At 44.9% G+C, this 144,179-nt stretch overlaps 1 protein-coding gene across 2 annotated transcripts; it reads right to left on the reverse strand.

Annotated features, from left to right (window-relative positions):
- Positions 1-6,400: 6,400 nt before the first annotated feature.
- NCALD (neurocalcin delta) lies at positions 6,401-68,775 on the reverse strand. Of its 2 annotated transcripts, none has more exons than XM_051609184.1 (4): positions 68,642-68,775; positions 23,308-23,704; positions 16,287-16,392; positions 6,401-16,005 (listed from the first exon to the last, which is right to left on the reverse strand). In XM_051609184.1, the coding sequence occupies exons 2-4, from the start codon at positions 23,683-23,685 to the stop codon at positions 15,908-15,910; spliced, it is 582 nt and encodes a 193-aa protein (XP_051465144.1). In that variant the 5' UTR covers positions 23,686-23,704; positions 68,642-68,775; the 3' UTR covers positions 6,401-15,907. The 2 variants fall into 2 exon arrangements, with proteins under 2 accessions (XP_051465144.1, XP_051465143.1); XM_051609183.1 differs by having other exon boundaries at positions 68,614-68,775.
- Between the last annotated feature and the right edge of the window lie 75,404 nt (positions 68,776-144,179).

Raw genomic sequence — 144,179 nt, forward strand, 5'->3', positions numbered from 1 at the left:
AGAAAGCTCCTCTCAGCATACAATCCTACAAGTTCCAGTGTTTCATTCTCCATGCACCGTGTGTGGATCCTGTGTGACAGACAGAAATGTGGGTCCTTTCCTTCATGAAGCCTTTAGAGTTTTTCTTTTTTTTTTTTTCTTCTGAAATATTTTTTCCATTTAGTCACAGAATCTTTTTTTCATTAGTTGGTTAATGGCATAAAGAAACACTGCCTGGTTTAACAGGGCTCATTCTCTAGTGCTTTGAGGTGTGTGGAACTATTTACATCCAAACAAAGTAGTTCGGATAGCTGAGCTGTCTAATTCATCCATGTTTATGCATCACTTGTCCTGCAAGCTCTTGCATACTTTCTTAACTTCATTATCAAGAGTATCCCATTAAACTCTGTATTTCAAATACAAATGTTAGGTGCGTGTTGAAGTTTCTCTGTGACTAGAACCTATGAAAGGTACAGATCATTAGCAACAGGGCTGACATATCCAGAATTCACAGACAACTGCAAAGTGTCTGTTCTTTCTCCCTTCCTCCCCTTTCTTTTTCTTTCGTCAAGTGTTTTTTTCTCCTTCTGATACAGAGCTATGTAACACTTCCATTGTCTTTTTATAAATACGTGCTCCAACAAAGATGCTCGTGCTACCCTGCTTAAAAGCAGACATCCTGGGAAGATAGGGGACTTAGAGTGGTTCAGCTTGTCTTCATTTGGCTCAGGCTCAGATAAAAAGTCTGTGCTGACTTAGCCTACGTACTTTTTTAAGGAAAAAGGACAGTTTTGGCAGGTGGCATTAGGAACTGGGACCAGCACACAGGACTGGTGAGCCATGGTGTTGGTTCTTGTATTTTCCTGTTGTTTGAAGGTGTGTGAGACCCTAAGGGATCTCTCGGTTGGTCGTAATTTCTGGGTAGAAGCTGCAGGTGAAGCATAGGAATAAATGTACACAGGAGTTGAGTTCTATTTCTGCCCCCAACAAACCTGCTGTCTAAGCTCTCTTACAGGGAATGCCTGTGGCTCCTGACACTGGCCTGGGTTGTGATGTGCTTCATTAAAAGAGGACAGTGAGAATTTGAGGTCCACAAAGAAGGACAGGGCTGTCCTGGCAGCACCAACACTCAGGTTAATATGACATTCTTGTCTTATATGGGTGGAGATGAGCTGGGATCTGTTGGATGCTGCAGCATCTGGTGCTGAGGAGCAGTGTAGGATCAGTGAGAAGTGCAATGCTCCAGAAAATATTGGGGCTTAAGGAGCTATCTTTCCATCCCTGTTTTAGGAACTTTCAGTTAGGCAAGCAAAGGGAAGGGAAGTCGCTTTCAAAATTAACTGAAAGCTTTTCTAAATACATCTTAAAGTGTGTAAATTAGTGTTACAAGAGAGCTGATACTCCTACCTTTAGTACCTTGTTACAGTCTCAGTGAAGGTAGCAGAGTTGAGGAAGACGAGTATGATTTACCCTGATAGTAGGAGTATCTTTAAAAAAGAACTAGAGCTTGTTAAAGATTAGCTCCCTTAACTTTATCTGCTCCAGATGCACTGCAAGCAACTAAGTCATTACAATTAAGCACATCACCCTGAACCCTTTTGATTGTAGTTAAATCATCAGCTGCTGGAGAACCACTGAAACTTGGATGCTGGTCGTGGCAAGCTGCAAGCTCCCAGGGTTCACCACTTAAAGGCTTGTTGGTCAAGAGCAGGCTACCAAAGTGATGGGGAAGGGCCAGTACAAATAATGCAAACTTCTGAAGCGCTGGCCTGCCTTGTTCCCTGCTTGATTCAAAGGTCTTGAGAAGTACAAAGTGCTTGCATGTATATTGTGTAGAATATACATGTTGCTTTTGTTTAATGCAAAGTATTAACACTGGATCTTCAAATGGGATAAAGATGTGGCTGTTGTTCAGCAGGGGACAGGAATATCTGCCTTCCCTCCTTTTGTCTCTTTGGCACTGCTGTGGTTGTTTATTTAAAGGAACAAAACTCTCATTTCTTTTCCTTCTTCAAGACAACAGTCTAGAATCTTAACTAGTGCAGCCAGAAGGGTGATGTGCTGCTCAGCTCCTTTTCCCTGTGAAGAACTGGAGCAGCACAGTGTCCGTAGGTGGTGTGTTGTGAAAGACTGGGAGAGAGACGAGCAAAAAGGAGAATAGAATTCTAAGCTGTAATTTTGGTTGCTGCTACAGCTTTGGCACTGTGTCCATCCATTTATTATGAAATAATTATGATGCTTTATTATGAAATCCCCAAATCTCAAATTTCAGTTTCTTTCTACACGGTCAGGTGCTGATATCCCTAAAACAAAGTGCAGCCTTGCACTTTTGAAGCTTGTTGAAGCTTTGTTGATGTATGGTGATATCTCCATCAAGGCATTTTGGGTTATTTTTATCACTGAATGTAAACTACAAAGAAAATAACTTTTTTTTTTTTCCTCCCCCCTCATGTGACCTTTCTCATGAAGCTTTTGGTCAGTGGAATTCAGAGATCAAGTGTCTTTCTTGTATATTCTCCTCTTTCAGTCTATGGATTGTTTAAATGCTGTAAATTAATTCAAACAATTAGTAAAAACTAAACTTTCCAGCTGTCACAGATACTGTATATTGATTGATATAGAACTGGAAAGGAATATCTTACGACTTTTAAAATGTAAAGCTTATGGAATGTTTTATATGCTCTTCCATTTCCTATGAATTGAGACAAGATACAAACAGGAATGTTTGTGCCAAAGTTTGTGACAAGCCGTCTTTCTGGCAAACAAGGAACCTTTATGTATAAATAGTGTGCTTTTATATTAAGGAAATAGCTTATGTAACTTAATAGTGTTGCAACTGGGAGAGGGGTTTGATAAACTGTAAATACAGTTATTTTATTTTTTGTACATTTTTAAGAAGGAAAAAAAAATAAATATTCCTATGTATGAGATAAGATTTCTGTTGCTGTGGGGTGTATCAGTGCATACTGGGGATTGAGTTCCTGTTTCTGGGCCCAGAAAACTTTCTGAAAATAAGAAAAGAGAAGTTCATGCTACCAAAAACCGAGAGACTGAGCAGAACCCCGAACCAAAACATGAGTTTGATGCCTGGCCTGGTAGGCAGTGGGGAGCTCAGTGGATGTTGTATACCTGGACTTCAGTGAGGCCTTTGACACAGTCTTCTTTAAGATGCTCACAGAGGAGCAGACAGTGAGGCAAACTGACAACTGTCTGGATGGCTGGGCCCAGAGGGTGGTGAGCACTGGCACAAAGTCTGATTGGAGGCCAGTGACCAGTGGTGTACCCCAGGGGTTAATACTGGGTCCAGTCCTGTTCAGTATCTTCATTAACAATCTTGGTCACATGCCAGAGTGTGTACCTTCAGCAAGTTTGCAGGTGACACTAAACTGGAAGGAGTGGCTGATAGACCAGAAGGTTGTGCTGCCATCCAGAGGAACCTCAACAGGCTGAAGAAATGGGCCAACAGGAACATCATGAAGTTCAACAAAGGGAAGTGCAAAGTTCTGCACTTGGGGAGGAACAATTCCATGCACCTGTACATGCTGGGAACTGCCCAGCTGGAAAGCAGCTCTGCAGAAAAGGACCTGGGAGTTTTCCTGGTGGAAAACAGGTTGCATATGAGGCACCAATGTGCTCCTGCTGAAAAGAAGGTGAGATGTCTGCTGGGCTGTGTGAGGCAAAGTATTGCCAGGAGACTGGTGGAGGGGATCCTTCCCTATTGAGGCCACACCTGGGAGTACTGCACTGAGTTCCGGGCTCCCCAGTACAAAAGTGACATAGAACTGCTGGACAGGGTCCAACAAAGGGCCAAAGGATGATTAAGGGACTGGACTCTCCTATGAGGAGAGGCTTGGAGAGTTGGGACCTGTTCAGCCTGGAGAAGGTTTCACAGATCTATCAGTGTATATAAATACCCAAAGGGAGGGTGCAAAAAGGATGGAGCTAGGCTCTAGAGTGGTGCCCAGTGCTAGAACCAGATGCAATGGGCACACACTGAAACACAGGAGGTTCTGTGTGAACATCAGGTAACATTGTATTGTGAGGGTAGCCAAGCACTGGCACAAGTTGGGAGGTTGTGGAGGTGCTGGGGGTTGGACCAGCTGACAGTCAGAGTTACCTTCCAACTTCAACCATCCTGTGATTCTGTTACATGATGGAGTGTCCTGGAAATCCAGCTGGAAGTGCTGGCACTAACAACCTCGTGAGCCCAGGACACCTGGGAAGAGATCTTCATGCACATCTGCTCCTGCTGCACCCTGTGCTGGCCATGTCTCTTGCAGTAAACCACTTTCATCAACCACTTTATTGTCTGCCAGATGACTTTTTAAACAAGAATCCAGGAGTTGAGAAAATCTAAGTAAGTAAGGAATTACTTGGGAATTAGAGCATTTAACTTGCCAAAGGAGGGCTGCCCAAGCAGTGATGGAGCAGTCCTGTCTTGCTGTGGGTTGGAGAAGTTCAGCACTGACACTTTCCTGCTGAGGACAAGTCCCAGGTGGGGCAAGCTGCCATGTGAGAGCCAGCCCCTGAGCCCTACTCCTTTGTGTCAGGCAGAAAACACCTGGGCAATCAGGAAGGAAGTCAATTCACCTGAATGTCTTGGTGGTGAAGAGCTGGCTGCAAGAGCCCAGCTTTCTCCAGCCCAACCCCATCAGAGCAAAATTCATCCACCTGTGTCCAGCTCTTTCACAGCCACTGGAGGTTTCAAGAAAATTACTTTCCCTGTGTACTTAGCATTTTCTAATCATTTTGAGAAGTATCTCTCAGCTGTTTGTCTGTGGCACAGCAGCTGGGCTAGACACTGCCTGCTGCATGGAGTGGTGAGTAAGACTGACTAACCAAGAGTGGGAGAGGTCTTCCCAGATGCACTGGAAACCAGAGACCACCATAAGCTCTTTGCCCTGGCGATGGTCTTCAGCACAGCCCATGTTCATGGAATCATGGAATTGTCAGAGCTGGAAGGGACCTCTAGAGATCATCTAGTCCAACTCCTCCACTAAAGCAGTATAGTCCAGAGCACATTACTCAGGACTGCATCCAGGTGGGTCTTGAGTATCTCCAGAGACGGGGACTCCACAACCAGGGAGGCAGTCTGTTCTAGTGCTCTGTCACCCTCACCATAAAGAAGTTTTTCCTCATATTTAAATGGAACTTCCTATGTTCCAGCTTGTGCCCATTGCCATTTCTCCCCCACCAGCCTGCCTGCAGTTGTCATCTGAGCTACAGCAGAAACCAAAAGCCATCTGTATATAGTGCTGTGTATAAATATATAAAATGGTGGCTGCGGGACAGGCTGCAGTTTGCTGGTGCTGGTAGCCCCCATGGACAAGCTCACAGCTCCAGGTACCATCCCCAGCACTGCAGCTCCTCTGTCCAGTGGGATTTGGGGAGTTTCGTGGGTGCTTTGCTTGGATGAGCATTGTGTGGTGTGGCTGGACCAGCTCCCACAGAGCTCTTGAATCACTTTTCCCAGGCACTGTCTGAAATAGGCATTTAATAGTGTTCTCTAGGAAGTAATTTCACTGAGTGGCTCTTAAAATGCATAGGGTTTAACAGCTGAGTGGTTGGAAGTGCTCTGTCTGCGAGGCAGTGGAAGAAGTGTGCCAGTTGATGGGGACTGCCCAAAGGCATTGATGTGCAGTTCCACCAACAGGCTGGGGGGTTTTAATCTCAAGAAGAAATAGGCAATTGTTTCAGTTACCTTCTAGTGGGATTTATACTACTTATAGTATCCCAGTACTAATCCCAACTCCAAATTTAACACAGGTGAAAGTGTGAGGAGCTTCAGGAGCCGAGGAGTGTGAGCCAGCCCCACCAGGGCCTGACTGGGGCTGGCAGGAGCCCCACTGCCAGGAGCCCCACTGCCCCACAGCAGGCTCTGCTGCTGCCCCACAAGCCCTGTCTGGGAGCAGCTGAATGCTGCTACCACCTGCCAACCCCTGCTCCCTGCACACACCCTGCCCCCTCAATGGTGTGCTCATCATTTGCAGATAAAAAAACACCCTAAACATAGAGAGGGATTTATCTATGGCAGGGAAAACTCCCATCAGCCAGCTGAGCTGGCCTCTCCAACCCCAGAGGACCAGGGCTCTCAGCCTTGTTGTGTCCTTACTTTGCTTTTATAAACCACTCTGCCCCGTGCCCGACTGCTGGCTTTAGCTGCTGGAGAAAAAACTATTAGCAGTGGAGAGCCCAGCTGTGCAACGTGGCAGCACAGCACCCTGCCGTGGCCTAAGCCCCTGCTAAACCCTCCAAATTAGCTTGCCTGGCTACTGCCCTTTTGCCCGTGGCAGGGAGCAGGCCAGGAGCTGTGAGGAGAGCAGGAAAAGGCTTCTCTGAAGTTTGCTCACCAGACCATGGGGCTACGCGTGGCTTTAAGGCTCTGGTGTGAAGGGAGTAAGAGTGCATGGCACATCATAGCTAGCTGCAGCAGAATATTTATTAGTAGGAAAGAACATTTAGGGGATTTCAGTAGGAGAATTTGTTTGAACCGTCAGTATCCACCTTACATTGGTTTTCATCAAGATTGTTACATATTTATGTAAGAAAACAAAATAATTCATATTTAGGTGCAATCAGGAATTCCAGTATGAAAAAGCACCATGTCACAAAACAGTTTACGATACAAAAGTCTTCAAAATCTAACATTTAAAAACAATATTTGTTCAACAGTAATAACAATACAGTAAAAAAATCCTTATTTCCCTTCAAACAATACTGCTTATATATTTTGGCACTGAAAAAGAAACTATCACAAATGCGCTTTTTTAACCACACAATGCTGTTTTGTGTCTAGATAACAAGGAAAAACATGCTTTTGAAGTCAGTCATTTTACCAGCTGCAGTTTGAACTGCTTTCTGTGTTAAAAAGAAAAGAAAACAAAACAGAAAGAAAGAAACACCTCCTAAGCTGCAGCATATCTTGTCTTTTGTCCCAGGATATGATCTGGAGAAGCATCTCCCTCAGACTCAATCTCTTGACCAAGTCAACCCTGCCTGAAAGGCTGGATCTGAGTCTTGCTTCCCTCTCCAAACCCAAAAAGAGATGTAGACCCCCTCCCAAGTGGTCCCATCTTTTAGGGATTGACCCCAAATTCTTGCTATATTGAGCACCCCAATAAGATTCTGATCCCAAAATGCTCTGCTTAGGCTTTTCCTTAATTGCTTAATTTGTCACAGTTTTAGTTAATTCATTTTAAACTCACTTCCACAAAAGCTCTTAAAACTTGAACCCATCATTTTTGTCCTGGTATAGCCAGCAGTCTCAATGAAAACAGAGTGTGCACATGGGTGAGCTGAGGGGTAAGGAAGCTTGACACTGGGGCCAGCAGGGTGCTGCAAGGGCACCCCTGGCTGGGTTTGCTCCTGGGGCCAGAACTGGCACCCAGCACCAGAGGGAGAAGCTTGAGTCAGAGAGGGAAATACAGACTACTAGACTTTTCAGGAAGAATTAGGTTGCCACTCAACACTGACACCTATTAAAATGACAATGCAGGTACTATGCTCTGGGTGAAACACTGGCACCTGTGTGCAGCTACCACAGCCCTTGAAAAAAGGCTGGTTCTAGTGAACATGCAGTCATTAGTGCTATCTCTAAAAGCTGAACAATAACAAAAAATAATAATTTTAAATCGTTTTTACACCTTACATCAAAGATGCCACTACAAGAACACAATAATATCACACCTTAATTAGTACAGTATTAAAAATGCAAACCAATGCTGGTAAGACTCCCATACATTCTGCATATCATATGTACAGAAGAGAACAGCTTCTTGAGAGGAGAGGATAGTCACAGAGAGACAATATTCTGTTTTGTTTTGTTATTTTTTTCTGAGCACATTGCGTAATACAAATACATTATCAGCATAAGAAAACTTTACTCTGACCAGTTCAAGAAAGGTCCAAACTGGAAGTTAATAGCAGGGGGAACAGTGCACGTGCTTGGAGTGCCACAAAACACACACAACCCTCCACCAAATTCTGTGTCTCCTCCAATGGCCTGATCATCTCTTTCCACTTTACCAGGTAGGTTTAACACACTGCACCGTGGGTAAATGCTCCCAAACATGCAACAGCACCGGGACAAATCCCCAGAGCTGCCTGTGGTCTCCCCGAGGCAGCTCACCTCTAGGTATCCTTTCCATGGGCTTTGCCTGGTTGACAACTGGCTGGAGACCCAGAGTATCTATCACCAGATGAGCTTACAACAAAACTGCGGGGAAAAATCAACACGTCACCATAGCTATAGTCAACTACACGCAGGACACTAGCAATTCTAGACAGCCGTAAGAAAAATATGCAAACTAAATTCATTGAATCCATAGTTGTCCCTCTTTTCTGAGTTGTAAAAATCTTCCTTAAGATATGTAGGTTTGCTTGCAAAGCGTTCATCTAGAGAGGTATCCGATTTTGCCAAGACACGGGGATGCTGAACTCTGTGCTGCTGCTGTTAGTCTGCCTGCAGCAGCTTATTTAAAGCTAGATTTAGTATCTCTAGTCTGTGCTGCAATGTGGAAACAGCCTAAGAGAACAGAGACAAGAAAGCTGTCCCTGTGGAATGGTTATGGACTTCATGGGAACTCGGATCCATTCAGCTTTTGGCCATGGTTTATCTCATTTTATTTGTCTCTACAGCATGAAAAGTATCTGCCCAAATGTACACAAATGTGTAGCTATTTACTTTTGCATCCACCATATAATTCACTCAGCAATAGTTAAAATTGAAAAGGTATCAAGTACTTCTATCAGAAGAGGAGAATATTGGTCTCCTCAGGATCAAGGGCAAAACAGAACAGAATGTAAAAATATAAAGTACAAGACTTCTCAGACAGAACTGAAGTGAGCAAGTGGAAGAGAGAAGCATATTGAAATGCATCTCAATCTGTCTCCTTGTAGCAAATGTGCAGACAAAAACCATCCCTAATGTAATTAAGCACTTCATTTTTACCAGGCACAGTGAGCCCACCTTGCTAGCAATTACTTGGGCAGCTCTTGGGATAACTGTGACTTTTGCTACCATGTGAGCTAAACAACTGGCAGGGCTGAATCTAAAAGGATCCAAAATGAATAAATAAATAATGAACACAAGTAAAACACAAATTAGGAAATCAAATCAAACAAAATAGCAAACAAACATGATCTTGTAGAGCATCACCTGATCCAGTGGAAGCCTTCCCTGCTCACTGCAGAGGGGTTAGACTAGGTGACCTTTAAAGGTCCCTTCCAACCTAGACTATTCTACAGTTCTATGATTCTATGATTCATATGACTAATATGGAGCACAATGTCTTCATCAAGCTTCCTTAGATCCTTATCAGATTGAAACTCTGGTGTGTTTTTTCTTTTTTCTTTTTCTCTCAGTTACTAATAAAAACTACTTGGTTGCCCTGGAAATGGGAATAAGCTAATGACAGGAAATAAAAAGGTGGTGGTGCAGGGAATTGCAAGTTCTCCCCCAAACAACCGCGTAGGACCCATTAATCTTCTCTCTGAGCACAGCCAATTAAAAACACAAACGAAGCTTAGAATTTAAGAGGATTTTCTCAGGTGGGTTTACTAATCACCATCATTCCGTTTGGTGGGGGAATGTGAGGCTAACCCTGATACTGCTGAAACCCTAGTCCCCAAGGAGGAGAGAACCAGAGGTCATCCCCTTGACACGTGTTTTTGACAGATGGCAGGAACAGTTTCTGCCTGACATTACTGTGCCAAAATTATCTCTTGGTCCACAGCATCTTGGTGCTCCAGGCAGCATCTGGGCACTGCACTCTGAGTAGTAGGAAGATACTGCTCCTGCCTGGAAGAAATCAGCTCGCCAAGGAGTAAACCATAGGAGCTGAGAGCAAGCAACAGTCAGGTTCAGTCTGCAGTGCATCAGCAAACATTGTTCCAGAGGTTCAGTGTGTTCTTGACATGTTTAATACTTCCACTACTTAATTAAAGGAAATAAATAGTGTGGTTGGCATGGTACACACATGAGGGCCAAAGGCTGGGAACTGAATCAGAAGCTGTTCCATTTAAGTGCATCAAGCCTGACTCCTCCAGATGTCAGGGGCTGGTGTTTGTTATTCCTTCACGGGGTGGGTAGGGATGGCAACCAGGAGGTGGGCACAAAGCCTTGGAGAGCTGGACACCCTGAATGCATGCCCTGGGAAGGTGGGAACATTTTTGGTATAAGGTCAGGGCAAGAGGGGAAGATGTAAAATGTGTCTCAGCTGCACAGTAAGGGAACACTAAGTGGCCATCACATTCTTTGGGATCTGGGAAGCACTCAACAGGCTGAAAAAGCTCAGATGACCACCTCTGTGCAGGACCCAGAGTCCCAAGCCTCAGCACAAGTGGGAATGAAGCAGCTCTTTTTTGCCTTGTTTATTGTGTATTAGTCAGCATCGTACATGTGATAGCTCAATCCCAGCTATACATATTAAAATAACACTTATGACCTGTGGGAGCAATGAGGAAATAAAATCTGGACATTGCAAGAATCCCCTCACATCTGGCCTTTCCAACTGTTACTTGTTAAGATATGGAGATATGGAGAGTATAGCTGAAAAGCTTTATGTCTTATCCTGTCAAAATACCCTCTCCTGAAACAGTTTCTGAGTATGGATGATTCGGAAGCAACAGCAGCAAAAGCCAGGCTGGAAGAAGTAGTTCTGCAAGATGAGACACATAATAGGGATGGTTTCTGCAAGGGATGAGGAAATAGGCTTTGCATCCAACTGATCATTCTACTGCTCTGAATGCCAGAGGCACCTAACAGCTTCTGCAGCCTTTCAGTGATGGTCCTGCTCTCTAGTGTCACTGTTTTCCATGCCAGTTTACAAACCTTGCTGCTTTTTACCTCCATGTGCTTAAGACATAGCTGTTCTCACCTTCCCCAGGCTGCAAAATGGCACCTAGGCTTTGAGAGTTGGATGGAGCTTTCCCTTCTTGTCTGCTGTGACCAGGAAGGAAGGTCCTGCAGACAATATTTTGTCATCAGTTACACTTAAGAAATGCCACATGCTTTTCCTGGGAGCTGCTTGTTCAGTTTCTAACCAGGGCATGCTGAGCAGCTCTGGTCCTTATATATAAGAAAGAGCAGAGTTATTCTACTTCTGCAGTGGCATGTTCATGCTAAAGGTATTTCAAAGTGTATTTTGTTGGTGCGTCAGGCTGAGTACACAGCAGGCAGAGCTGCTCAGCTAAAAGGTGCCATTTCTGGCCCGGTGCTATCTCAGAGCACATCACACCACGAGTCTGACATGTCACTGCTTTGTATCTTATCTGTCTACTGCACAGTCAATGGAAAACCCTGCACGCAGCTCCCAGTGTTGCTTGACTGCCTGAGCTTGCCAAGTTTCTCTGCCTTTCTAAGCACAAGTTCTGCCCGTGACACCAAGGAAACCGTCACCCCCAACTCTCAGATTCCTACATCAGATCCCACTCAGTCAGACCCAGAGCAAAGAGTGCATCTGAACGCTAGTGCAAAGGACAGGTAAAATGCTCATCTCCACTAGTCTTCCTCCAGTTACCTGATGCCTAATTCCTGTGCCCAAGAACCATCTCATCACAGGAAACCCAGGGAGCACCACAACAGAGAAAAAAAGGAGGTTCTGGAGAAGCAGGTGTTCAGGAGAGGTCTTGGCCAGCCCTCCCCTCTGCTTGTTTTGCTTGGTGCTCACACACTGGGTTTCAAAAGGAAACTCCTTTGTAGGATGCCTCTTTAATCCTGACCCTGCTATATTACTATGATGCTGCATCCTCACCAGTGTTGCTAAAAAAAAAAGGAAAACAAAAATAAGATAGTTTTAAAAGAAGGGAGACAGCTGAGCTTGGGGAATTCATTCCAAGGCAGGGGATTCCCTCCCCACCTCTGCGTGTCCCCAGGGACCTGCCAGTTGTCACCGTGTTCCCCAGTTCACATGTACTGGGAGACACAGGGACACAGCCTTGTTCTCACTCGGCTTAAGCTGGGGATTAGGGCTCAACATCAAGTTACCGCAGTTCAGCGAGTTCCCATGAGTCAGCTGAGCTGAGGTTTCAGCCCATGCGTGTGCTTCCAGCACACAGCAAACTTAACCTGGTCAGCAGTGAAAGAAAATTAAGCTAAGCTGCATTATTGCACATTTGCCACCAGTGAAGAGAGCACACGAGGAAAAGTCCAGGGAATCAGCACCCAGGGGCAGCTATTAAACTGCAGGGACTCGGTCCTGTGTGAACATTTCTTGTGCCAGTGTGCAATACTTCTGCACATAGACCTTGTCCTGCTACAGAAGCTGCACACTCCTGGCTTACTGTTTTCAGCAGCAGTGTCTAGAAGATGTGGAGGTCATGCTTTAAAACAGAGAACAACAAAGTACAAAATAGCCCAACAATAGGTAAAAATCCTACAAGCTCCTGAGCATAGCAAGAGGAACAGCACAGCCCCAAGTACATCAGAAATACCCACTGTTATGAGCTCACAGGACTTTCTTCAGCCCCTCTCAAACCATTAGTGCCCACAAAAACACATACTTGCTGGTTTTACAAGTGTTGTGTTCCTGTTTCCCTTCCCAAAGCACCCTAAACCAAAGATAGGCTGCTGCAGATCACACAAGCCATAGTCCTCACTTCTCATCTTCTGGCCCAGAGTTTGGCAAACTGACTGGGAATGCTGGAGAAATGGGGCTGGCATTTTCCATGGACTCAGTCTGCGAGTGGGATATATTCATTAATTCATTAGGAGAACATGTAAGTTAAGGTTACCTCTTTCACATCCAACTAATACTGGATAATGCTTCTACAAAATGAAGAGGTGATGTGAAATAGTATGTGCTGTCTGCCACCCTTCCTGTACAGGCACGTTGCTAATGGATCGCTTGGAAGTGTCTAACTTGCTGTGCTATTTTATACAGGATCAGTCATTTTGTCTTCAAATGGTTTACGAAGGCAGTTATGCTTGCAAATGCAAATGGAAGCAAAAGAGAAAATTCCAATTGGAGGGGCAGCGTGTCCCTGCTTTCCTGCTGATCCAAGGTCTGCAGATGCTCCTATCACCACTCCAGCTATGGATCACTTTTGAAGTACATGCAAAGGCAGAGAAGGAAAGGGGTGGTTAATAATTTAAAACTATACCAATCCACAGTGGCAGTCAGGTAAAAGAATAACCTTAATTCACTCTGTAAATGTTTGTACAACAGTCTTATCTCCAGCTATGTCCTCTGCAGCTGTAGGCTAGTTCTTATTCTTCCAGATTTTGTGAACTGTGGAAAGAATTACATCTCTGCTGGCCTGGGGTCATATCGCAGGTTGTGTTTTCAAACACGTGTTGTGCAGGATCGACACGTGAAGCAAGCCTGGCCCTAAAACTACTGAGCAAAAACAACTGGAAAGATTAGGTTCTGGGCCAGGAATCTCTTATAAAACTAAAAAGAGATGGAATGCAGTCATCTAAATAAAAGACAATGTTTTAAAAGTTTCAGTCACATGCAGCTGCTTTCACAACATGAAGATGGAGATGCGGAAGGTACCCAAGTTCATCTTCAGTAAATGCCAGCTTCTGCAGGTCTGTGCTGCTTTAGGTCTGGATGTCTGCATTAAACCCAGACATGAGAAGCTCAGAAGGGGTCCTCTAGTGTCACCCAGCCCTGCCTGTGCAGGTGATGGTGGTGATGGAGCATCCTGGGAGTGGCTGGGGCAGTGGGATAGGTTGTTCCTGCCTGACAGAGGGGGTGTTGGTCAGTGTGTGCCCACTGACCTTCCTGCAGCAATCCCCAGCAGGCTGGCCAGGCTTGTCCTGCTGATAAACAACCCTCAAAGTGCTTGAGAGGGAACGTGGCTTTGAATATATATGAGCTGATGGGTATGGGAGAGAGGGCCAGAACCTCTTGCAGAAAATTACCTTGAAGAAGGTAGACAGGAGCTCTCCTTTGAAGGGTTATATTTGTGCACAGTATGTCTAATTAAGATTAGGGAGAAATAGTTACAGAACTTTTCAGAATTGGCGCAAAATTTGCCAGTGATTCTTGTAACAGCTAAAACCAGTAGGTATTGACAACTCTTTGGGCCTGTGGTTGGGGCTCTTTTGCTTTCTCACTTCCTCTCGACACCCCTCTGATTAATATAATGGGAATATCTCATCAACTGAATTTCTGTGATCATTTGAGACAAAGGAGTGTGCCTGAAGGCATTTATTGAGTGTAATTAGCCACTGACAATAATTTTAGTACAACTGATTAGCAAAGTTTTTTTCAATTTATTTTTATTTTATTTTAATATGCTCTGCACTTCATACCTGGCAAAGCAAATGGTATGGAAAATTAAGTCTAGGATTTTTTTCTATCAGCTATTGTACATGCTAGCTCGTGTTCAACAAAAAATTATTCACACTCAGCTGCTTTTTCATCACTTCTAATTCGTACTTAGCTAATCATCATCTGCAAAGCAGACTTATTTTACTTAGTTTATTTTAAATTAAGGCTACTGGGGATTAGCATCTACAAGGTCACTTGACAAAACGCCAACCTTGCCTGTCAGACAAAGGTTACTCTAACAAGCTCACAAATTCCCAACGAGCACTGCCTACATGGGTACCTCTCCAACAGGATCACAGGGCAGACTTTAGTTAATGACAGATTAATGCCAATTTAGTCAGCATAATGCCTTCTGTTGCTAAAGCTTTTCTGTTGCAGCAGCACTTGTAAAGTCCCTAAGAAATCCCACAATGTGTACTAGCTTTGCATACAGTAACTTTGACCAAAGGATAAAGTTTTGCAGCAGCAAATTTCAGAACTCCTGCATCTAGGTGAAAAGATAAACATTCAACATTTCTCCCAGGAGCTGATTTTTTTTTGTTTGTTTTAATTTATATATATATATAAATATACCACAAAGCGTACCATTTCCTCATTTCAGTACACGTTTTTTAACTTTACTAAAATAAATGAAATATAAATGCTACAATTTTATGTTTAAAACGAGTTTTGATGACAGCCTTCCCCTAAGGGGCAGTCCCAGAAACTCCTTTAGCTACGTGGAGAGAGACAAGAACACCCCCAAAACTTCGTACTACGCAAGAGCATCCAGAGCAGCAGACGTGCCTCAGCTGGAGCTGCGTGTCCGTGAGTTCCTCATGTGAACGCCCACTCGCCTTAGTAGAAACTGCTTTATTACTAACCTGAAAATTTCACATTCAACATGCATCTCCCTTAAACTCAATGTCAAGACCCAGTTTTCCATATCTGTGTCTGCCTTTGCTGATCCCAAACGGAAAGAGGTATCGTCAGTTGTGGATCAGGACTGCAAATTGCTGAGTTTTCAGATAAAGCCATATGAATCAAACACTGTAAACCTAGGAAAACTGTCCATCTTTGCTTTTTCCCTACTCCTTCATGACCTGTAAAATGTTCACAGCATTGAAACAATGAGGTGTGGGAGCAGGGGTGCGGCCAATACACCTCACACCCATTTTGTACCTCATCCTGATCCTGTCTTTGACCTTAACTGGTGCCTCCTGGACAGGAGAGGAGGTTCCAGGTGAATCCTACCCGTCACAACCCCTTTGGTTCAACCTCTACTACACTTTCAGGTCCTGCGGGTGAATACTCAGCTACTAAAGCATCAATCTAAAAATCTGTGAGTGTGTCTTGCTGCCAAGGGTTTTGTTGTTGGTTTCCTCCTTCTCAATGCATGCTTTCCAAAACAGGTATGTTAAAACATAAAACAAAACAAAATCTTTAAAACAATTATAACACCACAATATCTGTTTAAAACAGTACTGCCCGTGCTCTGGACAAATTGTTAAGAGCAATTCAGCATTCTTACATTAATCCACAACAAAAGAAGCTATAAGATGCCACAAAAGAAGGCATAATTGGCCATACAGAGGCAACACTACCATGAATGTTGTTTGGCAAGGAAAAAAAAAAAAAAAGCAGATACATAATTCATCCAAAGGACAGGTTCAGAACTGCCCGGCGCTGCTGGGATCACACTGCAGGAGACGCACTATGGACGGGTCGCTCTTGGCGCCTCGGATGAACTCTTCCAGAGAGAGTTTTCCTAGAAAAGAAACGTTTGCTTAGCACACGTGGTGGGTTGCAGCATACTTGCCAAGCCTCTGGACAAGCACAGTGAAAGGAAGGAAGCCAGGGAAGCCCAAGGAAAACCCCTGGGAAAGCAACCCTGCAAGGCAAAGCCCTGCCTGCCTGCACCCCACTGTCTGTGGTGGCTAAATGAGGAGTGGTGGGTTTGCGGTGGCCTCCCCATGTGGGCAGGACACCCTAACTACCCAACACAAGGGGCAGATGTGGTGGCCCATCTGGTGCCTGGAGGGTGCCTACCATCACGGTTGGTGTCCATCTGACGGAAGATCTTCTCTGTCCTCTTCTCTGGTGTTGACTCATCTTCTGGCATCTTCATTACAGAAGAAACCATCTTATAGATTGCCTGTGAGATATGACAGGAGCAAAGAGCTGGTAAGAAACATGTTATCTTAATGCAGAGGTCTCATTATCTCGTGGTGACAGAAATAGCCAGAAAATATCCCAGGAACACTGGCTGGGACCTGCTGTCTGGATGCTGAAGGCAGTCGGGTGGCACCAGTGCACGCAGCTGCCCTCAGCAGGATGCTCATTTATGAAATGCTGTTTCCTTATTTAGTCACAGTCAAACACCATCTGGGTTTGGACCGAGGTTACATTTTTCCTTATGAAATCAGTCTTCAAGTGAATTTATCACTTGTACAGCACGCCAGGCACTCACAGCTCCCAGAGCCTGGAGGAATGGTAAGACCGCTGAGGTCTTGTCCTGCACTGTGGTGTGCCTCTGTGCCTCAGCCACCCAGGCTCCATCCTCCCTTCCCTCATCCCCTCACCCTGCCTTCTCTTCCCCCCCTCTTGTTTCTCTCCCTCCTTGGTCCCCATCCTGCTCACGGGGAGGGCAGCAACTCACTCCCTGAATTTGTTGTGTCTCACAGATAATGAAGACTTGGTCATCAACAAGGTGGCCTTTTCCTTGGGGATTGGTGTGTGCACACAGCTAAAAACTCCATTCACAATTTGTTCCACAGAGAGCAGAGGTTATGGTCCCACATGGCACTGGTGCCACCTGTAGCTGTTCTCTGCACAGATAAATCCATTGGTCATGTATGGTATTAGCCACCCCTCAAAGAGAGGTAATGCTGATACTTAAACAAGGATGAGTAGTCATCTCTGAACTGGTTATCCAAATGCTGCCTGTAAACATGATCATGCAGTTCCAGTACACAAGAATTCCTTGTGTCAGGTATCTCCACGGTGTGGCACAGCTGGAAGAGAGCAGCAGCCAGACAGCCACAAATGGTGGCCTTGGGGGAGCCTCTTGGCTGCATGGAGAGGCAGCACATCCCAATCCCAGCCCAAGGCAGCATGGCCCTGGTCTGACCAGCTCCTTCTGCTTCCCTTGCATCTTGTTGGCCTCTGGCTGATAGGCACTGCACGGGGCATTACTCTGCCCTCCAGACCTGGTCTGTAAATGTGCATTGATTTCTTCCACAGATTCAATTCTTGTTTCCCCCCCAACATAGCATCTGCAGCAGTCAGTTCACAACTTTGTGCAGACCTGATTGCTTTAGCTGTTTGTTCTCTGCTTCCTCCTGCTCTGGGAGGGGGTCCTTGGTGCAAGCCCAACGTCTCTCACTGGATCTCCCTTCTCCCCTTTTCCCACTCCTGAAGGCACCCTGCCTAGCATGCTCCCATCATCTGGCCCAGGGTCCCCAAGGGATGGCTCCACCAGAGCACAGACTGACCAGCTGGAGGATGCCACTGAGCGGCACAGATATTTGATACTCAGACTAGGGAGCACCCGCTTCCTCAGCCATCTTGATGGCTTGTCCTCTGCAGCAGCCCACCTTTTACATCTCCTGCACCTTAAATAACAAATAGTTACATCCTGAGAAAGGCATTTGTCTGTTTAATTAATTTTCCTTTCCTTATGCTCTGTGCAGGAAAACATCTACTCCCTCAGTTATATCACCAATGCTGTGGCTGCAGATTTCCTGGTCTGCCCTGGGATAAGTCTGTACCACTGGCTAAGGACTCAAGGAGGAGAACAGAGGAGAGTATGTCAGCACGAACACCTGCTGGCTGAATGGAAAAGGGGTGGGCACCCTTTTAATCATCATTGGTGTCCTCATGATTTCCACTGTAGGAATGCCCAGAGGCTTCCAAGAGAATTTGGAAGCCAGAGTATTGGTCAGAGCCTCAGTACAGGCAGGGATGCTGTCCACAACAACAGTGATGGTTTGGTAACCAGGAGAACAGAATAAAGGATGAACATGCAAGCATATGAACATAGGGATGAGAGAGTTGGGGGAAGAAGGGAATGGGGTAAGGAAAAAAAAAAAAAGGGAGAGGGTGGGCAGGAACAATTTACACCTTCCTCATCCTCATCAGCATGCAAGACTCATAGAGGTCAGAGCAGAGATGAGGCTTATAAATCTGCCAATGTTTAAGCATCTTAAACTGCCTGGCTTTTGTCTAGGGTAGGAAGAGAGGTGGAGGGGTTACTCCCTCACTCTGGGTGAGAGGATGGCAAAGCAGAGAATCTGTATTGAAAGTGTGGGAGGAATGCCCCGGGCTAGGAGCGCAGGCGTGTTTACTCTGATCACAATAACCATAGTAAGAACATGCAGATTTTTAGGACAAAAAAAAAAAAAAAAGCACTTCAAGATTACTTCATCCTACAGGGTCCTTTTCACAGAGGCATGTGAAGGGTATAACAGATGAGATATTCTAGGAAAGCCAGATGGGAATAACATAGTAAGCATTCCTTTCATGCTGAAAATGGTTACTCTGAGCAAATTCTTATGTCCTTACTCAGAAGTTCAGTGGGAAGTTTTCCCAAAGTATAAGCCAGCTAAAGCTGATTAAGAATCTTGAGACTTGCCCCATATTAATTCAGCACAGCTACACAAAGGTCTTTATTGCATGTTTGAAAGAGCAAGCTCTCAAAGGAAGCTGTTTTCATGCGATAATTACATGGAGCTGAGCTGTGTTAACCCTGGGCTGTAGCCTGGGACAGAAAGGCTGCAGGGCTTCACTCCACATGGAGTACAACTCCTTGGTCTCACAGCACTTGGGCTGAAAGCCATGGGTGGCAGTCAGAAGGAGAAGGCTTTGAGGTGGTTATCAGCAGCCACCTGAGTCAGGGCAGCCTTTGCAGGTGGACTTCCATGAGGAGTGCTCCTTACAGCTCCCCAGCATCCCTGAATGCCACCAAGGAACTGCCTCCAGAGCCCCGTGTGCATCACTGGAGTAAGCACAGGTTCTGGCTTCATCTGAACTGGCTGGTTCTCAGCAGAACTCTCCCCTGTGCTTTTCCAACTTCCTGTGGATAAGCAGTGATGGGTGATTTAGTGCACATCTCTCCCCTATACCCATTCGCACAGGTTTTGCTCCCAGCTGTTGGCTGCCACTGGTGCACTTGGGTCAGAAACACTGGTGGGGGGAGGGCTGCACTTCCCTGATATACTTGGTGAAGTGTCAAAGAGCTCCTCACGGTGATGGCAGCAATGACAGCACAAATTTTAAGATACTCTTTTTTATTCTCTTGAAATAAATGTTGACAGCTAAAAATCTCATTAAGTGAATAATCGGCCTCAAAAAAATTGCTTTCCTCTCAATCCCATGGGGATTTTTGACACTGTCTTTTCTGAGAGCTATATCAATTTCTGCTTCTTCCCATATCAGCTTCTGTTTCCTCCTGGCTCACAAATGAGCTAGCCCAGCAAATGAAACACAAGTGCTCTCTTTGTATTAAACTGGAGGTGCTATTCTCACCCCTCAGCTCAGTATTCTTAAGATTCCTTAGGACTATATTGTTAAAAAAATGTACTCTTAGAACAAGGTTTCCATCTCTTATTTGAACTCTTATTTTAAGAGACTCTTGCCAAATATGTCCCATTTAATCAAGGGGAACAAACAAATCTTCTCACTGGTTCTCAGCTATTTTTGAGTGGACTGGGCTATTTAGATTATATGTAAACATATGGGAAAAATGAAAAGCATTTCTAAGGCAGGACAACCTGAGAGGATCTGTGGCAAGGTTTGTCAAGAGGGCAGGCTATGAAGCATCTTCCCACAGTACTTTCCAGGTGTGCTGTGCCTGGTAGGTGTAGCAGTATCCTGTGGCTCTTCTTGCACTAGTCTCTGCAATTGTCTAGCCCACCACTGAAGTGAAGGTTATGGGATCCTCCAGACTGTGCAGCCAGCTCCACGTGGGTGGCTCGTGTGTCTCTAAGCAGTGCTTTTTGGAGACTAGGGTCATGGGCAGGTGTGGTGAGCACACGGTAGGCTGTGTGCACAGGGTTAACAGCCTTTGGTAAATGGAGCTTAAAGGAATGCAGGTGTTTTGCCCTCTAGCCCATCAGTTGCAGAGGAACAGGGATTAAAAAAGCTGTTGTGGCCCACTCATCAGCAGGACCAGGTAGGTGATCTTGCCCCTCTACTCAGCCTTGGTGAGGCCATACCTTGAGCACTGTGTGCAATTTTGGGCTCCACAGTATAGGAAGGACATTGAGGTGCTGGAGAGGATGCAGAGAAGGGCAACGAGGCTGGTTAGGGGTCTTGAGAACCAGCCCTATGAGGACAGGCTGGGGGAGCTGGGGCTGTTCAGCCTGGAGGAGAGGAGACTGAGGGGAGACCTCATTGCTCTCTACAACTACCTGAGAGGAGGCTGTGGTGAGGTGGGTGTTGGCCTCTTCTCCCTAGTGACTAGTGATAGGACAAGAGGAAATGGGGTCAAGTTGCATCCGGGGAGGTTCAGATTGGATATTAGGAAAAATTTCTTCACAGAAAGAGTGGTGAGGCATTGGGACAGGCTGCCCAGGGAGGCGGTACAGACACTGTCCCTGGAGGTGTTAAAAAAATGGGTAGACAAGATGTTTTGGGAGACAGTTTAGTGGTTAGGTGCTGTAGGGCGGACGGTTGGACTTGATGATCTTGAAGGTCTTTTCCAACCTTGATGATTCTGTGATCTCCTTGGCAGCTGGCCAGTCACTAGAGCTCCTATGGGACACAAGCCATCTTAACCAGTAGCTCTGCTGTTGCAATGCTGCTGCTGCACCTCTATTACCACAAACACCTTCTTGCAATGCTGAGCAAGAGTGCAATGCCTGCAGCAGGCTTAGATTAGGCCAGAGCATGAGAAAAGAAATGCAAGTAACCACCAACATAACAGCAAAATTCACTACAGAGATGGGACCTACCGAAAAAGAAGAAAAGTGTGCCTTGCCCCTACATTATTTAAAATACAGTAACCCCACATTAATAGGCACAGTATTTTTTTTGTGAAGCCAAGAGTTTTAGATCGATGGTGTTGCTTTTAGCATTCATTTTGATGTATTGTCTCATGCAATAATCCCCATGAAAACATAATAAATTCTGCTATATCGATATGCAAATATATGCTGGATAAGGGGCTTGTAATAGATTCCTTTGAGACATACATCAGAGATAAAATAGAGTTCTGTTTTTCACTATCAGAAAGATTGTGATGGCTGAGAGCCCCCAGGAAGACATGTGACATAGAATCCTGTCTTTCCATATTAAAACTTAATCATCTTTTGTAAATGAAAGTGATAGTTGTTAGCTGCTTTTTATAAGTCTAATCACTCTACATCAAAGGAACCTTTCAATAAAGGAAGAAAATGTGCTTATCTACTCCAGTTTCATGTACCAGCTGAACACTGTTCTAGAGACTATGCACTGGGAGGAGCTACAGGTGACCAGTGCAATACAGGGAGATCACTACCACAGGGTGAGAGCGACAAGCACATTGCCTCATAGGAACCTCCATCACAGGAAGGGGAGAAATGCTTTCATTTAATTTGACATAAACACCATTGTGGCATTGTTCCCCATGTTTGTAAATCTCCTAGTCTCAAGGATTTGTGTTGCCCTTTAGCATGGAGGCCTTCCTGAGCTACTCAAGAGTAGCAAAGGGCCCTGCAGTCCTTGGAACCTCTTCTCCTCCTGAGGAGCAGTTGCTTGCTCAGGTTTGGCTCCTCGTGTTTGCTTTGTACTTTGTTAGCTCTTTTAGGACTGTCTTTGTTTTCTCATAAGGAGAAATACAGCTAGGAAAACAATAATTGATAGCCTGTTTACCCTGCCCAGGGGAGAGGAAGATTTGCAAGGAGCAGAGTACCTTCTAATGCAAGTATTCCATGGGGTTTGTCATGGCATGGAGACAGGGTGGTCTCTGCATTCAAACACCATCCTGCTCTTTAACTCAGACACAGGAAAGCAAAACAGAATAGGTGAAAGACAACACAGCAACCCTACATTTGCAGCGGTGCTTTGTATCTGGTCTTGCTGAAGCAGTGCAAGTGCTGGTGTTACCTGCTGTTCAGATGACATGAGAAGAGCCCTAGTAGAAGGATAAGTGCACCACACATTAGCCTGATTACCTATACACGGTTTGTCATCACAGATTGTATTTTGTGTCCATTCCTTTCCCTTGACTTCCAGCACAAATATAAATCTGAATAATACAGTCAATAGTCAACATTACAAAATTTCCAGGGTAAGACAGGATCTTGATAACAAGCTTTTTTTTTTTTTGGCCTTTTTTTTTTTCTTTCCAAGAGTGTTGCATTATACAGACTCAAGCTGTGTAAATATAATGCCATACAAAAATGTTCTAAAGCCTTCAGTAGAGTGATGTGCCTCAAGAGTAAAAACACGTTAGAGAAAGCCCAAGTGAGGCGGCTGCACTGCAAGAAAATGCATCCAAAGAAGCTGTATATGGAATCATTGTCTACCCAGATAAGATTTATCTACACTGGCAACTTAATATGAAGACAGCTAGTACGATACAAAGTATGTAGACCTTGCTGGACTTAGGTACACAGACATATTTTTAAACATGCAGGCTGGTTCTCCATAACAACATGATTTTAAAGTAGATTTGTTTCTCATTACGGATGGAGCTCGCCTTCCTTAAAAGTTGATCTGAGCTGATCTAAGTTACCTACTTGGCCCAACGTAATTAATTGTAATTAATTGACGGTTATTTCCCAGAGGACAGAATCACATTTATCAGAAGGCCAGTGGCTGTGGTCCTGCCCAACAGAGCTCCCAAAGCAGAACTTCCCACGCACAGTGTTGCTCAGGAAAAACTTGCAATGGGTATCAAATGCTGTAGCTTGAATTGTGACACAATCTTTGCCAAATTAAATAACATCTTATATGCAGTTATACAGAGAACCAAGAACATAAACCCCCAAATGCTGCCAGAAATGTTAATTCATTGTCTCATTGCAACATTGCTTCATAATTTGCTTGGAAGGAGGGAGCCCAAGGGGTGCCTCGGAGCAGCACATACCTGCACAATTTCCAGCATCTCTGACTTACTGATGTAGCCATTCCCGTCGAGGTCATACATGCTGAATGCCCACTTCAGCTTTTGCTCCAGTTTACCTCTTGACGTTACACTCAAGGCTATGATGAATTCTCTGAAATCTATTGTTCCATCTCCGTTGGCGTCAAAAGTGCGGAAAACGTGTTCCGCAAACTTAGAAGCGTCCCCGTAAGGGAAAAAGTTCCCATATATTTTTTTAAACTCCTCCATAGATAAATGTCCACTTGGACAGTCTCTCAAGAAGCCCTTGTACCACTCCTGGATCTCATGTTCTGTAAAGTCTGTACTTTCTAGCAAATCTTGCATGACTTCAGGGCGTAGTTTGCTGTTTTGCTTTCCCATATTGGTTTCCAAATATTAACTGCAGAGGAAAATCAAACAAATAGTAATTATCATTATTATTGTTATTATTGATATCACTACTACCAAATAACTATTAGCTTGCAGGCTGTAGAAGAACAGTGTGCTATATCCTGCATTTTCCAATGATAGTTCACTCCTGGGAATCAATTGAAACTTTGGCCAGCATGCACTACTACAAGTATACTCTGAAAAAATTATCAAACCTAATCTACATGTTGGTTACATTGTCTTTTCACTGTCTCAGGAGCTATACTTACATTGAATTTATTGCTATCCTACTTTGCCTTTGAATCACAGAGTAGGCAGTGGATGTCACAAGGTGTAGCTGACCCACAGCTGTGTGTTCCAGTACACCCTCCATCCCAACTGACTCAAGGATCTGACTTGAATAAGATTTTTTTTTTTTTTTTTTGTACCTCTGGTGGAAACCAGGTTTCTACAAAGGGCTGTGTTTACTTGGTCTTGCTCCAAAATGGGATCCACAGCATACACTGAAACCAGGAGATCCAAAGCTATTCTAGATAGATCGTTATAGCGTGAATAAAGAGAGCAACCCAGAAGTTGTCTCTCTTGTTTGGCACGGACCAGTTCTCATTTTAGTTCAAAATTCAGATAAAATCTGAAAAGATTTTATCAATGGTGGATTCCCCCACCCCAAACTATTACTGTGTTCTTTAATTCTCCTTGTAGCCAGAAATTTGATCTATTACTAAGTAGTAGTAATCTGGGTGGTCACAGCTCTTTGGAAAAAAACTCTTTAAAAAAAAGGGAGGAGAAAAAAAGCGTACCCAGACAACAAAATTGGAAATTAATTCCCCTTAAATTAATCACTAAGAAATATTATTGGATACAGTTTCAGTTAAATCACCTTAATTATATTTTATTTAAGGCAAGTTGCTACCTATCACACTGTGCAGCAGATTTACTAATGACTGATGCCCTTTGGGTTTTAAGTTCTAGAACCTGAGTGTGTTGGCTCCAAAAGGCAACATCATCAGTTTTACTGGAAGCTTAGCAATTTACCTGAATTGTGGGAGGTATTCTCTATTGACAGAAACCTGCCTGAGAATTTGTCACTTGAATGACAGTCACAACTAAATCTGATGTATGGATAACTGAAGTAGAATTGCAAAGTAATTTATACAAGACTCCCACACTTGTCAGAATGGAGTCTCTGGGCCACAGAGACAGAATTCTGAGCAATGGATGTCTGGAGCAGCTAATCAGCATTCGATAAAATGTCCCTTCTAGACCAAAGCAATACTTTTAAAAAATGAAGAATAATACAGTATCATTACATGTCAGAAGCAGCTAGTGAGAAATGTATCACCATTTGAAGCTACTACTGGCTCTTCCATTTGGCACTGGGAAGAAGAAATTGAGGTTCCCTTGGGCTGGTGCTAATTGTTTCTTGTGGTTCCCCTTCTTCTCAAGGTGAATTTGAACTCCCAAGGCTGCTAGAGGACTGACCCCCTGAATATCCTGTGTTCTTGGACCAGAATAAACAAAAAGCTTTATTGTTCGAGGATAAAATGGTGGCACTCACCCTAGATCTATCTCCACAAAATGGCTGTCTGGTAACTACATGTCTGTTCTAAACTCTTTGCCTACACAGTTGATAGAGAATAGGCTCCCTTGTTCACAGACATGAAGCTGAAGGGGGTGAGGAGTCCTGTCTGATGGGAGCCTCTCCATCTCCTGACTACGTCAAGGGCCTGGACCCAAACAATGTCTTTTCCTCCAAAGTATCTCTGAAACACGTGGGAAACGGAAGATGATGCCTCAAAGGAATATTTTTTATTGCCTTTTCTTCTTAAATCCTGATCAAAACATACTGTACAATTTTTAAGTAATCCAAGTTTGTAATACTCTGAAATTAGCAAAAAAGTTCCTGGCCTATAGGCCCAGTCCAACAGCTGCCGTAGCAGCTGAAGGTTGTGTTGCCTTCAGTGGGTGTTGGATGGGGTCCACAATAAACAACCTGGGAATTAGCTGAGTGAACAGATTACATTAGGGCAGCCAGATGGGTTTATGTCAGGCAAAACAACACGAGCAGGATGGAAAAGCAACTGGACAAAGTGAAGTGGCCAGGCTTAGCTTAGGGCTGCACTGGTTTAATAAAAAACAAACTAGTAAAATCCCCAGAGTAGGTAGCAGCCACACACGCCCACAGTCAGCAGATATTCCACGGTTCCAGGGGCTGCACACTTTTCAGATCATTAGAGTGGAAAGGGAAAACCTCTGAGTAATGTGCAAGCTGGCTGTGGTAGGAGTGAGCTGGCCTTAGCGATGTAATCCCTTGCTGCTTTTTAACATCTCAAACACTTGGAAATGCAAAACTCAGCTTGCACACTGCCAGCCCAGAGTTTTTTGAAAAACAGAATAGTGAGGTAACCTGCAGGCAGTGACCTTCAAGAGGCAGACAATAAGAATGTGTTTCAGTTCAAAAAATGATGCCTTTATAGCTACACATAGCAGGTACAAGATATTTTTACCAAATAATAAAAAATACAGAGGAGCAGAACACGATGGGAAAATCCTGTGTTCTTCAGGCACAGAGGGAGAGCTAACCACATGGCACTTGCAGTAACTCACAGCCATTGTGACACCAGGCAACGCAGCAAATGGTGGTAGGATTGAGTCCACTTGTGATTAATTTATATCATGTTCTTGGCTCTCTAGATTTTTCCTTATTAATAAGTGGTATTCTAGGAACTGTAGCAATGAGATTTATTGTGCCTATTCCATCAACAACAGGTCAAAATGAAGACACATTAAGATCCTCATGATCACTTTATACACTGCTGCCTGCCTCTTGGAATAGATGAGATATGGGCAGACTACAGTGTGCTAAGACAATGTCAGCTAACAATGACAGCAATAAATGCACTGAGTGAAATCAAATTGGATCTGGGTTTTGGCATTTTTTCCCAGTTTATGACCTCTGTAGATCTTTCAAATTTCTAATAAGTTACTACATGTTAAAAATACAGCAAATAAAACAATCTCAGTCACAAAGTAAAATATTTACAACAATGACAAATGGGTGCTGTGCTGTAGGTATACAAAATAAAGACAAATTGTTTAATGATTATGTTTCATTACATTTCTACAATTTCTTCCTCTGATACAATGGTTAGACATGATATACATTAATGACTTTCTGTTTGGGACAACATGACATAGAAAAATATCAAGATCTTAATTCTGAAGGCAATACTGTTTGGTAAAAGAATGTGATGGATTTATGGCTGGAAGGGTTGATACCATTTCAGCCAACAACTACAGAAGACCAGAAAGGAAAGCATCACTGCTCTGTGGTTGCTATGGAAAGAATCTCTGTTCACTGGTTACTGTAGGAAATGCCATAGGTGCTGCTCTCTAAAGTAAATACTCAGAGCTTCCTCTAATCAGGTCCAGGTGTGGAGTTTTTAAGATGAGACTGAAGACAGAGCTTTTTGATGGACAACAAGCTGTGACAATTCAGCATCTAAGGGAATAAATAAGTGAAGCAGTGATGGACAACACATCAACAGACTTTCCCTGCACTGCAGTATAATGTGTGCAGACAGGACATCAATGCTGTTATAGCCTTCTCCTCAAACAGGGAGAACTGCCTGGACAGACAGGCAATGAACACTTACTCTATTACACGTCTCTTGTCAGAAGTTTACTGCTGCTCTCACACAGTTGTTTCCTCAATCTGAAACCTCAGGGTACAGCAAACATGCTGCCTGCTTAAGCAAAGCCTCTCAGGAGCGGGGGAGCTGCAGCAGCTGAGAGCACACAGCCATCCCATTGCTGCGTGAGGGCACGGCAAGAATCAAACACATTGCCTCAAAATAAATAAAATATATTCTGTTGGGGGCTTGGTATAATAAGCAAGCGCTAGCAACACATTTCAATTGCAGATAGGAAAGCAAAAGCTCAGCTTGAGCTGAAATTGGCCAGAGATGTCAAAAACTTCAAGGGTTCTTCAGATACATTAACAACAGGCAGAAAGAGAGGAGTAATATTGGCCCACTATTAAACAGGAGAGGTGAACTAGTCACCAACAACGCTGAAAGGGCAGAGGTCCTCAACACCTTCTTCACCTCTTTCTTTACCAGTGCTCTTGGGTCCCAGGCCAGAGGAACACAAGTCCTGGTTGATGCAGACACTGACCCCCTGTCAGTGCAGAAGAGTTGGTGTGTAAACTGTTACAGGAGCTTGACCTGTACAAATCAATGGGTCTGGATGCCATCCAGCCTGGGGTGCTGAGAGAGCTCCTGATGTCATTGCAAAGCTGCTCTCCATAATCTTGGAGAAGTCGTGGAGATAGGAAGATGTCCCTGAAGACTGGAGGAAGGCTGATGTCACTCCCATCTACAAGAAGGGTTCCAAGGAGAACGCAGGTAATTACAGACCCACTAGTCTCACTTCAGTCCCTGGAAAGCTTATGGAGCAAGTCCTCCTGGGGACAGTCACAAGTCAATTGAAGCACGTGATTGGGAAAAGCCAACATGGATTTACCAGGGGCAAATCGTGTCTGACAAATCATATCATCTCCTATGACAAAGTCACCTGCTCGGCTGATGCAGGGTGAATGGTGGACATTGTCTGCCTGGACTTCTCCAAGGCTTTTGACATGGTCCCCCACAGCCTCTTCCTGGAGAAACAGACTTGTTATGGCCTTGACAAGTGGTCTGTGCAGTGGGTGGGGAATTGGCTGACAGACCATACCCAGAGGGTGACAGTACATAGATCCTCCTCAATCATCATATAAGGACAACACTTCTTTTTGGGTTTTTTGTTGTTTTGTTTTGGTTTGGTTTATTTGGTTGAGCTCCGTCTGCCAAAGACAGCAAGACACCTGCGTTTTGATTTAGGTTTAAACCCAGAGGAAAGAAAAATCAAAATAAGAAAGAGCACTTGGCCAGGGAAGTGTTCTAAAAGTGAAGAATTTGTAATACTGGGTACTTCAGAGCTAACAGGGTACAAAGCACCTTAAAGGTGCAAAGAATCAATGTGAAGACAAGTCCTTCCTGGTACAGTTCCAGTGGGGACAGTAAGAAAAATCACACTATAAGCCTGGCTACAGAGAAAACTGTAAAACTGCAGAAAACTTTCAGAAAGAAGCCGTGAAAACTCCATTTTGTGATTTCAGTGCTATTACACCATTTAAAGTTAGAAAGCACTAGATAACAAAACATGAACTTCAGGGAACAATCTTTCAGTGGCAGATAGACAACACCAGACAATGCAGGAAGCCTTTTACACAGCTGGTTTATAGTGTCCTAAAGCCATAGGATGCACATGGAGGTAGTTTTGGGGGCTGGATGAAGAAAATCTCAGTAACACACCACTAAAGTGAGCAGGACACTTCTCCAGCATAGGTGAGAGACATCTGGATGATGGATATAGCAGTACCAGCTTACTTGGCTGGTAAGATGGCTCTGTAATATTAAAGAACACAAGGATGAACCACCTCGCTATAGTTTGTCTTCAGCCCAACAATTCCAAGAAATAATGCACTTCTGGGGGCAATGCTGTCTTTAATATTTCTAACACATGATTTGGGAATTTCCCTGAGAATAGCAATTGTGGGCTTTCTATCTCTGCAAAGCAGCTGAAGGAGTTCCTGATAACAAATGGAATGAGCCAAAGGCTGAGCAGGACAACAGCACCATTCTGAACCAGCACCACTACCTGACAGTGGTGAGAAAGCAGAGCTCCAGGATGAGTCAGTCCCCTGTGGCAATGCCTAGTGGCTTGTCTGCAGTACGAGTGTTTTCTGCAGCCTCTGTGGTTCTCCACTCACCGTCACCACTGTTTTTCCTCCAGACTAAGTGCTGATCATTAAAAAAACCTGGACATGTGGCAGGCGGACTCATATACACCGTTTATTTCTCAAGCTGTCTACACATCTGGGTGTGGCAGGGATCCCACCTTCTTTCGTGTCCTACCCACCAGCAGTCATCTCCTGTCACTGCATAACAGCCCCCCCAGTACAGCGTACAGGGCTCCCACAAGCTCAGTTCTCCTGTCATCACTTTCTGCCACTCCTTCCAGTCACATTTCTGCCTGTCACTGTGCAACCCGGTTCTCTCCCACTCTTCAAGAAGGGATGTTGCTGTGTTGTGGTTGACCAAACCTCTGGTTGACCCAACATTGCAGCATAGCACCCTCTTACACTGTGGTAAGGAGAGGCTGCTGTGCAACTCATACCAGGGGACTTGGTTGGGGCTGTGTCCTCAGGGTTTCCAGGCCAAAATTTTGTCGTGTTCTTGCCAAAATTTTGTCCTGTTCTCAACACTTTTCACAGTAAGAGCTACTCTTTTCCTTCTCTGCCATCTGCTATTGCTGCTTGGTAAAGCTTCAGGTGCCAAAAGCCAGTTCACCAATTACAGCACGGGGCAGTCTCTGCAAATTCTGCTGCAATTTGTGATCCAATGTACACACCAGGAACATCTCTACTTCCTCTTTGTTGGCACCCCTGCAGAAAGAGGGAAGTTACATGCACTCACAAAAGTTAAGGCCTTGGTGGACACTTTCTGGTGTAAAAGCCAGTTTTCCTTCATAGGGTCAGTTATTCCTTCAGACTGTATTGCTGCTACCTGCTGTACAAGCTATGTAATAAAACAGTTCAGAGCAGCATACATCTCAAATGACACATTTTCATCCTGTCTGTGTATACTCTTGTGGCTGGAACACCAACGTTGCCACAGCCTGATCATGAATGTAAACCCAACACTAAATGTGGGCAACACACTGTATGTCATCTTGTAGCTCTCCAGTGGGACTCAGCTGAGCAAGGCAAGAATGTGTGTTTGTGATCTCTGCCGTGCCCCTGCACAGGGAAACCCAGGAATCCTTCACTGAGCTCCCAAGGAGCAGGTCAGGCAGAGCGTTCTTCTTCACTGCTCTCATTCTGCCCTTCCGATATCCACAACCTCAAAGCCAACTTGAGCCCTGCTCTTCATCTTCCAGTTGGAAATTTCAGTGTCAGTGCAGGATCTCTCTCATGGGACATGGTGCTTTTTGTCAGAGCAGCATAAGTGATGGAAAGAATAACTTCTTGGGTTTTAGCCTCTCGCCATGAAGCACAAGTGCTACCTGGTCAGGAGATTTTCCTCCTTGGTTCTACCAAAAACTACTCTTGGGAGCAGCAACTTTGTTTCCTTCTGGCCACTTCTAGCTTGTTTTCACATGTTCATTTGAGTAACCAGTGTGGCAGTGATTGCCAAGAAAGGCTTTTTTTTAATTAAAAAAAAAAAACAACCCAGCATGTTTGACCATATTTTTGAAAGAAAACCAAACTTACTAAAAATCACAGAGGGACTTAGCAAAAAAAAAAATTAAATAGATGCAAGTAAAATTCAGAGACTTGTCATCCTCAGTTTATCTGCTTATACTGGAAAACAGAAAAAAAAAAAAAAGATAAAATTCATGAGCAAGATTCATTAAAAAAATCTGATGCTCTTTTATGAATATTCACAAGGAACAGCAGTAAACAGATCTGCAGATTTGCAGTGCAGTATAACAAGTACCCAAGGCCTGAAACATATACTAAAAAGCAAAAATTCAGGTTAAAATCATAGCAGACATTGAAGAACAGGAAAGAAGAATAATGCAGAAATGAACAGGAAAAAAAAACAGAGGAAAATGCGTAGATGGGATCATCATCCAGTATTTATGCTTTATTCATCAATTGGAGGAACAGGGGACACACGTGCCATCCAGTTACCCACTGGTACTTCACAGCAAGTTCGTCGGCAGAAATTTCACTCATTTTATATTAGGCTTTTAGTCCAATTCCAGGGTCCTGACATTTTCACTGCTGCAAATTACTCTTTTGTGTAACCTTCCTGCTTCTGTGTTCCCCTTACCAGGGAACTTTCCCATCCAAAAGGTGCCCCTAATTGCTCCTTTGACGCCTTCCTGCTGCAGCCCCCAGGAGAAATTCAAGAAACAAAATTAAGACCTTTCTAGCTCTGTGCTTTATTTGAGGTGGGCAGTCCAAGCAGGAGCAGCTGCACGGAGTTCATGTGTTTGAAACTTGGAGACACATGGATATCAAACATCAAAAGCCCAGACTCTTTTCCCTTCAGATTTACCCTGGCAGAGAAATGTTACAGCTGCTCCATCTTGTCTCCTGTTTCTCTTTATCATAATTCCTTTGTGCATTTTAGCAGTGAGGGCTGGCATGGGGGTGGACAAGTAAGAAGCAGGAGAAAGGCAGAGTTCCTGTCAATAAGTGCCAGTACATTACTGCCAGGGTCTTCAGCATTGCTGGGTTAATTAGACAAATCCCTAGGGCTTATCATGTTACTCTCAGCAATGCACACGGTCTTGGCTGGAATTATTTTGAGACCAGCAAGCGATATTCCAACCTTGAGCAGTGAAAGGGGTGATGCTCTCACACCCTCTCACCTCTGCACCGACTTCAGCATCACTGGGGCTTCCAGAGAAGACCTCTGTTGCCAAAGCATTTCCTGTAAGGCTGAAGCATGTAGTACAGAAAACATTACTACTGGGAGTAGTAATTTACACCTCCAAGGCATAAGCTGTGCTCCCCTGTGCACACAGAGGGGACTCTGAATCTCCAGCCTTGCTTGGTGCCCTGGGCTTTGCCCAGAGTGCTCTGGGAGGTGATGCGGAGGATCACCACCCTATAAGCAGTGTGAAAAATAGTGCTGTAAGTCATTCCCTAAGGCTGGCCAGCTTCACCCACCAAAAACAGCTTGAAAATAGCATTTTCCTTGCTTAGTAAGAAATAAGGAAATAAAAAAACAAAAACAAAAACCAGAAACCAGACAAGAAGGGGAAAACTCAAACAGGTTTGATTTAGTCCTCTTCCCAGACTCCCAAGGTCTCTCCCTATTTAACTGCATTTCTTCCTCATTCTTTAAGAGCTCACAACATTAAAATTCATGCCAAGATTCACATCCTTTTTTGGTTCACAATCATTTGTTTGTGAAGAGTTGAGGAACAACAATTTACCATAGACTTTGTTAGAAAAAACAACAACAGTGATTCGTCTATTAATTCTGGGTAGAATGATCTAAAGTCTTTAAAATAACTAACTCTTTGTCTTGGCTGACTTCAGACAACTCTTTTGGAAATTATATATATATTATTCTATTTCTTCAAACTCTATGGAAATAGTATTTTTGTAGAAGTATGTTTGCCTTTGCCTGATTTTGTGTAATAAAGGGCAACAGAGACTTTGCTGACACAGTGCATTAGGACATCGACCCTCAGGAGGCTGCTTTTCCAGATTTTTCTTCATTCAAGTGTTTCATTAAACACAGGACATTTTCAGTATTTAGAAGCATGAGTGTTAATCTAACAGCAGGGGAGCTCAAAAAATCTTCCACCTCTTTCCAGCCGGACATGACTTTATCTAGTAGAGCCCTTCCAAAAGGAGACCATCTATCAAGATAAAAGTGACAGATATTTTCTGCAGTTATTGTGCCTCTTATTACAAGAGCAGTTCAGGAGCTGAAGTTTCTTTGTTTAACAGTCCCTTTCTGGACCACATTTCCCAAATGCTTAAGTGCTCATTTTTCAAGTGCTCAACACCCACAAGGAAACTCGGGCTTCTCAAAAAAACTCATCTTCCATGTGGGCACTTGTGTAATAGGCCAGTAAACTGAGATCTCCCAGAAAACCATGCCACTTATTTTGGTACCTAATGAGGGCCTTCAGAAAAGCCAGCCTTTCTGCAGATCTGCATCACTGCAACTTGTCTTTATCCTGATACTCACAACTCCAGCTACATTAAAGGCGGTTCATTCTCCTCCCCTCTGAAGTGCCTCTCTCCTTTGTGTGAGGCACTCACCAGCAGTAACACAATCTTCCCCAATGCACCCGAGCACACCAGTCATCAGATTCATCTAGCAGCAACTTTATCGGGTTTCTAATCTGTCCTACATCTCGTTTGGTCCTTTTATGTAACCACGCATGCAAGACCTCAATGGAAGGTAGTGGAAACTGAAGCAGAAAGCTACTGTTGCACAAAGTAACAGGAGAAGAGTGGTGATCAGCAGCTCCATGCTCAGACGGAGACCTGTGACGAGTGGTGTTCTCCAAGGGTCGGTAGATGGGCTGGTGCTGTTTAACACCTTTGTCGGCAACGTGGACAGCGGCATTGAGTGCACCCTCAGCAAGTTTGCTGCTGAGACACCAAACTGTGCGGTGAGGTCAACATGCTGGAGGGAAGGGATGCCATCCAGAAGAACCTTGATGGGCTTGAGAAGTGGGCTCGTGCAAACTGCATGAAGTTTAACATGGCCCAAGAGCAAGGTCCTGCACCTGGGCTGGGGCAATCCCAAGCACAAACTCAGGCTGGGTTGAGAATGGACTGAAAACAGTCCAGAGGAGAAGGACTTCAGGCTGATGATGAACAAGAAGCTCAACAAGAGCCAGCAATGTGCACTTGCAGCCCAGAAAGCCAGCTGTGTCCTGGGCTGCATCAAAAGAAGCACGGCCAGCAGGTCAAAGGAGGTGATTCTCCCCCTTTAATCTGCTCTTGTGAGACCCCACCTGGAGTACTGTGTCCAATTCTGGGGCCCCCAACATGAACATGAAGCCCATGGAGAAAGTCCAGAGAAGGGCCATGAAGATGATTCGCGGGCTGGAGCACCTCTACTACAATTACAGGCTGAGAGAGTTGGGGCAGTTCAGCCTGGAGAAAAGAAGGCTTCAGGGGGACCTTATAGTGACCTTCCAGTATCTGCAGGGAGCCTACAGGAAAGCTGGGAGGGACTTTTTACAAGGGCTTGTAGTGAGAGGACAAGGGGTAATGGATCAAAACTGGAAGAGGGGAGATTTAGGTTAGACATTAGGAGGAAATTCTTTAGTGTGAGGGTGGTGAGACAATGGAACAGGTTGCCCAGGGAAGCTGTGGAAGCCCCATCCCTGGATATGTTCAAGGCCAGGTTGGATGGGGCCCTGAGCAACCTGGTCTAGTGGGACGTGTCCATGCTCATGCAGGGAGGTTGGAACTAGATGACCTTTAAGGTCTCTTCGAACTGAAACCATTCTATGATTCTATGATTTTTTTAATCTTTGTAAATAAATAGCATGTGACACCCAAAGAGTGACATTTGTCTTACTCTACACTTAAAAAAAATTGTTAACAGATGGTCTCCTATCCCACAGCAGTGACTTGGTGTTGACAGATAAAATGAAAGCACGATATTGGAAAAAACTGTGCCATTAACTGGCAAACTAGGTATTTTTAAAGATGTTCTTCTGATGGGGAAAGGAATGACGGTGGAGGTTCCTACCTGGAGAGCAGCTGTGAGTTTTTGTTCCATGTTGAAGAAATTTAGTGGAACTTTCTCCAGAAAAGTAGGCAACAAGGGAGTGGGAGGTTCTGGCAGCCAGGACCAGAATCTTGCTAAGGAGATGGAAACAAGATGCACTAGGAAAATGTCAGAGTTTACAAGTTCATAAATATGACAGCCCAAGATAGGGATGATTTCTTCACCACCAAACACTCTCCAGTGTGCTTGAACACAAAGGGACCTAATGTAAGAGGTGATAGGGGTTACTAAAAGAATTTTGTGGGAGTTGTAGGAATTTTTTTAAGCATTTTCCAAATAAGTTTCTAAACTGATATTGTGTTCATTTTCTCTTTGTGCATGTCTTATTTCTCAGAATTTTCACATCCATGAACTTGCAAGATGAGCCTGTGAATTACTGGCCCTAGAAGAACAGCACTGGGTGAACCTCTTTTCAGGAGAACCCATTTCCATTTGGTAATGCAGCTTAGCTGAAATCAAAATGTTTTGTGGAAATGTGTCACATTCAGGAAAACACATTCTGAGAAAATGTCAGAACTGATAATTTCAACTTTTTCTTTTCCTTTTAACAAAGCAAAAAATTTCAGTGTGACTTCAGATTTTTATTAGTTTTATTAGTTTTGTTTTGGTGTCTATATTAGATACTAATTTTAGCATTACAGTGGTTTTGACATTAACGAGAATACAATTAATTGCCAGTGAGGTGAAGTAAAAGAATCGGTTTCCAGATCATTTTAATTTCCATCCGACCAGGAAAGTTTGATGTTTTGTTCCAATTTTCAGTGCAAATAAATATAAATGTAAAAATTTCCTTTGGAATAGGAATTTCCGATTCTAACCAGCTCTAATCAACAACAAAGCCATCTGCTTTGTATTAATGACTTAGGGCAGTATGGAACAGGGTGATTTCTACTATTCAGCATTGCTCATGGAAGTCCGTGACATATGGCAAGTTCCTTGCTTCTAGTCATCTAGGGAAATTTGAGGCCAACCACTTTCATTTTATTCTTCTTGCTGTCTTGCCAAATTAATGAAATTCATTATTCAACCCAAGATTTTCCTGTGAATGTATGAGAAAACATCCTCTCAGTGACATATGGCAAAGCCAAAGCCCCTACATCTGAAGGGAAATCATGATTCCCAAATTGCAGTGCAGAAAGATACCTTCATTTTACAAAGGTTTTAAATGATAATTTAAATAAAATGGTTTTTTCCATGATAAATGCCTGGCTTTGAACATTAACAGGAAGATAAATATTCTTTTTCCGGAAGATACCTTCATCCAGATGAATCATAATTTGAATTCTACTTGAAGAGTCATATTGACATCAATGATTTTAGCACCAACAAAAAAAAATAACATTTTAATTCTGGTTTAATACAATGTTTTTGCTATTTTTCCTAAAAGCTCTTATCTGTCTTCACAAATACAGTCTTCATTCTGCAAATCAGGTACAGGAAAACCACATAATTGCCCCCAGGCTGGTCCGGCAACCCAGTCTGCTTGTTAAACTCAGCCCTGGACTCCAGTTCAGGCACTTGGCTGGGCCCCCTTGAATAGTTTCCTGTGGACAAGAATGCAGTTACCTTTGGTGACAATGGTATCTCCTCTTTTTCCTAACAATTTGATGATTGCTTAAGCCACCTCAAGGTACTTTCTCCTCACTCTGCATGGGCAGATGACCTGGGAGGGCTGGTTCTCGGGGTGTATGACAGGCATTTAAAGTGGAGATGCTGCTCTCTGTTCCCCTGGAGCACCATCTGTGTACTAACCTGATGGGAAAGTTTGCTTGGATGTGATCTTCTGGATTACTGGAAGAAGATTTTGATTTGCATTCAGTTTGAAAGTCAGAATGACATCCAGTCCTGACAGCCCGCCATGAAAAACACCAGCCCGTGTCTTACCCAACTGCCATTTCATGTGTAACACAGTGTGCTGCCTGGTTTCAGAAGTTACTCAACAGGAATGAATTTGGGAGTTTGAACAACATGGTAAAAGTTGGTAAGCAAACTCCCTTAAGAGGCATAGAAACATTTTACAAATTACAAATGCTTCTCTGTTAATCTCTCTCACACACATACAAACAAATACTTGTATAATCTTTATGTTCTTGCTATTAGTTATTATCAATAAGCAAAACCCTAAGAGCTGTCAATATTAAGTGTAGGTAGCAGCCACTCATATGAACAATACTGTTTTACAAAGGAAATTTTGTAATGGCATCTATCTGAACAGTCATAATACAGACTGTAGTAAAACCCCCCAAATTGTTTGCAACAAGTCAACAAAAAATTATTTACATGTTCATAACACTACACAAACTGCAGTGAGAAATACTGTGTAAAAACTAGGACTGAATCCAGAGTGAAAAATCTGAATTATCAGTTTGAAAAATTTTCTGTCATCATTGAAAATTTTATTTAAATTCAACTGAGATTAACTCCTTCACAAATTAATGAGTTAACAGCATTTCTGCCTCACTAGTAACATCCTCTGAGGAAGTAAACAAAGTACATCAGATAAATTTTCAGACAAATACAATTTTTTTTTCTTATGTGAACAACAAACAACTTGCATTATTGTTGCAGAAAAGCAGAAGTGGCAGAACCAGAAAACTCAGGGAAACTTTAGGAAAATCAGATTTTATCCACTATGGAATAAACCACCACTTTTCATAACTTGCTAGTGACTGTAAATAAATAGAAATGCTGATCCTATTATATTTTTGGCCAGTTTCCTTTTGCCTCTTTGCTGTTCTCAAGATGTCAGTTCTCTGAGATTTCTTTTATGTGACTTTTAGTGCCTCTCCCCATTTTTCACTTCCTAGGACTTTTATTTGTTGTGTTACTGTGCAATGTTTTGTTCTTTCTTTGATGTTTTATTTCTCTTTTCCCCTTATCTCTTACTTTTCACTACTATTTCTTAGCTCCCCAGGACAAGCACTATTCTACTTGCTTTTTCTATTATCTTTGAAGAAGTCCATGTCATATAATTAATCTTTTTTTTTTCTTCTTCTTCTTCTATTTCCTCTGTGTCAGTGTTTCCAAGTACCAGCATTTCCCACACCATACACTGTGTTGAAACAGTATCCTAACAATGAAATATATTATGACCCAAGCAGCAGGGTTTGGAAACCTTGGAAGGAGACCATCTATGGCTTAATCTCTGTGTCTCTTTCCTAAAATAAATCATACAAAATAAATAGTTAGAAAAGACTTACTCTTTATCTAATTCCTAGCAAGTTATTACCATTTCACCTACCATCCTTTTGCTTTACTGCTTTTGTTTTAATGGTAGAGATCTAGTGCTGCTGTTACTACGAGCAGTGAACTCTGAACAGCATCATGACCAATGCTTGATTAGAATTTCAGATTTTAACGATCTAACTCCTTTTCCTGGGAAACAATACTTCTCAGACATGGAAAGGACTGGAAATGTATGCAAGTGTGTGAGATGCTGACTCTAATCAGAATTTTTTGCCTGTGGCTAATAGAAGATTCACCAGATACATGATGGACCATATTTTGGATTCATTCAGCAACATATACTTTTGGATAATCATAATCTCATCGACAGAGATCTCTATCTCTGGCATTATTTGTTCCAGTATCTTTTCTTGCTCTGCATGCCCTGTACGCCCCCTTCTTTCTACAATAACCTTAACCTCTGGCATTCTCAGTATCATTCCTTGTAGAAACAAAGGCCTTGTACTTGAAATGTCTCACTCTCACTGCTTGCTACATATAGCTTGTAAGATGTCCTCAAAATACCTTCAGCTGTCAGTTCTCTCTTCTACATCATCGTCACTAATAAGTTCAGTCCAAACGCACTCCTTGGACACTCCAAGCTTCCTCTCACTTCATGCATCAAGTATTTCCTAATTCTTTCCTCTGCTACCAATGTTACAAAAACCAGTGAAGCTCCATGGCTTAGAAACAGGATAAACACTGAAGAATCAACCCACTGTTTGTAAAGTACCATATAAAATCACCATACAAATCACTTATTCAATAATAAAAGCACATCCAGTTCCATGAAACGTCTCATATCTTAATGTTCTAATGACTTCACTGGAAAGTCACTTAAATCAGTGAGCCACACAGAGATTCTCCTGTGAATTTCCAAAGGAATCCTCCAAGAAAGATTAAGAAATTGAGAGCTATGCATATAGATATAGATATAAACTATTTTTGTACTTGTTTTTTTCTTTATTAAAAGAAGGATGTTCCCCAGGAGATTTACTGCTTTTTAATGAATGTTCTAGGAAAGGGAGCCAGTAATGAAGAAACAGTATATATTTCATTCGAAGGAGCTTTAAAATCTATCACTCAGTTAAATTAAAATAAGGACGTTTCCACATAAGTCTCCACAGGATGATAGAAGAGTCACTTACCAAGAGTTTACCACCCAACACTTGGTAAGATTAATTTGATCTCAATCTAAATGAAAGATGTGGCTATCATCATATAACGAACACAGCTCAAACTCATACATTGTTCATTCATTTGTGATCAGATGGGAACCTGTTTCAGTGATCTCACACTGATTTGTGAAACCTCCCATCACCATATCTCATAATTCCTATGATTTTTAAAATGCTGGCAGTAGAGTTGGCTTTGGAGTTGGTTTTCAGGCACTCAAAAAAAAAAAAAATTAAAAAGAAAAACCCCACACAACAAGTTTGGGCAAAAGCCAGAATTTTCTTGGAAGTCTCCTTGATGAAGGAGTAGGAGTGGTATAGAGCAATATATTTGATTTTGGCAGCAAACCTTTCTTCTGGCAACTTCATTAAAAAGCCATTCAACTATATGAGTTATCAGCAAAGAGCTGGCATTTCTGAGAGTGACTGACGGTCCTCCCTGTGCTGACAAAATTAGAAACATCAATAATACTTAGATTAATTGCTTAGAAAATTTCCAAGAGGCAAACATTTCCTTATTTTTAGACCCTTGTTTTCTGCTGTAGTCAAAGCAGTAGAGGCCAAAGTTCAACTACGTGTACTTCACTTCAATGATGGGAGCCCAGTACTCAGAGTTTTACATGTGCACAGAAACAAGTAATTGTTAATGCACTAGAAACATGACGGAAAAGGGTAATTAGCAGGTCTGGAGCTGAGTGGAACAGGAGGTGGTCATTAACCTCTGTGGAGTAGGTGATAGGCAGTTAGCACCTGAGAAGCAGTGGATTAGAAGAAGTGTGGTGAGAAGTGTATTACAGCAGGCCACAAACTGCATCAAACCTGAGACCATGGTTTGTATTAGACACTTTGTGCCCCTATTAAAGATTGTTTATAGGCCTTCTCTTCAGGAACAGGACTGCAAGGCCAGTGTTGGAGTGGCTGTTTTGAAAACAAACATGTTCCTAATCGTGATTACCTGCCTCTGTACCTCTCAGTTATCTGTGTGAGCTCATTCTGACTTGCAGACCATATGTAGTTTGATCTTCATTTTAAAGGGGGCAAACGATGCATTAGAAGATCTGTATCATATCTGCTGATAGGCATGTCGGAAACCCACTGATTTTGAAGCTGCTTTGGCAAGGTCTGACTTCATCTGATGGTTCTTGGTTCTTAGGACAATTGACTTCTGCTGATGAACTGGGCAAAGTTGGAAGCTTCTTGAAACCAAGTGGGAACCTCAGGAAAAAAACTTATTTCCAGGTATGACCTCATTCCAGCCCAGGCTGTAATTCTTTAATGATATATCCATGTAGGTTCCAGCCTGTAACACTCACCAGTATATCTCAAAGGTGTGTGTTGCTTTTTTGCAGACTATAAGCTAATATAATAAAAATATTATGTCACTTACTACTCTTATAGTCTTAAGCCATCATGGTGACAACACCTGTTTCACACTATATGGACATGTATATCCATGCACACATGTATTCACTAGTCTAATTATTGATTGGGGACAATAAAGAATGAAGAAATGGAGAAGGAAACTCCTCGATGCCGTAACAGGTCTGAGAACAGACACCTCACACCCAAGCAGACACTGATTTTTGCCAGCATCTTGTCAGCTCAGAGGTTTGAGTTGTTCATCTGTGCATGCACACAGAAGATTTTTTTCCTTCTGCCCCAAGTTAGAAGGCAGAACTGGATTGCCTTGGATAAACACGTAGCAACAACCTGAGGACATACCTGCAAATGCTGTCTGCACCAGGCACCATGTGTGGCCTTACACTGAGCAAAGCATGGGCTGTCCAGCTCCCCTTGGAATCACAAGCATGGACACCCTAGTATTTTTCACATTTCACCAAGAATCCAATTTTACTATTTATTAATTAAATATCAGTCCGTTTAGACACAGCTTTAAAGTGGGTCCAAAGTATACAAGGATGCTCAGGAAAGATTAGGCAGCTCAGGTTTAACATTAGTTTAGTTATTCTTCAGAAGATGTGTGAGATGCTCAAAAAAAGTAGCCTCTGTAGGTAGTAGCTGGACTGGAGAAAAGATGAACAAAGTTACATTTTGGAGAACAAAAAATCCTATATTCATCAGGGTTGGGTACAATGCCTAGATAGGATGATTCTGTCTCTCATTTTTGAGTAATTCTATATATATCTGCTGAATTACTAACTTACTACTGGTCACAGAGGTGAATGAACAGTTTGTTTAAATTTGTATAATCTTACTCTATTACAAGTACACACACTATACACAAAGCACAGACTGTTTTTTCCAATACTATTGCCTGATCTAACACATAAATTTAAGCAATGATGCAAAGAGGGACAAAAATATAATCAATTAACTCAACAGTGTGTTGTTTCCTTAAAAATGCAACACATGAACTTTGAAAGTAGTCTCAAACATCAAAGCATTATTCTGTTGTTTCTTTTTTTCCCTGCAGCAGCCTATCAGCAGATTACCACTCTTGTCTCCACTGAATGGTAACTTGGGAAATCACATTTTTCATCTGGGAGTTCTGCAGCTCTTATATATTACAAATGCATTCATTTACAAAGCTAGCTGATAACAAAGGCAAAGTTAATTCAAATTTGACTGAAAAATGCCTAGAATATCTCATTCACAGAGGAAAGGGTGGCTTCGTGTTGAGGTGGTCTTCTAGAAACACACTGAGACCCCACTGTAAGGTGCATGGTAATCACGATGGAACAAGGATGTCTGGAAGCATCTTATTATTTCTGAGAAAGACACAAAGATTGGATTGTCTGGATTGTGGGAAGCTCTCCAGATATTTCTTAAGATATTCACAGATGAGTATTCAAGTAAACAGATAAGCTGCACTTGATGGGGCAGTAATGTGTGTAAGCCCTCTTGTATGCTCACATAGATAAACACACTTGGAGAGGGCAAGTGATGTGGTGCAGGGGAGGTTCCACCAATTTGCAAGTAAAGACTCACTCTACATTTAAGGAGGTACTGAATAAATGGCTCAGGGGCACACAGCTTTTGAATAATAAGTAAATTCCCCCTCTTGAAAGGGATCTTCCTCATTCACAAAGAGAATTTCTCATTCTGTTCTCAAATTTCTGCAACTAGTTTCCAAAGAGTGTCACCAAAATGAAGCAGAAAGGAAATGCACATCTCACTGCATTGATATATATTCTTTAATTATACAAAAACAGGTGCAAGCTAAAAGACTTGAGAGATGAAATCACAGATTACCCAAATTTCAACTTTTCCAACTATTTGACTTAAAAACTTCACCTTTATATTTTCATGTACTGAATGTATCTGTATGAACTCTATATATGTATATATGTGTGTGTGCACATTAGCTTAAACAATATAGAAACATGGGCACACTTTCAAGAGGAGAAAACAACAGGTACCCTGGTTAGGTTCCCAGATAGGTGGGTACAAACAAGACTGGGGAGCAGGCTGCAGAGGTGGGAGACTGAACTCTGAATGGCTTGAGGAGAGAGCCAAATGAGTCCTTCAAATCTGCTAGATGGGACAGATCTGAGGTCAGCCATCAGAGCTACTTTGCACAGAATTGACTGCACCTCCATGTGACCTTTGAGCTGCAGGTCTGTTGAGCTGCTGCCATGAGAGATGTGATCAGACTTGCAAGGAGTGTGAAGCAGAAGCTGGAAGCTGGCATTTGTTTCTTTCTGTGACTGCAGAGTAAAAATGTGCCTTAAGTAAGAGACTGCTTAAAAATGTGCTGCACACTTAACAGGCAATCTCCTACTTCCTCTTTTGCTCCAAGGAGATTATGTGTTTGTTATACGATGAGGTGACCCACTTAGTGGATGAGGGAAAGACTGTGGATGTTGTCTACATAGACTTTAGTAAAGCCTTTGACTGTGTCTCCCACAGCAATCTCATGGAGAAGCTGGCTGCAGATGGTGTGGGTGGGCATAGTCTTTGGTGGGTAAAGAACTGGCTTAATGAGCGGTCCCAAAGAGTTGTGGTTAATGGAGTTAAGTCCAGTTGTTGGTTGGTCACAAGCGGCTCAGTTTTGGGGCCAGTTCTATTGAATATATTTATCAATGATCTGGATGAGGTGATTGAGCACACCCTCAGTAAGTGTGCAAATAAAAAATTGTGAGGGAGTGTTGATCTGTTTGAGGATAGGAAGGCTCTGAAGAGGGACTTGGACAGGCTGGATCAATGGGCCAAGGCAAATTGCATGATATTCAACAAGTCTCAGTGCTGGGTCCTACCCTTGGGTCATGGCAGCCCAATGCAATGCTACAGGCTTGGGGAAGAGTGGCTGGAAAGCTGCCCAGAGGAAAAGGACCTGGGGGTGCTGGTCGACAGCTGGCTGAACATGAGCCAGCAGTGTGCCCAGGTGGCCAAGAAGGCCAATGGCATCCTCCCTTGTTTCAGGAACAGTGTGGCCAGCAGGAGAAGGGAGGTGATTATCCCCCTGTACTCAGCACTGGTGAGGCTGTACCTCAAGTACTGTGTTCAGTTCTGGGTCCTGCACTACAAGAAGGGAACTGAGGTTCTGGAGTGTCCTCAGAAGAGCAACGAAGATAGTGAAGGGTGTGGAGAACAAGTCTTATGAGGAGCAGCTGAGGGAACAGGGGTTGTTTACCCTGGAGAAAAGGAGGCTGAGAGGAAACATTATTGCTCTCTATAGCTACTTGAAAGGAGGCTGTCTTGAGGTGGGTGTCTATTTCTTCTCCCAGGTAACAAGACAAAGGACAAGAGGAAATGGTCTCAAGTTGTGCCAGAGGAAGTTTAGATGTGATATTAGGAAAAAATTCTTCACCAAAAGGCTTGTCAGGCACTGAAACAGGCTGCCCATGGTGGTGGTTGAATCACCTTCTCTGGAGGTATTAAGTTTCGGCCTAGTTATTTAGGGTAAGTCCATACTGCCCTTGTAGAAAGAATGGGTTCCTAAAGCCAAAGCTCAGCTTTTGTGCGGCCAAAGGAGAAGGGAGTGTTGGGCAGCCACCTGCTCCCCACCATGGCTGAGGGGCACGTCCATCACTGGTCAGCTCCTCTCATGCCCACCCAGAGGCAGGTGTGCAGTGGAGATGCTGAAGGCACTACATAGCAGCAAGGATTGTGAGAAGCTGCTACAGACTGACCACATCTCTCTCAGTGTGAGACTTTCCACAGCCAGTGGCCCTGACCTACACCCCCTCTTTTGGCATCTCTGTTTCCATTTGGGTTTTCAGTGAGAATCCTGTGCTGGATCCCCCTTCATAGCCTGTGCTCTGCCTTTGAGGAAAAGGCAGCACTGTCCTTTGCCTTGTTTTGCAAAATCTTTTAATCAGTGTTCATCAGCCTAATCACTGCTGAGATTATGGTCAGCTTAGTGCATTGATAGCTCCACATTAGCAGCAGTACTAGCTAGAGAAATTCCAACACCAAGAGGAGCCAGGCAACAACAGCAAAACAATGAAAACACCTTCCCAACACTTCAGTCCATCAAGGAAGTTTTTGGTGAAGAGTTCAGGCACAGAGCAGTAAGAGGCAGATCCGAATAAGTTTAGAAACAGAAAATAAAAGCAAAGTGAAAAGTAAAGTACTTCCATCCAAACCTGCTCAAGCCAAATAGCCAAAAGTCCCTGTTTAGCAGACACTTAAACCTGGAAGTGGGCAGACATCAGAGGTTGCCTTCTTACCACATATTTTGGCATAATCCAAGTTACATACCAATCTCAGTAGGACTCAACACCTACCTCGTATAACCTGCTGGGGTCATCACCACTTAGGGACAAAATGTTAAACTTAGGCAACCCTATATTTGCTTTTCTCTGTCCAGAAAGCTCTAATGAAAAGATCTTCTATACAGTGACGCTCTTGGTAATGTTGCTTAAGTAAAGAAGAACAGACCAAGAACAGTCCGTGAGAGACTTAGGGGACCGTGCTTACTGCAGTCCTGTTGACTCAGCAATCTCCTGGGTAATGTTTTACTCTCTTCACAAACCAAAAGTGCCACGATGTGGTGGAGAAGAAGCTTCTTGTGAGGTCTTGTGTTTTAATAAATCCCAGAGGTTTGTCTGCATAGGGGGGATGCTGAGGGGGTACCCACAGTCACAGTACACAGGAAGCTTAGCAGGGGCTCCCACAGGGCCCACACAGGGCTCTGCTGGTGATATTCAAATATACACAGAGAGGGTCTCTAGCTCAACAGGTGTTTTCTGGACCCAGAGGGCCTGAAGGACTTGCTTAGTCCTTCAGGGGCACTGGTGGCCAGGACAAGAACTGTAAGTTCCTTGTCTGTTTTCTATAACATGGTTTTCACCTGCCTCTGACTGCTGCTAATATCAGTCTAACATTCAGTCTTTAAAATATATTAAAAAAAATGTTTCCTCACACCTACTTAGAAGTTGACCTTAGATTAAGTACATGCTGTCACATATTAATTAACTTCTGTTGGTTTTTGTCTAGTAAAGTGATAAACAATAAAAATGGATATTTTTTTTTTAACTGAAGGCTCCTAAAATGTCAGCTGTGCCTTAGTGAATGGAATAAGAACAATGTAATTAAACATCTGCTATTTCACTCCTATCAATGACTATAAAATAGTCAGAAATTTCTGAAGGTGGTGGCCATGGTAACAGACACTAACTTAAGAAAAAGGAAATAGCTGCAGTTATAGTTCAATGTAAAGATTGTTCATTTCCTTCCCAGAGCTGGAAGTTTACAATCAAAGCTTTGACATGTGTGCTGGTCCCTCTATTATGATTTCTTCCAATGTATGTGGCACATCTATTGTGAGAAACTACCATTTATAAGAACATGGCATGGCTAAAGTGCTGCATTCACTCTTATTTGAAGTAAGAAAAACTGCTCTTTTTTGGCAAAGGGTTGGAGCAATTGCTCCAATTGTGGAAAACGATAATGTAGAGTGACAGAAGTGGGCCAGTCTCACCCTAACATGCAGCTGCCTCCTCCCTTAGATCAGTGAAGCTACAGCTGCTTACAGCAGAGCGAAGCCCAGCAGTCAGAAGCAGCCTTTCCAGAGGATCCCAAAGAACTGAGCCTGGAGACTGCCTCAGCTTGGCTGAGGGAGAACCGATGGAAACTGATGAGACCCCCCAGAACACCTGCTCTCAACAAACCCTGCTCACTGCCCTACTGCCTCCAGTGTCTCCTTGAACACTTCACCTTACATCCCACCAAGCTTTGCAGTGTCTCAAGCACATAGAGGAGAAGACAAAGGTCATTAGTTAGACCAAGCCTGGTGAAGTAAGACCTACAGCAGAGAGGGGCTGAGGCAGAAGTGGTGGAGGACAATACAGGTGTGCTGCGCACAGAGCTGATAACCAGCTTCAGGAGCTATGCAGGATGACTGAAACTGCTTATACCAAGGCCAGCAGTGAAGGAAAGGGCTTCTTTGAGTTCCATGTTTCATGCACCTGTGTGACAGCTCATTCGAACAGGAGCTTGTAAGCAATGTGCATATTTGCCAAAGAGTAGAGACAAAAAGCTTTTTTCCACCCAACTGCCTAAAATCAGCCATGGTTCATAAAAAATTGCAAACACTTCTCTCTGAAATGTGCACATAGTGAAATGCCTAGATCTGAAAATAAGCAAGCAGAGGAAAGCCTGGGGAGCTGGACCTAGTGAATGACACTGAAATCACTGACTGGTCTTTTTGAAGGCTTCCTGAAAATCTTGTCTGAGGCTCACAACCAGAACTGGGCCAAACCCCAGCTTCTGGATGGAGGCCAGTTGTGAAGCTGGTGCAAGCAAATAGGTTACAGCAGCTTTCTGTATGGGCAACAACTATGGACGGGCAAGGAGTGCCAGGGCAGGTTACATTTTTTGGGTGTTCTCCCTTTGAGCTGCAGCACCCTGTAAGAACTCAACAGCACAAAAAGAATTGATTTCTTTGGCTTTCGGTAATACAGAAGCAATCAGCTAACTGCAGATGCTTCTAGCACACCATTTGGAGCATCACCCATTTCGGTCTTCATAAAGGAAGACAACACAAGGATTTATTTTTGTCTTGATCAATTATTTAAAACGATATTAAATTAGTACATACAGAGCACATTGCTAGAGCCTGCAATATGAACACTGCCTTTTCAAATATAAAGACAATCAAATGCAAGAGAAAGCTGGGTGTAGTTTGAACTGAGAGAAATAAAGTTACTACCACCAACACTACATGGGCTTCATGCCTGTGGTTTCTAACAATGCCATCCTTGCAGCATGGCCAGATGAAAAATTTATTTCAGTGAGGTTGCACGAGGAACTCTGGTCCCTCTAGAAATGCAAAGCAGCTCAGTCATGAGTGAAAATCAATTATCTGTTAAGACTTGTAATGTCTTTGTGGGGGGGACACACAACAGCTGACTGCTCCTTTGCACAGCTGCCCCATGCACATGCAGCCACCTCTTTCCCCAGCTCTTGGCCATTCCCATGACTCTTGAGTCATTCCCAGCTCTGAGGCTGATGAGATGGCCCAGTTCAGCAGTTCCTCTCCTGAGGTCTGAGCTGCCATCCAGCTTGAAATGCCCAGCTCCTGGGATTTCCTTACCAGCTGCAAAAGCTGCCCCTAAATTGCTGTCACAGGAGGCCTGTCAGTATGCAGTGATCCCCAGACACCATCCAATTTGTGTGATACCCAGTGCATTCAGGCATCTCTCATCCCAAAACACATAAAAGGCCCAGCGAGGTACCTGCCTAGCATCACCATGCTGCAGGCTGCTCTCTCATAGAATGATAGAATGTGTGGAATTGGAAGATAACTTTAAAGGTAATCTAGCCCATCCCACCCTGCTGTGTGCAGGGATCTTTTTGACTAGATCAGGTTGCTTGGAGCCTCGTCAAGCCATACCTTGAATGTCTCCAGGTATGGGGCCTCCACCACCTCTCTGGATAATCTGTTCCAGTGCTTCACCACACTCATACTAAAGAACTTCTTCATTATATCCAATCTAAATCTACCCTTCTCTAGTTTAAGATCGTTTCCCCTTGTCCTGTTGCTACACACCCTTGTAAACTGTCCCTCCCCAGCTTTCCTGTAGCCCCATCATGTACTGGGAGGCTGCTAAAAGGTCTCCCCAGAGCCTTCTTCTCTCCAGGCTGAATCTCTTTCTCCTTCTGGTGCCACTTCCTGTTGCTGAGCTGCAATAGCCTGTAGGCATCAGTACCTCCTTCGCACCAGTGCTCAGAAGCCACCTCTGTTTCCACACCAGTAAGACGTCCACAGCCTGGGCTGCTGGTGCTTGCAGCTATCTGAAACCCATGGGGAGGGTGGTCAGGAACCTCTGGAGAAGTGGAAAGGGAGGGGGAAAGGGAAGGCAGGTCTTCTCCTGACGCAGGAGAGCACTCCTCATTATTTTGCTTGGAAGGCTTCTCTAAGCCCTGCTCCATACAGCCTTTCATGTGAGCTGTGAAGAGTGACAGTAGATGCTGGTACCAGGGGGAGAGGGGGGGGAGTTTTAGTGCTGCTCTATTTCCTTCCCCAGAAGGTTTGCTTTTGGAGGATGAGGTTGGAAGTGAGGAGCAGTTACCTTAGGGAGGGCTTTCTTGGAAATTGAATGAAGTGGAGTGTGCCATGAAGCCTCACTTCACTGGAGCTTTTATCTTTTAAAATTAGGTTAGCAAATTTATTGCTACAGTAGCTTAATCTCAGAGTGCATTATCTATACACATGATGGACTGGAATATGAACTAATTCTCTTAATAAAGTGACTGTTTGCATCTCAATTATCAGATACAAGGAATTCAGTCTTCCCTTTGAGATGCTAAGCAGCTGCAGGCTGGTACAGTCCCCTCCCTGTGCATTTGGTTTGGATGCTTCCTACATCCAAGTTTTCCCAGAAACAGATGATGCTCTGGGAAAGGAGAGGAGAGGAGAGGAGAGGAGAGGAGAGGAGAGGAGAGGAGAGGAGAGGAGAGGAGAGGAGAGGAGAGGAGAGGAGAGGAGAGGAGAGGAGAGGAGAGGAGAGGAGAGGAGAGGAGAGGAGAGGAGAGGAGAGGAGGAAAAATCTGGTTCCAGGCATCCAGCTGCACAGGGTCACCCTGCACCAGCCAGTGCAGTGGCTTGGGGTCTGCAGCTCTCAGCTCTGACTGATACCACGAGCTCTGTATGCACTGGGGAACCAGTTGCCTAGCTCTGCTCATCTTCAGCCTGTGTCCTGTATTGACAAGACAGGCAGAGGCCAGCAAAATATTCCTTCTGCTGGGTTCAGGTCAGCGGGGTGCTTCCTTGCTGGAAAGGATCCTCCACTGCAAATTCACAACCAGAGTCCCTGGTGTTGCCTGAACAGAGCAAGGGAGCTGGACTGGGTCAGAGCACCCATTTACACAAATACTTTGAATCTAGAAACAACATTTCCCAAGTTGCATCACTTGACAGCAGCTCAGGAGATGATAGTTTTAGTATCAGTCTCTCCATGCTACTTACCTACAGAAAGAAGGGGGCACCTACCTGCAGATCCAGGAATCTAAATTCAGCTGTTTCATGCAAGCTACGGAAATCTATTCAGTGCCATTGATAGAGTCTAGAGAGTGACTGAGCAAACCCCAAATTGATGGGCTGATTTCAGGCAGAAACAGAAATTTTGGAGGTTGGTTTCACCGAACTGCTTGAGGAGAACAAGGTCCCAGTTTGCTCAACTTCCAATGTCAAATTGAATTATATCATTTGTTGTTGCAGAGTTCGGTCATTTTAGCAAAAAAGAGCCTGAAAGTATAATATCATGCCAAATTAAAGCCTTTTCTGCCTGATTGGTCAGTTCAGCAGACAAATCCTTAAATCAATTATTCTTGTAGCTGCAGTCAGGGTAACTGTTCATCAAGCAAGAAAAAGTCTGGAGTGTCATGGGAGTATCTGGTCCTTGGCTTTAGATCACCTCAGATTTAGGCACCCGGTAAAGGCTCATCAGCCAGCCCTCAGCATGCAAATGTGAAAGCTTATTCTTCAGATCAGAGAATGCTCTAATGTTAATTAAAAAAGGAAAAATTACCATGCAGGGAACAGACTTAATTGGAGTGGTTTGATATTTCTGAAGGCTTTTTTCTTTCTTTTTTTTTTTTTTAGAGGAGAATCATTCATTTCTCATTTATACAACATATGAACAAGAACTAGCTGGTAACATTGAGAGATACCCAAAACCTGAACTGCTCAAGGGAAGGAGGGCAAGGACTGCTCTTCCTGTCATCCAAAGGGCAGCCAAATATTCAGTAATATGTCTTCTTTTGCTTTGAGTCTAAAAGAGAAGTAGCTCTGTTCTTCAGTTTGTGGGATGTCACCGCAAAGTTCTCCAAAAGTCTCTAAACCCTTTGGCACAAGGAAAAAAGGAAGACAGTCAGATCTTTGTGGGGGATTGCAGGAAGATGTTGAGGAAGAAGACTTGCAGTCTTAACTGAAGAACTAGAAGGAATGTTGTTTTAGGACTACAAGATATTTATAGTTTTGCCCATTTTGAATGTAAAGGGCACAAATACAATTTTTGCTATTTGTCTGCAGGCCACTATCTGAACAACACAGGCCAGAGCACAAAAGAATTTTCACCCCATTCCAAATTCCTATAAAAAAGTGTGCTAAGCCTGAATGAGTTTAGTCACGTGAATAATGATTTGGCTTCCTAACCCACTGGGAGACGGAAGCAGAGCAAAACATGTCTGCTAACACCCCAACCTGAGCATTACAATTGGCAAGTCCTGCTGAAGAGAGATCTCAGCCTGAAGTTGTAGAAATGTTAGAGGTTAGAACTGAAGTTTCTTGGCAGAATTAACCTTATATGGAAACCCCATAGAAAGTCTGCCTGCACTGGCTTTCAAGCCAGCACATAAGATTTCATTTCTAATCATAGAATCATAGAACTGTTTGGGTTGGAAAAGACCTTTGAGATCATCAAGTCTGACCATTAACCTAACTTTTCCAGGTCCACTGCCCCTAAGCATCATATCTACATGACTTTTAAACATGTCCAGGCATGGTGACTGCCACCACTTCCCTGGGCAGCCAATTCCAATGCTTGACAAACCTTTCTGTGGAGAATTTTTTCCTAATATCCAGCCTAAACCTCCCCTGGTACAGCTTGAGGCCATTTCCTCTCATCTTATCACTTGTTACTTGTGAGACAAGACCAGCACTTGCCTCCTGACAACCTTCCTTCAGGTAGCTGTAGAGAGTGACAAGGTTTCCCCTCAGCCTCCTTTTCTCCAGACTAAATAGCCCCAGCTCGCTCAGACACTCCTGGCAGCCAGTTTTTATCATGAGAATGCTGTGGGGAACATCATCAAAGTCTTTACTGCAGTCCAGGTAGACTACATCCACAGCCCTTCCCTCATCCACCAAGCAGGTCACCTTGTCATAGAAGGAGATGAGGTTTGTTAAACTGGACCTGCCCTTCATGAAGCCATGCTGGTTGGGCCTGATCACCTGGTTGTCCTGTAAATGTTGTGTTATGGCACTCAAGATGATTTCCTCCATGACCTTCCCTGGCAATGAGGCCAGACCAGCAGCTCTTTAGTTCCCTGGATCCTCCTCCCAGCCATTCTTGTAGATGGGCATCACATTTGCTAACCTCCAGTCTGCTGCAGTTTCCCTGGTTAGCCAGGATTGCTGATAAATCATGAAGAGTGGCTTGGTGAGCACATCTGCCAACTCCTTCAGCACTCTTGGGTGTAACCTATCTGGCTCCATAGAGTTGTGTACGTCTAGATGGTGCAGCAGGTGACTAAACATTTTCTCTTGGATTATGGAGGCCTCCTTCTGTTCTCAATCCCTGACTTCCAGCTTGAGGGGCTGGCTACCAAGCAAACAACTAGTCCTGCTATTAAAGACTGAGACACAAAAGGCATTAAGTACCTCAGCCTTTTCCTCAGCCTTTGTCACTATAATAGATTTATTATAGAACAGAATCACAGAATCATTTTGGAATGATTGGAAGGTTGGAAAAGACCTTTAATATAGAAAGGTTATTTCAAAACCACTTAGGTAAAATCAAAGTAAATTATTCCTCCTGGGTGATGTGCTGGACAGAGTCAGACAGATGTTTCCTCTTTAAGGATCATGGGTTGAAATGAAAGGGGAACTCTCAGGTGTAAGGTGATTACAATAGGGTTCTTCAAAAAGGAGTCTTGGCATGGATCTTCTTTAACATTTTCATTAATAAATGTGAGGCATAATCTCAAAGCAGTGCAGTTTCTGATGACACTGAGGTGGGAAGCACTGTCAGTGGGACAGCCAGGATGCCACACCAGAAGAATGGGATGACTTTCACACTGGCACAGTGCAATGGGATGAAATTCTTTCTTACAAATTCCAGTTTCTGAGAGAATAGTAGGAATAACTGATGCTTTTAACTGGAAATTATGGAGCAGGAGGAAGATACGAAGGTCTTACACAGCCGTAAGACAACTGTAAAGCAGCAATATGATGTGACCTGCAGGGAATAAACAATGCTTCCTAATGAACCTACTAAGATTGATCGGGTGAGTCCAGGGAGGAGGAAGTATCAATGCTACTAATGACAAAACAGCTGGCTGTAGAAGGGTTTGGTGGAAAAAGGACTCACCTGGATTACTATAGAATGTAGCCAGGAAAGCATGCTCAGGAAAAGGGATCTTGGCCTGCAATGGTTGCAGCGCTGGACTGTTCAGCCAAATAAGGGCATGGAAAGCCTGTGCTGTCAGAGGAGACCAGAGGCACTCGGCTGCTCAGCCTAGCTAAAGAAAGGCCAAGAGGGGATATGGTTGTAGTCTATAAATACATCAGAGGGGGTAAACACAAGAGAAGGAGAAAAGCTATTTAAACTGAAGGACAATGCTGGCACAAGAACAAATGGGTATAAACTAGCCATTAATAAATTTTGGCTGGGAATGAGAAGCAAATCTCTAACCACTGAAGCTGCAAAGTCTGTGGAACAGCCTTCTCTGAAGATCACAAGACAAATGGTCTAACGCATGCAAGTTTGAGTTTGAAAAATCCACTAATAGGGTCTATACAATATAGATACCTGCAGTGGACTAGATGAGTCACGTGGGCTTCTCCTGTCCTGCCTTCTTCTGGAAGAGAAACAGCATCCAAACAACCAACTGCATCTCTTAAAGTGGTCAGAGTCATTCTGGCACAAAAGGACCACCAAGAGGAGAGCCAAAGGCAGTAATGCTAAGGAAATGTATTTACAGTGTCTGCTTCCTTCTGCAGTGTGTACTCTCCCACTGCTGCACCTCAGTAGAGCAGAGTGGCAGGTACATGAGCAAAGTTTTATACAAGCAGGTGAGTGAGTGACAGGACCCAGCAGACAGGTCAGGAGAGCCAGCCAGCTCTGTCAGCTTCAGCACCAGAGAGCACTGGGAGAAGCAATATGATTATCACAAAACAAGTAACTGAAATTAAGATTGACAAGTAATCCCAAGAAAATTCACAGCAGGTTGGGCTTAACCTTGGAGTCAAGAGCCTTAGCAGAACATGCTGTCCAAGTCTGTGAAATATTTTCTGTTTGCTTGGAAAGTGAAACATGCACCCAGTTTCTATTCAGTATTGATGGAGTAATTAGCACTTTCTACAAAGTTTTTCTTCCTTACTATGATCCCTTTTTCTCCTATAGGGAGCAAAATAACTTTTTATCTCACAGCTTTTTCATCTGAAGACCACTGAACACTCTACAAAGATTACTGACATCTGCATTTCAGTGTTGACTGAACCGATGCATAGGAAGAGGGAGGAAAGGACTTTCTAAAACATCTCTGTGGCTTTTTGTATCAGCTGGTTCTGTGATCCTGGACCACAGTTTTCAAAGTTCCTGGATTGACAGAGACTCACAGAGGGACCAGCACAGGACAGACTCTCATCCTGACCCTACCAGGGCATAACAGGTCTTGGCACTTAAATCTGATGGCCATCCTTCTGCTCCAGGACATGCCCAGGACCATCTTGGGTGTGATAGTGGGGAGGCACTTTGCCCCATGCTCCCCCCAAGACATACCATGACAGACATGGAGGAACCCGTCTATTTATTGCCATCATGCAGCAGTGCACTGAACACACGGGGCTGCTCCCCTAGCCATGCTGCACAGGTGTTGCATCACCACTCAGGCTTTGTGCTCCTGCATCCCTTGCTCCTTGTCCTGCATCCCAGCGTTCCATCATGTGTCGCTCTGAGGCTGGGACTCTTTTTTTCCTTGGTAGCCTGAGCACAAGCATTCCTCCACAGGCAGAAAATGAGCCTCAGACCTTCATGGCTGGGAAGTACTTCATATAGCACCATAATATTCACCCTTTGATGTGCTTTCTCTATGTTTCAAATATTTTAAACAACAGTTTTAAGGAGAGCTGTCTCTGCGCTAAATAACACAGACTCTTTGGATATTGCAGGGTACAGGAAATGTTATATTCTGCTGTTTAACTATTGGGTGCTTATACACAAAAAGTCAAGAAATTAAGTTGCATGGAAGTTATCAACTGTCCACTCAATGGGGAAGAACACACCTGGAGGGGATCTGTTGCCTTAGGACACCACAACAGACTTAATTTTCTCTTTTCCTCTTCTGAAAATTGTCTGACCAGGATTTGAAATAGCAATGAAGTACAAAATACTTGTTAAGGACACCTTGGCACTTCACTTTGTAAAACAAAAACTAGCCATGTGTGGGGTCTGCAAGTGGAGAGGAACACCATCTTCCTCTGCTATCTGATAAGCTTCCAGAGGGCAGGACTGAGCCCTGTGAAACTGGGAGATCAATGGCCCATTGTCTGAACTCTGTGCCCACATTTCGGCTATCTCCTAAGTTTCATCAGGGCAGGAAAAAGTAACTGAGAACAGATACCATGATACCTAACAAATAATCTGATGCCAATATTTCTCTTGGGGGCTGTGTAATACAGTTAACCACTGTTCCCATTAGAAACACCAAACCTAATTAGTTTATGTAACTGCATTAGATGGAAAAGGTGTACATTGTTGATAGTTGCTTAGTGGGAACCCAGCGTAGATCTTTCTTTTGTCCACTTATAATTAAAATTATCTTCTTTGTATATTAGACTCAGTGGCTTATAATGAAATGCAATAAAGATTCCTGGAGCAAATCACATTTTTCTTAGTATGTTTAAACAATTTTATGGAGTCTTTCATTGATTGGAGGAGGAGCAGTTTCAGGGATAATGTGCTTAAGCAGACATGACAAACCACCCAATTACCCAGCACTTCTCAAGACTAATGCCTGAAGTAACAAGCTTGTCACACAATGGCAGCTTCCATTTGTGCCAGCTGCCTGAGAGGCAGCGATCGTAAGTCTTTGCAGCTGGTGGGGTGGGGGATTTCAGAAATGACTGGAAGAAAAGCCTCTCACCATCTTGTCTTCATGGACAAATTTAGCACTCTGTGACATCTCAATGAAAAGCGCTGCACCACCAGCAGAACTAGATAACCAACTGTAAGTAGTAAGGAATAGGGAGTTATGACCAGTTGAGCAGTGGCAATTCGGAAAACACTGATTCTTCAGTGGAAAGACTGAAGCAAAATACAAAATATGATACAGAACAATGAATCCAAACACTGATGAAACACACAAATTCTTGAATAGGCTTTTATTACCAGATGAAACAACTGTGCTTTAAAACCAGAGCACATTTTGGTTAAAAAATTAACAAAGTCATGTAATTGTACATTAGAGCCAGATGCTTAGCAGAACTAGAATTTAAGGAAGTTTTTTGCTTTTATCTGATGATGCTTGGAAGAAAAGCTGGTGTTCAGTTTTGTGAAAGAAATATTTCCTGTTGTTGAGTTTTCCTTTAGAAAGATGTATTTCTGTTTTACTGGTGAGAGCAGCTCTGTGGCTACAAATGCAGGGCAGGCTGTGAAGGAGAGAGCTTTAATTACACCTATCCTTCTGTGAGTTCACTGGGAGACAATCGCTCAAGGCTAATAAGGATTAAAATATATTCAACCTCTGAAAAAAATGCCTTAATGCTAGTCTTCCTAAATTCCTTGTATTAGTTGGAGCAATACAAGCACAGCAACTTTGGTTTGCAACTGAAATGGAAAAGCTTTACACTTTCATGTAGTCACATCCATATCCTGCTTTACTAAAACCTGGGGTCCTGCTTCACCAAAACCCATAGAAGAACTTCTCCAGTGTGAGGGTGGTGAAAGACTGGAACAGGTTGCCCAAGGAAGGTGTGAATGCCCCATCCCTGGAAGGGCAGATGTGACGGGACTTTGAGCAACCTGGTCCAGTGGAAGGAGTCCCTGTCTACACAGGGAGGTTAGAACTAGATGAACTTTAAGGTCCCTTCCAACCTAAAGCATTGTATGAGTTCAGAAGAGCTCAGCCAACATCCTTGTGCTCCTTGGAGCTTTGATGTGAAGCTGCAAAGAATATCAAAGAGTACCATGTGATGGCTTCCAGAAAAGGACCTGCCAAGACATCACAGCTGTGGTCATGTTCCTCCGACTGGGATGGCCACTGACATTAAATGATTTGCCTGGGGTTACAAATGAGTTAGTGGAGGGGTTTAAATGAGGATCCCAGCCTGTAGAGCCTCAGTGTGACGGATTTTGCCTGCTACCAAGTGACAAAGCTTACCTCTGCTTGGCATATGATAAAGGAGCTGCATTTCCAGCATGCAGCAAGGTTGAGATTTAGTCCCACCCCACCAAACATGCATGCAGCTGGCAATGTCCCTAGGGACAGCAGGAGGCTGCTGTCCCACAACAGAGGCACAGGCAGCTGCATCTGACTGGGAAATCCAGGAAAAGTGGAAAACACTCCACGTCTAACAGAGGAAGTAATGAAAACAATCAAACGTGCTTGAAAAGTACATGCAAGGAGATAGATAAATACTCCCCTGACTCTTGAACCTCACTGACATTATTCTCCAAGGCCAAAAACATGATTTAATTCAACAAAAACAGAAGCACCAGGCAAAAACTGGACTCAGAAATCTTTCCTTTTTACCTCATTCAACCCTGAAGTTTTATCAAGAGAGCACCTGGACATCACTTCCCTCGTGTGGAGCAAAATAAGAAATACTTGAGAGGGCTGCAAGGCAGACGTGGTGCTGCATGTGGGGCAGGGGCTGCAGGGCATTGAGCACTGCTCAGGGCTCACTTCAGGCCAGGGATGATTCAGAAACACGTTTTAGGCACAATACAGCATTAGAAAAATGGATCACACTGGTCTCTCATTGAGAGGGTTGACAACCACAACAATAATAATATAATGATGATAATAATAATCTACCAATTGGATAATGTTTTACTCATTCTGGAGAAACAGCAGAAGGGGTATAGCACTGATTATCCATCTCTGCAGTTCCCACATCTTTAAAATAAACGGATTATAAACTAGAAAATGTTTAAAACTGAACCAGGTGGTATGAAGTGTGTGTACTAAGGAACAACATGTAATCATCATCAAATCCACACATGGGGGAAAGAAATTTCTATACAGAGTCAGCTCAGCACTGCACATGATAATGTCCCTCTATACAGATGGCTGTTTCCCTATAGAGTAAAGGTTTTGCTTTATCCTTCCTTCGAGTCATGTTCCCTACTCCCTCCACTCTGGTCCTATTAAAAACCCACTGCTTTGTTTGACAGACTGGAGCTGCCAGCCTTTTTGTCATGCTTCAGTGAGCTGGTTTTCTGCTAGTGGCAGCAGCAAGAGCTTGCAGCCCTGGTCTTCTGAAAAAACTCTTTTCCAGTTTTAAGGTTTATTGTTTTTTTTCCCAAGGATTTCTACCCAGTTATGCATGATGACATTCACCACATCACCTGTGACTATGAAGCAAACATATCTGGGTGCATTACCCAGCATGGGGACCAAGTGGCACAGAAATTCCCTCCTCTGCTATTGAACTTTTGCACTGTTCTGAAGAGTGACCATGTGCCATCTGCCCTATGGGACAGGCCCAGTGGCATGGGTTAAAGTCCCAGACTGGGCCTGGGCACCAAATGGGAGGATACAAATTATCTGGGAGCAAAACTGGGATAGGGACTGCTCTGAACAGTGAGTGGCTTGGATCACTGAGCTGCAGTGCAAGGATGCTACCTATCTATCATAGCACATAACAGAGATCTCAGGCATTACCTGGGTAACTTGACTGTTAAAGCTAAACCAAGAAATGTTAAGGTTTGGGGAAAGAAAGTTCTTACCTACGGGGAAAGAGGTATTGAGAGGGGATAATGAACTAGACACAGGGTCCAAATCCTTTGGGACACGCTCTGCAAGAAGCTTTGGGCTCTCTGATGGGCTTGCTGAGGCACTAAAGGAGTTTCAGGGCACATGCAGACCAAGCAACTAGACTGGCATGCTAAGGAGGGCCAAATGCACCACTGGTGAGCACAAGGGAAAAACACCCAGCAGGAAGGGTCAGGGAATAGTGAGGTAGGCAGCAACAGCCCTGGCTGGGGAGGAGGGCACTGCAGGACAGAGTCTGGCCGGTGCTCTCCAGGGGTACAAGGAGGCAAGACCCGGGGCAGTGCCATTGCAGCCGTGCATCCAGGCTACTGCCTGATTTTGGCAGCCCTCTGCTGACAGTGACACAGAGCCAGAGCCTTGCTCCCATGCTACATACGTGTGGGTGCTGCTCTCCACCACAATGGACACCACTCTCCACATTCGTGCTGGTGACACACCCAAATACCAGCCTCTGCAGGCTTGACCCTTGCACCTCAGATACCAGCTCCAGCAGGCTCTACCTCTGCAAGCACTAAGCAAGACAGTGTCTGGGGTTATTCCTGACCCCAAACCAGACAGCGGGCTGTGGTGCAGCCGGTCCAGCCCCTCAGCAGCTCATATTTAGCAGCAGCATCTGTCCAAGCAGTGGGTGACTCATCTGGGTCTTGCCATCTTCTCGCATGGTGCCTTTTGCTATCACCCTGGAGATTTCCACAGAGCGGTGGGTGCTGCTGCCTGGGGCGGGACAGAGCTGGCGGGTCCTGTGTGCCGAAGCCCCCTCACACAGCAGGGCAGCTCCTCTTCATCCCCCTGCCAGGGCTGCGGGAGGGCTGGCCTTTCTCCAGCAAGGGCAGAGGATGGGATACTCCTTTCCTCCCGCGCAGTGCTTGGGCAGCCAGCCAGCTTCAGCGAAGCTGAGCCGCTGAGACATAGTGACAGCAAGCTGCTGCTGTGAGCATTTAATTTTTAATTCCTCTCAGGATTTCTTTTCCATCGCCTCTCCCCACCCCCCTGCACCCCCAGGGGAAGGCTGCTGGCACCCGTTTCTGGAGCTCACAGTGTTTGGCTGCGTGCCTGACCGTGAGGAATGAGAGAGGGGTGTCCCCAGCCAGCTCTGGTGGGTGCTGCCCAGGAGCCCCTCTGGTGCAGCTGCTTTCCCAGGTCAGCTTTCAAGGATGGGACACTCGAGGCATGCCAAGGGCTGGGACTGCATCCCAGCTCAGAGAGATCTGCCTGCAGCACTGGGGCCAGGCTCCCTTGAGCTAATTTTCCAAACACTTCCCCTCCTTCTCCATCTAAGCAGCATTCGCCAGCAAGTGATGCTTCTGGTCAAGCTGGGCTACAAAGACACTGGATGGCAGAAGCATGCTGGCTGCCAGGGCACCTTCCCACCACGCTGGCCACGAGCATGTCCCCTGTGTTGCTGGAAGCTATTCGGACATACTCAGGCTTCCCCTCTGAAAGAAGAATAAACATTTCTCTGCAAGGGCAGCTGCAAGCCGTACAAACCCAAAGCTTGCCCCTGAGAAGCACCACTGAGGGCTGTCAGGAAGGAATTGCCAGGCCCACCAATGAGGAGGCAAAATGACTTGGAAATACAAGGATTTGCCACCTGCCTGGTAGTTGCTATGAGCACCCAAGGGCAGCTGGGAGCCCCTCGGCACAAACACAGGACATCTTGCTGCTGTCTTGCTCAGCCGCACATTCACTCCTCTCCCTGCTCAGGCAGTTCCTTTGCTTAAAGGAGGTTATTTTGGGAAAGAAACGGATAGTGGGAACAGCACTGGAAAAGCACGGGGAATGCAGCAAACAAAAGAAAAGCTGCTATTTTTGAAAATGCTTCAAACTGGTAACCGTGGCTTGTTTTAACTCTTTCTCTCCCAGCCGTCTCTCCACTGCTCAGCCTGGAGTGCTGCCTGCATCACAGTGGGAGCCAGGCACAGGAAAGGTGTGTTTTCCATAGGATTGGGAGCAACAGTGAGCTAATAACTGACACATAGGGAGCTAACAGTGAAATCCTCTTCAATTTTAAATCTGACACTTTAAACTAAGTGAGGTGGGCGTTTCTGCAAGTCCCAGTGTCTAATAAAAAGAGCAAAAATCAGGCAAGCAATCAGCCTACTAGAGCTTCTGTCACCTTTTGTTGTCTCTGAAGCAATAGTATTTTTCTAATTGGGACATCACAAGGATTTCATGTATATGGTAAGTGATGGGGTCTAACCCTCCGCAGCAGCTCGCTGCCCATGGATCACCTCTGTGAACCTTCCTCTAAAAGGCCACCGCTGTTCCAAGAAAAGAAACTGAATCTGCCAAGACTGCAGATCCAGGCAAACACATACCATAATGAAATTATCTTCACAGATTCACCAAGACTCCCCCCAAGCTGGTGTGAAGCATGTTGTACTGGCATTTCATCTGCTCTAATTTATCCTTGGCACTGGTGTGACCAGGTCTGCAAGGTCTCTTTGCAGCCCTGGTCAGCGCTGGCACAGCTCTCCTGCCTGCAGCATCCTGCGCCAAAGGAAGGCACTGGTGACATGTGGGCCACTGCCACGGGCAGCTCCACATGTCCTCCTAACAAAGGGGACGGGCTGCTTTCACATGTGGGCTAAAACCTAGCAGAAAAGAGGCAAACCAGGAAATAAATATGGTGGAACCACTGCCCCAGTGATGCTGGCAGAAGAACGACTAAGGTCTGAGCTCCCATTTTCGATTCTTAAAGTGACACTGCCCTGCTCAAGAGCTGCTGTGCCTGCTGGCTTGGACACCCAGGGATGCCACATAGCCAGCAGCAGGGACAGGGGCTGCTCTCTCACATGCAATCTCATTTCTGAATTGTCAGAAGAGTTAATTTTTTTCAGGAAAAAGCATCCAAACACTTTCCCCCTGGATTTCCTTTTCCAGGAGAAGTATGAGAAAATAAAAATCTATTTTTTGTTCAGAAACAGTTCCTCTTTCCACTGGCCCTGATCTTCCCAAGTCCCACCACTTTAGTCTTCCACCAAGTTCTGCTTCTCACCTTTTACCTTGGTGTGGGCAAGCGAGACTTCCTCAGCAGGAGTCACTCAGCTCCTTCCTCATGCTCTGACAGTAGAGATAAGGCAAAATACAGATGGTCTGTCTGCAGAAGTGCTCACTACCTTCTCCAAGAAGGTGGCTCTTCAATAACTCTGTGATCTAATAGTCCTCCACAGACCTCAGAACTTAAGTGCTTTAGCACCATGTGCAATCAAACAATGTATGTTTTGCAACTCACACTGGGGATTTTGATTAAGGAAACCCTCTAATGCTGCAAGGAAGAACCGCAGATTCTGATACAGTTCTCGGTTTTTAGCAACACAGTGATTGAAAGTGAAGGGTGAAGTGAAATAATTGAAAGCAAAACGTGCATGCTATGTCAAATCAGCAATAACGTTCAAGCAAGACGAGACTGTGGGTAGCCTGAAAGACATATCCTTGGCCAGCCCTTAATTTGCACTGTTCTTTTTCACATCAGCCTGTGAGATAAGTCTACAAAAATGCAGGCTACCCTTCAGATGACACTGTTTTAGTAGGGTCAGAACGACTTTATATGAAAAAACTCACACAAGATAAACAGCTATGAATAGGACACTTGACAGACATGCCCAGAAGACAACAGACAGTGTTTCTGTTGAGATATAATTGCTCTAATTGGACCTGGGCTTGCTAAAATGGTGAAGTTAAAGAGGACTCTGCAATCATGCTGTCATACTGCGCAAAAGAATAGTGTTGTGATAGGAAGCATATAGCAGTTGTGGAAATAATCAAGGGCTTTGTGTTCACTTCCCCCTGGCATCTTGGATTTGCCATTAGGAACATGCACACATCATGAGCAGAATATTTTCATTAGAGTTAAAGGTTCTCGGGGCTGAATTGCTTCATAGCTGAAGTCTCTTTTGAGTATTATTCAGCTGTTGTTAGACACTTCAAATGAGCTGGATCCATTGTGTCTCTGCAGTCCTGGAGGAGATGCAGAAAGGCCATGTGAGGCATAAACACGGAACCTGCCTGCTTTGGGAGCAAGGGAACTTGGTGAGAAAGGAAGCTGACTTTGATCCTCTTCTGCTGTATCCTGTCTTCACTGAAGTGAAACCCTATGAACTACCTGATCTGCTCATCTAAGAGAACCTTTACACACATAATCTTGAGTCTCTCCAAAACCTGATCTCTTCTATAATATAAGCACAAGCATGACGATTTTAAACACAAAATCCGGTAGCATGTACTGTGCAAGGGTTGATGGTGCAGTGTTTTGTGTCCAGTGTCTAGGAGAGAGAGCAGCCCTTTTAGCCACCGTTACACCAGACAGCAGCAAAAGGACAGAGAATCATCATGTTGCATTCCTGACTCCTCAGGCAGCTCTGTTTCACATGAGGTTCAGCTGGCCCATACTGTGGACAACCTGTGACTCCGGGCAATGCTACCCGAGGTCTCTCCACTGGGGCAAATGCAGTGATGACCAAAGGACAGCCAAGAAGTAGGAAGCCTGCTCCTGGCCTAATCCCACTATCACCTGATCCCTTAGTCCTGCACAGGGCTCTCCTTTCCCCATGTGGCACCCCTTGCCCTGTGGTCCATCCTGCCCCTGCAGCAGGCCAGCCTGGCTCTGGCCTGCTCCCAAGCCCTCGTTCTCTTGACAGTGAAATTCAGCACACTGCTAAGAGGCTTTGTGACAAATGTGGCAGGTATAAACCTGTCTCAAAGCCTTTCAGCCCCACTGTGCACCTGCTGTGCGTAAGATGCCTGAAACACCGTTTCTGCTCCTCTGGTGTTTATAAATAAATGTGCAAAAAATGCTGGTGTAATGCCCAGGAGCTGCTCATGCCCCACCTGCTGCCCAGCACTCACATGGGGCTCTTCAAATGAAGCCACTTCTACAAAAAGAGCTAACCTGGCTTATTAAACCTTCCCTAACAAAAATCCCTTCTCAGGTCATCTGCAGCAACACCTTGCAGCTCCTGCCCTTTGCTCACATTGCAGGACATGTATAACGCAAAATATGAGTGACAGGGCAGATGTCCACCCCTAAGCCCAGGCAAAGTTCCAGGGCTGGCTGAAGGTGGGTGCACAAAGGTGGCCCTTTGCAGGTATGGGAAAAGGGTCTTGTTCCTCAGAGCACACTGGGGGCAACAGTGCCCCTGAATCACCAGCTAGCCCACTTATCCCTGCAGTCTGGGGTTCACAGGTCCGTACTTCTCCCTGCCCTTCCATTTCCTCTGGAGCAGCACTGGCACTCTCTCTCAGCAGGACTGTGAGAGCAATATGGGGACACTGAAGCATCAAACATGTCCTGCACTCAGTTTCTGCCTCCTCCCAACGCCGGCTTTGCTTTGTGCATCATGAGCTCTGCTCCACAGAGGGTTTCTACAGTGCCCCAGCAAGGTGGTAGTTGAAATTGGCCATGAATGATGCTCTCAAAGGAGAGACAAAACTGGACAGGATTTATCTACACAAGCTCAATTAAAAAGAGAAAGGATGTGCTCATTTCCAGCTAATATATCTATGATAAGCCAGATATCATAATAAGAACAATAAAAAACTGTAAGGATTGACATCAGTGAGATTTACACAGCTAAAACTTGGCCCAACATTGTGAGCATGTACAGCAAAAAGTCTTGAATTATAAAAGAAGAGAAAGAGAGCTAAACCAAGACCCATCTCCTGCTCTCTCCCATGAGAGGAGGCACTGCTGGGAATCCTGGGCACTGGGCAAACTAAAACCAGCATTTCAGCCCAAGCTACAAGCTTCTTGGCTTTTCTGTGTCTAAATCAGATCCTTACATTATCTCAATGTCATTTTGTGGCTGAAAGCAATTCAGCAACTATCAGCACAGCCAGACTGAAATTCAGCAAAACCGGATCTGAGCACTTCAGCCCTTAATGATCAGACGTTTCTGTGGAAACGAATCTTACAAAAAAATGAAGTTCAGCAGAAAGTTGACAGCGTGTGGAGACCACAGAAGGGAGAGGAACTTTACAACTCGGTCTTCACATTTTCCACCTATAGGATTTCAGCATTTGCTAAAGTTGTAGTGAGGGCAGCTTCTTTACAGTGCTCCCTCTGGGAAATATCACATTCAGCAATTCCTGAATTACAGTTTCTAATTATATTTTTGTACTGTAATGCTGTCTGAAATGCAAATTTGATGACAGAATAATTTGATCCATGTAAAATAATTACAAAATTGCTGTTTTTCAAACCTCAACTCATACTCCCTGCTATTTAAGAAGATAAATTTAACAGCAGCAAAAGTGCAGCCAAAACACAATGTATTTTTTTTTAACTGCTATCTGACCATAACTGTCTGCATAGATTTTGGCTCACCAGGAAAGATGATTTCTAAAATATGACTACCGAAATATTCCAGAGTTAGGATTTTTGTTACTCTAGCTTGGAACCAACAATCAGATTAACTTTTATGTTGCAGTCAAGAGTACCATTCACATGACATCTGGGTTTAATTGGTAAAGTAACTGTTGATTAAAATGCTAAATCTCTACTGCAGCTCAGTTATCATTTAAACCAGTTGTTGCTAATGTTGATGCAGGACATTAAATTAGCACACTGTAATGATTTTCAGCAGGGTGGAAACCAACTTTTGCAATACATGGTTTAAAAGCCTGAAGCTCCATGCTGGTACATCAGTTCCCACTGTCTGACATTTTCACCCTGTACAGGGGGATTTTATTTGTCCCCTGAAATATTCTCTTGAGTAGTGGCTAAGACCTTTAAAAAGATCAGAGAAATCTCACTTTGTTTGAAAAAATGCAAAAGGGAGTCAGTGCTCTGCACTGCAAGTTTTTTCTAGGCTTTATTATGCTTCTAGCCTAAATTTAGATTGTCATCAACTCAACCAGATCAAGGTAGAGCACACTAAAGGCTTGAGTGTGTTATAATTGCTAGGCTAGAGGCAACAGCAGCTCATGTCTGGATTTTAGTTTTCGTAGCTGCATCTAGTTGTGTGAGAAGTGACTACAGGAGATGTCAGTTCTGGATGTAGCCAAGGTCTCATCCTTGCTGGGTGGTATGAGGGTCAACCTGGCCTCCCCAAAAGACAGTGGAGTGTCACCAAGCCTGTGTGCATCTCATTTTATTCTCTTCATGTCAGATGATTTCAAGTCCAAGTAAGCTGGCAGTGTAATGGTTGTGGCATTGGACAGAAGATGAGGGATGGCCTGCAGCCACCTTCTCCCCTTCTCGGCAATAGGAATGAACCTACAGGCTGTTTGTTCTTTTCTCATGGTTGGTGAACCAATGGCAGGACAGAGATGGCGGGATGCTTAACATTACATTGTCTGTCCATTTTGCACACTCATAAGGTAAATACAAGTGTTTGTTGAAAGGGTTTGGTACAAATTTAATCAGCAAAAACGAGAGCATGAAATCACCAAGCAGAGGCACACAGCCCTGGAGTGACACACACCATCCTCTGCCCTTCTCCTAAGAAGGGACCTGTGCCTTCTCCTCTCATTGCAGACTCTTGGCCTGCCTGTGAGCTGCCTGTCTGACCAAGGACCAGCCAGCCCCACGTCCAGGGATGAAAAGGCCCTGTGCCAATGGGATGCCCAAAGCACCCCAAGACTCAACAAGAGGTAACAGAGCTAGTGACTCTGCCAAGCAGGACACATCACTGTGCAAAGCTCAGCAGCACTCACTGGCTTCCCCAGTAACACTGCCTCTCAGACCTTCTGCCACAACATGGCTGGGACCCTTCTGGTAAAACGTGAAGCACTTTATCATCCTTGGCTCTCAGGACAAGTTTGCACCTTTTGAAGACTCGCTCAGTATTGCTAAAGCAAGATATAGAATCACAGAATGATTCAAGTTGGAAAAGACCCCTGGGATCACCGAGTCCAACCATCATCCCTACTCTAGAAAGTTCTCCCCTAATCCATACCCACCAACACCACATCTAAACAACCCATGTCCATTCCATGGAGATGAAGAACCTATTTTTCAAATATTTCTAATGAATAGCTCTTGAGCAAAAGCTGCATCAATTATTTTTCACCTTGCAGGTGTTTTCAAGGCATCAAATGCTGCAGGATACTGTATTCAAACCCATACGAACGAGGTGAAGCACCAGCCCTCACTGAGCATCATTGCCACACCGACAACTCCAGCCAAGCCTGGCAGGCAACCACAGCTGTATGCAGCTCCAAATTCTCCAGACGTGAAAGCAAATGACTTTTCCGTAATAGCAGGTGCCACTCAGCTCGAATCTGTCCCCGTAGCCCATGCCCCAGTCCCTCACTGGACTTGCCCCACCAGTGTAAGCTGGTGAACAAGCAGACCTCAGAGGGTGGTGGGTCACATCGGTCACCTCCCCCTGCCCTCCCACCCCACTGCCCACGCTCCGGGGGGCCTCACATGCAGGAGCCAGGGCATGGACCACTGGCAGCAAAACCACAGCTCCCAGCACCAGCTGGGGAGCAGCTGTGCCCAGCTCAGCCCGGCCAGCTGGGCACAGGGCGAGAGCATCTCGCCAGCCAAGCAGCCAGGCTCTGCTGCACCTCTGTTAAACTCTCCTGTGGGGACCCAGTCCAGACTCCTCGTGCACTGACACACCAGCACCAGGTGAAGCATTTAATGAAGAAAATTTAAAGTATTTCACGCTGCCAAACACTGGTATTTTAGGCACCGGAGTTAAATTGGAAAGAACAGATGAGGTAACGCCAAGTGAAATGGTTTAGAGGTTTCAAATGCATTTTATCCTTCTTGCTCTGATAAGAATGCCAAATGCAGTGAAATCCAGAGCATTAAGCCTCAACTTTCCTTACAGGAGTGCTTTCAGTTTTAATCTTTGCCTTGGCTCCCTTTCTGACACAATTACTTCTGCTGCATTTAGCAACATCAGAATAATTTGTATATATATATTTTTTTATCTTTTATTGCTCTGTGGCTTAAATTGTTTTGTAGCTCTGTGATTGTTTCAGAGTGGCAGCTGCTTTAGGAAATCATTACCATTATCAATAAACCCTTTGAACTTTGGAAGGAAAGGAACAGGAGTATATAATTGGAGAAGATAAGAACAATCTAGCATACTTTTCCAGGAAACAGCACACATGATGCTTCAGCTGTAATCTATTCTTCAAAAGAATCCATACGTTCCCACACCAACAAACTCAGGCTGTGGCACTAAACTTCAGCAGCCCTGGGATCTCCTTCTCCGTAACAGCCACCTCGGAGTAAGTGAAATACAGAAACAGACCCTAACATCCTCTTCATTTTACAAAAAGACCCAAACAGCATTTCATTCTTCAATTCCCGTGGTGCTGTTCATGCCTCAGTTCCTTCTTTACCTGTTATCAACGCTCTCAAACTCACAAGGCAAAAAAAAAAATAAAAAAAAAAAAATCAAAAAACAAGCTGTGCGTGTGAGTAAAAGGGTAAAAAGCCTGTGTCACAGCAACGTTGCTCTCTTGGCACGTTCCAGATAATTTTTCAGGAAGCTCTTGCTCCTTTCCTCTTTCCACACCACCCGGCCAGGAGCGCCGGGCGCCCCAGGAGGGTCAGGAAGCCCCGGGAGCGTCCGGGCTGCGGGGGCTCCGCGCGGACAAAGATGCCTTAAAGACTCGAACTTTGGGAGCCGGATCTCAGGCTGCTCCGGCTGCATCGGCTGCTGGCTCCCCCTGCACTGCTGGGTACAACCCCGCCTGAATTGGGCGGCATCGAAAAACTACAAGTTCCAACAGAGGTATAAAACTGTAGAGATGCCCAAACCAACACAGTAGCTAAACATAATTTCTATTCACTCCCGAATGCACTAACCTCGGGATTACTCGTGCTGATTTATATTCCTAAAGTGTCAAACGAGAACAATATCATTTTATTCCCCTTTCACGGATCATTAATCTAATTTAACCGCGCTTTGCAGTCTGCACACAGAATTAGTAACTGGAAGCTGCTTTGCATTTATCTGATAGCGCTGGCTCTGTTCATCAAGGCAAACTTCCAGCCAAAACAAACAAGTCAAAAAAAATTAAAAATTAATCAGTCACGATAAGCTGCTAGCTTTTTGTTTTTCTCTTTTCTTTTTTTTTTTAAGGAAAAAAAAAAAATAAGATACCTGAGGAGAACACAAAGCAAACGGTTACCTCACGCCGCAGAAACGCAAGTGTTTAACAGTCCATGCTCCGGCAGCCCCTGGAAGCGGCGGCGGGGACGCTCCCGCATCCACCGGGCGCTCCCGGGCTCTGCCTGCGCGGCCCGACCCGCAGGCTCGGCCTCCGGTGACGTCAGGGCGGCCGTCACATGGCCCGGCGCGAGCCCGGGGAGCGCTGGTTGCCCCGGCAACCGCACCCTGCGCCGAGGGGCTGCGGGGGGGGGGGGGGGGGGGGTGTCGCTCGTCCCGCCCGCCCCGCACCCCGCGGGGCTGGTCCCGTCGCCCGCACTCTTAGCCCTGTCCCTGCTCAGAAAACGCACCTCCCTCTTCCTCTTCCTCCTGCATCCCCAGCCTCCGGCAGGAAAAAAAAAAAAATGAAGCCCTGGCACGCCTGGTTTGCCCGAGCAAAGGGGCAAAAGCGCTGCCCGCCGTCTGTGCCAGGGCACCTCGGCTTGGCGCAGCTGGGCGCTGCACCCACGAGCTAAGATTAGGGTCTTTGGAAATAACAAACAGCTGAGGTTTTATTCATAGCTACCGAGATACGTGTTTGGGCGCCAGCATCTCTGCCCGGAGTTGGGGTGGGGCAGCGGCGGTCCCTGCTGAAGCGATGGGGGGGAAGCCGCGATGGGGGGGAAGCCGTGCAGGGCTGCGGGGCACCCAGAGGTGCTTGCGGGACGCCCCCAGAGGTACCTGCCTGTCCCCCCAGAGATACCTGCCGGCCACCCCAGAGGAACCTGCCGGCCACCCCCAGAGGTACCTGCGGGACACCCCAGAGGTACCTGCGGGACACCCCCAGAGGTACCTGCGGGACACCCCCAGAGGTACCTGCGGGACACCCCCAGAGGAACCTGCCGGCCACCCCCAGAGGTACCTGCGGGGCACCCCAGAGGAACCTGAGGGGCACCCCCAGAGGTATCTGCCGGCCACCCCAGAGGTACCTGCCCTCCTCCGCCTCACAGCCCTGAGCCTCGGCACCTGCCCCTCCCGCTCGCCTGCCCGCGGTGCTGCTGCTGCTGCTGCTCTCAGCAAAACGTCCCGGGAAGGGATGAAGTCGTGCCTTCCCCCTCCTGCCTCTGACTCACCTCTGCAGCCCTATCCTGCAGGCAGAGACGCAACGCTGGTGTCTCAGATTTCCATGTTACTATAGCTAAAATCCACTCCCTCCCAAAAATTTCCTTATTATTATTTTTTTTTTCTCTCTGCACTTCACCTCACCAGAGCCCCACAGTGTATGCACACACCAGGATGCAGGAGAGGCCAGGAGGAGGGAAAGACTTTCACCTGCAAGAAGCGGGGAGGAAAGGCAAATCGTCAGCAACAAGAAATACTCCTGTGCTCATCTGAGTCAGTGCTGGTTAGTGACTAGTGCCCGGGATGTGAAATACCAGGAATCAACAGCTGTGGTGAAAGCAGAAGCGTAAGTGAAGCCAGGTGGGATCAGCAAACACAAACACTGGGCCATCTTCAGCTGAAGGCTTTGGCCCCTCTGCAACAGGCAAAAATAAAAATGTTAAAAATGAAAAGACCACTTGGGGTGGCGTATAAAGTGGTGCTGGTGGGGGCTGCCCCAGTCCAAGGCAGAGGGGATGGTGAGAACATGGGATGGCTGGGCAGTGAGGGGACCACTGAGACCCATCACCCTCTTCTGTATCCCTCTTCCAAACACAAGAGCAGCAGACGCTTGGAATATTTAGCTCTACTGGCAGGTGTCCCTGACCATGCAGGGAGGTTGGAACTAGACAATCTTTAGGGTCCTTCAAAATAAACCATTCTATGATTCATCACCAACAACATCCAGTGCTGGTGGCATTTAGTGAGACATGCATCTCTCTCTCTCCAGCACAGCTGGAGGTTTATACACCTTTCCAGCATCACCACTGTGCTGGAGCTTCCCAAGGCTGACCATATCAGGAGGCAAAGCTGCTCCCTGGGCCTTGGTGCAAAGCAGTGAGGAGGGCTCAAAGTGTTATTACTAAAGAATAAGGCAGCCCCCACTGTCTAAAATTTGTGCCTCAAAAATAAAATATTCACAATTAGCTGGGACAGCTGTGACAGTTTAACAGAACAATAATAATGTGATGGATTTTAAGAACCTCACTGATTACTACACGTGTTACATATAATCACACATATCAATCCAATATAGAAAGCTGAAACTTCACATCAACACCCACCAATAAAATTGTACCGTAACATGCAAATGTATTTTTTCACTTAATGACAATATTAGTACAACACAACAGAAAGTCTGGGATTGCAGTTTAAAAAGATATCCTTCAACACTGTGTAGTGAATTCCTTTCTATTAATCTGTCGAGAATGGACCTGGAGGAGATTTTAATGGTTTTGATTCTTTTCAAGGCCCCTTCACAACAGTGGACAATGCAACACATGCATTTGAATGATCACGAAACCTTTTGATAGTGTTTTTGCTGATGCCCTAAGGGCCTGATGGAAGCAGCTGGGCAGGGTTCTCCCAGCAGCAGCCACCTGAAAGACCCCTGCCTGGTCTTCTCCAGCCCAGTCCTCTGCACCTCTGACACACGGGTGTGCAGAGCACCTCTGTCCTCTGGTATAAAAGTAACCCCCTCACACTCCTTAACAACAAGGGCCTGGAGGAGTTTTTTTAACCATGCATGGTGTTTAGAAGGACATACTAATTATGCACTGTGAAGGTTATAATTTTCAGACAGTTGGAAGACACTAAGTGAAAAAGAAGAGGGCCAGTGCTCTGAGAACCATGTGATAGTGGCAACCTAAAGTGTGCTGTTCCCAGTTCCCAGGGCTCTGCAGAGGTCCTGCTGTGCCTCCTGGCCAATGGTGGCTAGAGATGACTCCTCCTTGGGGAGATTTTCTGCATTTCCAAACGAATTCTCTACTTATCTCCAGCATTTGCTGCAACCCACAAAGCTTTTCAGGACTAGGGGTAAGGGAGACCTTTACACCGTGCAGATGGACACAGAAATGAAAACAAAAGGCCAAATAATCCTGCTAAAAATGGAAAAAAAAATTTCTATATTCCTTGATTTAGCTTAACTTTGTTATAACAAAACCCCGAATGCCAAACCAGTCTCTTCTGTAGCGTCAATCAATCTCAATTGCACAAAGCAATGAGACACGGGCAGTGACTGGAAAAATACATAACAGATACTTAGAGGCTGAAGCCTGCTGAGAAACAAATGCATTGCATCCACCTGGGACCAGGGTACAAAGACTCACACTCCTCCTCTGCCTGGAGATGCGATGCCTCAAGGGGAAAGGTCTCTATCCTGCATTTGGGACTTCCTCCCTCCCACCCCTCCTAATCTGGAGCCTGTGGAGGGCACTACCACGGGACATGATTTGGCTCTCTCAACCTTAACATGAAGGACAGTCTGCTAGAGCTTCTCTGACTGCAGTAATATGTAATATACATAATATATTATATAATATATTGAATATTATATAACATTATATACAGTATAATTTATATATTATATTACATATATATAATTTGCACTTAGATATCTCTAATATCTGAACCCTCCTATAACACACATGTATCAGGAGCTATGCAATAACTTACAGACAGATACAGTGCTACAAGGTAGGACACAATCCAGCTATTCCTCCCATACTTCTTCCAGCTCTGCAGAGCTAACAATAGGTGACACTTGTTTGCCCATAAAGTGGAAGACATGCAGAGAGCAGAAACTCCATAGGGTTTGATCTTTGAACCCACAAGAGACTAGATCTTTCCTGGTGTAGATCCCCTCTTTCAGAAAGGAGCCACATCCATGTAAGCAGCTGAGAACCTACTCTTGGCTTTCCTCTTGCCAAACCAACACTTAGAAAAGTGCTTCATCTCGAAATATTCCCCAGAATGTCCATGACTTTTTATTATTTTTAAAAATAAAAGGAAGAAAAAGAGCAAGTAGGCATGATTAAAATGTTTATATATATATATATATATATATATATATAAACCAAACTACATGTGTTTTGCTGGCCTCTCCAGCTTGTTGTTTGAAAGAGTGGCTAATGTTTCCGTTGGCATCAGTTACACAGATAAAAAAGAAAGAGAAACAGGTCTGAGCAATAAAAAAGAAACAGAAACAGGTCTGAGCAAAATGTTGTCATGTTAACTTTTGCTCTTGTAGAAAACGAGGGTGGAAAAAAACCCACAGGAAAAGACACTTTAGTTTTGATACAGCTGACATGGCACTACCAGCACAGGGGGGGCTGAAATAAAAACAAAAAGGGAAAGTGGTTCAGCCCACTCCTTTCACTCATGGTGGCCCAGTGAAAGAATTATTGTTCAAGACAAACCAGGTGGAAGATGGTTTCCCAGGAATCCAGCACTGTAAGAAAATCCTACACTCTTCATGTATCTGTCATGGCTGTTTAGTGTCACTCATTCCTGCTCCCACAGAGGATCAATGCTTCCTCTTTCAGATGCAATAATTTTGGGCTTTTGTACAGCACCAGAAGCTTTGAGCTTCCAGCGGAAGCTCCCCCAGTGCCTTTCCTGGCAGTGAGAAGAGACACTGGACTGGAGTGCTGGAGGGTTGTGACCGTTGGCAGCAAAGACACATTCTCAAACAAACACCTCTGATGGGTGCTGCTGAGGGCTGATGGAGAGCTCCTGCACTAGGAGCTGCCTTTTTGTGATACATTTTGTAGAAAGGATCACTTGCTCTGCAAAATGTTTATGACATTTGAGCCTGAGTAATGCCATCAACAATGCAGTATTGTGTTGATTTTTCTTCCTTCTGAGATACGCAGTAGCTTCTCATCATCCTTTAAAACTTTTGTTTGCACCTGCCTCCTTACAGGAGCTGATCACTTTTGGGGCTGGTGCATCCCTCCTGCATCTGCTCCCCTATGCTGATGTCCTCACATCCTATCCTCTCTCTGCCTATTCTCCTGGATTTCCCTTGCAATACCCTCACACTTTACACTACTGGTGGGTTATACTGGAAAAGCATCTTAAGCCACAAGGTGAAACTCACTTTTCACCACCTTGCACTTCTTCCAGGACTGCATCTATTTTGGCAGCTAAAAGGAGCTGGGCCCCATTCCCTGGCCCACAGGCTTGGTGCGACAGCTCTGAGAGAGTGGCCTCTTCTCTTCCTACTTGTCAGGAAGGACCTCGACCCTGTGCTGCCCACCAAACCACAGCCTAGGAGAGTGAGAGAAGTGGAGGCTGCCCACCACATCAAACATTTGGTCTCTGGGCAGCAGCAAGTGTTCTGGATGAGAATCTCCTTTGCAGGGATCCCACCTCACTGGCACTGAAGCACCAGGAGATGAGCTCAAAAACTTAAGAGAGCAGATGAAAACTGAAATATTCTTAGCTAGAAAAACACCCTGTAATCTAATAATCACAATCAGTACCTCCTAAGGGACCATCCAGAAGACTTTGCTGCTGAATGTGGATGCTTTCTATTAATGGATGCACTTGAGTTGAGTGCACTTATTTGGGGGCCAAACTGAAAGAAAACAGAGAAAAGTCTTTTGGATCAAACAAGAATTGATTACTTGGCAACGTGCAGGGGAAAAATAAAACCCTTTTGAATCAAATAAAGCATTTTGGGCATTTTTAAAACAAGCCAAATATATTTGGAAAGGCAAGACTCCATCTGCTGTGGGACTTCAGGAAAGAGCCACATGGGCAGGAGGGGTCATGGCTACTTGCCCTATTGGTGGTCACCTCCCCCTCCTCCTGGGGCACTGCTCAGCCAGGAAGCACAGCCCACCCTTCCTCTCTCAAAATCTGTTTGCACGGTTTAACCTAACCTGGTTCATTTGGAGTGAATTTGTTGATTGCTTTGAATGCCTGAAACCAGCATTTTTCCAGAGAATAACTGATTTACCAGTTTTCCCCCCCACATCAAAATAATATTACAAGTAGCAAATTGTCCCCTGAGCCCTCTTGCCAGGATCTCTGTGGTCTCACAATAACATTTTCTAATCATCTGGCTCTTCTGTGTCTCCTTCTTGCTGTGTGAAAGTCACATCTGAGCTGCAGAGATATTAAGATCCTGACCCAAAGTCATCTAAGCACATGGATGACCTTACACAGGCTGGGATGTTACACGTGTGCTTAAGTATTTGCTGGATGAGATCCCAAGTGCCTGACAGCATTGTGGAAACCAGCAGTGCACACAGCGATAGCAAGTGCAGAAAAACAAAGGAAAAAGATAGAAACATCCTTTTGCTCCCAAATAAATCTTTCTTCAATAAGGAGAAAGGAATGGAAATTTGTAATAGGAATTCAGTCATCTGCAGTTTAGTCCCACCTATGTTAAAAAAAAAGTTTCCAACTTGAAAAAAAAAATCTTTGCAACATTTATTGCATTTGGCAAATTCCAAGTGTTTTTGTCATTTCTTAGTTTTCTTTTCCTGTGCTTCCACTCCGCAGTTTTCCTCCTCTTTTTCCTCCTCCCTTTCCTGAAGCTGCTGCCATCCACTTCTGTGTAGCTTATCTTATCTGAGTAGCTGTTACTATTTAATTTGTAATAACAAATCACCAGCCTGCATCCTTACATGGAAATACTCCATCACACTCCTGTTATACCAATGTGTAAATAGCCTGATTTATTGAAAGGCAAAATTCAGCACACCTTTGACATGGTGTCTTCCTGCCTGTGCTCAGGAATGAGAGCGTGATGTTATCCTTTCTTTATGGAGAGACCGTGGTCCCAGCACTTCTCCTGGCTCCAAGGTGCTAGGAGACATGTCAGCTCTTGGTGCTGGGGACCTGTTTTCCTCTGCAGAGGACACTGGTGTTTTGCAGCCTGCTCTGGGAGCCTGGCTGGTGCCTGTGTACACACCCCTGCAAACAGGGCTGCTTCCTGCACCCTGTCCCCTAAACAGCCCCAGAGAGGGGCTTGATACTGTGCTGGTGACTGCCTCTTCACCCAACCCCAGTTTGCCACCCAGCCTTTATCAGGCCACGGAGGAATATCTCACCTGGGCTGAATTCGGACAGAATAAACAACTGACTTAGCTTCATTTCTCTGCCACTCCTGATTAGTAAATTTCTGTGTCCCTCCCAATCACCCAGTGTCTCCCCAGAAGCTAATCTCAGCTCTGTGCTGTTAGATGGGTCAGGTGTAAATCACCAGGCTTTGCCTGGCTTTTTATCAGTGGTTGGGCAGGGTTCGGAGCAGAACCAAGAGGTCGGCTCAGAAGAAAGCCCTGGAGTTTTGCTCTTGGCAGGGGAACTCACTGTCCTTGCATGCATCATTATACAGTGTTCCCGGCAGTCACTCTATAAACTTCTTCCACAGATATTAGAGAAAGGTTTTCCAGTGTCAGTAGCTCTTGAAGAAATCGCAATGAAAGCATGTTTGGCATTTGTTTTCTGGCTTACACCAGCCATCTTTGCCCTTTCCTTGATAACACGCACTTTCCCCCTTTCTCCCTTTCATGCACAAGAGGTAAGTGGTGATAAATTTGTGATACCTTTCCTAAATGCAGGAGTAGGATCTGGCATTAATATCATGCTGGGGTGTAGAGGGTGCCTGCTACTTCAGCACCAGCTCTGCCCAAGCCCATGGGGAGGACCTGGCTGTGCCTAAGCACCAACTCCAGTAGCAGCAGCTGACCACATCCCTTTGACAACCCACTTCCCACTTCTGCCTTTTCCCACATCCATGGCTGCTACCTCTCTAGCCCCAGAAACACCTGCATGTGTCCCTGGCCTTGCTCTGAGAAGGACAGACATGTGGACGTGGGTTAGTCACGTACCTGTGGTGCCAGCCCACACCACTTGCACAAGGGCAAGCGTAGGGGTTGTTTTCACACCACAAGCTCTGCAGCCCCAGCACGGAGAGGTGGGCACAGAGCATCAGATCTGTTGCTGCACTTCCAGGCACCTGGGGCAGCAGCAAAACCCAAAAGCTTCACTCTCCAGAAAAAGGAGAGCAAAACAGTCCCTCTCTAGTCATCTCCCACTCCTTCCTCACAGGTGATGACAAATATGGAGTCTATTAGGACCTTGGACACTAAGCCAAATGTTTTAGACCTTTGCAGGCCCCAGATGGTGCTTTGTATCTCTCCTGAGTGCCCATCCCTGCAACCAGACCTGGTGTTGCAGTTTGTTCTCTCAGCACACTGGTTCATAAAAACAACACTGTAGGTAGGCACCTTCAGGGATGGATCCCACCACGAACGGGTAAGCTTGTGTTGGCTGTGCTCCCAGCCTGGCAGTGGTTTATGGGAACCTGCAGGTAAAGACAGACTCCCACAAATCCACCCAATCTCTCAGTCTTTCTGTTGACTTAGTTGGCTCTGGAGGTGGGCACACATGGTGTTTGGCAGGCAAGCATGAGCTCATTCTGCCCTGATTCAAATTGACTGGAAGTCACCTGGTTTACATGGGAAAAAAAACCACCAAAAACTATACAAAGAAGTTAACCACTCTCAGACAATGTTTTGTTGCTGTAGAGTGCAAGGAAGACAGAGCCAACAACTGCCTGCCAAAACCATGCAGAAATATCCCCAAAAAACAATGGAAACAAGCTAGGAACAGTGAAATGTTGTGATTACCGGTCTCTGCTACATTTACTGCTCTCATCTCTCTGTAATAGCAACTAGGAAACTATGTCATCCTACTGATGGGCCTCATTGTGTGAAGTACCTCTCTGTCCCTTGCTGAGATGACCCTATCCAGCCACAACAGATGTCCCCACTCTCCTCATAGCAAGTGAAAACGAAGGCTGTTTTCCCATGTTATCTCTGAGTGGGATAATGCAAGTGATCCAGCTGTGTTAAATGTCAGCAACCAAACTCTGCAAAACAGAACAAACCGGAGCAAACATGAAGCTGTCACTGTAACAAGAGGGACACGGCCTTGGCCAGCCAGATGACCAGCCACAGCCAGGTGCTGTGGATCTAGCCCTCACCTCCATTGCCTCATCAGTGTGGCAAAGAGCAACATTTTGCAACTGGTGTATCCATTAAATCATCCTGGCTCTTTTTCTCTTCAGGGAGTGAGTGTTGTTTGAGGATGGCTCCTAGGTTATAAACGCATTAACTTCTTAAGAAGATGCAAAGAGAAGACAAATATGGACAGATGCAAGAACTTCTGCTCCTGACCCACTGAGATTGGGCACTGCTGCCACCCAGTCCTGCTCAGCCACCTTCTCCCAGGTGGTTACAGACTCTGAGGGATGAGTGGCACCTGCTTGCTGCAGCCCAGCTAATTCCCTGCCCTGCTCCTTCCATGCTCCTTCCCTGCCCTGCTCCCTGAAGCCTCACCATGCAGCTGGAGAGCAGAGCTCTGCATTCCCTGCTCCAAGGTTGTGCAAGGTGTTGCAGCTGCATGTTTTATCTGCTTCAGGAAGATTCAAGTAGGAGAGTGATGTTTCATTAATGCTGAATTCGATGAACTGTTACCCAAAACCGGTGAACAAGACATTGAAAATTTTGAAGTGGGTTGAATCAGAGCTGCCTCAAAACAGTATTAACTTCAGAAACATAACTCACCCAAGCATTTAAGAGCTCTGAGCCAGCCCAACAAGATGAGAACAAAGAGAGACAGGAGTTATTAGGCAGATGGAGTAACATCCAAATTAAAGATGATCTAGGTAATATCCCAAAACAAATTTAATCCATCTCAGTTTGTGGTAAGAGAGGACAATGAATAGAGGGGCAAAGACAAGGTACATAATTAGACTAATAATCTGGGTATGAAAATTACCAAATCTGAAACAAAAGAGTTTTAATGTGCTTGAATCCAAAGACCAGATGATCTGTACCTAAGGATCACAGAACTATGAAAGAGCTGGCAAATGAAATGGTAAGTCTGGCAGTAAGTATTTCTAACAAATATTTCTTCTTCAAGTTAGTTCAGGTTGTCTCTAATAAAAGGATGATAAGTAATGCTCACAAATACAGTCCCTTAGATCTGGTCTACATAGCATACAAAGCATAAACCAAAACTTCAAGGGAAGAACAAACACAGAGGAGAATACAAGCCCATACCTTTATAAAACAGATGTGTCCAGCTTAGTCAATATCTATTTTTGATAAAAGAATTTTACTCACCAAAGAAAAAGACATTTACCCAGATGCTGATAAAACCACCCCACTTGGCATAATGCGGAAAATTCTTAGTTAAAATGGAAATGATGCAACTGGCTAGAAGAATTGTGAGGAAGAACTGGCCAGCAGGCATCAACTTGCTGAGCCTGGTGGGGGCTGGCGAGTGGGCACCAGCAGAGCTCCTTGAGAACCAGGCTTGGGAGTGCTCTGATTTACTCAGGCACAAAAAACAATAATGTGCTGGTGAAATCTAGTGGTGAAGATGTTGCCAACATGGAATATAGTAAGTGTCAGAGAGGAAAAGCTGGATGGACAGACAAACTTGAAGTAGGAAGGGAAGAAGATGCCTGGGGAATGGCAAGCCTACCTGCCTGGAGGAGACAAAGCCAGTTCTTAGCATCATTCCCTTCAGCTCCAGTCAGAGTGGTTGAGCTAAAAATGTCTTCCAAAAGGTACAAGGATATGGAGCAGTGACCATCACTGATCCCAAATACATCCTGCTTGTCCAACAGACGCTGTCCTGAGGATGCAAGGGAGGAGATGTCCTCCTGGGTCTAATCAACCCAGATGCTGCTGGGTTGGTTAGACTGGGACTCAAAACTTTCCTTTTCAAGATAAGTCTTTGGCAAAGAACATTAATTCCTTGAAAGTACAGTCCATGGTAAAGGGGAGAAACAGTTCAAGTATTTTGACTTCTCTTACCTGTCTGCATATTTGTGTCTTTTGAATTGTTTTACCAAAAGGTACTTCTGTGCTCAAAAGTGGCAGAAGTCATTCCTTAAAGGCAAAAGAAACAAGTTCCACCACACTGGTAATTAGTCACCATTTTAAACTGTTGTCATGAAACATTTCATAGCTAGGCAATACAAAAACAAAAACAATACAAAATGAGCCTGGATTCATCTCCTGGAAATTCTGTGTTGGAAAATGAATTGGATGAGGGAGATTTTTGTGTTGCCAAGGGGCAAATTTTATTGGATTTTAAGGTCTTTGGTGGGTCAGCAACAATAAAAGTATAGAACATAAAGCAGTTAAGCTGGAGGTACAGAGTAAATGTCATCTGCACAACAGAGAAAGTCATTGCCACCCTGACACTGACAGACAAGGACTAGATCGAGGTAGCTGATCAAAAGAAGGGGGGAGGCCAAAATTAAGGGGAAAAAGTAATTGCCTAGCCTTAAAATGATTACTGCCTTTTATTTTTAAAACAGTCAGCAAAGCAGATAAGCCATTAGAAATGCATCTCTAAAATTAAAACAATGTTAGTAGAGTCAACGGTGGAAGCTCTGAGGACGTGTAGGGACTGATTCCCACTACTGGTTGAAATAGACCCATTTTGGTACAAAGTGGGGCAAAGCAAGTGGAAAAAAAGATATTTCTTTTCCCCTCCCTACGATGCCAAACCAGACTCACTGTTCTGCAAAATTGTTTCCAAGAGCCAGGAGAGAATCACAGTTTCCTCTAGAGCTACATCTTATGGCCCCTTGTTCTGGTTTGGTTTGGTGGGTTTTTTGGTAGCAGGGGGAAGGGCCTCAGGGGTTACCCCAATAAGAAGCTGAGAAGCTCCCCCTGCTCCAAAAGCAGCCAAGGAGCCCTTAGAGGGACAATAGATACACCTCAGCGATTAACATAAGAAATAACTGAGATAACACCTGAGCAGAGGAGGAGGGGAAGAAAAACTGAGATGGGGGAGAAGAGCTGTGCTGGGGAAGGAGAGCAGTGCCAGTGGTTCGTGAGGAAGAAGGGGAAGAAGGTGCCACACAAGGTGTCAGAATTATGGAAACTGGCAAGTTGGCAAGAAAAATGCAAATCATCTTCTGGCAGGCTACAGCATTTTTAACAACAGGGTAATATAAGAAAGGCAAAGATTTTTAGAAGAGTCCTTTATATCCTGGAGCACTGTGCTCTTTGGGAAAGATGTTGGTCTAGTTTGCTCCTCTGTGCATAGTGACTCCAGAGCCCATTAATAACTGTCCTGGTGGAGTGACCTAACAAAGTTAACTCCATCACAGCCAGATACAGTGCAACCAGGCAGGAGCTACACATCCCCGAGCTGTCCTCTTGCACAAACCACAGTTGCAGGGCATACTTCAAGCCTGTCTCAGGCATACAGAACTATTTCTTATGTTATCTGGAGTACTCTTCAAGGGAAAACCCTGAAGTTTCAGGTGGTTTTGCTTGAAACAAGAGCTACAGCCCCTCAGGGTCTTGCATGAAATAGTTGTTCTTCCTTCTCCAAAGGATGCAAGAGGCAATGTAAATGGAAAGGTTGTTTGCCATTTTTACTGCTTTCCAGGATGATCTGCCTCATTTTGGTTATTGCTTTCACCTCCAGATCAATTCTGTCCTCTCCAGGGATTTGGGCAACGTGTGTGGGGAGCTTGTGCTGAGGTGCCAGATGGTGCTCAATCCTCTTAGTCTTGAAGTTAAAACTTGGCCATCCCTGCTACTTTCTCTCCAAATAACGTACAGCCAATATTATTGTGTCAGAGCACTGGCAGCAGACCTGCAAACCTGCTGAGATGGACCTCGCAGGTCTCTGTTCCCTGTGCATCCCCTACCCCAGCACTGTGAGCCAGTGGTCCTGGCTAGGAGCCCAACTAGACCAAGCCCAGTCTGGGGGTCTGGCAAGGAGGGCATCCTTGCCTGCCATGTGTGTGCTGAAATGAGCTCCTGCTGCATCCTATTGAACAGGAGGTCTACTGATACTCCAGGATTTAGGGCTTGCAGGATAAAACTGTGTCAGAAGTCTGGAAAAATCTTGTATTTCACTGTAATAAAGCTGTCTCCCTTTCTGGCTCTGTTACCCAGTCAGCTTTAAAAAAACAACAACAAAAAAAGTAAATATAGCAGCTGCAGTCCCATTCCTACTTACGTGGGTGTAAGCGAGGAGTAACTGCCCAGATCACTGAGGGTTCCCTGGAGTACCAAATACCAGCTGGATCCAGGATGGGCTCAAGTTACATCACATGGAGCCAGGGCTGAAGCGGACTAAAATCAGTGGAGTTTGGGCAGCCTGAAGGTCCCTGTTCCCTCGATAGCTTGATGGCACAAATGACTTTTACCATGGAACAGGGGAGAATGCACTCAGCATTAAATAGGGTAGTTATTTTCAGTAGTGGTACCATCAGAGATGCTGTGACAGAAATGCAATGTAATTGTAATGCAGCTCCTACATTCCACCAGAGCCTTCAACATGCAGATTTAATTCCTCCTCTTACCGGGTTTTCCTGCCCACTGGAGTTTGTGCAGATGTAATTGGTAGCAGGATGAAAGGGGGACAGAAATACAGCTGCTGCAGAGAGCACATTGCATATCTGAAGAGATTCATGGCAGTACCCAAAGCTGAGAAAAACCCTGAGAGAGCACCTCAGGAAACCTGAGGAAGATATTGCTCCGTCTGTTTACATCTGCAGGGGTTGAGGGTACAGAGTCAGACCCTGATTTCAATAAAGGAATTATATCAGAAGCTAGCAGTAAAGTCTCAGGGATATCTACGAGAAACTTCTTCATGTGGACAGTGTTTATGAACAACCTTGAAACATTTGGAAACAATTTGTTTTTATGGACATGTGCTACTTAGCTCACCACAGCTAGAAACAGACTTTGGACCAAGCAGGGTGGAAATGGATCCAGAATCAGATTGTTGAAGGTGTTTCAGCCCAGCTCCACTGTGCTGACATACTTAACCAGTTCAGGAGCATGTGTGTCCTGCACCGCAGGCATCACAGCAGACAGGTAGGTTTGACATCCCCCTCCCAGTGCTCTTACTCCCTACTGCAGGTTTACATACACTGCAAAATGTTGTGCATCTACATATTTCTGTTTCTAATAGTCCCACTTTGTCTTTTAACACCCTGCCTAGACAAAGCATTGCTATAATTTTGAGTACTAATCAGAAGTGAACCTGTATCCCTTCTGATGAGAAGCCACCCTTGAACAATATATCCTGAGAAGAAAAGCAGTTGTCACAGAAGCAGGAGGACAGGAAGAATGAGAAATAACCAGCACACTTGTAGCCCAGGGCAGCTGAGAACAAGGGCATGGCGCAGCTCATCACCCACTGTCATGGCAAACACAGTTATGGGGAATGAAGGCCTTTGTGGGCCCCCCAGCCCAGGACTCTGACCAGCTGGTCCCTTCACCTGGAAGCCAGAACCCAAGTGTGATGGATGACTTACTGCATCCCAGGGAGGTCCCACAGCCTGGATCAACCTCTCTGTAAAAGGGCTTCCTCACAGCCTCTCAGCTGCTTTGCAGAACAGCAAGTCCTCTTTAAACACAAAACATCAAGATTTCAACTACATTCTAGGAGCATTTTATAAATTATTATCAGCTTAATAACTATCAGGAGCAGGGATGCGCTGCCAGCATCAGCTGGCTCTGGGAACAGGGATGAAGAGCTGGGCTGTGGCTGAGTGCTGGGAGGTGAGACCCCCTGGATGAACAGCAAAAAGGAGAAGGAAGACGAGGATGCACGTTGTCTAAGGAAAGCCTTGCTTCGAGTGACATTAGAAGGAGTGCTCGGCTGGGGGTGGTTTTTAAAAGCTGGCTCAAGATCTGGCTGCAGTTTTCCCCTCACCCAACCTGTGTTGGCACAAAAAAGCACCCCTGGTAATTTCAGGCACTGAAATTTGAGAGCCCGGGTTAACACATTTTCAGCCCTTAAGAAGGCACATGCTGCTGCCTGCACCCGTTCCTGCCCCTGCCCGTGCTGCCAGTGCCGGCTCGGGAGAGCTGTCCTCAGCAGCCTCCCCTAATCTGCCGTCTGAGCACTTAATCACTCACTTACAGCAGTGTTTGGGAGGTGAGTGGCAGGAGCCTTTACAAAGGTTTTCCAGTCCCTGCCAGCTGCCCTGCAAGGTTTATTTTATATCATGTTGCTGGTGGGGAGCAGCCTCCGCTGGAGCACTGAGGATCAAGCATCTTAATTACTGTAAAGTGAGAAGCTGTGGAACTGGATGATAATGAGGAGGGTGGTGCCAGGGATTCCCCCAGCTGCCCCCCTCTTATACCAGGAGCTGGGGCACAACCAGCTCCACACCTCAGGATAAGGTGAGTAAGAGTGGCTTAAAAAATCTTGCAAGTGTCAGTGCTATTGCAGCCTAATGCTTAATCCAACCATCCCTGCAGCCAGTGTCAGCCTTTCCACTGACATTAAAAGTTGTTGGATAAGGGTCTGAGTGATTAACAAGCACAATATTTGAAACAGAGTCGTGGGACATATTTGAAGGAATATTAACACAATCCCCTCCTCCCCAATCTATCTCTCTTCTCTTTAAAATATGTCTGTTGTCACTAAGCTATTAGCAAACATGCTGCATCTGAAAGCAGGGAACCAAAACTGTCCCATATCCAAGCCAAATAAACCTATCTGAACACAGGTGAGGGATGCAGAGAGAAAGGAGTAAGTTTTTCTGCAAATGAATTCCCATAAAAAGAAATCAATTTATGTGAACACAGTAGAGGTTGCACAAAGTCAGAGAATGTGTAATGAGAAGTCCTATTAAAAATCCTGAGTTTGGCATCCCTTCAGTCTGGAAGCAGTGTTAAGTCAGGGTTTTTTTCATCATCTTTGAGTGTCAAGTGTCAAGGCTCACTAATGATGGTCTGAAATGAGTTTTAACTATGCCAGTGTATGAGTATATAGCTATATAGCTAGGACATGCACAATCATGACCCCTTAAGCCCACAGCCAAAGGCTAGGCATGATCCTATGCAAGGTGCCTCAGCCCCTGCTACAGTCACAGAGGGGAGAGAGGCACCTGCAGAGAGTGATTTGTCCCTTCCTAATGCAGTTAAAAGCATTTTGACATCATCTGCATCACATGTATATTACAAAACTCACAAAAAACCATACAAGGTTTCTAGGGTCTGCAGAGTGACCCCCTGTCCCCTTGCAATAACTGTGACCATCCATTTGCTGCTGAGAAGCAAACCGAGGCGTCTGGTGGTTGTGGGGAAGATGAGGACTGGGGCAAAGGAGGAGTCATCTCTGAATTGCTGGAGCCCAGCAGGATTCCTGAAACTCAGGGTCTCCCAGGAAACGAGATGGGGTATCCTCCAAACAGCCCTTGCACAGAGTGACAAAGAGGTGGTGGGGGCAGTGGGGGGAAAGCTGAGGGCTCCTGGGGGGGCTGTGGGGGTGAGGCCCTGGCAGAGGGACACCCACTCCAGCAGGATGCCACAGCAGCAAGCGAAGGAGCCACAGGCCACCAGTCATTAGCCTGGCTTTGCTCTGGTCTTGATGCTTCACAAAGAAATTGTAATTTTTCTAATCTGCATGTTTTCATAAAAGAACATAGAATATGGCTGCATTTTCAGCAGACCTTTATGACTGAGGAGACACCACATCTTTAGTATTCAAGAGCCCTCTGTGCTTTGTTTCTGCACTGATGCTACAGTCTGAAAATCAACTAGGGACCATTTTTGGGGCTCTGACTTACACCATGAGTGCTGCTACAGCATCAAGCTGTCAGCAGTGTCTTCGTCAGGCAGTGGAGACCTATGAACCCTTCATATATAAAATGAGACTATGACTCTGTGTAAAGCTGCATGAGCACATCAGGAATGAAAACTCAAGCTCTCATTTCCTAACTCCCATGTAGTTTTCAAATCCTGACCTTGCTACTCTCGTATTTCCTAGATGTTGGCTTCCCTGTACTTCATTCTTCTAAGCAGACAAAGACGGGAGGGAGATGAATGCAAATTTGCTTCTGTATTTTTCATGAATTCAGTGGCAAGATTAAACTAAGAATTTTAATGTGCTGGTCAACAATCAGACAGACCTTTTCATATAGCCAGTTATAAGGATTTCCACTACCCAGGAGTATTTAAAGATCAACTGGGTATAAAATAACAGCACTTAATATAACTTTTAGTAAATATATATTTTGTACAGATCCTGGGCTTGGTGCTCAGGATTCATAAGTGAAATCCCTGGACACCAGGTTTTCCCAGGCCCTTGAGCTGCTTTGCAGGGAGGAGAAAAGTTGTCCCCAGAGCCAGGAGCTCTCCATGCCCATGTTTTCTCAGAAGGAAAGGGACTGAACTGGACAGGCAGAAGAAAAAGTACCAGGAGTCCCACTTTCTACAGGCACTCAGCTGCAACCCAATTTGTTGGAGTGGCTCTAAGGACAAGAGCAGGGCTGAGGTCTTCCAGGAAGAAAAGCCTGTGCCATTGTCCTAAGGGTGGTCTGATCACCAGCGAGGTGCTGTGTAGGGGTCCACGGGCATCCATGAGGCCTCTGGCAATGCATAATCATCTGGGTTGCTAGACAATGTGCATGCAAAAATCTTGGATATTGGTGGACCTCAGGCATCTTCCAGACTGAGACAGTCCAATAATGGATTTGAGGACCTAAACTGTGGATTTGGGTGCCCACTTCCCAGCTTCAAGTTCCTAAGTCTTTCTGTGGCTTTGGACCTCAGTTGTAATAAGAGAAATTCAGCTCTAGAGAGAGTAAGGAAGCACATGCTAGTGAGGGAAGGACTGAGGCTGCTTGCTATATGGTCCAACACTCTTCAGGCCCCCAGGACCATTGATGGTCATCCAGCAATCCTCAGTTTGACACTCCTGCGTATCACTAAAGCACACAAAAACAAACCTTAACTTCATACTGTACATACTTCTATATCCAGAAAATCAGCCTTCTTCCCTCATCTGGATTCATCCCTCTCTCTTGCAGACAAGCAGTATTACAGCCACTCCACAGTGGTTCCTCACCTCTTGCTTTTCTGTGAGACTCCAGGATGCAACAGATACTAAAAGCCATGAGAAAAGGTGTCTCTGGAAGAGCTAAAGCAGAATGGATCCCTGTTATCTTCCCTAGTGACGCTTTAGAGGACAGAGACAACAGCTTTTACATTTGTTTTTCAGTATTACTCTGCCTGGGAACACAGTTCCCCTGCCTGGAGCTGTTCCTGTTGCATCAGGAGAACAGGAAGTGACTCTTAGGAGGTAGCTGATGTGCTCTGCCATCATTGGTGTGAAGAGCTGAGGTCTGAGACACTCTTCTGTCTGGCCAGAGGATGTTATATTCAGCATTCTCCCATCATATTTTCTTTTTTTGGTAATCAGCTGTGTTATAGAGGAGAGGAAGCAGGCTCAAGTGAGATTGACACCTTACTAGCCCAAGTGGTAGAAATACAGGCACACGTTGTGTTTGTAGAGCAGATGCATGTTCAGTCGAATGTCTTTTTGAATGCATGTATCCCATATACAGCTCTAACCCATGTAACTATATAAAAACACAAAACAGGCAACAAGTCACTAGCTTTACATTGTCACACCTCAAGATACACCTGTAAGATTCATAAAGGTGTGTTGGATTTTCTTCCAGAGGAATCACTGTGTATTCACTTGTTGTGCTGCACATTTCAAAAAGCCCTTCCTCAGCATCGCTCCAAGGATCTGCTCTGAAGAAGTCTGCAATGCCCCCAATGACCAGCTGGAATTCCCACCACTGGAGCTCTAGTGAATCTGAAAGAAACTGCTGTACAAGGGCAAGGGATGGTGGCACAGTGTCAGAGAGGGGCCACAGAACAAAGCTTGCACATTGGACAAGAGGTCAAGAACCCAAAACTTCCAAGAACAGAAACACAAAACAGCTGCCAGCAAAACCTTAGTACTGCTGACAACAGCCTGCTGTGAAAAGAAGTTGGAGAAAAGAAGTGAGCTAATCCACAAGTGAAAGCTGAGTGACTGTCATTACCCATTTCCTAGAAACTTCACCCATGGGTTTTGGTGGGAGAGAATATAAAGGAGAACACAGCTGACATATAGCACATCCTCCTTCTACGTTTTTTAGTAGGCAGTCTCATGTGCAAGATCTTCAGTGGCTTTCTTCCCTCTGAAGAGATAGTTAAGCTTCTCCTGCCTAACTTCACAGGCCGGACATGGAAGATCCGATTTATCTGCTTTTCCACTGCCTCAGCACAAACCAAAGGAAACACGGTGGCCAGGTTTGTGGTGTCACAGCTCGGGAAGGGGACCTGCTGAGCACAGTTCACTGCACCAGGAGGGAGAAAGGAGGGAGAGAAGAGGGAGGAAGGCCTTTTGCAGTGACATGAGTCAGATGATTTCCATGTGAAGAATGCCACATCTTTCCTCCTCTGGCATACCAGGAGGTGGAGAGGGTGCAGAGTGCTGATATCAGCTGCACTTCAAAACACTTTGCAGCGTGAACATGCTTTGTCTGAGCTGGCTGAGGAATGGGGCTGAGGGCTGGCAGGTGGGAGCCTGGGCTGAAAGCAAAAGGACCTTTCACTTGTCGGGTGGCTCAGCTGGAGTGAGGGCTGGGTGGAAGGGGAGGAGGAGGAATGTTAAGTCCCAGCAAAGCAAATATCACCATATGTGTGCTCCATGTAAAAACAGAAATGTAAACACAGCCCTTTCCAAAATAAACACCTGCAAAATAAACACAGAAGGGCAATATATTGAACAAAAATAAGCACTGAGGTACAAGGGAATGTTCCAGCAGCCAGCCACTGGCTCAAGGCTACCAGAAACCCCCATCTTACCCCTTCCTGCATCTTCTCCTATAAATAAAGCTGCTCTGGAAATCACATATCAAGTGACAAGTACCATGTCCCTGCGTGGTCATGCAGGCACCAACACTGTCCTGGGAGGAGGAGGGCCCTGGCTGAGGAGAGCAGCCACTGCTGGGGCTGCTGGCAGCAGGGTATGGTGAGAAAAACTTGCTGCAACAAGGAACAGAGGCCTTGCACTGGAAAGGACAAGTTGGACAGACTTGCAAGGTCCATCACCACCCTTGCCAAAGTTAATAAAACCAGAAGCTCTCTGCCCCGGGTGTCTTGTCGCCCCCACTGCCCTGCCTGCCCTGCCAGGGCTGCTGTGTGCCTTGGGGTGTGTTGGCACAGCCACCCCAGGCAGATGGAAAGTGTTCATCCCCTTCAGGATGGTCTGGGTCTGAATTCAGGCCACTGCAGAAGCATGCCAGGCCCAGGCAACAGCCCAGCTCCCACCACCTCTCCGTGTTGTGCAGAGACCAACAAACAGGGCTTTGTTATTTTTTTGTTCTCTAGCACAATGTTGGTCCTATTCTGCAGACTTTGCTTGAGCAATGATCCAAACCAGACCCCTTCTTCCTTTCTTTCAAGATTTTTTCCAGCATGTGCTTGGTTCTGCACTGGAGATGGACAGAGTCTGCCCTCCCCTATGATAGAGAGCAATGTGCAGCCTGCTCCCTCTGTGCCAACCCAGAGATACAGCTCATTCTCCCTCCCTTCCAGCTCCTTCAGAGACATGGTATGGGGTGAGAAATTCGCCCCCTGGTCCCTGACATAAAAGCCAGTATGCAAACCACAAGCCTAAAGGATGCCCTGGGACTGTGACCATGTTTGCTACAATGGTGGGATTTGTGTCTCCATTCTTGCTTTGAGTGCAAGAATAGACATCCTTTTCAGCTCAAACATCAGCCAGTGAATGGATGCTCCAGCCTCATTTATCTGCCAGTCTAGAGCCCACAGATGGGAATACCAGGCAATCAAGTCTGCAAGTTTAATTTACGGAGCTTCCATTAGCCCTAATTAATTCTCCACCATTTACCTCCTCAGTAGCATCCCCTTTAGATATATGATTGTGAATCCTGGCAATGAGCTTGCAGCAAGCCTGCTCCTGCAGCCCGTGCTGCAGGCAGCTCCTGTCACAGCCTCTGGGGCTGCAGTGATGGTCCCTGCCGTGCCCTCCTCTGGTCTTGCAGCCCCACAGCTGCCCATCCAGCCATGGCTGGCAGCCCACTGGGCCTGTCACTGCTGCGCTGAGCTGGCCATGTGCTCAGCCAAGGCCTGGGGGCACTCTGGGGCACAAAGCAGATGCATGAGTCACTAGTGTCCTGCTGCAGGATGCCAAGCCCTGGCCCAGCACCAGCCACACAATGCACACATCTCTCTGTTTACTGTTTCTTAGCAGACACCTATTACTTTTCTTCTCCCAAGTCTGTTACGCTCCTTGGAACAGAACAGTTCCATCCTGAGCACGTCTGACCAATGCCTGCCACAGGGGATCCTGTGGGCCAGAAGGGGTTGGCTTGCCTTGCAGCTGCCTCCCATAAGTGATGGGCAATTCAGTTCATGCTTCTCATGCATTTGGGGCTCCCTGATGAGGGACTAGGAGGTTAGTGGTGAAATACCCTGGACCTGAGGACCAGGAATGGCTGGCTTTCCTGCTTTCCACAAAATCAGCTAAGAATGAAGCACTGTAACCATTCCTATTTCTTGGGGTAAACCTCAAACTGCAGCCAATGACTGATAAAAAGGCTGTCTTGAATTATGGTTTATATTATAAATCTTATATTTTGGACAAAGTCTGTGTGAATACTTGTGAGACTACCACAGATACCAGGACTAGGAACTATGTCTGCAGTGGCTTTTAGAAAGCCAAGCTCTCTGTATCCCTTATCTGCTGCATATCTACTAGACGGACCTCTTTAAAAAGAAGCTTTACAGAAGTTGCTATTAAAAAAAGAGGAATTTACTTTATCATCATGGAAATACATATTAAATCTCAGTATTTCCTAACCCAGAAAGTATTTCTGGTTTATGCTTAGGCACTCACATTGTAAATCAATATGCAAGAAGTTTCCTTTTAATGGCAAGCTCTTCAATTCCATATTCATTTGGCATGAAAACAACAAGGGCCTGCCAACCTGCTTCTTCTTTTCATATCTCCTGTCTATTTAAAAACAGTAACTCATGTTAATGAGGTTGTACATTTGTTCATTCCCTTAAAAAGTAACACACAGCTCTTTCAGATAGGGCCCTCATCTCTCTGCAGATGCTTGAAAGTCCAGATGCAGAATGAATGAGCTGGTATAGACAGCTTTGTCACCTCTACAAGTGTGCTTGACTGTGGATGGCTTGGCTTCCTCTTTGCACCAGGAAAGAAAAAAACTTCTTCTCCTAAAAATAAATAAATCAATACCAACCAAGAAACACAAAAATAATAACAGCAGAAGGGGTCTGGGTTTGCTTATCATGGAAATACAAGGAGTGTCACCCTCTTGATGACTTGTTATGGCATATCCTTGACTAAAATCACTTCACACGAGGGTACTCACAAGGGACCAGTGCTGTTTAACATCTGTGTCAGTGACATGGACAGTGGCATTGAGTGCATCCTCAGCAAGTTTGCTGGGGACACCAACCTATGTGGTGTGGTCTACACACTGGAGGGAAGGGAGACCATTCAGGGGAACCTTGACAGGCTTGAGAGGTGGGCTTGTGCAAACTGCATGAAGTTTAACATGGCCCAAGAGCAAGGTCCTGCACCTGGGCTGGGGCAATCCCAAGCACAAACTCAGGCTGGGTAGAGAATGGATCGAAAACAGTCAAGAGGAGGATTTAGGGGTGATGATGGACAAGAAGCTCAAAATGAACTGTCAATGTGCACTTGCAGCCCAGAAAGCCAACCATGTTCTGGGCTGCATCAAAAGAAGTGTGGCCAGCAGGTATGGGGAGGTGATTCTCCCCCTTTACTCGGCTCTCCTAAGACCTCATCTGGAATGCTGAGTTCAGTTCTGGAGCCCCCAACACAAGAAGGACATGGACCTGTTGGAGTAAGTCCAGAGGAGGGTTATGAAGATGATCAGAGGGCTGGAGCTCCTCTCCTGTGAAGGAGACAGTTGGGGTAGTTCAACCTGGAGAAGAGAAGGCTCCAAGGAAAACTTATAGTGGCCCTCCAGTACCTGAAGAGGCTACAGGAAGTTGAGGAGGACTTTTTACATGGGCATGCAATGATAGGAAAAATGCAAACAGTTCCAAACTAGAAGAGGGGAGATTTAGATTACACATTAGGAGGAAATTATTTAGCATGAGGGTGGTGAGACACTGGAACAAGCTGCCCAGGTAAATTGTGGATGCCAGCTCCCTGGAAGTGTTCAAGGCCAAGGTGGATGGGGCTTTGAGCAACATGGTCTAGTGGAAGGTGTCCCTGACCACCTGATGCAGGGTGGTTGGAACTAGATGATCTTTAAGGTCACTTCTAACCCAAACCATTCTATGATTCTATGATATTTTAAAGTATACAAATACCAAATACTGTCTATTAGGAGGGGTTATTCCCCCATTACAAAATGGCATACGCTGCAACTCATGGCTGAGTTCAAAGTTGGTCTTTAAAGAGTCATAGAATTACAGAATCATTAAGGTTGGAAGGGACCTTAAAGATCAAGTTCCAACCCCCCTGCCATGAGCAGGGAACCCTACCACTAGACCAGGTTGCACAAAACCTTGTTCAACCTGGCCTTAAAAACCTCCAGGGATGAGGCATCAACAACCTCCCTGGGCAACCCATTCCAGTTCCTCACCATCCTGATAGTGAAGAATTTCTTCCTAATATCTGACCTAATTTTCCCCTCTCTCAGTTTAAAACCATTGCCCCTTGTCCTATCACTATCTTCTCTGGTGAAAACCCCCTCCCCAGCTTTCCTGTAGCCCCTTTCAAGTACTGGAAGGTGCTATAAGGTCTACCTGGAGCCTTCTCTTCTCTAGGCTCAACAGCCCCAACTCTCTCAGCCTGTCTTCACAGCAGAGGTGCTCCAAGGCCTTTGATCATCTTGGTGGCCCTTCTCTGGACCCTCTCCAACAGGTCCAACAGGTCCAACAGAGAATTCTTTAGCAACTATTCTGTATTGAGAAAAAAAAATCACATTAATATTAATTCAAAACTAATACTTAAAGTCTCTTCATTTGCTTAACTCTTTGTGTTATGGATCACTGAATTAGAGCTATTGCCAAAACTGGTTCCTTATTTAAGGTAATTTATATGCAGAAAATATTCTCCTGTTGCTCTGAGGCAGGTGAAGTTGACACAGCTTTATTTGCTGTTATCATGTTCTCAAGGCTTAAGATTAATTTGCTAAGTCAAACATTGCAATCAAATTCCCTGAGATGGCTCCCCACCTTGCAGTTTGCAGAAATCAATGCTTTGTATACCTGGAAATAAACGCCAAACTGTGCTTGCTGCTCCAGCCAGATGGAGTTATTGGCATTAACATGGTTGAATAAGCTTAGTGTAATAAAAATGAACATTTTGCCCAACCTACATTGCATACTGCGGGTGTACTACTCAATTTATTATGTAAAATTATTCAATTTACTTAAAGACAGCAGAGTGTGATGCAACAGTAACAACAGCTTCCCTGCAATTAAGCAAAAGGGATTCTTCCTTTCTGGAGCAAAAGCCACTCACCATGAGCTTGTCCTCAGCCATGAAATTGTTTTCTTTCCCAGCCACTGTCTGCTCTGAAGCTTCTTTCAGTGGCTGCTTTTAGCAGAGTTACCCTGCGTGTTTCACAAACCCCCAGGGACACCCACAGCCTGTTCCCCCTGAGGCAGGGCTGGGGCTACCACCCAGACCCCACAAACATGCAGGGACCCTGTGGCTAAAGCCAGGAGGTAGCATGGATTTGGAAACCTCCTCCTTTTATGAATTGTCCTCATTGTTTTTAAAGTGCAGACAAGATACCCTCTCAGGAAGAGGTTTTGTCTCACACTTTTAACAAAGAGGTTCACAGTTCACTGTGCAGAGGGTGGACAGGCCATCCTTCAGTTGGTGTGCAATGCCATCACCAGGCACTCTACGTTGGTCTTTCAAGAGAAACAAACAAAATATTTCAAAAAGATAAGAAGTAAAATGAAAGGCACAACCAGCACTGTACTTGAGTAAAAGCAGAAAAAAATCTCAAGTGCATACATTGAAGGGCACTCACCTGGGCAACTCAGTGCCCTGGGATGCCAGAGGGTGCCAGAGCCACACAGGATTCAAACAGGGCCAGGCACTGATGTGCGAACAGGGGCGTTTTCTCATTCCCCACTCAACCAAGTTTTGAAAAATGCAGAGTGTATTCCTCATGCTCCTCGTCACAAGCTGAGTTCCTCCAGTAAAGAGGAATTTTATTTAGGGGCTGGCTTTCCTATTATCATCCCTTACAGAAACCTTGCTTCTAATGCATCTGGAAATTGTCACTGTTGGTGACAAGTTTTGAGTTAAAAATGCTGAGAGTCTGAACCCATTGAGCAATGCCTGTCTGCCAACAGTGCTCGTGCCTATTCTAAATGCGTATAAGCTGTGTGTTATCTATAAATAATGGACAGAGTATAAAAGCATTGGAAGGAACCTAAATTCAGCATCTTTCATGTCTGTGGGTTTCTGCTGCAGAAAGTCTCTGGTTTTCATTTCCCTAGGGTTTTTGAACAGTAGTATCACATAATATGTCATCTGTTTACTGGAAGGGGAACCAAGTGTAAATACTGAGAAATCCAATAAACAATATTGTAAAGTCAGAGCTCAGCAAGTGGGCACCTGAAAGCACAGCCCATCAGCTATCCACTGCTCTTCAGGAAAGGTTAACATTCACCCATGGAAATTACAACATTCATACCTGGGTTTAATCTGACCACTCAACTTTATCAAGGGAGGAGAGGGGAGAAATAGCTTTTGTGTATGAACTGATGACTCGAATATTCTGTCAGGATATGGCTGAGCAGCTGCAGAAGAGACTGAAGCTGTTTAAATTCTTGTAGTGCCCTTTGGCCTGATGTGTTTGGGCTGTTTGAGTGTGTGTGTGACTGTAATGGGATAAAAATGTCTGTGTGAGCTTCTGGATAAACCTTCACTTGATCCTCTTTCCTGTTCACTTCAGTCTAAATTTAAGGGGCAGTGGGGAGTGGGTTTGGCTCTGCCACGTGATTTGCATCCCAGCAAGAGGTGCTTTAACATCACAATGACATTGGTGTGAACCTGAACATGCCCACTGGGCACCCAGTCAGCAAATCTGCAGTGCCACAGTGAGACTGGTGAGATCTCCCAAGCAGAGGAGCTCAGTGTCTTATTTATTCAGTGCATGCATTGAACTCTGCCTTTGAGAAGCAGGAGTTTTACACAGCTCTGATTTTGACTCTTTGTTCTTTCTCATCACCTGAAGGGCCACCTGTGCCTCTGCCCTCCAGTTCTCTGGTTTCCTGTGCTGAGAGTGCAGCTGTTTACAGTGTCTCACCTCTTTCCATATTACAGGGTTTGATTTTCAAAGCAGCTTATTTGCAAGTTCTTCTTCAATGCCAAGGATCTGCTGGATTGCCCAGTGTTCCTCAAGACTTGATACTGGGAAGCCCAGTGCAGGAACCAAATTATCCAGTTTACCCTTGCACTGTTGCCTTGCAGCTCTGCAGCACTGATCTTTAGGATAAGCTCTATCACAAGAAAGTGTTGTTATACTGATGACCTAAGTAATGAGGTGGTTATAAATACTTACATCAGAGAGAACTGCTGCTGAACAACATGACATCCCTGCTTTTTATTTTAGAGATAGGCTGGAAACATCTTGTAAACAAGGAAATTATTGCTAAGACTTCATCCACAGCACTTCTCATATACCAATCTGAGCAAACAGGGAGATTTGTCACTGTCACCAGTGGTGGGAGGCTGCAGTTAGAGCATCTCCCTCAGGCTGCAACACATGGGAAAACCAGGAGATGCTTCATCTCTCTCCTGAGTCCTGCACCAACAAGATGACCGTGGCAGCTGGCACACTGGGGACCCCAGAACTGGCATTTAAACTGGTACTGAAATACCAACTACAGCATCCCAAAGCACAAGGTCATCCTTCAACATCCACAGATAAGCAACAGTCAGAACAGCTGGGAAGTCTGCACTCAAGTTCCCATCACTGTTTACAGGGCTCTGTATCTGCTCTCTGGCAGAAAGGTGTCAGTGCTTCCCTGGTTTTTCCCTGACAGGTAAAGGCTCAGTGGCATGCTTGGGTGAAAGGTCTACTTGTCACAAACACAAAAGTGTCATATAGAAATGTGCCTTTAAGCCAAGGCCCTTTAATTACACTTCCCAAATGAAGAAAAGATGCTTCCTTCTGGGTATTTATTGGTGGATAACAGAATAATGAAAAATACTGTGCATGTCATGGGGCAGAAACGAAAAGCACTTCATGAAACAGGAACTGGGGTAAATAAAAGAGATTCCTTTTTCTAGCCAAGGGTCTTGAATTAGAGGACAGAAAGCAAGTCTTCCTTTTCCCTAATTAATTTGCCTGTGCTTTCGTTTCTACCCTGCTTAGCTGACAGGTGGTGACAGGCAGATGCACGTACTCCAAAGCATCTCACAAGAGCTTGCTGGGAGTGTGAGCTCCACCTTGGAGCCCTCGTACTGTAATGTTGTGATGTTTCCGTTATGGGAGCTGCAAGCTTCTGTTTTGGATAAACAGGCTTAAAAACATGAGCATTGAACATGCCAGCGATGGGGTAAAGAGTAAGCAGCCCCACCCATGGGGGAAATCATAAATATAGTTTCATAGGCTCAACCATGAGGTCCTTAGGGCAGAAAGCAGTATGTAGGGTCAAAAAAACATTACAGATGGGGCTCAGGATTTTTTATTTTTATCAGAAAAGCTGAAATTCATACAAATTAAACTTCATTATCTTTCTGATGCTATTCTGTTGAGCTGGTATTAATGATAGATCTGGAAACAAATTGTGTGTTCTTGAACAATGACAAATGCACTGTGGAAATTAACTGAAATACTGAAAGCAAAACAATAGCTGAAAAATATTCTGCTTTTTTGCTTTTGGTAGCTGAAAGCATGAACTACATTGCTTATGCAAATCTGAAGTCAGTTGCGGGCTAAAAGAATTATTCAGAATGCAAAGTAGTGTAATTCTGTCCTAATTCTATAAGAAAGTATCAAACACATGTTTAAATGTCATTCTCCAGTCATTAATTACCTCCACTTAGTAAATCCTTCACAATAAGCTGTATGATGAGGTGTCACTCGCTGAGATCACAGACTCATTCAGGTTGGAAAAGATCTTTAAGATCACCTAGTCCAAGATGCTGCATCCCAGGGGCCAGCAGCCACAGGCAGGTACTGGCCACAGTGCTGGGCAGCTATTTAGTTGCAGAGGAGCCATTTGGCAACCTGATCTGCTGAAACATCTGTGTTAAGGCCTTGCTTGGATGTCTGAATAACTATAAAGGAGATAGTTAAAAGATGAAGTCTGCTCTAAGGTGTGGAGGGAAAGGTTTTAGGCTTTTCTCTGACCATGTCTGCAGTGCTGATGGTGGCAGCTCCTGCCCTGAGAGTAACTCTGCAGTTAATCTCCACTTCTCCAGCTATGGTGGAGTGCAGGGAAGAGAAGACAATCAGCAGCTTGGGCTCAGTTGGTGAATGAAACCTGCTTTTTGCTTGCGAAACTCAACAGTATAGCAATGCCAGGGAATAGGCTAAGTTGGGCTGGTCTTCTCCAGGATTTGCAGATTCACAGGGTGCTGTTGGTGTCTTGCATGTGGCATGTGGAAGGCACTGGGTGGGGAGAGAAGCAGCCCCAGCTGTGACCAGCTCCAGGGGCTTGCTCAGAGCTCCACTGTCCCCCACGTTCCAACCTGTTTGAACAATCCTCAGGAGGAGACTGAGAGACTGACTTGTTGGCTGGGGCTTGGGAGGACAGAGAATCTGCCTTCAAGCCAACAGGGATGGCTGAGAGCCCATAAACACCTCTCTCTGCTTATTTGAAAGTAAATTACCCTACAAAAAAGAGATTGCCCTGAGCTGCTTTCATGCTCTCCCTGCTGATTTGCTATGCTTTAGGAGTGAAATGCTCTCCCATCTTGAAATTGAGCTTTTGATAACTACCAAAAATCTGTGAAGTGTTTGTTAAGGATCAGGTCAGCCTACCAGCAGTGCTGGGGCTGAATGCATTTGAAGATGAATGGAAAGAATCAGATCATGCCTTGCCTCAAAAGTGTTTTTTAAATGGCTATTTCAGAACAGTAAAGGGTTAGGGAACATGTGTTCTCTACTTTCAGAAGGCACTGCATTTGCCAATATATTTAGTGAACAGCAGTGGGAGATAAAATTTCCAGAGTATGCTCCAGAACAGTAAATGTCATCCCTAATGGTCATAGAAGTATTTTTTCTGTTTTCTAGTTAGCCAGGATTTATGTTATTAAATACACCACATTAAAACATTTATAGATTCTCAAAATTACATTGAATTTTTTACTCAGCTAAATGGGAGCCTCGTGTTGCATAAAAAAGATCTGAGCCATATTGGTTACAAAAAAGGAGGAAAGGTTTTATTAAAGAGATGAATGGGCTTTTTTTTAGTTTGCTTCAGTCTGGCAAACAGAGGAATTAAATTATTCCATTCCTACAGCACTTATCCAGCACAGCAGGTGGATTTCAACTCTCCCATCAATATGCTGAGAGGTTACCTGGCAGTTTAGCAGAGATGAAAAAGAGTACAGCTTGGATCTCTAAGTGGATGTAAATTGTCATTGTTGCACTGAAATCTGGCTTCACCTTCACAGTCAGGGTAGCTGTAGGGTTCCTGGTTCACTGGAGGTCATCTAAGCTTTCTTTTGGTGCTGGGGCAGTGTCAGGACCCTTCTCTGAGGATGTGTGGAGTGTGTGTGGGCAGCTCATGGCTCCACATTTCTGCCTGTAAGCATCAGCTAATGCCCTCGTGCAGGCAGGCGTGAGGACTATTTAGCTGCCTCCCCAGTGGATGAGATAGGGCTGTCAGCCATTGCAGTTCTTAACATCAAAAGTGGCTGTGGCTTTACACAGTGCACCCTGTCCCCAGGGAAGATCACATGCAAAATTATGAGATTTTAATGACCTGCCTTGTGAGGGATGAAATCACCCCTTAAGTACAAGACACTATAGTGGTGAAGCACCTCACACTTAAAATGACCCAGCTCATCCCCCTGGCCACCCAGATGTGGAGGGTTAAGTGGCAACAGAAGGAATCCAGGGTACCTGGGCCAGCTTTGAATCTAAGACTACGTATTTTCATTAATTAATTAATTTGTTGGCTGAAATCAGTAGAGAGTCCTGTGAGCAGCTCATGACACCACTGAGTGCTGGTAGAAGAGCTTTTCGTTCTTACATCAGGTCCTACATGTAAGGCTGTTGGGATCCCTGTGTACCTAGGACAGTTCCCAGCAAAGACTGGGGAGTCACTTTTGCTGATTCCAGTGAGCACCATCCTGTTCTTCCTGGCACCCACATGGTTGCCCAGGATCTTGGCAGCACAGGTTTCTCACTGGTTTGGAGTTTCTTTGTTATTAGGTAGGGAGAAGAGGAATGGTGGTAAGATGTGGGGTGATGGAGGAATGGGCTAGGGCTTTTGGTGGTCCTACTCACAACATTGTACCTGGTTCCAGCAGAGCTCTGGGTGTGTTTCTCATTTTATCTATCTCATTTGGCACATCCTCTGATCTGTAAATTGCAATTTCTGTTGGGCAGCTGTGATTTCTAAATGGATTCAGGCCAGGACCACGACATGCATGATGCTATAATCCCTTCTGCATGTGCTAAAGATAGCTCTCAAAGTCATCCATGGTATAATGCCACTCTGAAAGCTTTCCTACCACCATCCAAAGCAAGTGGAGATCAAAGACCTTTGGGATCTGAAGGTCTGTGCCTAACTTAGACGTCTGTAGCCATCCATAAGAGGGAGCTCAACCATGGTCATGTCAGGTCAGCTCTCAGCATGTCTCCCTGGGGTCCCCCTTTCCTCATCACGGCCAGAGGCACTTTCTTACCTGCCATCACAGCTGCAGTGAGGCTGGAGACAAGCAGGAAGCAACCAGCAGTCTGACACATCCTGAGCAGGAACCAACAAATAAAACCAACTCCCCGACACAGTGCATTAAACAGAATAACTACACACGAGAAAGCTGGCAGTTCCTCCAGGAAGGTTTTAATGTGCACAAGGAAGTAAAAAAGACAGGTCATATCTCTCCCTGCACTCAAGAAAAGGAAGAGAGCACAGACATCTACAGCCTGCTGCAATACCCTGGCTGTGGGGTGGGACATCAGCTCCCTGTGGCACAGCACAGTGCTGGCCCTTGCCACCTCCCTGGGGTCCCTATGCCAGAGAGCAGCCTTCCCATCACTGCCCACAGAGCTGTTCTGCCCAGGTCCACCAACACAACCCCCCCTGCAGCCTCTTAAAAACAATCTGGCCTTGTGTCGGGTGTTGCCAGGGCATCTTACACCACCTGTGAAAGAGATAAATGGAGAAAGAGAGAAGGAGAGAAAGGGAGAGAGAGAAAGAGAGAGAGAGGAAGGGAGAGAGAGAGGAAGGGAGTAAGGGAGGGAGAGGCCAAGAGGCTCAAGAGAAAGCTTAGGTTAATGAAGATGTTGCTTTTAAAGTTAGCAGCAATCAGATCAAGCTAAGATTGGGACGAGCCACACCAGGTGCTTTGCTTTTTCCTCCCCCAGCTGATGCATGCACCAGGTAACCTGCTCTCAGCCCCAGCCACCAGCCTGCTGCCCCCTCCCCTCCCCCCACCAATACCTTTGCCTTCCCACTTGAAGCCACAGCTTGTGATGAACAGCTCCTGCAACTGGGAATTCACAGAATTCAGAATCACAGAACTACCTTCGTTGGTAAAGACCTTGAAGCTCATTGAGTCCAACTGTTAACCTAACACTGACAAGACCTTACCTAAACCATATCCCTAAGTAGTATGTATATATGACTCTTAAATACCTCCAGGGATGATGATTCCACCACTGCCCTGGGCAGCCTGTTCCAATGACTTTCAGTGAATAAATTCTTCCTAACATCAAATCTAACCTCCCCTGGCACAACTTGAAGCTATTACCTCTTGTCCTACCACTTGTAACTTCATTGAACAGACTGATCCCAATCTCCTTATCATTCTCTGGCTTGGTGCAGCTCCATGCATTAAGGGCAAAATGCCTCTTCTGCACTGAGAGACTCCAGGAGGGGTGTCAGGCACCTGCACTGTGTCAGGCACCTGCACTGTGTCAGGCACAGGCAGCACAGGCAGCAGGGTCCCTCAGTCCCCCACCACACAAAGGCTCCTGCAGCAAAGAGTGTGTATCCTGCCCTCCACCCAGCAGCACTGCTTGGGCTGCAAATTCATAGCCAGTCATAACATATTAGAATGGAATGGAATGGAATAGGACAAGATAAAATAGAATTACCCAGTAACGACACTAAAAGAACTCTCTAAGAATTACAGAGCTATAAGGGTCAGGTCAAGACCCAGGCTATATACAGACATTTGAACCTGCAGTTAGGCAAGTGACAAACTGTCAATAGTCATTAGAGAAACTTATATCCTTCTCAGAGGCAGCCAGTCAGTGGCAGGGATAATTAAAAAAATCTCTTAAGTCTTCACTGTAACTCAGCAGCAGCTAAGGCTCTCTCTCCCCAGGAGGATCACCTTGCAGGGACGTTTAAGGAGAGGGCTGCTGAGGTTCTGGGGGAAGAGTTGGCTCTCCCCCACCCACCCTTCAGCAGCAGATTAAGGTGTCCTTCCTCCTGCTCCAAAGAGCTGAACTTCCCACTTGCAAATAAAACCCCAGGGCAGCCTGGACTTGAGCAGTAAAGAGCTCTTTTATTGCCCAGGCATACTTTGTAAAACTAAAATCCTGTAAAACCTATAAAATACTTAATTGATTATAAAAGTTCACTCACTAACTTGATGGGGTTGCCAAACTCTTCCCAGGGATGAAACACCCTTTGCCCCAGGGGCCAAGGGAGCAGCAGAGGTGCTGCAAGGAGCCCAGTTGCAACCCCACATTGACCTTTGTGGGGGAGATCCCCAAAACCCTTATCCTGGGTGAGACACTGCTGCAATCCCCCAGGAACACATCACATGGAGTGCAGCATAATGATAATGAGAAGCTCACTGCTAATTCATAGAATCACAGAATCACTTAGGTTGAAAAAGAACTTCAAGATCATCAATTCCAACTGTTAACCTTACTCTACCAAGTCCAGCACTAAGTCATATTCCCAAGCACCACATCTCAATGACTTTTAGACACATCCAGAGATGGTGACTCAACCACCTCCCTGGGCAGTATGTTCCAATGGCTGACAACCCTTTCAGTGAAAAGGTTCTTCCTCATGTCTAAACCTCCCCTGGTGCAGCTTGAGGCCATTCCCTCTTGTTCTGTCACCAGTTACTTGTGAGAAGAGACCAGCACCTACCTCTTTACAACGTCCTTTCACGTAGTTGTAGAGGAGGTTTAGATCTCCCCTCAGCCTCAAAATCCAGCTTTAAGCTATATAAAGCAATCTTTACATTAGTGTTAGGCTATGTTCTCTCTTTGTGTGTCAATTGCCAGAAAGCACAATATGACACTATCATTTATATAGCAATATATTCAAATCTCATGTGCCTGTTAGGACTGAGGGACGTCCAAAAATTCAGGACCAGCTTCTACTAGCTTCAGGCTGGAAGAGTGATTCATTCCAGGAGCAAATCTGTATTTTTATAATGTAAAAGAAGAACTCCCTCTTAAATTCATCAGTCCTGCCTGCTGAATGAAAACAGGAGGGTGATTTTAAAGCGTGTAGTCCCACACCAAAACTAAAGCCAAACCCAGTATCTAAATTATCATCTATTTGATGCATTTTGTTGTTTAATGTTACATAAACATCAACTGTCCCAAACTTTCATAAATAAAGCAGAATTATACAAGATATTTCTAAAATTGAAGTTTGGGGGTTTTTTAAAATTTTTGCTTTTCAAGTTCTTGTACCATTTTTTTCCCCTCCTGAATTTTGATAAGTTGTAGGAGACAGAAGAATCTGGCATCATAGGTATGGTGCCAAAGGGAATGAGATTTCACTAACATGAGTTTTTAAGCCAAATAGAACGGTGCCAGTGTGTGAGAGCAGATACACTGGGTCAGAGCAGAGGTCCCTCCAACCCACCATCCAGTCTCCAGAGTAACCAGAAGCAGGTGCTGGGAGTAAAAGTAAACAGTCCAGATAATCAGTGAGCCCTGGATCCCCTGGAAGAGCCCTCCAGCAGCCAGCAGCTCAGTTTTTCTGACCCATGGGTTTCATGTGGTGCGTTGTGTCAAATGACCACCTACGGATCTTTCCTGTGTGCATTTCTCTGAATTCCTGCTGAAGGTAGATCTATGGAAGGCCCTGTGGCACTGGGATCTTCGGGTTAAATGAGGGTATGAAAGAAAAGTATTTATGTTTGTTTTTAACTTGCTGCTGGTGAAAACGTGACTCAACAGTTTTAAGAGTGATCCCTCCCTACCCACTTTCTTCATGAGGTTTACCAGAGAATTGCATAGCGTCACATGCCCCCACCCTGTTGTCCCTTTTCCAAGCTGATGGTCCCAGGTCAGCTCAGCCCCTCCTCACAGAGACATCATTTCATGCCCCCAACATCAGTACCTCTGAGTCCACATATTCCTGATGCAAAGTCCTTTGTGGTGCAGAGGGTTCAGGGCGTATTCAGTGTGAAAGCAGGCCCTTACACCTCCTCCCCTGCCATCTGATCCAGAGCCATCTGCACTACCAGGCACTGCAGGATAAACTGGATTATGCTCATGGTTGGGACTAATCAAGGCAATTAAGCCACTTACATTATTAGTGTACATTTTGCTAACCATAATTTCTTCTTTTTCTTGTGGAGCTTTTAAGGAGCACTGCAGGACTCCACAGAGAGACAATGTCTTAGCTGGGGTGAGCAGGCCAGCACTGAACTCTCAGGGTCAGGGCTTAGGAGGTCTGGGGTTTGGAATACTGCTCAGCCATGAGACTCATGACTGTGAGGAGCTGGGCTTGCTACTTTGGTTCAAGGATGTCACCCTCCCTGCCAGCCCTGAAAGCAGGCACTGCTCATACCTGGACAAACAGTTGCTTTAGAACAGTTACTGCGAAAAATGGAGCGGAGTGCTCAGCAGAGGTCTGTCTGGGGGTTCACATGGACCTTCAGAGCGGTAGCAAAGCATGATGGTGGCTGGTGCTTGAGTGGGCTTGCAATGACTGAGTAATGACCCAGATGCAATAATATACTATTGAGCTATGCAGACATAAACAAATGAAGTGTTTCAAAAAGTTTTTGAAAGGAAGTCTTACAATACCATGCACTTAGAAGAATTTTTTTCAAGCATCCAACTCTTGGCCATTTATTTATACATACTATTAACATTAACAAACATTACATTTGAGAAGGTTGAATTTTTTAAAAGAAAGGAGACTTATTTCTCCATCTAGTCATTCTTCTTCTTTTTTTTTTTTTAGTATTTTCACAGATAAAGTACTGTCATGGTTTAATCCTACATGGCAACCAGGCCCCACAGCTGCTTGCTCATTCCCCCCGCAATTGGGATGGGAAATAATTGGAAGGGTAAAAGTGAGAAAACTTTTGGGTTAAGATAAAGACAGTTGAATAGGTAAAGCAAAAACCACTTGAGCCAGCAGAGCAAACCAAGGAATTAATTTACTACTTCCCCTCAGCAGGTAGGTGTTTAAGCACTCCCAGGACAACAGGTCTCCATCATGTATAATGGATACTTAGGAAGACAAATGCCCCAACTCTGAACTTCTCCCCATTCCTTCTTCTTCCCTGAGCTTCATGTGATGACCATGATGTCATATGGTACAGAATATCCCTTTGGTCAGTTGAGGTCAACTGCCTCAGCTGTGTCCCCTCCCAACTTCTTGTGCATGCCCAGCCTACTTGCTGGTGGGGTGGGGTGAGGAGCAGAAAAGGCCTTGATGCTGTAAGCCCTGCTCAGCAATAATGAAAACAACTGCATTATCAACATTGTTTTCAGCACAAATCCAAAACATGGCCCATACCAGCTTCTGAAAAGATAATTAACTCTACTCCAGCCAAAACCAGCACAAGTACTTCAGAAAGTGTTTAGTTCATAAACAGCAAAGCTCCTCTAACCAACTGTGACAGGTGCAAGACGTGTGTTTTTAACAAGACCCAACACTGTAATAGCCCCTGTTGTGCAAGGCTGGGGGAGCCATGGATGAGCCAGGGAGCTGGAAGAGGGCTGGTCGATCATGGAGCACGTTTGGTTTGGGGCTGCAGTCCCACTGCCCCATGTGGGACAAGAGGACATGCTATGGTCAGTGCTAACAGAGGAGCGGAGGGGCAGCTGCCTTGCAGCTTGTGCACACACGCCTCTCCCTCCCACTGCCCACTGCATCTACACTGAGCTGCTATATCTGGAGCAGGAAGCAGCCAAAATTCTGCCTGAAGGCTTTCTGAGCCAGAGGATGCTGCCTCACAGAGCAGGCTGCTGTGGGGAGGAGGCCAGCCTGCTGCTGAGGGCTGGAGGGAAGCAACAGGGAGTTCTCAAAGTGCATCAGGGGAGGGGTGCCTCTGGAGACCTCTTTGCTGTCCTGTGCTTAGGAGAACTAACCACTGCTTTAGGTAACCTACTGACACAAAAGCCTGGACCATATGGTCCAACATGTGCCATTAAATATAAAAATGGTAGATGCAGAGAAGCAACCCAAATGTGTTGCTTGACAAATTCAACCTCCTCTCCACATCCCAGTCACTTTCCTGTCCTACGCTGGTTACAGGTGTCAGCATGAAAGATATTGCTCAGAGAGGTTTCAAGGATGAGAAAGAAGCATTCTGGATGCTTGCAAGGAACTTCTTCCAGCACAAGCAGCACATAACTGCTAGTAACAAAATCAAACATGTGAGTGATGGTGGGAGAGAGGGTGGGAGGCAATCCTGCTGGGGCAGGCACTGGTATTTTGACAGTAAGTGAGAAAAGATGCCTGGGAAAGGAATGGAATATCACTGTAAGAGAGAAGGGAAACTGATGGCAGGGTGGATAGAAAGAGCTGGCATGTTCAAAACAGCAAGGTAGGAAAAAGAGCTTCATAGAAGGATCTGGGTGAATATCAGCAGGGAAATAACCTTGCAATTATCAAGACATTTGAAAATCTGGATAACAGCCTTAGGAGAGTGAATAAACAGACAGAAATGTGGACAAGTTGCACCAAAAGTATCTGCAAGCCATGGGCATCACCTGGATATGAGGACCTACAGAGACATCCAACCTGAGGATGACACCCAGGCTGAAATTGCAAGGATGAAGGTGTTTGCCCAATACCCAAGGAAGATGCAGCCTAGGGAGAAGACCAAGATAACTGCTTTAGGTTCCTGTGTTTGTCTTGGTGGCTAGAAGAGAGATACTACTATTAGAGCAAGCAGATTTGAAACGAAGGTACAGGTCTGTATGTATCATCCAGGGAAAAACTTTCCCAGGCCACATTCATAGAAGAGGAGATGCCAGTCAGTACTGGTGCCTGGACTCATTGTATCTCTACCAGCTATGCAGGAAAAAGGCCAGTTTCAAAACCAGACTTACCCTGGCAAGCTGCAACCAGGTGGATCCTTCATACCCAAACACATTGTGTCAAAGGTGGCAATCTGCACCAGTCATATGTCAGGAGCAAGGACAAAACAATTCTGTCATTTCCAGGGCCCTTCCTCCAAACAGAGTTTGTGAATCAGGGGAGAGAAAAGCTCAAGGAGCCAAATTTTGAGGTTACATAACCACCAGCAGGAAGAAAGTTCCTTTTCCAAGAAACTGAAGGCTCTTTTCCACATCTACAGAGAAGAAAGGGAAATGGAAGTTGGATTAGACTGTACAGCTAACTCAGAAGATACTGATGTGGGGAAACACTACAGCAGGATCAGAGAGAATCAAAATTCTCAGAGCCTGCACTGAAATACGACTTTTCTGCACTCTCTTCATTTCCTGTTAAGGTGGCAGATGCATTTACTTCTAGACTAGCTCTGGCTTAATTTTTGATTCACATAGTGTGGTACAGATTGTGCATGCATTATTTCTTGGGGCTGCAGGAATGTAATTGTCCCCAGTGTACCACAAACAAGAAGAGGATTTTTTGGGAACCTTCCAACCACAATCTCCAATACTCTCTCACTAACTAATGAAACTAGCCCTGGTAACACACTCTGATTTACCAATAAATGACTTACTGGGACTTACTGGTCTGGCTTGGTCATAACTGCAGGATTAGTTGTTCTCCAGTAATACCTACAAGGCAAGACAACTTCCTGCCCTCCTCAGTCAATATGTAAACTCAACACAGATGCATTCTTCTCTCCCAGGGCAGGCAAGGGAGTACAGGAGATTCAATAAATGAACCTGCCCAATCTCATTCAGATAATTGTACATCAAAAAGGTTTGAGGAGTGGGCTAGAAGAAGGAAGGATGGAAATCCCTATACAGGTAAGGTTTTCTCCCTTTCTGTCTTCCAAATTCAGTCAGTGTGAGATACAACGTCCAGCCTTGATTGGTATAAGTCTGTTTGTGAAGGCAAAATATTGATACAGCCCTGAACTGATGGCTGGTTTTGCACAGAAACATTCACATTTGGTACTTGTAACAGGAACCACCTGCTTTCAAACCTGCCAAAGAATTATTACTTTTCTCTGTATTTTATATTCTCATATACACAAACATTCAAATGGTTTCCTAGAAGATGAACCTTCCCCCCCTCCATGCATTTTCAGGACTACTTTTATTTCAAAGAAGCCAGATAAAATGTACTAAAACCAAGAGCATAAGTGCATTTGGTGACTAAGTACATTTTAGTGACTACATCAGTGGACAGGGGAAGAGCTATGGATGTCATTTCTCTGGACTTCTGTAAGGCCCTTGACATGGTCCTGCATAACATCCTTCCCAATAAAACTGGAGAGATATGGATTGGATGGATGGACTGTTCAGTGGATGAGGAATTCGTTGGAATATAAGAAATTATTTTAAAAAATCATTACAATGGTTACATCTGGAGGGTAGTAGTAAAATGCTCAATGTCCATCTGGAGATCAGTGATGAGTCATGTCCTTCAGGTGTCTGTATTGAGACCAGTACTGTTTAGTATCTTCATCAGTGACTTAGATAGTAGGGAACTGGTGCACCCTCAGCAAGTTTGCACTTGAGACCAACTGAGTGGTGTGGGTGACAAGTGTAAGAGACATGATGTCACCCAGAGGGACCGGGACAAGCTTGAGAAATGCACCCAGGTGAACCTCGTCAGGTTCAACAAGGCCAAATGCAAGGTCCTGCACATGGATCAGGGCAATCCCAAGCATAAATACAGGTTGGGGGAGGAAGGGATTGAGAGAGCAGCCCTGCAGAGACCAACTTGGGGGTACTGGTGGTTGAAGACCTAGACATGGTCTGGCAATGTGCACTCACAGCCCAGAAAGTCAAGTGTATCCTGGGCTGCACGGCCAGCAAGTCAAGGCAGGTGTTTCTTCCCCTCTACTCTGCTCTCTGCTCTCATGAGACCTCATCTGGAGTATTGTATTCAGTTCTGGAACCCCCAACATAAGAAGGACATGGACCTGTTGGAGCATGTCCAGAGGAGGGTTATGAAGATGAGCAGAGAGCAGGAACACCTCTCATACAAGGAAAATATGAGACAGTTGGGGTTATTCAGCCTTAAGAAGTGAAGGCTCCAGGGAGGCCTTATTGTGGCCTTTCCAGTAATTAAAGGTGTCCTAAAGGAAAGATGGAGACAGACTTTTTAATAGGGCCCATTGCAACGGTGTTGAAACACTGGAATAAGTTTCCCAGAGAGGTGGTAGATTCCCCATTCCTGGAAACATTCAAGGCCAGGTCCGATGGGACCCTGCATAACCTGATCTAGTTGAAAATGTTCCTGCTCATTGTAGCGTCATTGGACTAGATGTGACTTGTGAAGCTAAAAAACCTTATTTGTGTAGGCACAAATAATTCAGAGCAACAACTTAAATGTTTCAGTATCACTTGTGAAAAGACAAATGCAGTCTACTCTATTTCCATAAAAGCTCATCAAAAGAGCAGAGTAGCATATCATCCAAAATCATTAACCCAGTAAGCAGAAATTCTTAAACCTTGCTTCAAAACCTGGGTTGCAAGAGTTAGCCTTCAAAACAAGGCAATCTGCAGTATGTTTTGTCTATCTGCTGCCTGGCTTCCTGATACATTACAACTTCTATTTACTATGAGATTTGCATGATCATTCTAGAAAAATATAAATGTATAGCACAACACATAAGAAATTATTTTAAAAAATCATTACAATGGGTCATTTAGCAGAGCTCAAACTGATAGGAACCTTGGCTGATGTCTTTTGGCTGAGGATATTTTAGTACATCTGAGCTTCCCATAGCACTGTTTATCTTCATCTATTCTGCATTTTGATAACTAAATAAGATACATAGAAATGTCTGTAGGACAGATATTAATACCAAAAATGTCTTCAGAAGACTCAAATACTGCAGGGCTGTTTCAGCATATCCCTATAGCAGTGGTGGCTGTGCATGCATTGCTGGGATTGCTTTCTGAATACATACTACATTTCAAAAGAATTCTGCATTTCCAGACCTATTCTAGCCCAGCAGACCTGGCAGCCAACTGGAAAGGGCAAAGTGATCAGGGGTTCTCCTCTGCCCTGGAAGAATGCACAGGTTGTAGAAATGCAATTGATTTTTAACTGCATCTTTTTCAAACCTCTTTAACTGTTCCAGTTCCCCCAGTCACATCCATTGCCCCTGCCATGCCCTTATATACACCTTGCCCACTACTCCCAACCTATCCAATGATAAATGATAAAGAAAATACTTTACTGATGAATTTTGGGTTGGATCTTACATACATATTTTTAAAGTGCTCCCACACAGAGTCCGTTATCTTCTCAACAACGTTTTATCTGGCACAGGAAATTCAGATAAATGTTTTGGAGGCATCAAGGAGCCACCATAGCTGAAGCTGGAATAAGAATGTTATAATTGAGCAGAAAATCCTCTTGTATCACTTCACATGCCTAACTCAGCTCAAACATTCACAAGTGACTTCCCTTTTCCAAATAATCATATATTTTATCAGTCTTCACCATGACTGCACAGTTATCTACATATTGAAGAATTATTTTGGAGTCACAGCATATTTTCAACTATTTATACATATTCATGAGGCTCTTCCTAATCCACGGTTAGGCTGAAGCTGACATCCAATCTCTCTGACAGGTTGCCCAAGTACAATTGATATTGTTATCACTGCCCATAATTCTCATTATGACGTGCCACAGTGAGATGTACAGGAGACTGACAGCTTGTGTCCATTTGAGCTGCAGATTCCCACTCCAGCTGTTACAGGCTGGATGCTTCTTATTTTCTTGAGGGAAAGTAAACCCAGGCTGCTTGTGCTATTTTGACAAAAACAAGTCTATGAAAAAAACTGGATTTCAACATCAGAATTTCTGGTAAAATTCCCTGTAAGGCTCTCACCTTTCCTGCACTTCTGGCTGGATATGTGAACCATCTGGGGATACCAGCACCAATCCCACCAACTCTGGGCTGCTTCCCACCCATGCAGAACTGCAAACCTTTCCTGGCTGAAAAACCACACTTGCATGTCCTTAGGAAAAGCTGCAAGGTCTCAACAGCTAAAGCTTTCCCAGGCACCTGTCCTAGCTGGGTGGACACCTGCTGCTGGCTGCTCCTTTCCTACCAGACACGCACATTGGTGACCTATCTGGGAGTACTTCCACCTGCCCCGAGGAAACCAGGCACACTGAGAACAGCCAGGCTCTCTTGGGAGTTTTTCTCAAAATTTGAAACAGGGAGTAATTTTGCCACAAGTTTTCAGTGATCCCATTGTTCCTGGAGGAGAGACCTGTCTGGGTGCAGCTGTGGAAGAGTGAGTGAAAGGGCTGGTGGGCGAGGGCCAGGTGGAGGGTAGGCACCCACAAGGTGACAGAAGAGGCGAGTGACCTGTTCCCACAGGGATTGAAAGAAGCTTGTGCAGCACCTAGGTAGAGAGATGCAGGGAAGTGGCTGAAGGCGGGGACAGCAAAGGAGTTGAGCAGGCTGGCAAGGAAGCCTGAGGACCAGGGAAGGGTGGAAGGAAAGGCAGATCAAGCAAGGAGGTCTGCCATGGGGCAAGCAGGCTTGGATGCAAGAGTGGAGTGAGGTGGGAAGCAGAGGGTAGACATGGTCTGAGACACACTCTAGATCCCACACAGCCTGGTGGAAAGATTCCCATTGGCTTCAACAGGCTTTGGAAGGGGTCCGAAGAGCAGCAAAGGAGCACGTGGTGTGAGAAAGGAATGCAAAATCCTGAGAACAATGAAGGACATGCAGGAATTCTATCAAAAGCCATTTCTACTGACAAAGAATTGAAATAATCATCCAAATATGTGGATATCCAAATACAAGAGAAGGAAATACAGGCATCAAAGCTCCTGAAATATGAGTGCTGCTTCTTTGTGCCCAGGTGATACTACCACATTTTGCAGTTCCCATTGACCACAAAGACAGCTCTGGCAGCGTGTGTCGCCGGTTCAATGAGGAGAGACTGGTGGAGTGACAAAACATTTTAGCCTAATGGCAGCAGTAATCCTGCCTGTTAGTACCCAGAAAAGGTCAACAGAAGAGTTTAAAAGTATCAGGAAATTCAACCCTCAAAGTCCACCAGTGCTTTGGAGAACACTGTGTCTTTGAGAATCTCCTTGGATGTAATACTTGTGACAGTCTTTCTGCTCAGGACCACAACTAAGGTACACATGCCCAGGACACATTTTGGGCTGTAGGGCTGACTGGTCTATACCCTTTACCTGCAGACTTCCATCGTGAACCAGAAGGTCCAGTTTCTAAGAGACTCACACTAGAGAGAAAACAGGCCACTGCCTTTCCTTGTGTTGGTAACAGAAAAATTTCCCTGCCAGGCAGAGGGCACTGATTATGCTGATCCACTCCTCATCCATCTTGCCAAGAGATAAGAAGCTACTGTTTGAGAAAACAAGAAAAGGAGTTTTGCAAGCATCACTGCAGATGTACCAAGGAAAAAGTAATGGAGGGAGGGTGATGGGAAGGTGGCAAATGCCCTGACACAGGCAGGAGGTCAGAACTAGTAGCCAGCCAGGCAGAACTCCCGACCAGCCCTGATGCTGCCTGCTCCCTACAGGAGACCCCTCAGTGATTCAGAGCTTCAGCTGTAGGCAGGATTCCAACCCTGGACTGACATAACACACCCTTAGCTAACTCCAGAGCAGGAGAAACTCCTGACAAAGATAGCCCTTTCCTGGTCACCAGTGTCAAATGTTCATAAGACTCAAGCCTCCCCAAATCCAGGCTTAAATAGGTCCAGTGCCAAAGAAGTTGTTTGGCCTAACAGACCACCACACACATTGTGTTGTGCATGGGAAAACTGCACAGCTGTACATGTCAATGGGAACCATGCTCCTCATCATTTTATCCTGGAATCCTGCTTCCTTCCACAGTGCCCGTTCAAAACTGAGTGAGTGTTGGAAGTTTCAAACATGAAGAAGTTAAAATGATTATTTTTAAAGTGCTTTCTGAGAACCCAATGCAGTTCCTTCGTGCTTGGCTTATCGACACTCAGCTACAGTTTGTTAAACTGTATTTGAATGTTGAAATAGAGTTATTTGATAAATTAACATGAACATCTGGCTCATGTTAACTTGTCTCCAAGCTTGTGCTTTCTGCTGGTGAGAGGAGGGGTGGTATTACATTCTCTGAAATATCTCAGGTCTGATTTTATTTCCCAGTCTCCCCATACTCCTCTGAATGATCTCTGTGCCTTGCATCTCCACCTGATGTGATGTTATGTGTCCTTTCCCACCAGCTTTTTCACTGAGAATTCCTAAAATGTCAAACCTCCTCTCATGATGCCTTTCCCTCAGTCACTTGTTATCCCTCATCTCTGATGGCCATGTAACACCTTTTTACATTTCCCATATGCTGAACAATTTCCTCAGGGTTACAGCTTTCTTTAAGCAATGGTAGGAAAAATCTTATTAATCACGTCGGTGGCAATCAAATTCTAGTCAGGGAAAGTGAAATGTAATTATTCATTTTCATCAGGCAAGCTGCTGCTCTGCACCTGAGTTTATTAATCGGCCAGCATATCTGATCTGGGGATGGAAATGAAATGCTACCAGATGTCAAAGGTGAGAAAGAGAAAAATGTGCCCAGCTGGCCCACAGCTTTCTAAAACCTTCCCCTGTCTCTGCTTAGCCTCTCACAACTTATTTAACACATGCTGTCCTGAAGGGCTATGTGAGATGCAGGCTGCTTGTGCCACAGGACACGTATTTTAAACAATTAAACACACTTAAAAAACAATTAATTTTTCTGGCCTCAGAAGGGGCTCACAGTGCAATGCTGCTCACCAGGCAAGGTCGAGGCCCCCAGTGCAGGCAGAGCAGTGGAGAAGAAGCCTGATTTGGGGTACCACAGGACACTGAAAGCTGCATGCAGCCCTGCATTTAACATCCTCCTCATCCATCATGGTTTAGGAATTAAGAAGAAAAATGAGGCAATAAATGCAGGGAAAAAACCTGACCATTTAGGTCAGTATTTTTTCTCAGGTACATGCTTAGCTCTTTCCTTTTCCCTTTTTAAAAGAGACAAATCTGATCCCTGATAAATATTCATATTTTCTTCATTACTAGAAAGGTTCCTGAGGCTCAAACTGTGCATTTTATTAGCTGAAGCTATTAGCCTTAGTAAGGTTCATAACCCTAACTAGGCTAATGGAACATGTAGCTAAAATAGTTATTGCTTTCTCTTGGCACTGAGAAGGCCGTTTTGGAAGTGTAAGTGGCTTTGGATTTATTAGGAAGGCTTCTTGGAGCTTTTTCCCTTGCCAGAATAATGGCAGGAGGTGGCTGTGGAAGAAGGACTTTAACAGCACATGCAATGGTATCTTGATGTCAGAATCCAGATTAATGAAAGAGAATAACCAGAAAAATTGTCTGCCAAATATATTTAAGACGGCTGGCACACTTTTATGAACTTATAGGAAAAGCATCAGATCTTAATAGAACTCAAGGACACCTCAGCAAGACAGAAACAGTCTTGGAGGCTCAGATGTTCAGCCACACAGCTGCTACCTCATCTGAATGACAGTGAGGATATCTGGATTTCTATATTATATTTTGTTAATACTATTCTGATTTAATTACCCAATAAAATTAACTTATCTGAGGCTTTTGGTTATCAGGCATTCACAGAGCAATTTTCTTCAAGAGGAACGACTGGTCAAGCAATGCTGGAGATAAAGAGCATATCTAATCAAAAAATGAAGCACAGAAAAAAAAAGTCAGTAACAAAAGCCTTTCTACCTGACTTTATGAAAAACCTGGGTGCTAAGATTTTGTTTAGAAGCACAACTGGCTAGTTGCAGATGGGTTTGGTAACGTATACATTATTCACATTATCACGCACAGAATGAGAATTTTAAAAAAAACACTGCTAAATGAATTTTCTTCCCAAGAGGAAATGAGCAGTTGCTCAGGGGACCAGGTGATGCACAGAATTATCAGCACTTTGAAAGAAGGAGGAAACACTGCTCTAGTAGGGAAGCAGAAATGCCAAACAGGTCAAAGAATTCATCAGCTACCTTAATTTAAGTGTGAAACCAAAGGGCCGTGATAGCAGGCACGCAAAGCATTGCACAGGCCTCATGGGTGTCCAGCACTAGGAGAGCAGTACCTGGTAGGGAAGGGTTCCTCTGTACAGATTTGGGTTTGGTCTATCACGTGTCTCACCAGAGCAGTAGCTCGAGCTGGTGTTGAAAGGACATGGAAGATGAGCAGACAGTAGCTGGGGGACCTTATGTTTAAGTTTCATTCCTCTTTACATTCCCTCATGCTACTGCCCACAGTGAGCCATGTGGAGGGGATTGCCTCCAGCCCCCAGGATGTGTCCCCATCCCACGAGGCTTGTGTCCATCCCACAGGTGCTCCTGGGTGCACTGGAAGACCTGCCTGTTTAGTCACAGATGGTGTCTTTTACCAGACTTGTAAGAGTCAAATGGTTGTTAAGTCCATGGTGGTTTTGGGCCAGTGGCAAGGCAAGAAGTGTCCTCATTCTCCTTCTTTCCCATCTTATATCGAGCCAAAGGATTTGTCCCAGGAAAAAGTAAAAATCTCCTTATGCTGATGGAATCTCTCAGGGAAGCTGTTTTTTCTTTGGATGGGGCTGCTCTCAAGTAGGAGAAGCCATTCATACAAAACACAAAATAAGACTTCAGCCTTAACCATGTGGAGCAGCCCTTTACCAGCACACCTCTTTGAAGCAATAATACATGTAAGAACAAAGCAATGGTCCTTTGTAAGCACAAGCATATCCTTGCTGTGTGTGCCCACCAAGAGTCTGTGTCACCTCTTGCCCTCTTGTTTGACCACAAATGGTTTGGAGACAAGATGCATTGTTTAATCTTAGGCAGTTCCTGGTGGTATCAAACACAACCACAGAGAAGCTGGGGAACCTCCACCCCGAAGCCAGGCAGCTCACAATTTCCTTTCACACACACCATGGCTATGGTATTTATATTCTGTATTTATATTTTCCTGGATGTTGCTGGGGTAGGTAACGCACTTGCCCTCAGGGGAATTTGAAATCCCATTTGACCTTCAGTGCAGGACAGGTTCCCAGCCATTGCAGTGCTTCCTTGTGTACCCCAGATGGGAATCCCATTTCCAAAGCACTCCTGCTTAGTGCTTGCCTGGAGGCAAAGCCTGTGAGAAGCTGGCTCAGTGGGAGTGCCAGAGCTTTCTGGGGGAGCAGGACCTGCTCTTTTGTCTGTCAAGCAAGCTGAGAACAAAGGCAGTGAAGGATGAGGCCAACATTTGCAATTAGAAAATGGGAGGAAGGAAAGGATCAGCTTTCCCATCGTATTGATTTCCCAAGGGCAGGGCAAGCTGAACTAACTTTCTCCTAGATTTTTGGCATCTCTACCCCACTCTGTGGCTTTCAGTCTGCAACACAGGCTCTGTGCTTCATGTGAAAAAGAGGAAACTAGTCACAAACAAGGGAGCAGAGGGAATGGTATTTAAAAAGTTAAAGCAGGTTTCCTTGCATCGAAGACACTACAAAGCATTCCTATATATGTATCCACCCCTAATCATTTTTCTTTCCCCTGCTTCTCTGCTCCTCTCTTGGGTATTTATTTCTGTCGAGAAGACTGGCAGCTTTTGAAGGAAGAGCCAATTGGCTCAGACACATGTGGATGCTGCATCAGGAAGGGCACTCATCTCTGCTCTATCAGATGAAAACACTTCTGCTATATGTTGCATAATATACAAAATCAATCATAAAAGGGACATGAGAGCATGAGCATCTCAGGAGCTTGCCACAGTCACAAAGACTAAATACTTCAATTGATTTGCTGCTTGTGCAAGAGTTGAGCACAAAGCCCATCCCCACCCGCCCGAGAAGCAACGCACCGAGCTGCCCTGCCGACACCAGACGACAAGAGGCACCGAGACCTGCCCAGCTGCCACCCATGGCTCAGGGTGACCCCGCTTCCTCCCAGCCATAGAAGCAAATGAGGGATATGCTTTTACAAGGAAAAATTCAGAAGGGTTTAAAAATTATCAAAATATGGTTTTGAACACCAGCCACACAGCCTTGGTATTTTTGTAATTCTTAGGGTAAGAGCCACAGAACACTATGAACCGAGTTTATATTTTCTGAGGCATCTTCCTTCATGTCCTGAAGTGCTGAGGGCCCTTTACTGAGGTGTTATTTGCTTCAAAATGTGTTTAAGATGTTCTTTCAGGGGGTAAAAGCCATCCTGCAAATGTACCACTGAACTCCACAAAAACTTGCACTTTTCCATTAGAAAACATCCTCAGCTGCTGTTGCTGGAGAGCTGGGGTGAGAAAATCCAGGGCTGGTCCCAGCTGGCCTTTGGCTTAAGCCTGCAGCCCTGCACTCAGCCTTCTGCTGCTCTGCAAACACCAGGCCCTCCATTCGCTGCCACTGAAGTCAGATAAATCAGTTCAGCTTCCTCAAAAAAGAGCACAACACCATTTTTGAAGTTTGGAATTCTAAGATAAAGGAAAGAAAAAAAAAAAATAAAAAAAACGGGCTCCAGCCACTACACACACCCGAGTTTCACGTTGTCTGGAAACAATACAAAATTCACATGTAAAGCAAAAGGAGGACACAAAGGGCCCTGTCAAACCCTACACACTTGCCACAGAGAGGTTCCCTCTGAGCCTGTATAAACACCATATGCACTATGGGGTTTGAGAAATCCTAGGGATGACTACAGCTGGATAAGAACCACTGGGCCAGAAGATAATCCAAGAGAGAGCGAGACGAGCCAACACGTAAGACAAAGGCCAGCACAGTCCTTGCAACAATTCATGCCCCGGTGCAGCATGCGGTGAGGGGCTGTGCTCAGCTGCTGAAGGCAAGACGTGGACAAAAGATTAATTGAGCCCTGAATCTCTGCCATGAAGAGCAGCCCACCACAGCCTGTCAGATCCCCTGACAGGTGCCAGTGATGCCCAATACACAGGAGGCCAGCAGGATTTGCCAGCCTTTTGGAGAAAAAAAAAATAGGTATTTACGCAGTGTGGTTTAAAAGGTAAATACTCAAACAAGAGAGGGTGTCTGAGATTTGCACTGATACCTGAGTACACATTGTACTCACCTGACAACAGCAGAGTCTGAAGCTAAAGCAAGCTACCCTGAACCTCTGATGTGGTCCCTGTTAGGTTTTGATTTGTCGAGACACTGTGGAAGGTCTGGAGAAGGTGGAGTAACTGCCTCTCCCTACGGAAAGCATGCCCTGTGCTTAACATCCCGTAACTCACAGGCTGCAAGGGTAGACATAGCAGGTTTTTACTACCACAGAGACATTATTTCAGACCTCTCCATGGGTCTGACACTTCATCTTGAAGAACTACTCAACACTGATACCAAGACTGTGATCTAACTTCTGGATGCTGAAATAGCAGGACTAGACTGTGGCATGGGCAAGCAGGAACGAAACCACTAAGGAAAGGCTGGACTGCTGCTGCTATTCAGAAGTAAACAAATTGTTGCTAACTGCTCATACTACATGAATCCAGAGATGCTTGGGGGGCGTGTTGCCCACAGGGAATGGTGGCCATGCTCTGGTTTGGTTGCTGACCCCTCTTTGTCACCCTGAGTCACTGGGAAAGTATAACATCTTCAAATGGGACATCCCAACAAGTGGCTCAACTTACCAGATGAGATACATATCAAAAGAACCATAGCCAGCTGGTTGAGAGAGGTGATTCTCCCCCTGTACTCTGCTCTGGTGAGACCCCATCTGGAGTACTGTGTCCAATTCTGGGGTCCCCAACATAAGAAGGACATAGAACTCCTTGAGCATGTCCAGAGGAAAGCCATGAAGATGATCAGAGGGCTGGAGCACCTCCCCTATGAAGACAGGCTGAGGAAGTTGGGGTTGTTCAGCCTGAAGAAGAGAAGACTCTGGGGGGACCTTATAGCAACTTTCCAATATCTGAAGGTGGCCTACAGGAAAGCTGGGGTAGGGCTTTTTACATGGATGTATAGTGAGAAGACAAGAGGCATTGGTTGAAGAGATCCAGGTTGGACATTAGGAAAAAGTTCTTTCCTGTGAGTGTGGTGAGATGCTGGAGCAGGTTGTGCAGGGAGGTTGTGGATGCCCCCTCCCTGGAGGTCTGCAAGACCAGGTTGGATGGGGCCTTGAGCAACCTGATCTAGTGGCAGGTGTCCCTGTCCATGCAGAGGGATTGGAACTAGATGATCTGTAAGGTCCCTTCCAACCCAAACCTTTCTCTGATTCTATGATTCCATGACATATACGGTCTCTCACCTTGGCTCTACAAGGCTTCTTACCATGCCTGCTACACACAGCATAGTTCTCATGGACAAGCAATTGGAAGTGTAATATGCAGGGGTGCACTATCTCCCACATCTTGGACTGCACCTACATGTTACAGCCATGCTCTAGCTCTCCATGCTACCAGATGAGATGTAAATCCCAGAGATGGTGGGGACTGCTTCTCAGAGACGAGCTATGGGCTGGCTAGCTGTGGTGTGCAGGGCACTGGTCCTGAGAGACTAAAAGTGGACTGCTGGAACAGATCAGTTTTGTAAATGAGACAACACTAGAGTAGAAAATCCTTTAGATAAGAAACTCCACTCTCCTTGAGACCTACAGCAAATGAAACCCAGAGCTGCAGTGCTCAGCATGTAGGCCTGGAGTGAACAGTTGCAACAGCTGGAGAGCTTTGCATATCATGGGGCCCAGCAGTCCACAGGTTGGAGAAAGGCACAGATGCTGCTGCCTCCAGACAGCTAGGTTTGTTGCTACAGAAAAGGCTGTAAACCCCTGGGACTCTGGAGAATAGTGATGGCTTCATGGGTGTGGGCTTTCCCCAGGCACATGAAGATGATGCACATTCTCCCTCCTCCTCTTCCACATGGTTACCTAATTTTCTGAGGACAGAGGTCAACCAGAGGACTTCAGAGATCACAGGATAACAAGAAAATCATACAAATCAAGGCAGACTCATCTAGGAAGTTACGAGACTTATTGTTGAGAATTATTCCTGCTTTCACTTATAGCTTATCAAAATCTTCTGAAGCAGCTGAAGAGCCACAGCTGAAAATAGCTTTGGACAACTGAAGGCTAAATTGCTTATGGTCCTGAGCTTCAGAACTCATAAATAGGCTTTAAAATGGTAAAATGTGTGGAAAATATGGAAAAGAGTTGGAGACAAGGTCTCTCTAAGTTTAAAACTTCTTGTAATTCTTGCACTAACAACAGGACATTGGTCCTCCAGTTCTTCAAAGATAAGCCATGCTCAAAGCTGCACAAAGGACAAGGACACAATGAGTTTTTGCCACTGGGGGATGGAGTGTTCAGTAGTCATGGTGAAACAGAAGGCATCAAAACTACTTGATCCATGAGTCAAAAACAAGGTTAAGCTGAGAGGTCCCTGTTGATGTGGCTCCTGTCACTCACAAGCCAGTATCCTGACAAAACAGTCACTGTCCAGTCGCAGAATTAAAGATTAAAGTTGTTTTAAACTCACCTCAGTCCTGGGATCCTCTGGATGTGAAAACCTCCACCAACCCCATGTGAGATGTTGCTCCCTCTGCTACACTTGGAATAGTTCTCTGTAGCATCTTCTACCCAAATCCTACATGTGTGTTGTGAGACACAGAATGAGCACAAGGGTAACTTGCAAAACTAATTCATGCTTATCCTGCCTTTCCAGACACATTTGCCATTTCCTCCATCTGAATTTGCAAGCTTTTCCAAGAGCATGTCCCAGCCTGTATGGGTCAGTGGAGCTGCAGTGCTATGCCTGTGGGTCACAGCCCCTCACTCCCCCAGACCCTCCCATTCCAGCTAGTGCTGCCAGAAGCACAAGATTTACACTTTGCTAGGGACCTGCTGTGTTTACAAGTTCCAGGTGGCTTATAGGTTTATGGCAGGTTACCAGGAACCTCAAGTGAAGGAGAGATTTAAGAGCTAAAGGTCACCAGCAGCAGAAAGCACTTCAAAATCAATCCATGCTGACCAACACCTTCCCTCTGAAGATTATACACCTGCTTCTGGTGTGGGTCTAATGCAAAGCATTAGGCTGCCAGCCTCATAAACTCAGAGTTTTGAAAGTCTTAAACTACTTGTACAAACCTAGCTTGCTTTTCAAATCACACCAAGATCAACAAGGTAAAGCTTTTGAACCTTACATCAGTACTTTTGTTGCTAAAAAAAATGCTGCTTTGTTTTGTTACTTTAAAGTACTCAGACGATTTTAATGACACTTACTAAATCATTCATCATGAGCTTAACATAAAAAACAATTCCAAGGTATGGATTTTGAGGGGATACCCTTGTTCTTTTTAAAAATTACTGGTGTCACTACAGAATTAAAGTCCATAATCCTGAGATGTTTTCCACTCAAACTATCAAGAGATTGTAGTGACAGAATTCCCTGAATTTGAGGACATCTTTTTCTGAGATTGTACTGAGAAAACACGACTGAGAGTAGACCTACAAAGGAGGAGGATACAGCCATGTGAAAATGAGAGCCCAGAGACTTTTATAGTGCCTTTTCCGTAAATCTGAGTCAGAATGAGAAAACCTCTAACAGTGCTGGCTTTAAAGTACTTTTTTACTGAAAAAAAAAATAAATAAAAAATCTGTGTGCCTCATCCTATGATGAATTATTCAGCTCCTCCAGAAAAAAAGAGGGGGAAAGAGAAAAGAAGAAGACAGCCAGGAAGCACATAGACATTGCTGACAAAATGCAAGAATAAATCTAATAACTTTTGGAATTTCTGTGGAAATAAATCTTAAAGTAGTTTTCAACACAGGAAGTGTGGCCTCAGTTCACATGAAATGACTGTGCACTAAAAGAATACCAAAGGTGCCCGTGCAGCTGTGGTGCAGTGAGCCATCCCTCATGCAGTTGCTGGCCAAGAGGAACTGCCCATTTATCTAATTGGGTGCAGGGTTGTTCAGTTGTCACGTGCAACTCCAGTAGTCATTTCCGCAGTTGTGACCATAGTTTGTATACATATTTCTGTAATTGGACCTCCAGTCTTCATTCCTCTGATCTGCTCTCTCTGGACAAAGCAGTGTAGCCATGATCTCAAAATTGAAAAGGCACAGTTCATCTTGTGCACTAGCAGAGGGAAAAAACTTCTAAAATTGTATTAGATCCCCTGAAGTTAAATAGCTTTCATTTTCAATAGTTTCTAAACAAGACAGAGACATTTATATTTTACTGTGTTGATATGGGTGGCTTGGATGCTTTCCCCTCAATTAGAATGTCCCAGATAGTTCTTTTTAATGATCATCACTTTAAAGTGCGGTATTATACAGCTCCCTTGGTACCAATTGATTTTATAGAGACGTTCATGCTCTTTGCACTATTATGACCACATTTAATTCCAATGTATTTAGAACAGAGCAGGAAAATTTACTACTTCAAAATTCAACTCCCACTGCAGAAGAACAAGATAAGAAGTTCAGCTTATTTTTTTATTAAACAGATCAGAAAGAGCAGGCAGTATATGAGCATTAATATGCATGAACCGCAATAGCATTTCTTTAGACAAAAGCTGTATTCTGTTCATGGGGCATTGCTGGATGGAAGTATTTTGGAATTGGTGTAAGCAAACCCACCATGGCTGTGAGGACACAGTTGGTTCTGCCTCTTCCAGCAGTTCTGCTCTGGAGCAGCTGCCCTGGCAAGAGAAATGAGTTTTGTACTGGGTTAAGATCCCACCTACCCCAATTGCTGCCTTACCCCTTCCTCCTGTATCCCTCTGCTCACATCTGTCATGTTCTGAGCTCCCAAGGGCAGAGGGCTTCTGCCCTTCTGGGCTGTAGAGTGCTTAGCACCATCATGTGCCTGCCACGTTCAACTCATCTGTTCATTTCCAGCTTAAAATATTTAAATTTGCTTAGACCTGAAATCAAAATTTTAGTGGTTTCAGAAACAATATTTTTTGTCAGAACTGCTTGTCCCAGAGGAAAATCCACAAAAAGACCCCACAGTGATTCTTGGGGTGACACAGCAGGAGTTAATCATCATATAATCATAGAATGGTTTGGGTTGGAATGGACCTTGTTGGTTGGATCATCTAAATCCTACCCCCCTGCATTGGCAACCACTAGATCAGGTTTCTCAGAACCCCATGCAAGCTGACCTTGAACACTTCCAGGGAGGGAGCATCCACAAGATGGAAAGGAGTCTCTCAGGTGCTGCCAAAAGCTGGCCTGACCTCTGAAACTCTGGACTGAAAACAGAGTAAGAGGCCAAATGATACCTTGTGAAAACATGCATGTCTTCAGAAGATGAGATGAATAACCTTTTATAACAGATCCAGAAACACAGCTTCCCTGGAGAGATGGTGAGGAGGGTCCTGGTTTTGAAGGGTGTGGTATAAAAGATAACTTCTTGGAGGTCCATTTCAGACACATCAATGAGTGCCAAATAAATTTAGCTTCAGAGGCAGTTGCTGTACTCGAGCCCATCAGATTGGCAGTGGAAACCCTGCGTGGCCTCCCTTCCATCCTCTCAGAGCTGATGTTTACAACGAACAAAATACATAATTAGGCAAGCAGTTGGCAAAAACCATGATTTATCATATTAAACAATTAAGCAGCCTTGGACTGATTTGGCTGCAGCTCTGAAAAATCTGCATAATGAAACAGTGCCACTTGACATTCCAGATGAACTTTCCCCAGCTCTAATTTCAGCCACCATTCATGGAGAGACCAAATTTATGGGACAGATCAAGATGAGAACTTGGTGCAAGCAGATGCAGAGCATTGCTGTTCATCCCTGCCAGCTGCCCTGGCTGAGGCAGGGATGTGCCAGCACAATGAGTGTCTGGGCACTGACACAAGCTGTGAGCAGGGCAAAGCAGCACAGTTCCATGCTGTGTTTGAGGGCCTGAGGAGGTCCCTGTGCACTCATGGGTTCCCTGAAATGGGGGATGTCCCTTTCCAGGGCTGCTGATGCAGGTGCACATCCTTGCTGCCCTCCTTGGCACAAGCAGCACTGGGGCAGGTGCTCAGGTGGGTTGGTGCAGGGGAGAGGGGAGGGAAGGCCCATGGGCTCTCCTGGACTGGCAGATGTGGCTTGGTGGATTAGCTCTGGCTGAGCACCAGCCACCCCAAACCTGCAAAGCCACCCCTGGTATGCAGCCATCACGTTAACCTGCAGAGGCAAGATAGATTCCACCTTAAACTGGGCCTGAAAGCATCTTCTCCTTGTTTAGGGAAAGAGAAAAACATTAGCTATGATGATGAAGCACCCAAGCTATCATAGCAGTGCGCTTGCTGTTTGCTTTATTTCTTTGTTCCATTAGTGAACACCAGCATTTAACTGTAATGGAGTAATTTTACCTCCTTGTGATCCTTTATGATTTCAGAGCAGAGAGAAAGAAATCAAAGTAAAACCACAAAACTGCATACCCATCATGCATACACTTAACAAGTGCTGCCAGCAATTTCTGCGTTAAAAGAATCCAGCTTTGATGTCTAACATCCTCTAGTTAAAAATTGATACATTAATGTAACTTTTTTCCTCATTTATGCTGTTTAATTCCAGCCAGCTAAGAAAACTGAAGTACTTTAGTTAGTTTTGCCCTCTGCTTCCCCATGCTAACACAACAATGCTTTGTTTGTAGTCTCCAGCACTGCAAGCAAAATGTTCAGATGTTCTATTCATGTCTGAAATCACTAATGTTTGAGAAGCCTTCTCTACACAAGAGAGCTTGCAAATCTTTATAAAAACAAAAGGTACCATTATTTTAATCAATAACTGCTGGTAATGGCAAGAATTTTTTAAAGTTACTGTTTATTTCCAGGGTTTTACTTGAGAGGCTCTAAGGGGTGTTGAATTACAGGAACTGTATCATCATTTTGGCAAGGGGGTTCCATGGGAGCACTTTGTATTAGGTTTCACTCCACCATCACTCTTTGCATTCCCTGGTCATTACTCTTCAGATGAAACACTGAGGAGATGGAGGATCCCCTGTGTTTTGCCTGCAGCAAGTACCCACTGTCAATACTGCTATTATCCCTACCTACACAGACAGAAGAGATTTTTTGTGCTGTCAGCAATCTGCACATCAAAACATGCTCAGTGCAGAATGAGAGATAATGAGCTGCCACCTTTGTGCAGTTTTATCTGAGATCAACAGACCCGGGTATATGAAAGGCCTCTATGTAACTAAAGGCAGCAATGGAAAATTTTGGATTATGTGAAATATCATTAAAGGAATGCTTTTTAAGCAACACTTCCGCTGTATGGGTTTTTCTCTTTCAGCCCTTTCAGGTTTCTGAGGCAACACAACAGGCATTTTGCTACTTAGCCAACATAAAATCTATATTTTTATCTCCATATTTATTTTGTTATCCTAAAAAAAAGAGTAAGATGAAGGCCGCTCCAGAAAAACACACCCAGCAGTTTATTTGCCTTCAAACTCCTTCTCAAAGCTCACCTTGCTGCAATGCTTCCAAAACATGCCATGCCTAGTCACAGATATACCCAAAGTAAACTTGTTATTTGTCCTTCCTATTGTTTTTTTTTCCCCATGTTATCACCACTATTTCCAGGTTAGACATAGCTCTGCTGTCCAACACACTATGTGTCTGATCAACAGGCTGGTTCTTAGGACAGAAGTGCCATGGGATATAGAAATGCAGTGTGGGTTAACTGCACTGCTTAAACCACATCTTAAAATTACATCTTGCCTTGATTTGCTCCTTTATTCACCTGGGTATTCTTCCCACATGCTCCTTTTCTTGGGTGCCCAATGACAAAGAGCAGCAGGATAGACAGAAGGGGGATATGTTAGAGGTTCTTGTTCACCTAACAATGCTGGGTGCTCAGCAGCGTTCACGGGAGCAAAGAGCCCTCAAAGTTGTGTTCATGTTCCCCATACACCTAGCAAGCTATGGGGGAAAAGGTGCAGAAAACCAGGAAAGGGAGAAACATGTCCCACAGGAGTCTCAAACTTCAAACTGATTTTGATGCAGCAAATGTTAAAAAGTGCCTTCTTAAAATAAGAAAAACTGAATCATGATTCTGCAGTATTTATATAACTCTGAGATGGCTCAAAAGCTCTTCTCAAAACAAAGTTAATGCTGTGCTGATGAAAATGCTAATTTATAGCCTAAAAGGTGACATCATCAAGTTCAGAGCACTCAGACCTCTGTGCATGCATTTATTCCATGAAGTAGGAGCCAAGGCTCAACCTGACGAGAAAAACAGTCATGTCTCCATACTACTTGATCATACAAGACTCAAAAATCCTCTCTTCTTTGGAAGGATGTGACCTAATTTTGTTCCTTCTGCCTTACAGAACGATTCCTCCTTAGAGCAGGTGTGGAAGCTGATGAACACCATTTTCTTGTACCTACAAGAAACCTTTTCCTCCACGTGTCTCATCGCAGTAGGCAAATCTGCTGCCTGAGATGCAAGACTAAATAAAAGCTCCAGGCTGGTGCCACTGCAAGGATGGGCAGTTTACAGCATGGATGTTTTGCTATGACTTTCAGAGCCAGCTTCTGGGGTATAAGATGCACCAACGGGAGGAATTTTTCAGCTGGCAGTTGGCCAAAAAGTAGGCACAAAGCCTTCAGCCACTCTGACAACTTGCCTGCATCTAGTCTATTTGTATATATATATACACTTACATGCATATGTTATCCCCTGAGCAGATGTAACTCTGCAGGCAAAACCATAGCATGCATCTGGCCAAAGGATGAGGTTATTGTCTGCAAACCCATGTTCAAGAGCACACTCAGAGCTCTTGTCTCTCTGAGACACTCAGGCAAACATTTACTGCTTGCAAGTTGAAGTTATTTTCCTTGGGACCATCCCTGCAAACTCAACTCTGAAATAAAAAAAAACAACTTCTCCTTCAAAAAATGCCTCCAAGGCCCAGATAGATCTTTCACACACACCAGTGTGACTCCATGGATTTATGTAGTGTAAAGCCACAGGTATGAATAAGTTCTCCTCCTTCTCACCAAGCTCTGACTGAACCACCTTTCATTGCACACACAGCTGATGTTTTTGCTCCTCTATGCTGTTAAATCTAGAGTTACTGGAATTATCATGACCCTCAGATTACAAAACCCTGCAGCTCCGCAGTTCTGGACCAGGATCCACTCCAGCCTGGCCTTCATAATCTCCCCCGCTCTGCACACTCTTTCCACCCCCTCTTTTTGCCTTGACATAACAGTTGCTCCTCATTCACTGCTTCTTAAAAGATTGCCGTCCTTTCCAATAAAGCCCAGCAGGCTTTCTGCTCTAACCAATCTGAATGTCACCACAGCCTTCCCTCCCATCCCAGTGTATGCTATGGATGTGTTTTAGGGAACTTCTTTGGGAAAACACTGACCTGAACCTGTGCATCAATCCCACACTCATGGAGGTCCCCTTTCATTCTAATGCATCAGCATTACAAAGAGTTAATTATGATCAATATGTATCTAAAAAATGGAAGCCTCAGAGCACCATACTTTAACTGCAGAATAATGGGGGGTGTATGTGTCCCTTATTTCGGTTCCCAGCCATGCTCCTTGTCCTTTTGCAATTATCTGGCTCTGTGTTTCCCACGTGTTAGTGATCAGCATTGTTGCTACACCCAAGCTAACAATTTTGCTGTTAAGGCTGAGATCTTGTGGGTTCAAGTAGTGAATTGGGATGCACTAGTAAATGTATTTGTTAAACAAGCCTTCTTAGCCATTTGTTTAAAACCAGAAAATGATGTAATGAAGTAGTTAATTACAATTTTAAACATATTGTTACGTCCATCTGGCCTGAGGATTAGCCAATATGCGAGGTCTTGCCAGGTTGTTTCCACTACAATAGAATGGTTTATAGGAGTTAAGCATTTCCTTGGTGCAGTGAATTTATTTATCATACCAAACATACAGACTCTTGTTTCCCTGAACACAGAGAGCAAACAAACAGGAGCAGGTTCCTTGCTTGGCAACCCAAGTCTGCCTTTTCAGGGAGCACTGTGCCCAGAAGAAGCTCTGTCTGTCTCTTGGCTTGCTCCTAGTAGCTGCTTACTCCTTCGTCTCTTACTACAGCTTTTCAGTGACTCCATAACAAATACATTCCTCTGGCAAGTTGGAGAGTTATTTTTAAACTCCCTCACACACAGCTGTAATCAATCCATCACCCAACCCTACATTCACCAGGGCCTCTGGGGAAACCCTCCACCCACACTGCTTGGCTTCTGCTCAAGCCTCATAGGCATGGCCAGGTGCTGTGCTGCAATTACACAGAGGTACATTAATTGCAGCTCCCACTTAGCCAACATGAATACTGAGCTACTGTTTGCCTGGGTTTCCAGCAGAGCACAAATGAAGGGTGCTCATTATGGTGGTGATGGACACCTGGCAGTATGAGGTGCAGACTGGGTACCAGCTGTGACTCCTTCAAGTGGACCTGTCCTTCTGCAAGGATCATGCGAGGGGAGCTCAGGCTTTTTCAGATTATCTCCTCCTAAGTATCTATCCATATTCAGATCTATTGCACCCAGGCCATCCTGCCAGTGGCCCAGCAGCCACAGCCCTGATTTCTGCCCCACTGTGGAAGCAAGCAGCCTGCCTCAGCCCAGTCCAGAGCCAACCGGAGCACACTTGTGCGCGTTCACAGGGCTACAGCAGTGTGGGAGAGAGGAAACTTGGCTGGTGATGAGGAGGGAAGCCACCATCCCCTGGCTGCACAGCTTTAATAAACAATGGCCAAATAAAAAAATAAAAATAAAAATAAGGCAAATTCTGTTCCTTGAAACTTCAGGAGGATTGAAATCATACTGTCTCTCCACCAGCTTCCCTGAGGGAACTCTGAGCTCCTCCTCCCCTCCCAGAAGCCCTGCTGTCCCCCATCCCTGCAATGGGAGCTGTGGAGGGGCTACCAGAGGAAAGGCAGCTTGTACCCATTCCTGGAGGTGCTCTAACTCCCTTTCCAAGTAAAAATGCCCCTGATAGGCAGAGGATTGGCTGCTTACTGGGTTATTCCTCGAGTGAGCATTTTCAGCCCCAAAATGCACATGGTGCCTTTAGAGAGTGAGAGGAGGGTGGTGGGGTCTCCCCTGCCCTGCAATGAGGCAGGCTCCACTTCCCCCCACTCTCCTCAGCACCAGCTCCATTCCAGAAGGCTATTAATGCATTTTATAGATCTTTAAAGTTTGTTATGGAGCAGAACATTATTTTCAGGGAAAAGCAAAGACACCCTGTGCTTTCCCACCAATTAAAGCTGATGAGCCATCGAGGTTCTGCCAAGATAGAGCAATACAATGAAAACAAGTCAAAACATTTCAAACTGGAAGTGGTCAGACCAAAAAAAAAATAACAGAAGAAAAATAATTTAATTAAATACTGCTCTTTAGAGCATTAGAAGGAAGTTAATGGCTGAAGATGGAGGGGAGGTGTCAATGTTATACAAATTCACAAGCAACCGCTTTGCAACAGAGTATCCAGGTCTAAGACATCACTCACAAAGTCAGCAGGCAGACAACTGATCCCTTCTCCACAGTAAAGATCACGACAAGGCAATTGCCAAAAATAACCAAACTCTATATTTTACTACTGAACAGGTATGCCCAGAGCCGATGGGAATTTCTGTAGTGTGGCAACCAACATCCACACACAGAAGAACAATTATTGTCTGTGCTAGCAGGCAGCTTCATAAAGAATTATGTACGTAAAATTGTGCAAACCTACAGCCAGAGGAAAACATCAGTGGAAAAATACCAGTGCAAGAGACCCCAGACTATGTAACTTCATGACAAGTGCAAGAGAAGCATCAAGTTATATAACTGAGTGATTCAAAGTCAAAAGTACTCCTTAAGACAGGTCCTAGGGGCAAAGTGATGTGTGATGATCTTGCTGGGTCTCAGACAGGAACTGAAATATCACCGGAGGTAAGGCTGAGCTATGTAATGTTCAGCATTAGAATAACCCATGATTTCCAGTCAGAGTTGCTGAAGCCCCAAAGAGGAGGACATTTCCACCACTGTGTGCTGGAGTGTTTCACAGTCCTCACTCTGATTTTGCTCAGATGGAAACTGGAGTGAAGCCAGGACAGATGCAGCAGCAGGGGAAGAAAGAGCATCTCCCCCATTGCCACCAACCAGAATTGCTGCTTTTTCTGATGTTCAACTTCTTCCAATGCAAAATGAAATGCAAATCTTTTCTAGCTCAGGATACAGCAAGGAATAAAGAGTACAAGCAGTCAGAATTAAGGATGGAAATCTGCCCCTAAAAATGCAAGTATTCAAATTATCTTATTTTGGGCTGCCACCCAGGAAAAATCAATCAGAGTCTGCTGCAGAACAGCTGTTTGTGCTTTGAGATCCAAAGGCCAGAGCATGCAGGAGGGAAGAGAATGATGCCTCTGGCTTTTGGGTGCTCTGAGCCTGTACTGTTCTGTCACCTCCAGCTTTAGGGAGCACTGGACTGGGCACGGCAGCTCACATCCAGCCTGATGTCCTCTACAGCCATGGAGAGAATGGATTGCAAGGATGCTTTTGAAAAGAAGGAGTTGGTGCATTTCAAATGTGGCGTTTTGCAGCAGCAGCACAAGATTCCTTAGCTCTCATTGGTGGCCTCATCAGCCTTGGCCTGGTGCTTTGGAAAACCACAGCAAACTGGAGCTGGCATTCAGCATGATGAACATCTGGAGATTAAAGACCAACCACAAGGAAATGCAATCCCAGAGAATCTCTGCAAGGAAAACTTAAGAATATTAACTTTATTGATTTTTTTATTATGTGGCATTCCTAGAGATGTGACTGATCCTGGCTCAGCAAGTTAAAGAGATTATTGGCAGGTGATTCAGCCACCAAACCCACAAGCCTCTAATGCCTCCCATGCAGACTATGCTTTTAAACATTCAGTCTTCGGTTTCTCACCAACATTTACACCAATAACAAAATAAGAAAAACACAAAGTGCTACTTCTCTGTAACCCTTGTATTTTCCTCTGCTGGAGAAGACAAACAAGCCCTGTTCTTCCAGCTAGGAGAAGAAAGCAGATAAGGATGAGGAGCAGCTGGACACCACCCTGAATGTCAGTGGTGCAAGTTCCGGGAGGGAGGTACAGCATTGGAAGTGGCTGATTCAGCCCAGCTGCCTGCAGCACTGTCTTCAGACACTGCTTCAGGTGCAGGCAGGGTGGCAGCCCTCAGCTCTTTACCCATCCACCTCAGTGGCTGCAAGGATGCTGTCGGGGTGGTCCACAAGTACCTGCTAGCCCAAGTCACAAGAGGTTTGCTAAAATCCATATTGATTTGCAAGTGACTGTGTGTGAATGGTCTTAGAGAGCCAACAGGCCATACCTGAAACTCCTGCACATAACACTGCTGAAGAGAAAATCCATCTTTTAATTAAAAATTAAAAATCTAGAGTATTGATTACTGCACCAAATCCCCTAAATCTCATTTACTGACTTCTAGTGCTTAGAAAATAATGAGTAAGGCCCAAGAGACCATTTATCGTTTTCCTTTTCCATTCTGGGGATTGTTCTGCTGAACTGTTCTCCACCAGCTTTTAATTTTTTTTAGGTATATTGAATCATTTTACAGTACAGAAGTCATTTTGGTACAGATGCTTTGCCTCCTACCACTGTGAGCCCATCACGCTGCTCTGTGACCACTGCAAGGAAACAACCCTCAGCAGCATCTCAGTGGAGCAGCATTCGGAAGCGTTTAAGGAGCAGCAGCGCCTGCGGCAGAGCAGCCTTTCCTACTGCCATTGACAGATGGAGGTGGAACAGGCTTCCTTGGTCTCTTTTTAGAGAACAGATGCATTGGCAGCAACAATCCACAGACCAAATCCCAAGTGTCTCGCAGCTTCTGCTCCAGCTCACATCAGGCAGACTGCTCCCAAAGGAGGATCCCGGTCCAGCCACAGCCACCCTTGTGCCGGCACCCTGCAGAGACTCGTTTGCTGCCCTCCTTAACATCTGCCTCATTACCCATAAGGGTTTGGTCTCTTCTTCAAGTCATTTTGTCCTGGCAATCCTGGCCAGCCCATTTCCCAAAGCAGCTTTAGGGCAGTTGTGGGGGTGGCACTTCATCCCTGCCAAATGTCTCCCCTCAGAATGTCAGCTTTTCCTCCATCTGAAAGGCTTCTCAGTCTTCTCTTGTGTGGAAGCCTTGAAAACAAAAACCAGAGAAGGCAACCAATGTGGCACAGTCATGGCCTGTACAAAGGAAGTGACTTTTTCTTCTCCTTTGCAAACAAAGTTGGAGATACTGTCAAGAGTAACAGAAGACATTTCAGGCAGAAATAGGATTTGTTAAAATCTACTAACATCTCTAACATGTGCCCTTTCATACACGCTAACGGTTCATCTTTCTTGCAGCCTTACTATACCCTTGATCTTTGCTGTATCTGTGGGCTAATCCTCTGCTGGTTGAGTAAAATGTCTTTGTCAGCTATGAATCTATAAGCTTGCAGACTCCCAGAGTATCTCCTTGCATTCCAATACAAGGTGAACAGAATCTTCTTTACATATATATATAGTATACAATTATTATTATTTTATATATGTTTATTATACTTTATTTTATATATATCATCGAATTATAGAATGGTTTGGGCTGGAAGAGACCTTAGAGGTCACCATCTTCTAACACCCCTGCATGAGGAACTTGATTATATTATATATATAATATAAAATTGGTTTTATAATTTTCTTTTTTACTGCTCCCTTTTGTAAGAGAAAAGCTTAACAGTCCCCTTGGGCTCATTGCTACATATCTCCTATTTGCATCCTTTTCAGGAATGGCTGAGAAGCCTTGAGCACAGCCAGGAAGCTGCAGCACACTTTCAGGTGAGTGCCCACAGTCCTTCTCTGTTTCTCTTTCTGCAAACATACAAGTCTCCTTTTGGATTGCTGCTGCAGCAGCAAAGCAAAGCCTATCCTGAGCCATGCAGAGGGGTGGCCAGATATTTCTCCTCTCCAGCACCCCTCTCCCTAGCAGCACCTATAAGTTAGACTCTGGAAGTGGATGCAAGTATTTCACATTTATTCCCTAAATAGGGCAAGCAGGGATTGTCTGTCCTTTCTTCAACTCAGCAGTAAGCCACTTTAGTACATTTACAGACAGCTAAAAATAGACTGCCTATGCCCTGGCTTCCTCTCCTGAGTCACCAGCAGTTTCCTGACCGATCGACAGTTGCTCAGCAGATGGCCAGGCTCTGGTTCAGAAGGTGCAGGAAGTTCAGCTCCAAGCACTGGCACACTCACAGGCCTCGCCCATCGCCTTACAAGGCTGCACTTCTCGGAAAATGATGGGCAGCAGTCCTACTATGGGGGACACCAACACAGGCTTTGCATTACCTGCCGGGCAGGTAAAAGCAACTCTTCTGGCCTTTGGGATTTCTATGCGGAATCAGAGCCTAAAGGTGCAAAAGTCTGTGCAGACCTGAGGAAGGGGGATCTCCTGGGCAGCGGAGCCGGCACATCCCAGGCTCAGCCCGTGGGCTCCCGCTGGAGTGCAGCCAGCTTTGGCACAAGGCAGCTTTAAGCAAACACAGCCAGAACTCTCAAAAGAACTAAGCAAACAGGAAGACCTCCACTACTGTGGCAGGACTTTGTCCTGGTTCTGTTGAGAAGACAAAGTGAGCCAGAAATGTACCTATAGTCCCTGCAGCCCAGGGGCCGGGTCTCGCGCAGGCAGCGCTCTGCTTTCTTTGGAACAGCTGACAAACCAAACGGGCGTCCTCTCCCTGTCCAGGGCTGCACCATGGGCTGTCTTCCCAGCACCTCACTGGAGGAAGAGGCTGGGACCTGTCCTGGGTGGGCAGGAGGGTCCTGGACCTGCACCAGGCTGACCTGCTGCCATGCTCACATCTAGCAACCCGCTTTTAAACAAAAAACTAATTAGATTTCTCTGTTAAGGCAGCATGTTTTACTAGCTGGAACAGGAGACAAGACTTCTGGCTTCCTTTTCAGGATCACCCAAAATGAGTCATTTTCCCAGCTTTCTCTCAGCTTGAGAATGCTTATTTATGTATTTGTTTATTTAAAGTCTGTTCAGATTTTTTTTTTCTATTTTAATTAAAAGAGAATGAGTATAATTTCACTGAAAAAAAAAAAAATCCCATTTAAGATACTTCAGGCTGATCTCAGCTTGACAGCAAGAGGTGGGTGTGGGGATGTTAGGAAAAATATTTACATCGGTTAACTTTGTTGCTAGATGTTTCTGCTAGGCTGTCCAATAAATCAGCTGGCCATAGGCTGCTATTTTTGGATGGCGTTACTCTACCGAAAAAAAAAAAAGGTCTGAGTTTAGATAACTGAAACCTGGGCTGGCATACACTGTGACTTCCCTGGTCCCTCTGGTCCCAGCTCTGATGGACCAACATCTCTGTCCATAGGTGGGTGTTACAGGAGAGAAGTGCCCAGTGTGGGGATGCTTTTCATGGCAGACATCAGGACAGTAGTCAGAATAAGCATAAAGGACTAAAAGGCACCTAGGACCCTCTCTTTCTTTACAGGGTGTTTGGGCAACCAACGCTCTGTTGAAATCCCAACTAAGTGACCTGGAAAGCTGGCACCATGGCAGACAGACAAGGCTCAGTTTTCAGCTGGGACCACCAGTAGAGTGGAGAAAAGAGACACACCTGGGGCTTCATGCTGGATCTGTAGCTCTGATGGAGCAATGTTTCATGGTCAGGGTTTCAAAAACACAGCCCTAGCAGCAGGCAGCTGCAGGAAGAAGTTGTGTAGCTATTGCTTTAGTCCAGGGAACTAACACACCGCGGGAACCAATGTTTGACCTGTTAGAGCTGTGGTGATGACCCTGCTGGCCTGGCCTTAGGAGTCATGAAGGCAGGAAGACATCTGACACACACTGGTTTGGGGGCTGGAGCAGCACGCCCCGTGCCAGGCACCTGCAGGGGTGGCAGGAAAGGCCTATGCTGCACCTGAAGGCTGCAGGGCTGGAGTCCTTCCACCCCAGCTGCCCCACCTGCCATAAATCTCAGCTGCCCTGTGGCACCCAGGGGTTAGGAACACCTCAGGGTTACTGGCATGGAAGAAGGGAGGAAACTTACAGTGGGTTCAACACATTCCTGCAGGCTGGAGTGGGGATGCTGCACTGTGTCCCAGTACATAATGGAGGATATTTGCCTCACACTGGTGTCCCACCCCTAGGTGACCAGCAAGATCCCCAGTTTCTCTGTGGTACAAATGGATCACTTGTCAGGGCCATGGCATGAGTGGAGCATGGGGAAAACCCTGTCCTTGGGGCAGAAAGCATACGAGGTAACTACTCGCTGCTGCAAAATCCTGGCTGTTACCCAAAAGACTTTCTTCCAGAGACCAGATCAGGGAGCTCAGACTCATAGTCTTGCTCCAGCCTGTGCAAGAGATCTGATCCCCCCCGCAGTCATTTTGATTTTTTCCACCACCTGCAGCGTGGCAGCAAGAAGCAGATGTTGAGAATATGCAGGATTTAAGAAGGAAAATTTGTTTCCCATGCGTTTACCTCTTCTCCCGACTGGTTCTGCTTGTCCTTTCAGCAGCCAGCAGCAGTCACTGTGTGCGCAGGACACTCCCTCATTTCCCAGTCGTACCGGGAGCAGCCGCAGTAGGAGGTTCAAGTAATTGTTTTCACAAGAGCCGCTTTCCGCAGAGCCTTTTGAAGGTCGCGCTGATTGTTTCCTCCTGAGCAAGCAAAGTGCCATGTAATTATTGCAAATGTCACTTGGTGAAAAATCAGTTCTAGTCAATCATGTCAGCCTGGAGATAACTCCTGCAGATCTTTGCTGCTGTGACAAGTCGAACAGAAGTGATGAAGGTTCTTCCATCTCTCCCATCAAGACTCTTAACATTGCTTCAAATGCGATAAACTGGTTAAATAACATTCACAAGAGGCCAGTCCATAGGCACACTCAGCAGGATCTGCGCACTGGTGTACCGTGCAGGAGCCTCCTTCCACTGTGGATGTTCACAGCAGGCAAGGCAGAGCAGGTTGTATTTTTTTAATTTGAAGTGCAGATGAAGCCTATAGACTTACTGCTTCTCAGCAGCTGCAGATCAGGTGACTCAGTGACACGGCACAAATTCAGCTCCACAGGAGGATCAGGCACAGGAAGGTGACCAGCCCCAGCCAGGCAGCCCTGGCAGCACACCCCTGCTTTGCATTATTAGAGTCCTGAAGCAAAAACAGGTAATATTTGGCATTAATGATATTTATGGCACTTCACAGTTTTTGTTATAGAACTCTGATTCTATTTAATCATAATTTGTGATTTGCCCCTTTGGGGCAAAAGGTTTCACACTTAGTTAACGCTTGAGGAAGATACGTTTGCTCTTTTTAGAAGATTAACCAGGCTTAAGAGCAAAGACAATTCAGTGACATCACCTGCAATGAATGTATTTGATTAACTGGGGGAACCCAGACATAACAGGGAAAAAGATCATTTAACGAAGTCAAGTTAACTGTTCCAAGTATTGTATTTTAAACAATCAAAGTTGTGATTATAAAATAAATGTTATTGGAAATGAGCACATAGCATAGCATAACGCTGAGCTACAATATAAAACATCTCAACAGCAAAACAGGTTCCAAGGGTGAGTGAATGTGACTGAGATGTGGTACCAGCCTCACTTGTAGCACAGGGCCCAGGAGACCCTGCTTCCATACATCCAAAACTGTCAAGCATCCTTCAGGGCTGAAATGCACAGCAGGAATACATAAAGCAAATTTACCTGCTTACATGTGTGGCTTGTCAGAAGCATTGGCAGAAGCAAAAAGGGCACACCTGAATAGAAAAAAAATATATATTAGTGGCAACTTAACCAATCAAAAGCTTGGAAAAAAACCACTTTGAGGGCTTCACAGCCCTCTAAGAGCCCTCATAGAAGAAAGAGCATCAGCACTGCATTATGCTGTTCAGCTGAAGGCTTGCACCCCAAAATGGGTTGCTGTCATAATTTGTAGGCACCAAGTTATCATATGCAACCAGTATTTATGGTGTTGTTTTGTTTTGTTTTAATTCCAACATCAGTAGCTGCCATCTAAAGAGTAATAATGAAGTTCTCTCTTGTCAGCACTTTGACTGGAGCTGACACAAGGAGAGAGGATCCTGCAGCAGCAGTGCTGGAGAAAAATTACTTTGTATAGATTTTCTCTCCCTAAGTCTATGCAATGTTCTGGTCTACTTACTGAAGATGTCAAGAAAAACAACATTCATGGATGCTGGAAAATACAGTCCCAAGCACCTGTCCCAAGCACAACAGAATGGCATCAGAAATAAGTGCCCTGGCACTCACATGCTGACTCATAGCTGGGCTTTGCAAAGTGCTTTAATGCAAACTTCGATCATCATCAACCATTTTAACAGTGATATGAGAAAAAAATCAGCTAAAAAAAAAAAGCTATCCAGAAGATGGCCATGGAAATCTCCTCAAAGCATAACATACAGTTGAAATCAATTCAGATTTTTCACCTATAGGGGAAAAAAAAAGAAGCAGGGCTTATGGACCAGCTGCTGAGAGGTTACAGGATCAGTGACCTCATCTATTACTGGGTCCAATGAATCTGTCACAACATATGTAGTAACCAAAAAAGTCATTAATGAAATTCTCTGATATTTTCTAGCTTGCAAAGATAAACCAATGGAATAAGGTTTCAGCATAGAGTTAAATCCAGCCTAGCCCAGAAGTTTACAATCAATGTGTACATTACTTGGCAATGGCACAGGTTTCATGTACTGGATTCCTAATGGTGGAGCTGAAATACAGTAGGAGACCTTGCTCTGGCTCAAGGTGTACGTCAACATTGTTTCTCATGTTCTGTGTTACCTTTTGCTGGTTCCTTTTCCTCACAGCCCAAGTGGGGACAGAGAGATGTCTGTGGGATCAGCCATCACCTGGCTGGCATCTGGGCACTCCCATGGGGGATGATATGGGACCTTCCTGGCGAGAAGGATCATCCTCATCCCTATCCTCACCAGAAAATAAATTCAGATTGCTTTCTACATTTCTGTTCCAACCCTAGTCCTCTTTTGGGAAGTAACTGCCCGGCTTACCTGCTTGTTAGGCAGGAGGTGGGTTCCCCTTCCCCCCAGCACTGCCCTGTTCCCCCTCCACAGAGAGCTGCTGCAGGGAGATGCAGTAGCTGTGGTGGTGCCGGGACCCCAGCTGGGCTATTTTTAGATCAAAGGCAGGCAGAGTGCTGAGCCTTATCAGATTGAAGGCACCTTCAGCCTTGCAGGATGCAAGTTCAGTGTTTAAAAGAGTTTAACAGGGCCCCTGAGAATTTCAGTTTCAGAGAGCTTAAGGTCCCTTGACAATTTCAGCCTTTGTCTGAAAAGTATTTGCTAGTCTTGAACCAACAACAAAACTCTCTCATTGTAGCCCAAAGCTCTGATGAGATACACCTTTAGCCCAAATTCCTTATTTTTAGACCAGCACCCAGTCACATTAACCTGTGCTATATTTGCAATCTCTGCTTTACAATGGAGACTACTGCTTCACCTGTTTTGTTTTCTTCAAAAAACAGCTTTTCCAAAACGAGATCCTGATACTGATCTTTATGCTGAACCAGGGAGCATGCTCTGGATGCTAAATTGCCCAAAACAAAATAATCCCTGATAAATTACATGTTTTCAAATAATCTCTCAACAATAGCTAAGCTAGTTTAAAGTGTTTGCTTTTGACTTGGTAGCATTTTGTCTCTGTTAACAATTTGATGACTGTGTAACTAAAAAAATATTCCACTGAAGGCCACAGGCACATAAAGCCTCAGCAGAAACTCCATTGTACATTAATCTGGCAGATGTAATAAATCTCATTTAAGAGCTTCAGAGCTGACAATGCTTTATAATGGCCAGGAGTGAAGCACCAGTTGCTATTGCATTCATTAGTCTCTTCTCTCCTGAAAAAGACAGAAGGCTAAAAATGTCATCAAACATGAAATCTGATTTTCATCCCAGCCTTTATCTGGCCTCCTTATATATGCTCTTGCTTCAGATGAGTTTTTTTCTAAGTGTCATTTTTTGGTCTATGAGATTCAGTTCCTACAGCTGCAAATTCTCACTGTCACCCACACATCAGACCAGGCTAAATTCTGCCCACAATTATTTTCAACTCTGTGTTATAAAATACTGGTTCCTAAATGAATATATGATTTTTGAGAATATAATTTGCCCCAGAGAATTTCAGATTTAGTTTTTTAAGCTGACTTATTTGCTCTGAGGAGACAGGCATAAAGACTTCACCTAGCCAGCAACCAGCTCTTCAATTATATGCTTTAAATTTCTTTTCAAATAGAAGTGAGCAGTCTGCAAGATGGAAATGAAAGGTACTCACTGTGGGCAACTGGAGAAACCAAAACCCCAAAAGGTCATGTTCCCCTTTGCCCTCTTGTTTACATCACACCACAGGTTACACTTCCTCTAGACTGTGAATAAGCAGATGGTCCATCTCCCTGCTTCCTCCCTTTGTCACTCCAAGGATGTTCCCTCTGCAAACATGAGTGTTGGGGTGCACTGAGTAAGAGATCTGATGAAGGATCACTGAGAAATCTCACTGGGACTTGTCTCTTACACTCATTTAAGATCTGGAGATATCCAGCATCTGCCTAGACAACTCTGGGCTTGAATGTGCTTCCAGAAAAACAGTCCTACTGGTGGTAGAAATCATTGAGTACCTGTTCCAGCTCCCAGGCTGCAAATTTTTCAGCAATACAGTGCCAAACTTCCCAAGCTATGAGACTTGTAAAATGTCTCTAGGGTCAGAAGAGAGCAGTGTAAAAAGTCCGCAACCTGAGTTCGGAAGGCAGCAGAGCCCCAGATGTGTTCCAGTCTTTGGCTACTAACAGAAGAGCTTCCAGCCCCGAGGAAAACGCTATAGAAGACCTGGATTTTGTCAATCCCAATATGCCAATGATATGAGGGGCACAGATGAAGCAGGTCTCTGTGGACCATTTCAAAGGAGCTTTGGATGCACCTCTGCCCGGAGCTGCTGCATCTGCAGTGTCCCAGTGGGACTGCCCCTCTCACACTCCGGGAATGCGGGGTTTCCTCCAGAGAAGGCACCAGGGGAAGAGCGCTTGGGTGCAGGGTTTGGCCATCACAGGACTGGTGGTGAAGAGCAAGTCAGAAGCAGAAGGACAGGAATAAGCCCCAGGGAAGGAGCTGCAGCCCCTTTGGTTTATCACTTTGCTTTACCTTGCACCTCTTCAGCCTTTTTGTCCTTATACTAACAGGGTGGTGATTGAAACCTCCTTCAGCCTCAGGCAGTCCTGAGACACAAAAGTGAAACAATTTAGAAGCTGATTAAAAGCAAAGGTTGCTGCAACCGTTTCAATTCCAGAGTCGGCAAGGCATGACGCTGCACCAGCCTGCCAGCAGCGGGACCAATACACAGGAGCTAAATTGTGTTTGGAAAGTGATTTCAGCTCTGGTGATCAGCGCTGCCATTGAAGAGCAGTCAAGGAATTTATGAGCTGCTTGATTTTTACCATCCCCTAACAGCTTTTGCACCCCAAGCTGAGGATCATGAAGGTGCTCAGAGTAAGTGAGAGGGAGCACTGAGGCAGGTGGGTGTTACATGTGGGGGAGATGCCTAAAGGCTGTGATCAGCACTAGGAAAAAATGGCAGGACTGTACCAGGAAATCTCTGGGGTCTCTCTAAAAGGATGAATTGATCAAGATCTATGCCTGAGAGTTACTCTGCAAGAGTAGAAACAAGTTAGAAAGTGTAAGCAACTCAGCCCCTAGAGAAAGAAAAAAAATTATGAACATGTGTTAATTAATACAACTTACTCTCCCTAAATATATAGTTTTTCCAGTAAGTACCCCCTCCCACCCACTCTTACTTACACGGAATGTTCTGTAATTTACTGTACAGATTTAGGGAACACTTCAGACAATCTACATTTGCCATGCAACAGAGCTTGTTACATTTTTTCCCTTTTGCTAGCCACAGATACAGGCACACTCTTCTGGCATTTGCTCTTAGCAGCAGGTGGAAAAGCAGCAATTGCACTCCTCACTGCCAGAAATACAATAATTCAATAAACTAGGAACGGGTGAATGAGCAAGGCTGGTGTGAGAGCACAGCCTAAGAAGCTGATGAGGAATCAAAAAGAAACAGAAAGGAAGGTGAGAACACACACAGTGCTGAAAACAAGCCCTTGGGCAATCTAATGATCCCTTCTTCTGGGGAAAAGTCCTGCTTTTTCCCCAGCTGGGTTTAATATAGCATTGAGCATCCTTACACACAGTGGAAGAAGTCAGTAGCCTCCTGGTTTTCAGTGCTGTGTCTTCTCAGCATCCTCTGAGGCAATCTGCACCTTCACCACTTGCTGGCAGTGAGCATTTGGCTCGACCCCTCAATAGCAGCCCAAAGCTGCCCTGGCTGTGCCTGCCTTCGTTTCCACCTTCATGCAAAACTGAAGTTTTCCAAAAGCCAACACACAGAATTGCAGCTGGGATATAGTCATGGGGAAACAGGAAAGGAAAAAAGAACAGCAAAAAAAAGGTTATTGCTAAGCTACTGTCCATGCTGGCAGACTTTCCAGTCTGATTCAATAGCGGCATTTTTAATCTATATTAGGAAATACATCTCCTCTCCTCCATAAGACTAGAGCTCCTCTGGGTAATTGCAGGCACTGGCTGAGCCCACGTGAAGCAGTTACTGCAGGTCTGGTGCATGGGCAGGGGGCAGTGATTGCCTGTTCACAGTATGGCAGCACAGAAGAAGGTGTGAAGGTGGCTGGGTGTTTCCTTTGGTGCTTCCTGGGTCTGATGGATCAAAGCTGTCACCTTTCTGTCACTTGAATACAGTTATCTACCTCCTTCAGCATACTGGGAAGCAGGAAGTCAAGGACTGGTGTGAAGAATGAAGCAAGACATGGGCTTGATGCTGCTGGTGGGACAGGACCTAGCAGCAGACCAAACTCTGCACCTCCTGTTTTCTTCTTTGAAGGGCACAGCACACACTGCCCTGGCTGGGAAGGACAGGATCGGAACCGTAGTGTTTTTTCTTGCAGTACTGGAAGATAAAGTGCCCTGGTCTGACCCCCTTCTTGCCATCTCCTGCCCCTCCTCCAGGATCAGCACCTTCCTTCTGGCACCACATTGTGGCTGTGATGGAAAGGGAAAAGCAGCTTCTCCTTGATTTCAGGAAACTGAGGTGCCCAGGGCAGCACATCTTCAGTCACTGCCTGGCCTCAGAGTTAGGCAGGTGTCTGCCATGCCTGGGAAATCCCAGCTGCTTCAGCTTCTGGGACAGGATTTTCTACATGGACTTGCCCTTGTTTGAGTCCTTGTCCCTGGGGCAGACAGAGAGCTGCTCCCTGACACATAATGGGATGGCAGAGATGGAGACCTTGCCCTTAGACCCAGAATCTCATCCAAGGTTGCTCTGATCAGCAGCTCACCTGAATGCTCCTGTTACCTCATCCCTGCAAATGAACTCATGCTTTTGGCTGAAATTTTCCACATTTTGTCAGCCTGAGGCAGACACCTGGTATGCAAAATTTTGGCCCCAACAGTTGAAAACTGGCAAAATCAAAAGAAAGAGAAACTGTGATGTTCTAATGGAAAGTGTTAGGCAATTTTAACACCACATGGCAGTTCCAGCTGTACAGCACTCTGGTTTGGGTTGTGAACCCACAGGTCAAGCCAGCATTTAGGTGTGTTTCTAAACAGCCACAGAGATTACTGATATGATATGAAGTTGTCAGTTTTGCCCTAAGACTGGGGTATGTTGTTCTGCAGTGTATGTGTGGTTGGATTTACAAGGAGGAATACAATTATAGAGATCTTATCCAGCTCATTTTTTGGCAAGGCTTTTTGTCTCATAAAGACTTCAGGATGGAAAGTTTTCTGTTCACTGGGTCACTGCTCTATCCATTGAACCCACAGGTAAAAGACAGGTGTTTTTAAATTAACCTGGTTTTCCCCAGTGAGCTTAACCAGAGCTCAGCTCCACCTACCCAAAGAACAGGAAAAAAAACTCAGAAAGGAGAGGTGCCTATCTCTCTAACATGGACACTCCCAGGTCAGTGTGGACACCTCCAGGTGCACACCCCAAGGACCAAAGGATGATGCAGGGAAGGGTTTGCAGAAGGGAGAGCAGGAGGTGGGTTCACTCTTTGCAGATGAGGTGCCAAGTCTCAGCCACACCAGGGTTTAAGTCTGCTGGATCCTATCCATAAGCATCTGAAGCATCACGTGCTCAGACCTCTCATCTGATCTGGGACCTTTCTGGTGGATGCAGCAGTGCAAGCCCTTGTTTGGTGCAAGTGGGTACCAGGTCTGCAGTAGTCACTCAGGTTATTGACACACATTGGAGGCTGAAGCAAATGCTGCTAAGTCAGCTTAAAAAATCAGATTTAAGCTTCTGTCAGTCAACCCTGCAGCAGGTTCCCAGCAACACAGACCTTGCTGGGCTCCAGCAGCCCCACTGCACAGCAGGCAGGGGCAAGACATGGCCCCCAATGTCTGGAACAGAACCCAAGTGTAACCATGCAGTTTACAACACCCATCCGCTGGGAAATGTCCCAGTGAAGAAGAAACTTGCTCTGGGCTTCTGGACCTCACTGTGGGATAATGAACTTAACCCCAGGCCCACAGAGACAGTGAGAAGTGAGGCACTTGGTATGGTGGCAGAAGAGTCCCGAAGAAGGGCTCATTCAAATAATGAAACAAAATTTGTCAGTGGGGATGATGCACCCAAGAACAAACGCTCCTACACACAGAGTGTCCATCACAGTAAAGCTCCCTCTTTCCATAGCAAATGTCCTCAGAAACAACATGCCTTGTGCTCACTCACATGGATGTTTCACGTGCTCCAGAGGGGGAAAGTAGAGCTCTGGCTTCTGCAAGTGTGCGTTGCAAAGAAAAATACATTGGTAGATCATGTGGAGCTTGTAAGCCTGAGTTTGCATTCCTGAAATGCTTCAGTTTTAATAACACTTTGGAGTACAACTGAATTTAACTCCTTGCAGCAAAGACATACCAACTATCCCCTTGAGGTTTCAAATTTGTGAAGCCACGTCCTTTTGAATTAGATTACTAACAAAAAGAAGGTCAAGAATCATCTTAGAAGACCATTTCACAAGATAAAATGTAAACAAATTCTGCAATACAATATGAATGAATATTAGTGTCCAGGCACTGCCAATATTTCACTCCCTATGTAAAAAGTAGTGGGCTGATATTATCTGCAAAGGAAGAAAAGTGAGCTGATATAAATTAAGGCTTCTTAAAGACACAGGAAGCTTACCATCATATCTACACTTACGGTCTAGACTAAGTCAAATCTTTTAACCACTTAGGATCCTGGCAATAAATATTGGGAGAATTTTAAGTTGTTATATAAACACTTAAACAACAGTAGTTCCAATACAGTGAAATAATGCTCTCACAACTAAGAATACACAAATGTTAAAAACAAACTTATTGTCTACTCTCTTTGACCAGGCTGTCTTTATTCTGCAGTGGATGCCTGGGGTCTTACTAGGGCCATTATACAGCAGCCAGCATGATTCAGTTCTAATGTCATCAGTCATTCAATATCTAATCAAATAGTTATCAAATAATTATTACATCAATTATTCAGTTCCAAAAACTATCCTGCAATGTTCTGAGGATCTTAAGCTCAGTTTCAGAGTAACTGAGAGCTCAGCCTCCTGCACTGCCACATTCTGGAAGGAGGAAACCCTCTCATGGATAACATCCTGTCTCACACAAATGCCACCAAACACTGTGATTGTCACTTTTGTTTGCCATTGCACACACATGGCATAGGTGACTTTGCAGAGACACATAAGAGGAAGGCAAAGCACTTAAAAGTCCAGGGCCAGGCTACAGCAATAGCTGGCTGTGGCACAGTGTCATGTGGGACACTCCCAGACTCCACAAATCATGCAGAGCACAGAGCTCTGTAGCAGAAGCATTAATTAGCCACATAGAAGGAAAACCCAAGTCTGCTATGCTCAGTTGTATCTACTTCTATCTTGCTGTGATTACACACAATAAAACCTGTATAGAGCATAAGAAAACATTCAAAGGCACAGCCTTGGACTCTGGATCTGACGGTTGCCCAGATACTGCTGAAGGGCTGAAAGAGCTGCAGGCCCTCTGCCAGCTCAATTCAGGGCAGTACACTCCTCAGTCACTCACGATCAGATGCTTTTGCAGCATCCCCATAAGCAGGGTGCTTTGCCTTAATATCCTGGCTGTGTTTGGCTCTCACATGTTAAGGATTCTAATACAGCTGATGCTAATGAAAGAGGCATCACCCTGCCAAAGAAATCTCTGTCTGTCAACTGCTCTCAAAAAGTCAGAAGAGGAGCACATGCTCTCCTAACTTGACG

The sequence above is a fragment of the Apus apus genome, chromosome 2 (assembly GCF_020740795.1).
Source record: "Apus apus isolate bApuApu2 chromosome 2, bApuApu2.pri.cur, whole genome shotgun sequence".
Taxonomy (NCBI): Eukaryota; Metazoa; Chordata; class Aves; order Apodiformes; family Apodidae; genus Apus; species Apus apus.

Bases quoted from the DNA above. Each gene is read 5' to 3' on its own strand.
- NCALD (XM_051609184.1), bottom strand. From the start codon at position 23,685: ATGGGAAAGCAAAACAGCAAACTACGCCCTGAAGTCATGCAAGATTTG. The intron at 16,393-23,307 runs GTATGTGCTGCT...CATATCTCACAG, and splicing joins AGATGCTGGAAATTGTGCAG to GCAATCTATAAGATGGTTTC. The intron at 16,006-16,286 runs GTAGGCACCCTC...TTTCTTTTCTAG, and splicing joins GATGGACACCAACCGTGATG to GAAAACTCTCTCTGGAAGAG.